The sequence below is a fragment of the Lutjanus erythropterus genome, chromosome 19 (assembly GCF_056507025.1).
Source record: "Lutjanus erythropterus isolate fLutEry1 chromosome 19, fLutEry1.hap2, whole genome shotgun sequence".
NCBI classification, from domain to species: Eukaryota; Metazoa; Chordata; class Actinopteri; order Lutjaniformes; family Lutjanidae; genus Lutjanus; species Lutjanus erythropterus.
The window spans coordinates 19,628,780-19,735,000 of NC_139335.1; the positions used below are offsets into that span (position 1 = coordinate 19,628,780).

At 39.2% G+C, this 106,221-nt stretch overlaps 7 protein-coding genes across 11 annotated transcripts in view; 2 read left to right on the forward strand and 5 right to left on the reverse strand.

Annotated features, from left to right (window-relative positions):
- The window catches only part of swsap1 (SWIM-type zinc finger 7 associated protein 1), a 2,316-nt gene extending 2,304 nt beyond the window's left edge, over positions 1–12 (forward strand). For all 3 annotated transcript variants that reach the window (XM_084743465.1, XM_084743466.1, XM_084743467.1), the window contains one exon: positions 1–12. This exon is cut by the window's left edge and continues 709 nt beyond it. The gene's annotated coding sequence lies outside the window, so the exon portion shown is untranslated.
- Positions 13–2,339: 2,327 nt separating this feature from the next.
- epor (erythropoietin receptor) lies at positions 2,340–7,769 on the reverse strand. 2 transcript variants are annotated; one of them, XM_084743464.1, is made up of 8 exons: positions 7,466–7,769; positions 7,116–7,251; positions 5,988–6,154; positions 5,091–5,242; positions 4,825–4,981; positions 4,566–4,653; positions 4,344–4,431; positions 2,340–3,764 (listed from the first exon to the last, which is right to left on the reverse strand). In XM_084743464.1, exons 1-8 carry the CDS (start codon positions 7,566–7,568, stop codon positions 3,027–3,029), a joined length of 1,629 nt encoding a protein of 542 aa, XP_084599590.1. In that variant the 5' UTR covers positions 7,569–7,769; the 3' UTR covers positions 2,340–3,026. The 2 variants fall into 2 exon arrangements, with proteins under 2 accessions (XP_084599590.1, XP_084599589.1); XM_084743463.1 differs by having other exon boundaries at positions 2,340–3,767; positions 7,466–7,767.
- Positions 7,770–12,656: 4,887 nt separating this feature from the next.
- On the reverse strand, positions 12,657–27,420 carry rab3db (RAB3D, member RAS oncogene family, b). Its single transcript, XM_084743481.1, has 5 exons — positions 27,103–27,420; positions 22,237–22,473; positions 15,493–15,611; positions 14,711–14,835; positions 12,657–14,566 (listed from the first exon to the last, which is right to left on the reverse strand). The coding sequence occupies exons 2-5, from the start codon at positions 22,471–22,473 to the stop codon at positions 14,379–14,381; spliced, it is 669 nt and encodes a 222-aa protein (XP_084599607.1). The 5' UTR covers positions 27,103–27,420; the 3' UTR covers positions 12,657–14,378.
- A 3,573-nt stretch (positions 27,421–30,993) lies between these two features.
- On the reverse strand, positions 30,994–33,855 carry tmem205 (transmembrane protein 205). 2 transcript variants are annotated; one of them, XM_084745140.1, is made up of 4 exons: positions 33,723–33,855; positions 32,275–32,383; positions 32,009–32,172; positions 30,994–31,894 (listed from the first exon to the last, which is right to left on the reverse strand). In XM_084745140.1, exons 2-4 carry the CDS (start codon positions 32,372–32,374, stop codon positions 31,592–31,594), a joined length of 567 nt encoding a protein of 188 aa, XP_084601266.1. In that variant the 5' UTR covers positions 32,375–32,383; positions 33,723–33,855; the 3' UTR covers positions 30,994–31,591. The 2 variants fall into 2 exon arrangements, with proteins under 2 accessions (XP_084601266.1, XP_084601267.1); XM_084745141.1 differs by lacking the exon at positions 33,723–33,855 and adding an exon at positions 33,439–33,593.
- Positions 33,856–37,449: 3,594 nt separating this feature from the next.
- Positions 37,450–40,782, forward strand: elof1 (elongation factor 1). Its single transcript, XM_084743720.1, has 4 exons — positions 37,450–37,597; positions 39,212–39,343; positions 39,421–39,491; positions 40,034–40,782. Exons 2-4 carry the CDS (start codon positions 39,228–39,230, stop codon positions 40,096–40,098), a joined length of 252 nt encoding a protein of 83 aa, XP_084599846.1. The 5' UTR covers positions 37,450–37,597; positions 39,212–39,227; the 3' UTR covers positions 40,099–40,782.
- On the reverse strand, positions 40,781–55,105 carry cnn1b (calponin 1, basic, smooth muscle, b). The gene is made up of 7 exons (XM_084743719.1): positions 54,826–55,105; positions 47,570–47,691; positions 47,372–47,438; positions 45,443–45,580; positions 44,909–45,025; positions 44,475–44,621; positions 40,781–43,812 (listed from the first exon to the last, which is right to left on the reverse strand). The coding sequence occupies exons 1-7, from the start codon at positions 54,883–54,885 to the stop codon at positions 43,570–43,572; spliced, it is 894 nt and encodes a 297-aa protein (XP_084599845.1). The 5' UTR covers positions 54,886–55,105; the 3' UTR covers positions 40,781–43,569.
- Positions 55,106–66,537: 11,432 nt separating this feature from the next.
- On the reverse strand, positions 66,538–87,142 carry tlcd4b (TLC domain containing 4b). The gene is made up of 7 exons (XM_084744880.1): positions 86,800–87,142; positions 82,533–82,685; positions 77,806–77,895; positions 71,486–71,544; positions 69,744–69,838; positions 69,549–69,622; positions 66,538–69,465 (listed from the first exon to the last, which is right to left on the reverse strand). The coding sequence occupies exons 2-7, from the start codon at positions 82,676–82,678 to the stop codon at positions 69,129–69,131; spliced, it is 801 nt and encodes a 266-aa protein (XP_084601006.1). The 5' UTR covers positions 82,679–82,685; positions 86,800–87,142; the 3' UTR covers positions 66,538–69,128.
- Between the last annotated feature and the right edge of the window lie 19,079 nt (positions 87,143–106,221).

Genomic DNA, 106,221 nt, shown 5'->3' on the forward strand with positions numbered 1-106,221 from the left:
GATTGAACAGATCCAATTTTCATCTGCAAATGTACGTTTTCAGCCATGTCACTCCATTTATTTTGCTAGAGATTTTCCAATACCATTTTTCCAACCCGATGCCAGTTCAGATATCTGGTGTATGTGACACTGCTGGGAAGTAGCAGGGTCCCATTTCAGGGCTGTTGAATTACTTGATACCATAGCAGTGCATAGACTCAAATATTTGCCAATACCCAATTCAGGATTTCAGGTTGTATCAGAGGCATTTTTGATATCTGATTTCCGATATTATGATACTGGTATCATAATAACTCCATATTAAACGGAGCAGTTCTTCCTCTGGTGTGATGTCATGTGATGAAATCTTTCACCAAACCTTGTTGCCTTATCACTAATAAAGTGAGATGGAATCCACTTTTCACCATTTCAAATATCAGTTAACAGACCACAGTGGTTGTGAATGTATATTTAATGAGTTGAAATTTTAAATGACATAAAGCTTTGTCAAACACATGAATAAAATCTTGCACAAAATTACACAGACATTGAGGAATGGGACTATAGAACAGTGGTGACCTACATTTTTGGCACAAGACCTCTTAAAACACGTCTATTTGGAATCCCCCCCCCCAAAAAAAAGAAAAAATAATTTTGTATAGCATATTATTCTGTCCTTTTTTCTTTGTCATTTCCTTAATCATCTTCCCCCAGTTTATCTTGCATCCCCTTGGGGGGGGGGTCCCGTCCCTCAGGCCGATTTACACCACTGGAACGATTAACATGTGTGAGACATTGGACTCAGGTGGCTGATATCACAGTTAAGGTATTTTACAAATCAGAAAAAACATAGAAAATACTTATTTTGAAAAATAAAGAATATCATTATCAATAAGAAAGACTGTTCTGACAATGGAATGAAATATCACTCTACTTCTAAGTAAACAACTAATTAAGTAGTATTAAAATATTCATTCTCAAGGAGAATTTCACCTGTGACGGATGTAAGACTCTCTGAAACTATAGTATGTTGCATGATAGGAGAAATAAGCCAAAATAATATGTGATCCACAAATGTGAAACAATGGGTCATTTTGGTCATCATCTGATAAATCATTGATTGCTTTTGTAAAAAACACAATTTGTAACAGGCAAAACCACATTTGGTTGCGGTTTTTGACCTTGAAACCTCTGTTTCCTGTTTGTGTCACACTGTGCTATAACTGTGTTTTCAAAAAGTCAACAATGTGTAGAAATATAGTTATATAGTTTTAGAGGAATTGAGTTCAGTCACAAGTTATTTTTTTCTAAGACACAAAAGCAAGCAAACTCACAATGAATTTAAAAATGAGGACATTTGTATAAGCCCTGCTCTTTAGGTGGCAGCAAAAACACAACTTACACATGACACGTTAGAGACTTATTAACAACTACAGTTACATGAGAATGAATACTGCCTTAAAACCTTCCTGCACAGCCTACAGTAGTAGAAATGTTTATGTTCTTGCGGGATTCTGCGTTTGGATCATGGCAACATCTTACTGATTTGACTGTCCTCTGAAACAATTGTGATAAAATAAAAAAAAGCATGGCAATATTATTTACAAATACAGTGAGTGGAAAATGACATGGACAGAATGGCTGTGGGGTTCAAGTGTGTGATTTAACTTTGCGTTATGTGCAGTTTAATCAGAAAAAAACATTATTTTCTACAAAAGCAGGGTACTGTACCCATCTTAATTATAATAAAGGAACGTGCCACACAGTGCAATATTAGTGAAATATTAAGGTAAACACAGGTGTTATCAATGATACTAACTGGTTCCTTTACATTCAGGTCAAACAGAGTCAGGGTGCTACTATTGTGCATGTTGGCTCACTGGAAAGGTTCTGCTACACTAAAAAGAACGGGACTGGTTATTGTCCCAAAAAAAGAAAGGCAACACCTGTGTTTAACCTACTCTTTCATATCAATATGGCTTCTGTGAAAAAGTTGTTATGAAAATGTGTTCAAACTTCCATGGTTCACCATCATCAGGTCTAAATTTTAATAATTCTTTGGTTTCTGACCAAGTGCCTGCAAAAATAAGGTGTTTTCCATTAGCCTCCACTGTACTTTGCATTGGGCGCTAATTAGCAAATGTTTGCAATGTAGCATGCTAACACTGTAAACTGTTATGGTAAAAACTGGGTGACAAACATTGGAAAACATACCTGCTGAACATGAGCATGTTATTAACGCCACTGTGAGCATGTTGGCATCCTGACATTATCATTTAGAAAAAAAGCACTGCTCTTCCTAACACCAGCTGATGTGGGGCATCCAAACTTGGTTTTCAGGCACTTCTATATATCAGAGCTTTGAGAAATATTTCCTAGTCACAAATTGCGACCTGTAAGTTGACCTGAACACTATTTACAAGCTAGAAGCTTGTAATTACAACTCTGATATGACATGAATGCAGCCTCACTGCTAGCAACATTTGTTGAGGGATAAAGTAATTGATAATTTGTCTTTTTGCGGGATTTGTTAACCATACAGAAAGTATAGAATATCACCAACCCTATCCTTTAAGACCCATCAGAGTAACAGGGAATGAGTACTGGCTTGTATTGAACCTACTCTGTATTTTAACCTCTCAGTCATTCTGTCATTCAAGCTTAAAAATAAGTACACTTAGCACAAATATGGATAAATCACCATAGAAACACTCTTGACTTTGAATTTTGGTGAATTATATAAAAAACCTGATCTGATTTTCAGGATAGGATACTTACAGATCAGCTGACCTTTGCATTGAATATCAGTATTTGTGTATATCACAGCTGCCATTTCTGTGTAATGGTATTGTCCGGTACAGATCAGGGATGACTTGTATAAAGTGGACTCTTCTTCCTGAGTCTTGTAGCTTACTTTGGTACCAGTCAGCTCTTGAATCATTGATACACCTTTCTTAACAGTTAAAGAGAGGCTATGTATCTTATACCCTTCACCGAGCCTCCTTCAAGGCTCAGTCCATATGCAGCCCCTCCAGCTTAGCTCCTTCTCATCCATCATCATGGACACGGTGCTGCCTCGACAGGAAGGGTCCTCTATGAGCCGGGATCTCGTTCTTGTATTCATTGGCGTAGATAACCACTTTTCCAATGTCGTCCACTCTGCTCATGGGGCTGTAATCCATAGAAACCCCAGAGTCTGCCACTGCCATGTAGGTGTACCCAGGGCCTTTGGGCATCCAGACGTTGTTTGGGTATTCAAAGCTAGACTGTGACGAAAGACGACCTGACCCTGAGCTCTGCTGCACGGATCCCAGATCAGAGTGAGATTCACATAGCACTGTCTTTCTGGAGGCAAAAAGCACCTCAAGGGGTAAGGCCTCCTCAAGAATATCATCCAAGTGTTTGTCCTCACTGTGGCTGTTGGTGTTGAGGGTGACGTAGGCGTCTTGAGACTCCAACAATGAGGACTGAGAGGAGGGAACAGGATTTTGTTGGAGCGCCCGTAAGCGGTTCATCAGCCAGTGGTCATGTGGTGTGGCTCTCCATCCCTCTGTCTGAGCTGAATCGGCCCTTTCCAAAGGCTCTCTCTCATCCAGCCTTTTCTTTACGTCTTTGTCCTCCTTTCTGCCAGTGGTCAAAGCTTTAGAGGCCTTGGGAGGCAGAGGTGGGGAAGGCAGTGAGGGGCAAAGGCTGAGTTCTGACAGGACTTCCAGAGGAGAAGGGCATTCTTCTGAGCTGAAGAAAGCTGGAGTCAACCACAAGCCTCCACTGGTATGCCCCAACCACTTCTGTGCAAAACACAACGAAAGATTATAAAAAACTTTGTCAAAATTTAGTCAAAATGTCTGTCTTTCACTTGGTTTTCTGAGAAGGTACTCTCCTGACTTTTCCTGCAATGCCATTGAGGTTGACATTTGTGGTATTCGTGGTGAAACGTCTCAAAAGCTATTGGCTAGATTGCCATGATAAGTACAGACATTCATGTTGCCCTAATGCCCATAATATACCCCCACATAGAAGTGTACAGACCGCTGTTGACACTCTGGACATATAGTGCTTCTGTTTATACTATCAGGAGTTAGCGGTCCACCCATGTCTTCTTTTAGCACAGTGGCCTTTGGACAAGTTGGAACAGTTGCAACAATTTGGAGGTACAAGGATGTCCACCAGGTCAATGGCTAATTCTTTAATTTATCACTAATTAACAAATGTTAGCATGGTAACACACTAAACTAAGAGTGTGAACTACATGATAAACATTATACCTGAACATGCAGATGTTAGCATTTTGCACAAAGCAGTCTTGTGACAAAGTACAGCCTCACAAAGCCAATAACAAGGCTGCACACTTGTCTTGTTCTTACCTGAAAGTCCCCGCCATAAACAGTAAAAAGGCCTTGAAACTTGCTGTCAGGAGTTGGAATAGTCGGCCAAATCTTCTTTACGAGAAACCTGTAAAGAGCACATGCGCATAAAATATCATTCTACATTTGTCTTTTTCTGATATTCCATCAGTACTGTAAGGTTTAACAGAAAAAATACTTTTTGTGCCCAGTATATGAGTAATGTGTTCCAGGTAGACTGACCTGCGGTGCGACAGGAACATGGTGAGAAACAGCCCAATGACGACAGCAGAAATGATAAGAGTCAAGGACACAATGAGCAAGTCGAGCTCTGAAGGAAGGACAAGATGATCAAAAAAACTGTCCCGATACGACCTGTGCAAATTGGATTTTTGGCATGTATTGCAAAAACTGTGGGACTACATATTCCCTTTGAAGGGATACCTTTGTTGCTAGCAGTCTGTGACACATCTTTGTACTGTGTATGTGAATGAAGACTCACCAGCAGGCAGTGTTTCCATGAACTCCGGCTCACTCCAGGCGCTCCAGTAGCCATTGTAGCTGATCCCATCAAGCTTTACACGGACTTGCACCTTGTACATTGTACCTGGCCGCAGGCCTCTCAGTATCAACTCTGAGCTGGCTCGTGCCTCCTCTACCTGCAAAACAGTCCTCAGTCAGTACAGGTTCGTTTGTGCACTACCAGTCGATAAAGGAGCTTTATTCAACCTCAAACGTATCAGTGAGGCCATCAAATAACCGCCATACCTCCCTCACGTAGCTGTCTGCCGTAGAGTAGCTGACCTCGTACATCATGCTGTCATCCATGTACTTGAGAGGGGGAGGCACCCAGCTGACATTCAGCTGGCCTTGTTGACCCGTGCTGCTCACTGTCACATTAGCCGGGGGGTCCAAAAGAACTGTAGGGCAGATAGACAGCAGGTAGCTTGTTAGGGAGGATGTTGAAAGAGTAAAGGAAAGATTATTCCTCACCAGAAGTCTGTCATACCCTGAAACACCACCTACAGAAATGTACGTACCCTGATGTCACATGCTTGTTTGGTACATGTGTATTTCAATTACAGCATTATTTAGACCTGCAATATCTAAGCTCTAAAAACAACACTGACGTATTATCACCTCCTAAGTTGAAATGATGAACTTGTCCGCAGACAGTTGCTGCATTACGCAACCAGCAGACACATAGTAACATTAACATTGATTTGAAGTTTTGTTCAGGTCCACAAGAAGAACTGAAAACCAATATAAACTCTCCTTTTAGCTCTGTTTTTGGTCTCCACCAACATTTAAGGAACTATTTTCTATCAGAACACAGTAGTTCCCACATGAGGCTGCTCAAAACGAGGTCTGTGGACTATCTTGAGTAATTGCATCATGGTTTCTGGAAAGAGACGCAGTTGTTGAGTTTTCTAAATGAATTTTTTGGTGCTTTGAGCACCACATGTCAAATGCCATCTAGTCTCATTATATTTAAGAGAAGGCTGAAATCTCTTGGTCTATTTCTTCATAAATCTGCAGCTCACCCCAAAACAATCTAAATAGCACTACAGACCAGAAGAAATATATATATATATTGGATTTTGGAGTATGATGTTTAGTGGAATGTGTGGAAGCAGCAGCACAGTTTTCAGTTAAATAACTTACAGACAAGCTCGACGAGAAGGCTGCGGTTGTGAATCGGTATTCCCTCTCGATGAACTTTAATGTCCATTTGGACAAACATCTGGGTTCGGTTTAGATGGCAGATGAACAGCCTCTTCCCGCCTGCTGCAGGGATCATTCTCAGTGGGCACCTGCTGCTGTTTTCATTTCTGCTCAAGACAGAGGAAGACACAAACACTGTGGGCTCAGAGACAATTCTGACATCATCTGAATGGCACTATTTGTCATGCATTTAGACTGATATATTGACCTTTTACTAAAGGAGCAGTATGTTACAATTCAGCTTCCAAAAATGAGTACTGCAGTCCAAATAGTGAGTTGGAGCCATAGACAGTATATTAAATAGGACAAAATCCTATTTAATATACATTCTAGGGTTGAAGCGAGTTGTTTCCCCTGCCCCATCCTCTCCAGATGACAAGACGTTCAGGACAAGCGCAACATTGTAATTTGAAAATAACAAGCGAGGACGAGTCTTCCACTGTAAGTTGATCAGCTGCTTATAACTGTCAATTGTATGTCAATGTGAAGTTAAGCCTGTTATCCTGAAACAAAAGCCCACTACTCTGAAAATACACACATTCAGTGACTGTCTGTCTCACTGCCAGACTCTATTAACTTATCGCTCAGTTTAACCGTTATAAACACCTACTTCTTCTAAAAGATTATTAATTATTACTTATTACTCATAAATAAACACTTGCTCATTTGGCAAATATTCATACTAACTAAAACAGTTATTCTGGCCCAGAATAGAAATTTCAAAGGACACTACGGCAGTAGCATTGTTGTCAGAGAAGCGAATATTTCAATTTAACATGTTTCCATAATCTCTGATGACATATCATGGTCATTTTATGATAAATTACAGTACATATATTACAGATTAGTCCTTTAAATAACAGATTCCTGAAACAGTCATTTAGTGCTTTTTCAACCACCCTGGTTTATGAGCGCTTTAATATGTTCATTTGTAGCCTACTGGTTCCAAAAAAGAAAAAAGAAAGACATTAGAAAAAATAATTTAGCATCCAATATGACCGTCATCGTACTGTACACTTGACACCACATGGTTTGTTGTTTTAAGGTGATAAAGTGAATGTGACTTACTGGTAGGTGTATGTGAAGGAGTACTGATCCACAGAGCCGGCCCTCTCCTCATCCTCCTCCCAGAAGCACGTGAAGTCTTTCCTGCCTTCAGCAAAGCACTTCGGGTTTTCTGGCTCCTCTTTTAGCATCATAGACACTGCGGAAGGGAAGTTAGGGGGGCAACACACAAATGTGAGAGCAACCAAAAACTTATTTGCTTGATATTACCGTCTTAGATATGAAATATAATATGAAATCCAACCACCTATGTATAACGTGGTGTATCCATCAAGTTATTTGAGGTTATTATTATTATATCTAAAGATTTCTACTTATTCCATTAAAAGGTTAAAAGGTAAATGTTATCCTACCTTTCTTTTCGAAATCTCGTGCGCCCTGGACAATGGAAGGTGTTCGCATGGCGCAGAGCATCATGTAAAGTGCCAGCAATCGGCCCAGATGATGGCATATCATCCTTTTTGTCCTCTCTGTGAACAGACAGGCTTTGACCTTCTGTTGTCCACCTGCATAACTAGAGAACAACCTGCCTCAAACGCGTCTGTTGCAGCTCTCTACGGGGGAGGCTTGTTTTGTTGTTTAGATACCATGGATAGCGCAACGCGGTTACGCGTCTGCTTGTGAGCGATAAGGTGTGCAGAGCTGAGCTGTTTACTTTCTCCCCAAAGTAAGTGAAGGAGAGGTGGAGCGAGATCGGTCTTACAAAACGCTCTAGTACATGGGCGGGAATTAAGCTCTCATTGATGTTTACGACTTGTTTATGCCGCCGTGATGAGACAGAAAGTGTGCCTTGCACATGTGCCGTGCGTAAAAGCGCACATGGATAGATAGATAGATAGATAGATAGATAGATAGATAGATAGATAGATAGACTGTATAGGGAAGGGGAGTAAGAGTAATTTTAGTATTTTTTTATGCTTGTGTCCATGGCTGACCCCCTCCAGTATGCGATCTGAGGAGGTGGAGCTGAGCTGCTGGCCCCCGGCCACTTTAATCCGTGCATGTGCCCGAGTAACGGAAACAGCAGCGTACTCACACACCTACAGAAGCAGAACTTAAACGGTTTCTTATCTATTGACTGCACTCACATGTTTTCTTCGTTCAGCCAGCATTATCAGAGCTGCAGACGCCCCTGTTTCTTCACTCACGATAAGTGGTCCAGAGGGGCGTAGCGGCCCATCCCCGTCAGTTTGAATGCAATTAAGCGCTTTTTTTACATCACATGAACGGGGCCTGGTCACAGTGAGGTGGATGCTGATGTAAAGAAAAGCGGGATTTCATTCACATGACGACACTCAGCTATATACGATAACACTTTTGAACATGCTTAATTAAATTCAGCTCCACATAAACCTGTTTAGTGACAATTAAAGGGACAGTTCACCCCAAAATCCAAAATACATTGTTTTCCCTCTTACCTGTAGTGCTATCCATATAGTTTTGGTGTGCCAAGTTTTGGAGATATCTGCCATAGAGATTAAACATTAAAAAACATGTTTTGTGCTTTCCCTAACATTTGTTGGAGACCTAATTTACCTGTGGGCCACAGGCTAAAGGAAATGACAGTTTGAGTTTATACAAAACTAGATTCAGTTAGTTGTATTCAAACTGAATAAGGTGCTGCAGTGATTAGCAAAGGGGTGTGTGGCAGTGTGGATAGTTAGGGAATGTTTATTTGTGCTTCGAACATTAACTGCTGTGAAACAATCAGAAAACAACGTTCTATTTCTGTGATTTCTTTCTCACTAGCAATGCTTCGCCCTCTCTCTCAAAGAAAGGGTGACAAACCAAACCAAACCAAAGGAAGCTTCTTGGTCTCACTATGCAGAAGAAACTGCAACCAGACTCAGGCGTATAAGCTGGGTACACAAAATAAACCAGGGGAGGATATCATTTGGAGAGAATCATCATTTGGTCAATGAACTCTGTCTGTACAGCACCCAGTTTCACATATCTTTACAGGTCTAGTTAGTCCAGCCAACGGTGAGACGTTACTATTAGTTGATGCTAGCAAAGAAACACAGCACATAAACCATCAAATTGGCAGGGATACCTTGTTTAACTATATATCTGTAAACATTGCAGTTACAACTGAAAATAACAGCTGAAATAAACATGTTGGTTAATTTTACATATATCTGCCAATATACTTGTCCAGGAGTAGATGCACTCTTCATTTTGCTCAGTGATACAATGGTGGATGTAATTCAGTAAAGAGAAAATCGCTGAAATGAGGGTGCTCACAACAAGATCTGTGGATTATCTTGATATCTGACCTCTGACATTACCGTTGAGTTTTCCAAATGTATTTTTTGGCATTTCGAGGATCCCAAGCTAGTGCCGTCTATTTCCATTGTATTCAAGAGAAGGCAGCCATCTCTGCAGCCAATATTTTCTTATTTTTGGCTGAACTGTTCCTTTTAAACTCCAGATAAGTTCAGTTGGCGAGTATTTAGAGGCCCTGACAGAGAAGGTAGCTGTGTCTTACTGACCACGGTGGCAGGAAGAGAAGGATGAGGAAATCTGTATTGTTGTGGAGAACAATGGCAGAGTGTGGTTTCTCTGGTTCTTCAGATAACACCTGAAAAAAGGGTTAGGGTTAGCTGGCCTGGCCTGATGCTTTGGGGTGAGAGGGTAGGATGTTATGGTCATAAATTACAGTTTAGATGCTGTTGTCACCACAAACACAACTCAGTGATGTTGTATCACTGGACACTTTGTGACTGATTTGTAAACTGAAGACATTAATTAGCAATTAAGCTCTCCCTTTTGTAATGAACATATTCTTTATTTTCATAAACACATTTCAACATTTATTCTTGTTTATAAGATGCATTTTTTCACAATGCTTCCATCCAACACATTCAGAGCCTAAAATAAAAGGTTCAAATGACCTGATCTTCCCTCTTTTAGAAAGTAGTCAGGAATGCAAGACATGAAAACAAATACATCATAAACATAAGAAAGAAAAGAGCTCAGACTAACAGCTCTGGATGCTACAGACTTATTTGTACAAAAGCGTCAGAGTCAATAGTTTTCCAATATGGCAGATATGGAACAAAGTGGTATTCAGCATTTAACATGTATTCAAGCAGCAGCCGCCATTGTAAGCTCCTTTAATGAGACGATCAGATATTATATGCCCTCTGATACCTCTGCATTCTTTTTAAATACAAACCCGCACAGTGCATTTTACACAAATGTTGTGATACAAATGTAGTGTTATGAGTCAGTAGTGTTGCACACAGCCTCCTCGAGTTAAACCCCTGCATAAAAGCTCAACATGGTGCAGATGAGATGATAATAGCTGCTATCTGATATCTGTAAAACTGTATCACCGTCCAGCAGGACACGCTGGCAGGACAGATAACTGACCCCAGTCTCTACAATCGCAGGGAGTGAGCTGACCACCAGATGTTTGACCCAACCACCGAGCTGAGCGGAGTGACGACGGACTTTTGCATGGCAATGTGAGGCGGCTATCATGGTGCAGAGGTTATGGTTGATGCCAACTGACAGTAGTCGGTAGTCAGCATGTGGACATGATGGTCATATGGCACTGTAAGTGATGATCAACAGAAAACAATAGCAGAAAAATGTCCCTCACTCTTAGAAATAAGGGTTCTTCCTAAATGGCTGAGGTTCTACCTAGAACCATTTGCTTCCGAAGAACCCTTTTTTTGTAGAAAGGGTTCGTCAAAGGTTCTTTGGAAAACTATGGGTTCCATTGAGAACCCTTGTTATCTAAACAAAGAAAGAAAAGAAAGAGTTCTTCAAAGATCCCTCAAGAACTCTTTTGTCAAGGGTTCTTGGTTGAACCTCCTGGGTGGCTTCTTGTTAACACCCTGGTGGAAAGATTCTGGATAGGGTCCTCTGTAGAACCTCTCATAGGGGGTTCTGGGTGAAACCTTTAACAGATGTTTCTAGGTAGCCTATAACCCTTCATGTGTTGGGTTCTAAGTAGAACTCCCTGAAAGGGTTTTAAGTGAAACCTAAAAAGAAGTTCTACCAGGAACCAAAGAGAGTTCTTCTTTGGGAACAAGCCAGAGAATGTTTTGTTTTGTTTTCAAGTCAGCACCTTTATTTCTAAAACTGTGTAGTATTTTTTTTTTTCCATTTCTGCAATTTCAGCTTCATCATTCGGACACTGTTCAACGGGGGGAAGATGACCGTTCAATACTGAAATGTCAAAAATGGCATAAAAGGAACAAAGAAGTTATTTAATGTACAGTTTAGCCGATGGCAAACATAAAATAATATCGAATGAAGATAAAACCTCATTTTATTCACTTCAATGACAAGATGAAATATTACAGTAATGGGATATAAAGTGACACAGGTTCTTCTAACTAATATTCTGCAGTGGCAACAGCACAGTTGAGGCCTGGACTTCTCCTTCTCAGAGATCAATATTTCCTTTCCCTTTCTGAGTATGCACACACACACACTGTGCTGCTCCATAAAACAGTCATTATGTCAGTAACAAAAAACATAATCAACAAAATATAACAAGATAATTCACCACTTTGTAAATACTCAGTTATTAAACATTGTAGATTTGCCATGCAAACTGTTCTGCCATGCTGCAGTTGGGGGAGCAGTGTATGTTTTGCATGTGTGTTTGTGTGTGTGTGTGTGTGTGTGACAGAAGGCGGGACAGAAAGGGTGGCACAAAAGGGTGAACGAGGACATGCCACGAGGCAGGTCATGTGACTAATACAAGTGTCAACAGTGTTAAACGACTTCCTCACTCGGGCACGCTTGCACTGTGAAGAAGCTCGACATTACCACAGCTGTCTCTGCATTAGTGCACAAGAAAAAGGCTTCATGAGCTTCCAAGATGCACTGAGGGATGCAGAGGGTAACACGAGACTGGTATTAAAGGGACAGTTTGGATTATTTAAAGTGGGGTCATCTGAGGTTCTTATACATAGTCAGTGTATTATCTATTATCTACAGTAGATGGCAGTTGGCAAGCCTCCAGTTTGGAGAAACAGCAGTAGTACTGGTGTAGGAAGCTAAACAATGTCCTTCTGTGGACAGGGTCATATTTTTACTGCTTTACCTTGCCAACAGACAGCTGTTTCTCATGGGAAATTAAAGATGCTATGTAAGCCATCTATCTCTCCAAACCAAGCAGACACAACAAACAGACAAAAAACAATAATTTTACCTTGCAGAACACAGGAGTTGCTGGTCTATCACTGCCTCATCTGCCATCTGACTTTGGTGAATCTGAGGCTACGCTTTAAAACCACAGAAATCACAAAATTAAACAAACAAACAAATCAATCAAAGCAGCAGACCAGCAACTCCTGTGTTCTTCGAGGTAAAATTTTTCCAATGGAGTTTGGTTAGTTTGGAGAAAGTCCTTTTCCCACTGGAAAAGGTTGTCTGACAGCAAGGTAAAGCAGTGATTAAGCAGTGGTAAAGTATTCTAAATATAGCATATACTTAAACTGATTCTATTTTTTTATGTGGATAAAATACATTGACTATAAATATGTACCTCATATAACCCTACTTCAAAAATCCAAACTAAAGTTCATTATGACAGCCTCTTAGTTTTCTTTGTCATCTTGATTAATGCTTTGACTGATTATTGATGGATGATGGTGAAAGGTAGACCTCAGAATCTTACTATAAAGAAATCATCAAGGGTGAATAAGACATTATCAGCACCTGATGACATTTTTAACCTCAGAAATAACAACATGAATACATGTCTTTATTATTCCAACTGAATTTCACTGTCCTTTACTGATATTTTTGTATTTAAAGAAATAAAGAGACAATGGAAATTCTGATTGTATTTAACATTTGATGGAATCTGATTGAAGATAAAGAAGTGTGACACCACTCTAACATCTGTACGGTAGATATGAAGCTTCTGCCAGCAGCTGGTTAGCTTGGTTTAGCATAAGGGGAAACACCTAGCCTAGTTTTGTCCAAAGGTAGCAAAATCCTAATGTTATATCGTGTTTGCTTATTCATACAAAAAAACAAAGTCGTTGTGCAAAGCTAAGCTAACTGCCTTCGAGCTATAGCTTCATATTTAGCAAACAGACAAGTGGTATCAATCTTCTGAGCTAACTCTGCACAAGAAAGCCAATAAATGGAATTCACAAAACTTGTAACTTTTTCTTTAAGCCTTGCAAAGCTCAGCATGCCTTTGCTTGTGACATACATAATAGTTCCTGCTAACTTAACTGCCATTAGTGGACAACCCAAGCAGTCTGGGATTGACAGGGAATATGGTACCAAGACATCCTGTTAGTCTTACTTGTTGCTAAGGCAGCTAACCCCTAACTTCTGTTAGCTCAGTTAGCGACACAGCTAATGCTAAGGTGGCTGACTCAGCCCTGGAGTGTCAGGAAACATGTCAATATGCAGAAGCAAATATCACTCTGATTTCCATTTCATTTCAACTTTGAGTAGGCTGTACAAACTGGACATATTCTCTCCTTCAGCCAACCATCACCATGAAACATCCTATTGGACAAAGACACTTTCTGAACTGTCCTTCTGTGACATTTTCCACTAGCTATCCAACAAAAAAACACTTTCTGAATACATATGAGGCAAGAAACAAACCCTAAATTCAATAGTTTAAATAGCTGCTCAGGAGTAACAATCAAATTGTATGTATGTTTCTTGGCAATAAGCTCAAAACATGTATTCTGCTTTTGCAATTCACTGTTTTCATTGTTGTAAACTGTGTTAAATTTAAAGTAGCGTGGCTATTTAGTAAAGTAAGGCAAACCTCAGCACATGTACAGTATAAATCTCAAATAAAACAATGAATGCCAAAAGTACAGCCAGATACTCTTTGGCATCACGAGCTTCTAGCTATCTGCATTTGGCTCAGAAAATGAAAGCCACTGAACAAATGTTTCAGATACAGTACAGTTAAAATGCTAATGGGGCACCAGCGGTCAAGGCGGTCGATGTGGTGGGTGGACAGAACACAGTGCAGGTTTTCACCACAGAGCTGATGGGTCGAGGCCACAGAGACAGCGTGGGCCACTTTAAGGGAAAAGACAGGAAGACGGGCCTGCAGGGGGGAGAGGTGGTCTGATAGAAGTGATGAAGATTATCTCAGCTAGCTGTCGTTTAGTTTGTGCTGCACTGCTGTGTGGACAAAGCGGGGCAATGCTGGAGTGAAGAGAGAGGCAGAGGCGCTGCACTTTCCACAGGTGAGGCACAGAGAAGGAGTTGGTATCTGTGTGTGTGTGTGTTGGGGGACTTTAGAAGGCAGAGGGTGGTTTAGCAAGCACAGCCCCCCTGGCTCTCTGAAGGCGAGTCTTTAAGGCCCTGGTTCCCATGGTTGGACATGAGGTTGATGTCTCCCTCCATGCTCTCATTCATCTTCTCACAGATGACGTCTACTAGACGCTCAAACACCTGCTTAACGTTGATGTTGTCCTTAGCACTGGCCTCAAAGAACTGGAAACCTGAGGGGGAATGAAACAAAATTTAATTTTATTTACTATATACACATAGATGTCTTACAAGCACGCATATAATATCTGTTTACAGTGGCAGAGAGGTCGAAGTTTTACAATAAGACAAAACTGTGTGAGTCAAAGTGTTTTTACCGAGCTCCTCTGCCAGTCGCTGACCGTCCTCTGTGGGTACGAGCCTGTCATCCTCCAGGTCACACTTGTTACCGACCAGGATCACTTGAGCATTGTCCCACGAGTATGTCTTGATCTGCGTCGCCCTGTAGGACAGACAACAGACAAGTTTCACAGTCTGTATGTTTAAAAGTAGTAAAAAATGAACCGTAAAGCAATGTAGAACTCAAAAAATCAAACAGAAACAGACAAGTCACCCCTCAGATCCTCAGGCTCAAGTCTTTTAGTGGTTCCAAAGTGCAGGACTAAAAACTTTTGGCAGCGTTTGGCATTTATGACACAAGCATCTAGAACAGTATGGCTGAGGATCTGACGGTAGCTGAAAGTGTCAAAATTTTTGAATACAAACTTAAAGCCTGTTTCTTCAGCCTGACTTTTGATTAAGAAAGGTTTACGGAAAATAACTCAATTTATTTTTATTTTACTCTATTGATTTTATTCAATTTTACTTTATTTTACTGAATATCATCTGTTATTTTGTTTTGATTTTATGCTTTTTAATCAGTTTTATTTCATTTCTTTCATTTATTATTATTTTTATCTATTTTATCTAGTTCTTAGTCTTGGTTTTATTTAACTCTAGTTTACTAATATTACTTTAAATCTATTTTATTGTATGTCACTGGCAAAAGTGCAAATTTTCTTCAACTCTTGAGATGTTTTTGAAATAATCTAGCAAAATGACAAATATTGTACTGGTGTTTGTATTAATTAACCAAACAGTTTAAAAATGTCCAACTCACCAGTCCTGAACTGCGTTGAAGGACTCCTGGTTGGTGATGTCATACATGAGCAGGAAGCCCATAGCTCCTCTGTAGTAGGCTGTGGTGATGGTGCGGTAGCGCTCTTGCCCTGCTGTATCCTGCAGCACGCACGCGCACACACAGAAAAACATATTTCTATACATACACTTTATATTTATCAATGTTCAAAACAAACAGAAAAGCCTCGGTCCCCCTGTGATGATCCAATACAAGATTTAAAACCACAAGGGGGCAACATTGTCTAAACTATGGCTGCTGCTGCAGTACTTACCTGTTTTAAGTCAGCTCTGAGTTACCACTGCAACAGTATTATGTAGAGTGGATCCATCATTTACCAGTTGAGTGAGTGGTCTACTCCAATCCCACTGTGTTATTTAAAATGTTTATACAATTGAACTGTCAAGGCTGAGATCAGTTTGGCCAAGTTTGCATTTGTTGTACCAGCTGGAGTGGCAGAAGTGAAACGTTTCAATTAAATTCAATACAGCTTTGTTAACCCCACTAGGAGCAATTTGTTTGAGCTTGTTATACACAACATATATATATATATATACACACACACACACACACACAAATATATATATATATATATTTATACATATATAAACAAATATTAACACTGGTGGAGTTTTCTCTCAAACTGACACTGATTGCCGTAACACTATTAAATCAAGTTTAAAGATGTTTTCAATTTAAATTCAAGGTAGGTTTAATTTATTGTGGGTAAAAAAAGAGAATAAAAGATAGTTCACCAGACCAACTGTGACCTTTACTGTCTGAATATGTAGTTTTCTCAGTTTTTCACATAGCATTTTTGTGAACTGCATTTTATTTAAATTATGCTTTTTTTTTTATTATGTTTTATGTTATATTATGCGCTGTCATGTGTTGTTGTTGATGCCTTTTTCTGCTCCCTGTGAATAACAAATGAAGCCCTGAAGGGCTACAAAGGTTTCATTCATTCGTTATGGATCCTGTGTATGGGCAAATAGAAGGCTAATGTAAGATTGTGCTCACCTTTGGCTTCATTACCACATCAAAATGCCACTCGCTCCGATCCACACAATAAACAAGAAGACAGCTTTTAGACGTGAGTTTGTGCCACAGTCATTTCTCATCAAACCAAGACAGCTGGCTTGTATCAATAACCAGCCAGCGAGAAGAAACACACAGATAACAGATATGTGAGCATCACAGGGTCGGCAGGCGACTGGCCATCGAGCGGAGTTGCCGCCCTGCCACAGTGAGTTTATCAGAAGCATCTTCTAATTAAATGGAGGCTGTGTGTGATGTCAGAGTCGACGGCTCAGAATAGTTTGGTGGATGCTCAAAGCAGAAAAATCAAACAGACTGAGTTGGTAGGAGAGATGAAACAGTATGTAAATTTCATATCACAGTTATAGTGATCAAAATGATCAATCATCATCATTATTGCAGTATTGTTAAAGTGTGCTGAAAACGGGGGTTTCTGCAGGTCCTTAAAAAGTCTAAAATCCAGTAATCCAATTTTTGGCCTTAAAGGAGCAATATGTAGCAACTGCAGGTGCAAAATCAGTACTGCAGTCCTGATAGTGAGGTGGAGCCACAGACTGTATATTAATATAAAATCTATGGTTGATGTGAGTTGTTTCCCCCGATTCCCTCCTCCCAAGAATTGATGAAGCTCAGGCAGGCTGCAGGAGCACTGCAGGAGTGCAGGACACACACAACATTGTAAACTGGTAATAAGCAACGTTGCTTGATCAGCTGTTCATAAATGTCAGGGGTTTTTTTTTTATCTCTGATGACACATCATGGTCATTTTGATTTATTACAGTAAATATATTGCAGTAAAATGTCTTAAATGAGATTTTGCCAGGTCTTAAAAATTAATTGAATTCTGTGGCTTACAGCACTTTTAAAAATTTGCAATAAATTCAGTCTGTTTTGAAGAAAATGTGTATTGATTATGCTGTAACAACAAAAAAACATGGATCTGCAAATGCAAACCGTGCTTCTATTTTAATTACAGTATGGATGTGAAACAGGTTCTAAATTGCATTCATAATAATCTTAAAAAGGTCTTAATAAGTCTTACATTTAAGTTGTTAAAACCTGTAGAAAGGCATCATGTCCTTTTTGATGTTTTCATTGGGACAAAACAAACCTATGTGCCATGCTTTACCTGCATGTGGGAGACTGTTGCTAACTTTGCTTGATGCTGGAAAGTTTTTACTGTGAGTTTCTCAAAGTGTGATAATCAAACACTGATTAAAATCTGAAACAGTGATACTAATCGTCTGGAATTTTATTGTGGTTTATCATGAAACCGATTATCGTTTCATCCCTATGTGCTAGAGCAACTCCCCTCCACTCTCAGTTACTTGGTAACCTGTCTGAGTCCCTCATTTGCATCGGGGGCCTGTGTGTGTGTGTGTGTGTGTGTGTGTGTGTGTGTTTCTGTGTTTGTCTGATGTTTTGAGGAGGAGGAGGAGGAGGTGGTGTGGGTTGTCCAGGTAACCTGAGGCCACTGAGGGTTATGAATGTTCCATTACAGGCAGGACTGCTCCGGGTGGTCTGCCAAATGATGCTTCTCACTTTACAAAGTGGGCAAGACAGAGGGCAGCCTGCCGCATAAATCCTTTTTTTAAATTCATTTATGGCAAAACAAAGGACAAAACAGTACAAGCACAAAAAAGCTGATCTGGCAGGATTAACCAGGATTGCCTCATTTGTAGTTAGCAAGATGAAATTTAAAGTTTATTGCTGCTACAACCATGATTGTTTGTTTTGTGTATAGAATATTTTTATATTTTTTTCCTTTTATTTATTTATTTTTTGACTACTTGGACAAGTGCTGAGTCACCACCTGACCCTTATAGCAGTTGACTGGCCCATTGTGGGCTCGATGCCTTAAAATAAACTGCTCTCAGACACTATAGGGGGCCACTTTATAAGGTATTGTAAGTCATTTGATTTGGTTGTGGATTAAATTAGGAGGAGGAATAGGCTGACCCAGCTTTCCATCCCCATGCCACCCATTCCAGAGAAAACCATCACAGCGCCCTGAATCGAGCTCTAGCCACCAGGGACAGGACGGAGGATGGCTCAACAGTGTTTGATTACCGTGTTTTGAAAAACTCATTCTGCAAAAGTAAGTAAATAACAATAATGGCCGATACATCGGTTGGACGATATATATCTGCGCAGTAGGGACCTGATATGGGTCGATCACAGATATATAATGTATTTATGTGTATGTTTTTCAATATGTACCCTTTTTTTTTTACAGAACATTATGCAGAAAGCAATGCTTGGGGTGATTTAGATTTTAAACAATGTGAAACATGGGAGACTCCTGGCAGGTGTAAATGCTGAGAAGCTTGGCATCTTGTTTTACAATCTGCCGATAACTGACTGACAGTGTCAACATCAAATATTCTTAAAACGTTTAATTTTATATTCTTTAATAAAGTAATTTGTTAAAAAAAAAGAGAGACTATGCAAAATCAGAACACAAACCACCTAGAAGAGATCTACTTCTAGTATATTGGCCACTGTATCCATAATTTTTTTCCCTCCACAATCAGAATTTGTCTTAGAAATCCCATATAGGTCAGGCTTGAAAAACAAATCAAAAAATACATAAATACATAAATCCTTCTATCAGAGACAGCAGAGAAACTATTGGTATATTGTTTTACTGTTTCCAATACCACAGACAGAGTCTGTTTTCTGTCACAGGTTATTTTTGTTTTTAGTAAAGTGTGAAATATTCCAGGTTCATCTTTATCTCATCCATGCAGGGATGAACAAATATTTGGCAGCGTAATGGGACTTCTAACCAAATAGACTGTCTCCAGGGTTACTATAATCAACTCCAGGCAGTAAACAAAAGCTGCTCTCTCATGTGTGTATGTATGATGATAGACAGGGAGGGGTTTAAATCGGGCCTCTGCATGATCTGACGTCACTGGGACCCTGATCTTTAAACATGCGTCAGCTGCGTTTCTATTAGCTGCCAACACAAAGCAGGGATATCACACAGGATATCATCCCCTGGGCTACCACACACACAAAACACATGTGTGGATGCGTCTATGCTCAGTGTGCAAAAGGTGTGTGTGTTTGTTCAAAGATCAGAAACATATTTCCATGACACAAAAAGGAGGGATGTAAACAATTTGTGGACACAGGTGAACATATCGTACATGACTGCTTTAGGTCTGCTTATTACAGTGCAAAGGCCATGTGGTGTGTTATCAGGCTAGTGTGTTTCCACGATGCACAAAGGGAGGCTACAGCAGCTGGCAGAGTGGGGTCATCAACAATGCTCTTTGTCTGAGGACCTTGTGAAATCTCATACAGATGGTGTTCGGTGGGAGAAAACATGAATTTAACGGGCAGGAAATTTCACAGAGTTGATTATTAACACCACGCGAGGGAGGACTCGTATTCAGACATGCCTGCTGGTCCCACACCCTGTAAATACACTGCTGCCCCAGTGCTGCAGTATATCTTCGTTATGTCCCCGTCAGATGCTGATAGGGAACTTCCTCTGCTTCCTGAGTTTAGGAAATACCAGGTCTCTTTGTCATTTAACAGCACCATCAGTTGTTACGTCAAGGCCAGACACACACAGCATGCCCACCTTCTCAAATCCCAACTAATCACACATTACAGACTCATTTTGGTTAATTCCTCCTCAGCTCTTAAAATATCACATACTACCAACCTTGCACGTCATTTCTTAGAGACACGTTTGGTCAGGTCAGTGAGTGTGTGTTTTGGTGTGGGCTACTCCACTGCTGATTCATCTTGGTCGCTGTTTGTGTATCATACAGTGGCTCACATATTGTTGGTTCAAATGAATCATCTGTTTGAACAGCCTTAACAACGTATATCAATAGGATTTGTAGTGTACTGGGAGGAGAAAAAATAAGGATACACTTTATGGTAAAATGAGTAATGAAGAATTACCAGGGTTAAATGAGTCATTTAAACTGTTGGGAGTTAATCCGGCTTTATCTCGCTGTGTTCATCTACGGTTCCCTCCTATTTCCAGTTCTTAGGCTACGCTAACCAACGGCTGGCTATAACTGGTACTGACCCCTCCCAAGTCCCGCCCCATTTTGCTCTGTGCACTATGAAGAGTCACTGCCAATGTTCTCCTTTCCAGTTTCCTGTCCGGGACTAATATTTATTGTGCAGTCATGAGAGTGGTACCAATCTTCTCATTTACTTCAACAAGAAAGTGAACAAGCAAATTTCCCAAAAAGTGTTAAAAATTTGTTAAAAGTGCATTCCAGCAATTTTGGTATTGTACATCTGTAAAGTGAGGTATTACAAAAGGACACTACACCAAATCAAACCAGCAGCGCCTGGGACATCCTGACTTTTTGTCAAAAAATCCTGCATTTCTCATAATTCATCTGAATCATGTTATTTGCAAAATACTTCTTAATGCCTTTAAATCTAACATCCTTAGTTTGTAAAAGGTTGTGAAAGTCTCAAAAGCCAAACTGACATAACCCTGACGATGAGCATTATTTTTCAAACTTCCAGGGCCACTGAAGACATTTAACACCTTATTTAACTCAAAATTATTAATAATAATAGTAATTAGCATTCACCTCACTTGTATAGATGCCTTGTAGGTTTTGGCTAAAGGAACTTTTACTTCACGCATTTTGATAGCGGCTGCTGCAGTCCCACACTGCGATCACAGGCAAGTCCCTTGATGAACGTCATAGCCTTGGTACATCTCACTGAAAAGCCAAAAACAAACTAGCTCGCAAATCTCTGAACACGTATACAATAAAACTCTGTGCGTGTTCTTGTGGGCAGCAACTGCTTCTTAACTGCTTCGGGTGTGAAAAGGCTGTTACTGTAACTGCTGCGCCACTTGCTGCAGCATCGCCCACAAAAACCACAAACCTATAAAAATGTGGCAGTGAGAAATTCTCAAAACTCATGGCGACGAGTGCTAAACACAAGTGAGAAAAAAGTAACAGACTCAGACAGAATCTCAGTAGAAGCTTAACAACAATTCAAACCGCAGCTTCAAAAATGCCTGAGTCAACACCTGAAAGTCTCAACCAGAAAGAAACATTACAGAGAGACCGAGAAAAACGACTCCAAATAAATGCTAATGTTGCTCTGTTTCAGATAGATGTGCAAGTATCATGTATGCTAATGTGTTCACCATACTATTGGGAACCGGAGCTTCCCATTTGGGCTCTGTGGCATCAAAAACATGAAAACTCCATCATGCCATTATGTAAACACCTAAGTACACTTAACAGATAAGGGTGGGGAGTAAGACTGTGTATGAAACCATGAGGAAGTCATGCTTCTTACACTTGCACAATTCACAAGCTACACTTGCACAAGGCAAAACCCACAATTCTAGACAAACCTGGTCTTTAAAATACTTCTGGTAAGGCTTTTATCACCAAGTTGCCTGAAACAGACTTCTAGGTGTCAAAAGCATTCCACGTGGGTCAACTTTCTTTGTTTTTCCTTGTTTACATTTAAAGTAGTAATGTCTGAGAGACTTTCCTTAACAACAACAAATGTAAATGCACATACAGATCGAGTGTAAAATAGATTGAAAGAGACAACGAGCTTCACTCTAAATAAGCATTATTAAGTGTGGTAGCCACAATGTGTTGTTTATGCTGTGTGTTTACCTCTTACTAATGGTAGCCAGTAAAAAATGTGTGGCATCTTTAATCCACTCACCCAGATCTGCAGCTTGATCCTTTTGTCGTTGCGGAAGACAGTCTTGACCTTAAAGTCGATGCCCACGGTGCTGACGAACGCAGAGGTAAAGGAGTCGTCGGCGTAGCGGAACAGGAAGGAGGTTTTTCCCACGCTGCTGTTGCCGATTATCAGCAACTTGAACATGTAGTCGAAATTCTGGTCGGCCGCATCCTTCTGGGACGGCTGCTGCTGAAGCCGTGAGTCATTTGACGCCATCTAAAGAGGATGGAGAAGGAGAAACTAATCTCAAAAATGAACCAGAAACGTTTTACCAAAGCACTTCACACCGCTTCCTAACTGGAAGTGGTGCAAACATAAACATCAGATCCAGGCAGCACTTCCTACCCCCTTTATGCACTCTCATCACATTGTTCCAGTTTTTCCCAGTGAAAATGTCCTAGCCCGTGCACTAGCGAACAGGCTGAACAACATGTTGCTTGGTTGAAAAACAATACACAACGGTTGTATTTTTGCAGTTGCTTCACTCCAAACCTGTTTTGATTTGTCAAAATTGATGCTGACATTCTTTACATTTCTGTTTCCCCTCAGTCAGGGGTCAAAATAGACTACTCAATGCTAATTAATTAGGTTGAGAACCAGCACATCTTATATGATCCGCAGCACCGACCTTACAGGTATTTCCTCAAAAAGACGAGGTCTGAAGGGAAATCGGGAAGCTGTTGGGAGTTACAAATAAGTAAACTGTCCCTCAGCTACTTAGAAACAAGGCTGACTTCAGGAAATTATATTAGTTATGAGTAAATAAAATTTATTCACACTCCACAGTCAGGGTAAACAGGCAAACTGTAAACATCGTAACAACAACTGCATGATGGGGGAACTCAAAGCTTCAGCCTACATGAACCACATCGGGCTTTGGTCGGCCTCGGACATGAAACACAGAACGCTCGGTCAGGTCCAGGTCGGGCTCGGTTACTACTCTCTCGAACTTGAGTCAGGCTCGGAAAGAAATATGTTGCTGGAATATTACAGAAGTTACAAAGTGTATTCATTATTGATCTACTAATAAATCAAAGCTTGGCCAGATGTTAGTGAGACCCATCTTTGATCAAAGTGACGTCATGACTCCATTAAAAGGTCTGTAAACAATATGAAGAACATAAGACTGAGACAAAGTTTATAACAGAGAACACTTATGCTTATAAATTATGGGAAGCTATGCCATCTGTCCCTCTGATTCATTCATCCATCGCAGTGTGGTCTCTCCTGAGGGCAGGTATGAGATTACCTGCCATTAAGCCTTTCAGCGTCGGCCACTCAAACAGTGGGCGGAGGGAGAGCAGCCGCACAGCTTTAGGTGTGAAAGGGAGAGCAGAGGGCTGTGGCCGTGTCGATCCCTCTGAACACACACATGCACACAGCTGATCAATCAGTGCAGCTAAGACCTGCCTCTGTCTACAGAGACTCGTCTCCGTGGAGACCGGACTAGGACTCAGCTGCCAGCAAGACCCATTAGTGGTCAAAGCAGTCAGCTCCCTCAGCTTTTAACTGGCCAGATGGAGGTCTCCAGAGCAGGATACAGATATCTATCACACTACCACCAAGGGCTATGGAAAAGAAAGAGGAGAGGAGAAGAAGCTCATTATTGAGAAATGAGAGGAGCCTGGCAAAGTCATTTACTGTGTGGACGAATCACGTCTACTCTCGCCATAATCACAGTGCCAGGGCGTTAGACGACATGTTCCTCACTTGTATGCTGATAGTTTGGTGTGTCTGTTAAAAAGCCTCTACAAGAACTGATGTTTCAGGAGTGCATAAGTAAGATAACACCACTAACTCTAAGCTTATTACTCATCAATTATTTAATATATGCTACAGGAAAATATTTTGCTGCTGTCAGATGAAAACATTGCAACTGAGACTTATTCACCATATTCACACAGTGGCCATTTTGCTCTGACATCAGACTCAGGGTAGGAAGCTTAAAGGTCTTGTCACACAAAGTCTTATAAATGTAGAGAATCTGATCAGTGAAATGTTAGCTGTTGTTTCAAAGTGGCTTTTTTGTTGCTGATCAACCAGGAAGTGGTGAAATGATAACTATTTGTCAGATCCCCTTCATATATACGACTTGCAACCTGGAACTCAGCAGTACAAGTTTCGAGCTTCCCACCCTGAGTATGATGTCAGAGCAAAATGGCCACCATGTAAATCTGTTTAGTTGAAAGCTGTGCAATGTCGAAACCTTTGAAATAAGACAGGTCTAGTCCACTGAAGAATTAAGTAGACTTTCTGCGCACACCAGCCTGTGCAATCTTGCGTGCTGGTGTTGGATGATGTTGTAATAGACACTGCTGTTTTACTGACAGTGAAATAACACACACAATACTCTTTCACAATTTGACTCAACTGCTAAGGCACAGGTACATGCCCTCTAAACACAATCCTTTCAAACCAAAACGTTTTTCTCGTGGTGTTACATAAAGGCCTGCGTTCAGATCATGAATCCCAAGTCTTTCTAATCTCTTGGAACATTGGCTGTGAAATCCCAAATCACATGATGCCCATGCTGTGTGTGTGCGAGGGTCACCAGGGGACATTTTTTGTGTACTTACAGATCACATAGCATGGATCCACCCACTCAGAAATGTATGCTGCTTTCTTACTTCAATTTTCCTATAAGCTCAGTTTAAGTCTGAGGTAAACCCAGTCACATGTCGTTCATGTTTACTGTGCAGCTCAGGATGTCTGCAGGCAAATAAGGAGACTCATACAGTCTTTGACAACACTTCTATATGGTATTTTGACCTTTTAATAAACATTAAAATATGTGCATGCGTGTTTTCTTGTCGCTGTGCAGTGTAGCTTAATTCTTTGGACAAGAGACACACAATAGCGATTCACAGATATAAATCTTTGATGTGAAAGCCTTCTCCATTTAAATGTTGAAAACAGCTGATGTTTGGGAGGATGCAGTCTATAGACACTGCAGTGCAACGCTGGACAACAAAAGCAGCACGGTCAGGTCCAACTAAGGATGTAATGATACCAAAAATTCAAGATAAAAAAGTCCACAATACGATATTTGTCAAAATATTACAGTTTCTACAAGCAACTTTCACACTGTGTTGATTTTAGAGGCCCTTGTGGACGAAAGTGGTATCGTTTCCACTGTCATGAGCACAAAATGTAATGTTTAAAACAAAATTATCTAAATAAAAAGCTCCTCCTCCTTTACTACTCGCAGTAACTCTGCCTGGGAAAATGAAAAACACAAGAAATACCTGATCTTCTGGGTGATGGTCTTGTAATCTGAGGCTGTTTCATAACCAATTAAAAATCCCTGAAATACCTTTAAAAACAAAGAAAAATTATGACTTGAAAAAAATTACCGGTATCAAAAAATAAATCTGTGTACATCATTTTTGTTTGTATAAAATTTTCTTTTCCTTTTAACTTCTGTGCTTTTGCTTTCCCCTCTAATTAATCACAAAATTATCAAAATCGTAATATGGTGAAGTGCAATATCCAAATCGCAGAACCAGAACCAAATCGCAATTTTTTGAAAAAGGAAAAAGTGTGAAAAAACAGCATTTTAATGGAGAACTGTAGTGCTGCAGAGATGTCATGTTCTCCAGATGAAAGAAAACATGTTTGATCAGTATGGACCCCAAAAAATGTCACATCATCACAATTTTTTAGCCAAAAAAGAAATTGTAATGCTAAAATAATAATTCCCACTAATCGTATCACCAGTCGCAATTGCAATTTCAGTCAAATAATCATAATATGCTTTTTTTTTTAAACATTGTGGAGCCCTAGCACCAATTATGAATGTTTGAATTATGTTTACACAAAAACAATGCCAGGGTGCAACAATAAGGCTATCCCACTTGCACGGGGCAAGTCAAATGTCATTTGGGGCTAGTAGATCTATCAACTCGCTTGCTTGAAAGGGAAAGTGGTAAAAAAGAAATAAACTATTAAACTATTCTGATAATCAAAATAAAGATAAAAATGAGACGTTTAAATACATGGGATTGGATTTTTCACTATGTTCTTTTATTTTTTAGATGTTGCAGCCCTAGATTTTTGCTTACCAATTTACCAATACTGGCCTGGTAGCGCTACATTTTACAAAACATAGTGTTAATTGTTTTTATTTGTATTTTATTTTTTACTTCTATAGACCTCATTTTATGTAGATTTCATATTTTTTCTTAAGTCGAGTTCAAGTTCTTTTTTTTGTTTTTAATGCAAAACCATAATATTGGATATATTGTTATGACACATGATAAGGTCCCACTGAGCTGCTGTGATAACTTTGCTGAGGGCCCCTACATCAGCACCTGCCATGATATGAGGACAATCATCTCTGAGAGGACAGACATCCTCCATGCAGTGAGGACAGTCATTTCCCGAGCCGCAGCAGGGATGGGAATGGGAGCTCCTTTATGGCACTCTGGTGTGGCATTATCTCCAGTAAAACAAATAAAGGCCATAACAGTGAATGGTGCAGCCAGGTCTCTCAGCTGGCACTGTTTGCTGAACCAGGAGTCAGCAGGCTGCTTGACCCGCAGGAAATGACCGGTATTGATTAGTTAGCAGCTGTCACATCAGTCCTTTCATTACGGGAAAGGACTGAATCACAAACATATTGGCGATAACGTCTTGGACATGTATTTTATTCCAAATATCCGCACTTTATGCAACAATAGTGCGACGAGCTGAAAAACACACCTAACGTGTGGTAAAACCCAAACACAGGTATCATTCCGCGGTAATTAACCTGTTGGCCTGAAAACAGAGGGAACATGTAACTTTACTCTGGCGAGTAGGAAGTGTGAGGCAGGAAAAACCCGCTGGAAACTTCAACAAACTTACCTTCTTGCGGAAGAAAGCAAACTCGGTTCCCTTTCTACTTTCTGTCTGTCTCCCGAGACGCCTCCGAAAGTAGAGCTAACACCTGAAATGTCCTTTCCTGCTCCAGCGGCAGCAGATGAACCTGCCCTCCTTCTTCCTCAACAGGCTAGTTTTCCTCTGCTGGGCAGCTCCCGGATCTCGGCTGCGTGTTTGTAGCTGGAGCTCCCTCTGTCACAGAGTGAATGCGGACACTGAAGCAGCCGCTGGAGCCTCTGAAGCTCTGCCAGACAGTCCATACACACACACACACACACACACACACAGCCCTCTGGAGGAGGAGAGGGCTGTCCACGCTGCGTGCGCACTACACTAACGCACACACCCTGAGAATATAGGACTGCAAGTGTGTGTCATTTAAGATCGTCATATTATGTTATTGTTAGACAGTCAGGTGTTATGGGTATTTTACTTTCTTATATATAGCTATATAACATTATACAGGGACTTGAGTTTGGAAAATCTCAATAGACCTTTCTGGTGGCAGCCATGTTGATACAGGTATTACCAATGATACAAATTAAAGTTACCACAAATAAGTTTCAGATTTAGTTCATTTTGGAGCCCCCTGTGGACAAAAGTGGTAGTGTTTCCACCATAATAACCACAAAATATAATGCCAAGAACAAAACTTTCTTATTCAAAATCTCCTCCTGTATTTTAACTGGCTGAGGAACTACTTGCTGTAACTTTGTCTGGGAAATCGTAAACTCGTAAATGCTCGTTTCATCTGATTTCAAGAATCTCACCCGAAGGCAGGCATAAATGTAGCAGCAATGTAATATAGCAGAGCCTTTCAAGTGAAGCAACATGTAATAGCAGCACCCTGACTCCATTTGACCTGAATGGTATTAACATTAAATATACAAGGAGTTTTTCACACGCCAGTTAGGAAGAAGCAGGAGGAGATCTTTACATTATTTTACATTACATTTTGTGATTATGGCAGAAGAGACACTGCCACTTTTGTCCAGAGGGGCCTCCAAAATCAATACAATGTGAAAGTTCCTTCTAGTTGCTAGAAAAACTAATGTGCTTACCCTTTTATTTCATGTCAAAATGGCTGCTGTGAAAAAGGTCTATTATATAAGTAATGATAACTAAGTACATCCAGTACAATTTTGAGATAGACCTGGCTTATAAGTACTTTACTTGAGAGTATATATACACTGAAATTGTCCATTCTGCATGAGTATATAACGTGCAACACTTACCGAAAAAACAATGCATAGACTATAATTGTAATCCCTTTTAATCATCATTTATGACGGACTAGAAGTGTGTGGTAGTGGCTGTATCTGCAGACTCCACCCTCTGCCCCCTTCCCTTTTTCCTCATGATTTTGCTGTACTTGGGATGCTTTACTAACAAAAAACATTGCTATTTGACATCATGGCACTGAGACTCAACAATCAACTATCCTTATGGTGTGTTCACAAATAACTCTTTTGTACTCTTTTTTTTAATGGATTTTGAATGCAGGTCTCTTACTTGTAAAACAGTATTTTTACACTGTGGTATTGCTTCTTTTATTTACTCAAGTAAAATATCTGAATACTTCCTCCACCATTGATGGTACTTCTTTGTTTTCTCTCCTATGGTATCATTAAAATTTTATGAAAAAGAGGGAAGATATCATGAGATAATGTAATAGTATCAGGAGAGAAGAAGTCCAGTCGGTGCATCCCTAGTGTAGTCTTTTCTTCTATAATAGTCGTACAAAAAGTTGGGACTTTAAACTTTGCAGTATGTGCTACTCAGCTGTGAGTTATGGTATTTCTCTTTGCCACGTCATGTTCAAACACAACCTCTGATGGAACTGTGGTGTGGAAATTTATGATGGACTTCAATGCTCCCCCTTGGAACCATTACGAGCTTCGAAAGTTTTGTTCCTTTTTTTGGTAAACACAGCAGAAGGGTTGATGATCACGAACTGTGAAGCACAGGTGTGTGTGTGTGTGTGCGCGCGCATGTGTTTCCATCAAACCGAGCAGCCTTTGATAAATTATACATTATATCTATTAGGATCTCAGTGTTTTTGCTGCAAAGGTGCATATCCATCACTGAGATCAGACAATTGCAAATTAGGTCTACATTTCTACATTAGGGATGATTGAATAAAACTGCTTGAGACTCCCAGACTCATAATTAATTTAACACAGCATATTACTGCAGGGCTGCTCTGCAGTATTACTGGAGCTCAAAATAATGGTCCCTGAAACAGCAGTGGTCTATGTTCAGAGTGTGTGATTGCTGCAGTGATAAACATTCGCAAATTCATTTCCTCGTGTGGGTCAGGAATGAGGGAGGATGGTGGAACTTGTCTGGTGCTGGTCCTCAACACTTCCTTTTGTTTCTCTACTTCCTCATGTTTTACTTTGCACACTAAGAACCAAGGAATTCTTACACTTCCTTCAAGTCTACACTTGGCTGATCATATTTATGTATACACTTGTTTCATAGTTTTTTTTTCTTAGATATTTCTCACCAACAGTTCCCTTCTTGAGCTGTGTAGAGGAAATTTCACTTGTAAATCTCTCTCCAGTCATGCCATGAAGAGATAAGTAGATAAACTTGTTCTTTGGTTTAACAGGGTTTATTTCCTGATGCCACTGCAAAAGCCAACTTGTCTGGACAGCTTAAGATCAAGTGTATTCTCTGAGCCTGGTTACAACAAAGATTCATTTTAAACCTGATTAAATCATTTTACTTTAAATTGCGTTGCACCAAACTTTTTTAACTATCTTAAGAAAGAATAAATTAAATCCTCTCTAGATTAAATTTAATTCTGTTGTTCTGCTGTTGTCTTCTTTCTTCCATTGGATGATTCGACCAGGAAGTTTTTCTCAAAGGACAAAAAATTCGAGCTTCTCTGCAGTCATCATAAGTAGCCCAGGCTAACTAAGCTAAATAACTTTAGCTAACTAGCAAATTATATTTATTCTTATGTTTGAGCTAGCTAGTGAACAGTATAACTTTTTGTTAACCTTTTAGCTAGCTAGCAAACAGTGTAATGTTTTGTCACAGTTTTGATAGAAAAACTATTTAACTTTGATTTAAATTCCTAAACTAACCTCCTAATTTTTTGTGTATTTTGCAACAGAGTTCTGCTTAATGTTATATCTGGATTTACTCATTTTAAACCTAGTTTAGCTAAACTCTAATTAATACTAATCTTAGATTAAATTAATCTTTGTTGGTGAGAGTTTCAGAATGTGTGGTTGGTCTGTCCTCTCAAGACACTTGGTCTAACTTCCTTGTACATTCTCCGAACTGATAACAAGGTAAGTGAACACAATGTCAGCAAGATAAAGCAAACTGTTCTCAGAGTTAATTCTGCCTCATTTATTCCTTGCTGTATTTTTATTAAGCAAGAATTTTTAAATAAATGACTTTAAGTGAGATTACTGATTACAGATGGAAAAAACATCCTAAAAAAGGTCAAAATAAATTGTATTTGGGAAAACTTCATCCTTTAACTTTCAGTTTCTGTTTTTTTTTATATTGAAACCGGCTCCATTATAATCCATTAGTGCTGATATTGTAGCTGGAACAAGGACAGTGCCTCTCTCATCCTGCAGCTGGCCAGCACAGCAGTGTTCTCTGCATTCAAGGCTGCTCCTCTCAAAACCTGATATGCGTCACTAGTAATTAAATTAAAACCTTCCTCTTCCAAATCCAGGCACTGTCTGTTGGGTCTGGATTCACTCATCAGTGTGAATCTCTTAAAGCACAGTTTCTTTCCAAAGCAATCCAATAAAACAGGTGTTTGATTTAGAGCTCAAAGACCATGAGAAGACATAACAAAAAGATGTGCAGTACAAAATTTAAAGAAACAATAGTGGGTGCACATGTAAAAAATATTAAGAGGCAGTTTAATCTCACAGTCACAGTAAAAATAGTGTTGACAAATTTAATATAAATCAGGGAACACAATCTTTTACAGATGAAGTGCATTATGCTTTGCTGGAGCTACAAACTTTCCCTGAATTCGCTTGTGTCTAAACATCGCCCCCTGCTGTGAATGTAAGTAACTTGCCCACACAGCACCTCATGGTTGGTGATAAAAAATTTTACTAACAGGCCTTTTAAAAGAACTTAACAGAAGGTATGATCAGGAGCTATATAATGAAACATTAAAAAGAAATATAAAAATGCAAAAATACATCCTATTTTGTGTGACAGCATTAATTAGATACTAATTGGACAGATGAAAAGTGCTTAATTGACTGATAAAAGCGAACAACAGTGGTGAGTTTTTTGGATGCTCAATGGCAACAAAGACATCCTGCCTCTTAAGGACATGTGGGACAGCTGCAGCTCCAGAAGTGAATACAAAAGTTAAAATTCTGTGTAATTACATTTACATGTCATTTGCACATTTATTTGTTCACATATTTGTTTATTCACAGCAACACTGAGATAGCTATTTTATGAACTGAAACCTGTTCTTCTAAATGGTCGATAAATTCAAAGCTGTGTAGATCAAATTAGTTGTAGTGCAGATGAACCCTAGCAGGTTGCAAAGGCTGGACAAGCCGTGGTAACGGCCAAACGTGCTCTTGTAGGCTCTGTACTTGGGGTCCTGCTCTTTGAGCTTAGCATAAGCTTCTTTCTGGCTCCCCAGGCCAATCTGGTTCCCCAGGCCATGCTCCTTCTCCACCTCCCTCATCTGGAGCATCACCTCAGTGACCGATGGGCCAAACCACTGGGCGTTCAGACCTGCCATGATCAGCGCCATGAAGTACAGACCCATCTAAAGACAAGAAAAGACGCCTTACTGGTAAACAGCATGGTGATTATTTAATTGGTGTTCATTTAATTATATAATATAAATGAACTGTATGTGTAGGTGTGATGTATGTTTGACCTGCACAGTTTCGTGCCAGTCCAGCAGCTCTCTGGGGTGGTACACAGCATAAACAGTCAGGCTGACAAAACTGCTACCCATCAGACAGTAGAAGTACACAGGGAAGAGTTTACTCTGTACCAGGCCAAAGGTGTGCAGAGGCACCTGCCACACCAATGCAAAACCTGCAGGCACAGACATCAAGATCGTGTCATAAATCTGAGTATCATGCTGAAACAAGAATGCATATTGTGTGGTGCAGCCGTAATTGTTTGTGCACCTCATACCTGCTATGAAGGAGACCCAGACCTGCATGCCCCAAGTGAAAGAGAGCACCAGGAGGTGTAGCACTTTGACCAAGTCTGTGGGCTCCCCCTCTGTTACCATGGCGTCACTCTGCAACACACATACATTATATATAAAGTTAGCCTACATTAACCTTTGTGTTTTGTTGACATTGGCTTTACAATGAAATGATCTCTTAAAGGTTTAGAATTCATTTAATATTTATTGTTAACAGTGGAATTACTATTAACTAAAGTTTAATTAACTATCAATTTACCATGTATTGATGATGGTTATTATAACATATTACTGAACTGTGAATTTTTTTTAAAATAATACTAATACCATAAAATAAATAAATACCGCAGATAAGGAAATGTGCATGGTATGATAACCGTCAACTGTCATATCATGGTACAGCATGAAACCCATATACAACTGCAAATCTAGACAATAGACTAAATTATTACCAATTAAGAGTATATTTTGTGTTTTACATGTTAATATGGGCATGAACAATATAAATTATTGAAGTTTGCCAAAAATTCATTCACAGATTAGGACATTCAAACTATGTGTTGGTTTAATTGTGTCTTCTCTTATGATACGGCTGTAACAACATTGTAATGCTTTCATTTGCTGAGGAATTTTAATATATAAAATGATGATGATGACATTATCCCACATAGTGATGTTACTTGTGTTTGTGGTCAGAGGTCTCTTATGAACAAAGTACTGTATATAAAACTCCAAAAAGAGCAATCCAAACAGGATAAAGATTAGGGAGGGTTCTGTAAAAAGTAATGTCACCACCAATAACAGATACAGAGCACAGGAAATTACATTATATTTAATCATAATTTACAACCTGGAGCTGTAAGACTTCAATCAGAGGAAATGTTACATTTTCTGACATATGTCATCAATTCAAAATCATGCTTATATGTCCAAAAGTCATTAAATATGAAGTGGACGTGTTAACAATGTCTGTTTGTGGGCTGTGAAAGATGGCACGCAGTCACCCCTAACAGACCAGTAGGATTAAAAACAGGTCCAGCTCAGAGATAGAGGTCCTGTGTATCTTTTCAGCCTGCTGCTCCACACATGCAGCAGACCTGATAAGTCCACAGAGAGAGATAACAGAGAAAATACATTTCAGAATTCACCTACAATTATAATCCATATAAGCTTTCCCTAAGGCAACAACGTATCAACAGGGGGTGATCAAATTAAATGCATGAGAGAGAAGCAGCGAGCCTGAACTCTGTCCACAGCAGGTACTTTCAACACTGTGCCCTGCTCAACTGACATGCTAACCAGCTTTAGCCTCTGAGCTAAGGGGGAGTTAGACAAGTTTTACGTCGGCAGCGTTAACCTGTTTGCTACACTTTGCATGCACGGTGGTACATTACACTATTACTCACTACACGTGGCACAGACCAGCACTTACCTTAATTTCGTCTTCCTGAGAATAATTAGGAATGTAAAATGCTTAACCTTACTAACGTTAGTTTGGTCCAGAGGTTCAGCAGAGCCACTTCCTCTGTCACAATATTATGTGAACAAGCCCCGCCCATTGAGGCAGGACGGACCAATGGTATTCGTCGAAAATTCATATACTATAATATTTCATATTTTTCATCCACCAATTGATTTCTAGTCCAGAGGTTCTCAATTTTTTCCCAGCAAAATTAAATATTCTTAAAATTGCAAGTGCAAACCCTTTCCAAATTGTAGAAGCTGTAATTTTTTGATACAGAAAAAGTGTGTGATAGAACAGCATTATATAATGAAGTGCTGTAGTACTGCAGCAGAGATGTACTGGCTGACAAACCATGTTTTCCAGATGCAAGAAAACATTTTTGCGTAGTACAGGCACCAACAAATTTTTATTCAGTGAAAGCAAAAATTGTGATGCATCATTCCCACTAACTGTGAATTAAAATAACCAGGGGTGGATCTAGAGGGGTGACACCCGAGTTTATACATATTTATGAAAAGTTGTGGCTGGATGAAAATTTACCAAGACTGAAACTCTAAAGTCTGAGTGCAAGTGAATGCAGCAGGAGATAATTTAATTACCTATTCTGGCCACGTTTTAGGCCAGGTGATGGACTTATGTTCAATGAAAAACAGACATATGTGGAGAAATCTGTCAAGATATGAAAATAAAACAATTTACTGATTTTTTTCGCCACCAGTTACTGTAACATACAATTTTTTTATATGATGAAAATTTAAATGGACCCTTTGGCAGAGTGTGAATAAAACTGTAATATTACCTGAGCTATATGTTTTTGCTATTGTTTTAATGTGAGAGAGAGCCTATTTGCAGAACTTGAGAAAATTTGTATTGTTGTGTTTTTGTTGTCTTAGACTGAGTCATTTATATCTACAGAGGGTTCAGGTCCTCTTTCATGGAGGCAGTAACCCAGAATGGACAAACCAAACACTGTTTTCATGAGTCTTGCAGCCATTACACTCTTGGAATAGGAGGGTGATCTGTAAGCTCATCAGTAGATGCTACTAAATCCTAAACATTGGTCCTTTGATAATTGACAGAGTTGTAAGTAATTTTTGTATTTTAAAGATTAGTTTTTGGGCTTTTTGCCTTTATTATGATAGGACAGCTGAAGATATGACAGGAAAGGGGATAGAGAGAGGGGATGACATGCAGCAACCGGCAGCCGCTGCAGAGGACTGACATCTTCAATACATGGTATGCACGCTCTACCAACTGAGCTATAGGGATGCTAAATTAAGAAAAACAACCATTGTGTATCAGAATTAGATGATGCAAAACATATAAAGTCATAAAATATTATTTACTGGCAAGTCCTGTATATAGATATGGGTATAAAACATTAAAATTGAATTTATATTATTCATAATTCTTTTGCTATTCACACATTTTATGAGTGTGTTTTGCATGTGCAAAGTAGCCAGTGACCACAGCTATCAGATAGATGTAGTAATAAAATTCCATTTATGACATACTATAAGAATATACTGTAATATAAGAGCATAACTGTATAAGAATAAGCAGAAATACTCAAGTACAGTGCCTTCAAATCTGTATTTATAAGTTATATAATGCTCATCACTTTATACACATTCACTTTATTTCCTGTCAGTATAATTTGTCATTTTATTGCTTGATTACCTTCCCCTCTGAAGGGAAAACTCAGCTTTCTTCATGTGGAGAGATGAAGGTAAATGTACTCATTTGAAGCAATAAATTCCTTTGTGCTGGCTGCTAAATTTAACAAGACAACTGTGTTTTCCTGCTCACAGAGCCATACAGCAGTGCTGACATGTACCGGGATGCTTTACAGGTGAACTTGTGACTCCCATATCCCATCTGAAATATCCTTTAGTTCGTCCTGAACATCAGTTACATCACTGTGACAACACTCGATGGAGGAAGAGTGTCAGATTTTGCAGTAGGAGAACTCAGCTTTTTCTGTTAATATATTGGCACTGAGGAATATGTTGTTTCCATTGACTACATTTACCATAAACATTGGCTGGACATGTGGTGAATTTTCCCTTTAAGTCAGTCAATTCAGAACACCACTTCCAGAGGTTCTTAAATGCAGCAGTCAGAACCTATTGCTTATTTATTCAAATGTTTGTTTTTCATTTCAGCTTTTATTACTCTAATAATATAGATTTTAATATCATGTTTTATTTGCTTTTATTTTGTTATACATGATTCAGGCCTTTAGTAGACAGAATGTCTCAGTTTATGGTCTTTACCTCAGAGCTCAGGAGTTATATCCTACATTAAGTCTTTGATAAAACCACCAGGTGGGACACTCCTCTTGCACCTCATCAGTTCTCAGCAGCAGTTTCTTTGACAGCCGCAGCAAGAAGATTTCTACTTGAGGAGGTTTCATTTCATTTGTTTCTGTGGCTCTGTGGCATAGCAGGAACCACACACACACACACACACACACACACACACACCAGTCTAACCATGAGACTTTTTTTTTTTTTTTTCATTTTTATTACAGCTGATGTTATAGCCAAATGAGATTTATTTTCATCTATTTAACTCTACTTTTCTGAGCCATGTGTTGGTTGGAAACTTGGAAACTGCAAATACAGAGCACCACAATAACATAATAAAAGTGGTAATTCGGAATAGTTGTTGTGATGGAAAATGCTCCATCCATCACCTTGCTGGAGTTAAGCCCACTTTGGTGAGGGTTGTGCTTTTTTTTTTTTTAGTGATGACAGATAAGTCAGAAGTCAGAAAATTAGCACACAGTGAAAGATTAGGCTTAGCTCCACAAAAAACCCACAACCCATGGAAGCACTTTAGACAAGGAAACTATTAATCACTAGACATGATATTCTCGTTCATCAGAGCCTGAAACCACAGTTCCACTCTCAGCAGCATCTCAAGCCATTCCCTGCAGATGACGATAAAGACTTGTGCTGTCACATTTCTTTTTTTAAAATATATTATTTTTTGGGCTTTTGCCTTTATTTGGATAGGATAGTGACAGCTGAAGATATGACAGGAAAAGGGGGAATGACATGCCCCAACAGCCCCAGCACATGGGGGTGAACACATATTTTCTCAACAATACACCTGCACCTAAAAAGAGCTGAAACCATTAGTCAATTAATCGATTAGGCTAGTTGATCGAATGAAAATTAAATGTCAATTGTTTTGGAAATTGATTAATCATCTCAATCATTTTTCAACTTCTTAATTATAAGAATTTGCTGCTTTTCTCTGTCAAATTCAGTTTACTGTCATGGAGGAGTAAGGAAACCTGAGAATATTAACATTTCAGAAGATGGAAACAGGGAATTTTTACTTTTTTCTTTTAAATATAAAAGAATAGTTGCTGATTAATTTAATAAACAATTACTAATTGATTAATCATTGCAGCTCGATTGTTTCTTTTAATAATTCATTACTAATTCTAGTTTTAGTCTTTTTACATTTCTTTCATCTTTTAGGAAGCTCAATGTATTGCTTTTTGCATTAAATGAGGTTTATCTATCTATCTATCTATCTATCTATCTATCTATCTATCTATCTATCTATCTATCTATCTATCTATCTATCTATCGGTTTAAAGGTTTTATGTTTGAGGGATGTCCTGTTTGCACCATCACTGGAGGAGGAGGGATTTAACTTAGAAGACGAGATTCGCTATTGGGTACACAGGCTGTCTGTCTCTGTTCTTGAGCCAATCACAACACGAACAAATTCCCAACCAACCACTCAGAAGCGACCCTCGAGAGATGTTGTATCCGGATCGAATTGAATAGACACAGCATCCTCCGCTATAGGACATCCCTGTGGTAAGAAGACAGACAACACTCACATCAAATGCCAAATGATGCAGTCCATAACAGACTAAACGTCGTACTCGGTTTTTGTCTTCACCTTCAAAGTCATTTGTTCAAAGCATTTTTTGTATCTCATACCATATTTACCCAGAGGCTAGCAGCAGTTAGCGGGTTAGCTTGCTAGCGCGTAGCGGTAGCCTTTTGGCGCTAAGTACAAGTGTTTTTCTCAGTTTCATCCTGACTGAAATTGTAGCTGCAGACTGGGAATGCGGCTGTATTAAAATATAATTTTCTATATAAATTAGAGAAAACGTTAATAATATCCGTGAAGAAAGTGTGCAGTGTACTCAAAGCAGCAGTCTTGTTTAAGTTTGTGTTGTTTCTGCATGTGAGTAGCGACTTCAAGAAAACCATTACTGATCATCAGTAACGTGTGAATTATTGTCACTTGGTTAACATAGGTGTGGTTTTAAGTAACTAAGTAGATTTACTCAAGTACTGGACTTAAGTAGCCCACAATTCAAGGGAAGTATTGTACTTTTTGCTCCGTTATGTTTGTTTTACTAACCCTCTATTTTATATATTGTCTCCTTTTTGTATAGAAATACTTACTTTCGTTTACATTTATGCTATTCTCTATCTTACCTAATATTTATAGTGCTTATTTACTTATTTATTGTTTATTATTGATGCCTCTTTTCTAGTTTGTTATCCACTTTGCTGCTGTAACACTACAAAACGCCCCGTTGTGGGACTAATACGTGATTATTTTATTTTATCTTAGTACTAGTTAATTTAATTATGAAGATTTAACACAATGGAAAATATAATAAGCTTTTAAAATGCTGACACAAAGACATTATTTAAGACTAAAATTGTGTTTTTCAACCTTTTCGGCTCCTGACATCATTCAAAAATCAGTGTGAAGTCAGAGTCACATTTCAGGTATCATTTCTTCCCTCTGAATTTTTATCATATGGTTTAATTTCAATAAATGTTCAAATGACCCAACATTTTCATCAAAAATCAAATATAGAAAAACCTAAAACAGATTTGTGTATCAGAAATGTATTTTTTCATCTTTCCTCTCTCATGAATCATCTCACAGCCCCTCAGATTTATGTGCTGATGCTGCATATTAAACTGTAAATAAAGTTGTTTGAATAAGCTCCATCTCCAGCAGTTAAAACTAACATGCTGCTGAAACATTGATGCTTCAGTATTAATGATCCTTGATGTCATATACATGTCAGTAAGAGGGGCCATACCACTACTTTAACTTTAATACTTTCACCACATTTTGCTGCTAATACATATGAACTTTTTTTTATGTGTAATTGATTATTTTTACATTGCTGTATTGGCTTCCATCATTGCTTAACTATGTAGGTTTTGGTCTAAAACAGTTTCTGTTGTTTAGGTAGGTGAAGTATGGAAACAAAGCAGTGAAAACAGTGACTGTTCCTGTTGTGGTTCAGCGAAATAGTCGTCAACAGAATTCACATAAATTCAACAACAAACACACAGGTATATACAGACTGGTACTTGGTGTCTGGTAATGTTCATAACTGATGGAAACTTTGTTATTCAGCTGTTTTTTTGTGTGTGTTGTTGTTTTTTCTGCAGATATACAGCATTAAAAATGGGGCGCAGAAAGTCAAAGAGAAAGCCACCCCCCAAGAAAAAAATGACTGGTAATCTGGACACCCAGTTCACTTGCCCATTTTGTAATCATGAGAAATCCTGTGATGTCAAAATGTAAGTAACTAAAAAGTTTTAGAAATGGAGAGCAATGCACTGTGAACAACATAACTAAAATACTACCTGTTTTCTAGGGAACGAACCCGCAACACAGGAATTATATCGTGTAGTGTTTGCTTGGAGGAGTTCCAGACTCCTATAACCTGTATCCTTTTACAACATCATGTGTGGTCAATATAATGACCTTTCCCTGCTAAGGAGGTTTGTTTTTGGGCTTGTTTGCTTGTATTTTATACTTGAAGAATATCTCAGTCTTGTAAAAATGAAATGATGTAAAAAGTCAGGTCAAGAGCCAAGGAACAAGTGATTCATTTTTGGTTTGAATATTGCCTTTAAGCATATGCTGAAAAAGAGAACTTTTCAACAAGCAAATGGGCTGCAGCCTGGAGTTGAACCGCTGACCACTGCAGAGGATTAACAGCCTTAGCACATGGAATTATAAAATGCTAAATATTGTATTTCTTGACCCTTAATTTGATAATTTTCTGACTTTTAATGCACTACTTCACTGACTCGAATGGAAGGCAAATAATGCATATTCATGCCATGATTGTTTATCACTGTGTGCACTGTAAGTCAGTTCTGGATTCACATGCAGATGAAAATTTGCTGAACACTTTCAGTTATTGTGTATGTGTATGTGTGTCTTGTCTGCATTTCGAATGCCCCTTAACCTTTTCGCATCAGATCTTTCCGAGCCAGTGGATGTTTACAGTGATTGGATCGATGCCTGTGAAGCAGCCAATCAATAGTCATGTTTTCCTGTGACTTACCTTCTCTCTAACCTCACTTACATTTCACCCCTCTGATTGGTCCACTGAATTAGGTCCTGTTCAGCTAGCACAATGTAGCAAAAGCGTTCACAAGCGTTCTGTTTTTACTGTAGGTTTGTTACATGTTTACTTTTGCTTCAGTGTGGCTCGCTGAGCATGACACGTTCCTCTGGCTGGGCTGGGGGGGTCACCATGTTATTTTGTTTGCATCACAGTTTTCAGTGTAAAAGTCTTCATATGTCAGAAATTGTTTTATAAGTGTTTGTGTATTTTTTAGATATTTTCCCCCCTTTTTGGACTGATTTGTAGTATAATTTTATTTTAAAATGCAATCTGTATTTTCATGAGTGTAAAACATTCCATGTCCTCCAGCTGTGCTACTTTTATGGATTTGTTTTTTTTTTTAAATTTCAACCGTGTCTCTAATGCACTGAAACATTTTGTTGGTTAACAAAATTTTTGAACTGCCAAATCTTTCAAAATCTTTTGTTTTTTGGGGGGGCAGTATATATTTGTACTGTTTAGATTTTATTGTTTCCCCTTTTTAAAATCACAGTCAATTACAATCACAATGTAATTTCTATTACACTACTTATGTGTATTTCACATCTATCGTGTATTTTTAGGTAATGACAGTAATGAGAAAATTAAATCTGAACCATATTTTTCAAGTGTTTTTTATTGCACAAATGTCATGTTTTAGTGAAAGGCATATAGGAAGAAAAATCAAGAGGTTTCGCAAAGATGTAAAGTTTGAACAATGCTGAAACAAAGCCAACACATTCAGGTGAAATGTTACTGCACATTTACTCAACATTGTTGCTATTCTGAATATCACAGGGAAGAAAAGATAATTAATGAATGCACTGTTAAAACTACACTCCCACATTTGAATTAAATTGATATTTAGACAGTTGAAATGTAAATGTAAGTGTGCTTCTCCACCACTAGATGGCACACTGCTACATGTTCTAAATCATGGCTGAGATACCTGTGCTACTAAATGACTACTGAACAGTTCAAGAGCTCAACTCTACTGGACTATTAAGCTTGTGAAACAAACATGAGTCTTATTCTGTAGCTACGTCTAACAGTCATTCAGAGCCAGTAAATGTGAATATTTTACAAGAAGGTTTTAATGTTTAACACCAGACCACAAGTGCCTGAACCTCCTCTGTTGAGAACTTTACAAATCTAACATTTCTTCCCTCTAATATGTTGAAAATACACCCTGTAACTGCTAGTGACACCTCTGACCTTGCAATAACATTACATTCAAGACATTCGGTGGGTTAACAGTATGACGTAGAAGTTTCAAAACAAGAGTCATCTCTATATTTAGCACGATTCACTTAGCAATTATCAGCTGGCGCCAGGATCTACTTTGATATTTCCATTTACAGACAGTGGTGGAGGAAGTACTCAGATACTTTACTTTAGTATAAGTAGCAATATCACAATGCAAAAATACTCCATTACAAGTAAAGTTCCTGCATTTGAAATGTTGATTAAGTTAAAGTACATAAACATTTTTAGCAATATATAAAAATAAGCCTATCCCTCTGTGAATGTTACACTATAATATTACTTATACTTAAAACATATTTTATAAACTCACTTGTTTTGTAGGTAAAATTTTATAAAGTTACTATAAGTAGTGGATTAAAAAGTACAATATTACCATCTGTTTTGCACTGCAGCATTAGTATAAGAAGCATTAAAGGGATAGTTCAGATTTTTTGAAACAAGGTTGTATGTGGTACTTTTTTATAGTCAGGGACAGGGTCAGCAGCAAAACTTACTTTAGCCCCCTAAACAAACAACAACACTATCAGTTAAAGTTTATGCTATTTTTAAAATATTTTTACTGCTTTACCTTGACGTCAGACAGCCTTTTCTGCTGGGAAACTGCTGCTCTTTAAGCTGAATATTGCTTTCTCCACACCAACAAGACTTTTACCTCACAGAACATGGGAGTTGCTAATCTACTGCTGCCTTGATTGGTTAATTACTTTGTGTTATTATGTGACTTTGGTGTTTTAAAGCATGCAATTCCTGCGTTCTGTGATTTAAAACTTTCTTATTTTGCCACTGTAGTCTGGCTGCTTTGAAGAGAGCAATAGTTGGCTTACATAGCAGCTTCAATTTCCCATCAGGACAGGCTGTCTGACAGCAAGATAAAGTAGTAAAATATTCTAAAGATAGAGTACACTTAAAATTATATTGATTTTTTAAAGGTGGCTAGGTGCTTTTCCTTTCCACAGCAGTACATTGCTTAGCTTCCTACAACAGTACTGCCTCCATGGGGATGTGCTGACCATAATCTACTGTGGGTAATATACTAACTTCGGATAAGTACCTCGCACAACCCCACTCAAAAAAACTATCCCTTCAAATTTAAAGTACCTCAAATTCGTACTGAAGTACTGTATCTGAGTAAATGTACTTAGTTACATTCCACCACTGTTTACTGCACACAAGGTAAAGCCAGGTAAAGTGCAAATGGGGCAACAGCACTAAAGCCAAAGTTCACTAAGGCATGAGGCAAAATGCTTCCAAAAGGATGGAAGAAAAAAAAAACTGCTAGTAACTAAGTTTACCCTAACTTCAAACTAGATATCACAACACCTACACTTGCTCTTGTCTGACAGACCCCTCTACTTTTTCTAAATACTTCCTCAAAAACCAAAGACTCGTGCGGCACACAAGCCATGTAAATTAGCCCCATAAAAAAAAATGGCGTGATGGGTAATTTTTCGGCAGGCTTGTGAACATGACCATTTGTCAGCGCGGGTGCTCACAAAACAAAGCGAAGTCCGCACAAAGCTACAAAGTCCTCCCGCATCGTCCGGACCCGGAACTACTTCTGCGTCATCCCAAGGAGTCAAATCCTAGAGCCTGTGGTCGGAGCTCCAATGTGGACGTGGACTGTTCCAACTGGGTCAGAGTTCAATAGCACCAACATGATCACCTGTTTCCTTTCAAGGAACTTTCAAATTCAGCTTTGTCAGTGTTCAAACTGGACTGGAAGGGTAGGTAGGTAGGGAGGTGAGGCGAGGGGTATAAACAGTTATAAATCTCTAATTACAATGCAAGTATAAAAAGCTGTAGAAAAAAAAATCTATAAATAGCAAAGGTCATTAAACCTGTATTGTGGGTATTTTTAGCGGTGATAAAATTCATACAGAAATTGGCCACTGCATGAGTACTTTGACGTAAGGTCAGTGTAAAAACTGTTTTTTCTTCTTTTACTCGTGGAAAGACAAACAAAAAATTCCTAAGAGTAAAAGTATGTTTAGAAAAAGCTGGGGAATGAAGATGACAATGATGTCAATCAGTGTTAAATAACAGTCTGGAAGGTTTGCTCATCACAAAGACGGTTGTGGTCGGTTGGTTGTCTGAAGTTAAGCAAAGAGGAGGGACGGGGGGGTGAGGCTGTCTGTGGTTTTCTTAGTCAGAGTACTGGTTGTAGCCATCAAACTCCTCACTGCCGTTGTTATAGTAGGCCTCGGTGGGGTTGGTGCAGTACTTGTTGTCATAGACCTGGCGGGGCAGGCCGTAGGTGGTCATGCCCTGCTGGGAGGCCACTTTGTTGGTGCCCATCTGCAGAGAGATGGTGGTGGTGTCACAGTTCTCCAGCTCCAGCTTCTTGTCAAAGATGTGCCTCCTGGTTCCTGGGGCTGTCATGCCAGCCTGGAGGACAGTGAGCAAGAGGAAGGGCTTTTGAAAAAAAACGTTCTAAAAGTAATTTTAAGGAGCAATATGTAGCAGTCGCACATGCAAAAATGAGTAGAGCTGTCCAAATAGTGAGTCGGAGCCATAGGCTGTATATTAAACAGGTTGAAATCCTATTTTATATACGATCTATGGTTGAAGTGAGTTGCTTCCTTCCACCCCCTCCTCCCCAGAAAGCTCTGCAGGCTGCAGGAACACTGCATGAGCACAAAACGTGTGCAACATTGCAAATTAAGAATAAATAGCAAAGGTGAGTCCTCCGCCGTAAGTTGATCAGGTGTTTATTGTCTGTCACTTTTAAGTTAAGCCCCTTATCCTGAAAACAAAAGCCCACTGCTCTGAAAATACACACTCTTATCTTTGGCCACATAACTCAGACTCCATTAACATATTGCTAAATTTAACTGTTACAAACGTCTATGCCTTCTACAAGATTTTGGAAGTAGAAATGTTTATTTTATTCTATTTATTCTATTACCATGTCTTCATTACTTATTTTAATTACTAGAATAACACCAGTCTTACCCTTTAAACTAACGCGTCTCTCTTTTAAATGCATAACATGTCTGAGATCTGGATCAAAATGTAAAATGGGTGAATAAAAGCATCATTTTCCTCACCTGGCTGGCTCCCTTGTTGGTGCCCATCTGTAGGCTGATAGTAGACTGGTCCAACGGGTTGTCCATTGCCATCTTGGAATCATACAGATGGCGTCGTGTGCCATAAGAGGTCATACCCTTTTGGCTGGCGAGCTTGTTGGTGCCCATCTAGAGACAGACACAGCAAAATGGAGCAATTTAAAACAAATTTAGGATCACATCTATGATTAATTCTGTTATTCTCTTCTACATCAATAATCCAAAAGCAGGGCTAGAGAGAGATAAGACTCAATAAAGATGTTTCTGAGAAGATTCATTCAGCATGACTCCAGCAGGGGGCACAATGACAACTCACTGAGAAGTGCCTTGGCCAGCAAAACATGTATCTGCAGTATCATATGCAAGCATGATCATAAAGTTGTAGATTACAGGTTTAACATTTCTGCTGCTCTGACCTGCAGGCCTATGATGTTACGTCCCTCCCTGAGCTTCTCTGGAGCGAAGCGGCGCTGTTGTTTCTCAGCATACTTCACTCCAATGTCGTACTTGGAGTGGAAACCTTTGGACTTGGCCTGAGAGAGAGAAGTGGCAAAGACAGAAAGGAAAATGGTGGTAATAGAGTGTATTTTTCATACCCATATTGTTTTTATTATGCTCCTGCTGTTGTCATATTGTAGTCCTAGTCCATGCAACACAAAGCATTCATATAGGTAGGCTGGTGGCTGCAACATGTATGTAATCACATCATATAATCCCAAAATATGAATGTACATCATCATCATCAGTGCTTAAAGTTGCCATCATTTGGTTGAATGAAATGACTAACAGCTACTTCAGTTTTTGTTGAGTGCACCTGATTCTCTAGTTCAGTACAATTCAGTGGTGAATAAAGCACAGACAGCCTTTCCTACAAGATCTGTGTGTGTGTGTGTGTGTGTGTGTGTGTGTGTGTGTGTGTGCGTGTGCGTGTGTGTGTGTGTCTCCCTCACCATTCCAGCCAGAGCGATGAGTGTGCTCTGGACCTGTGTGTGGTTGACATTCTCAAACAGATCGTTGGCCTCAAAGATGTCATGTGGCTTCAGGCCATAGTCTGTGATCGCACGGACAAAATTCCCAATGTTTTCCAGCTGAGGGAAAAAAAAAAACAAAAAGAAGGGAAAATGAGCATCTATTTCGCATCCAACATACAGCCTGAACAGCTGCCTCGTGTTTCATCTTGAATACAGCTTTTTCTATCTATTAAAGGAATTGTTTCACCTTGGGAGATGCAATGATTATCTGCTGCTTTGCAGAGAATTAGATGACAAGATTTATACCATTCTCATATCTGTATGATAAATAAGCTGAAAAAAATACTGGAAACAAGGCAAACAGCTAGCCTGAGTTATAATGTGTTAATTATAGTGATATGAAGCCCTTTTCCACTTATCCCACCAGTCATTATAATAAAAGTTATTCAAAATAATGACTCAGCATCTCAAAATACAGCGCTGTTTCCAAAAAAGTCATGATGCTGTGTAAAATGTAAATGAAAACAGAATGCAATGATTTGCACATCCTTTTTTGACCCAATTGACCCAATTGATTACAGTACTAAGACAAGATTTGTAATGTTCAAACAGAAACCTTCTTGTTTTTTGTAAATATACACTCATTCAAAGTTGGGACAGGGGAATGTTTACCACTGTGACACTCTGAACACGGAACTGAGGACATTTGTAGTTTTGAAAGTAAAATTCTTTCTCATTCTTGCTTGATATATGACTAGTAGCTGAACTCTTTAACTATGAAGCCATGCTGTTTTAACATGTGCAGAATGTGTCTTGGCTCTGTCTTTCTGAAATAAGCAGGGACGTCTCTGAAAAAGACGTGCATGGCAGCACATGTTGCTCCAAAACCTGGGCTTCACAGATGTGACACTTACCCATGATGCCATGGATACATACACCCCTATATCATCATAGATGCTGGCTTTTGAACTTTGTGCTGTTAACAATCTGGATCGTCCTATTCCTCTTTTGCCCAAATGACACAACATCCATGATTTTCAAAAACAATCTGAAATGTGAACTCGTCAGTGGGGACAGGGACAAACTGTGTTTAATGACAACAGTTTTCTGAAGTGTTCCCGACCCCATCCTTCAGGCACTCGTGTGGGTTTTTAATGCAGTGCCACCTCAGGGATCGAAGGTCATGGGCATTAAATCTTGGTTTTAAACCTCGCCCCTTATGTGCAGAGTTTTCTCCAGATTCTCTGAATAGTACAAGGTGAAATCCATAATTTATTTGCAGTTCTGTGGAGAGAAAACTAAGTGGTGAATCTCGCCCCATCCTTGCTTGTGACTTTAATTCCCAATTATGATACTGTCACCTGTTACCAAATAACCTGTTTACCTGTGAAATGTTCCAAACAGGTGTTTTTTGAGTAGTCCACAACTTTCACTTTTTTGTTGCCCCTGTCTCAACTGTTTAAGAATGTATTGCAGGCATCAAATTCAGAATGAGTGTATATTTACAAAAAACAATTAAGTCTTTGTACTGCATTAAACTGAATATAACATTTACAAATCATTGCATTCTGTTTTATTACACAGCGTCCTAACTTTTTTTTAAATCTGGGCTGTAGTATCTCACTATTTTGAGGTAAGAAGTCAATATTGCAAATGTTAATTTCACAGGGAGAATTTTTAGAAAGAGTTTCTATCGAGCCTTAAAGCTTTTACAGTCTTGTAAAAAGCTAAATAACAGCCATGCGGAGATGGGCTTCATTTGATATGGCAGCTACTTTATGGAATGTAAATAAGCTCTGTGTTGTCAATGCCAGTATGGGAACAAACCCAGTCCCACACGCTCTGGAAAATGACCCTAACTAGCAGACAAATAAGGCTTATTTTCTTTCCATACAGCTGGTGCATTACCTGGTGCCAGTTTTGACTGGAGTTGTTGATCTTTCTCACAGAACCTGGCTGGAGAACATTAATGAGTCTGCAAAGAAAGTGACACACATTCAAGAAATGTCAGTTTTAGGAGGGACTTTAGCAATGATACAGCAGAATTATGATTGAAGGGTTGACATTTATGTGTTGCAAGCATCCTCTCAGTGTCTAACCACTCACTCGCACAACAGGACTCCATCCTTCAGACTCTCCATGAAATTTTCCCCAATCCTTTTGCCTGTCACATCCTGAATCCACAGCCTCAGCTCCTCTTCCTTCTGGGGGTCATACTTCCCTGCAAGCTGAGGGTGGAAGTGTGAAACAAAGGTAAGAGGTCAAGTACAAGATTGATAAGATTTGACTTTTCTTTCAGGGTTTTTTTTTTATTTTTTTATTATTTTTAAACAACAGCTGATTTTAGCCCATCAAACTCTCCACGGCCAAGCCTATTCTCCAGTGGCAAGCCTTTAGTCATTCTAGTGAATTTCATTAGAAGCACAAAAAACAGAATCAAGATATGTGCAGTCAAGTGGAGTCCAGTATAATATACCCTGTAGTACTAAGAAATTGAAAGCAAAGAAGGGACGAGTAAAAAATTATGCACAATCTGGCCCTTGTAACTCTCGTGGAAGAACAAAATGTATTAATGTATGCACAAAACCGTGTCAAATATTGTCCACTGGAATATAAATTCCATTGCATATTAGGCTATTTAAATTTAGCATTAGCATTTTCAATATTCAACAGATAAATTTGCTCTTTCCTTTTACCAATATGTAATTTCTGCATAATTTCCAAAAGGTTCCCAGTAGAAACTGTGCAATTGGTGCTGATAATAGGGAAATATAGGACTTTCCTTGAAAGAAAATTATGCATTTCTTTGTAATTGTTTTTTATTATTTTATTCTTCATGTTTCTTTTTTTTCTCCCCGTGTTCAGCTGATTTGTAGTACACTGACAAAAGACTCTTCAGGTTACAGAAGCAGTTAAAGCTGGGACAGGCAGATATTTTTGGTGTCATTCTGATAAAGTAACCTTTAGGCATAATGTAATTAAAGTGGTCTGAGAGGAAACTAGACTTCTGGTCCTCCTCTTGGCTCGGTTGTCAGGCTCTGTCTAGTTGTTGACAAGAGACTTTGGCCAATCACAAGTCAGTAAGACAGTTGATTGAGCGTCATTCTAAAAACATCAGTATTTCATGTAAGTACAACATTTCACTCTGAAATGGAGTGTAGAACTATAAAGTACCATCAAATATGATACTCAAGTACAGTTGAAGTACCTCAAAATTTTACTTGCAGAGCAGTACTTGTGTGTTTGTGTAAGTAGTCTACTGCAAGATGGCACTGAATGTCTGATCAAATTCTTAATCTGGTTTACTCTTTCTTTAAATCAGTTTGACCAGGGAATGAGAATCTACTGCACTGCTGATGCTACTGGACCTTTAATTGTAATTAAATAATTTGAAGTATACCAATTTAAAATAGTTGTCTCTTGAACAAATTAGCGAATGTAATTATTTTCTAGAAAACTTTCTAGGAAACTATGCAACTATGCACTGCTTTTTGTGCAGGATAAGAAGGCAAAAAGACTGGGGTCAACTGGTTTATGATACACTACGCTACGCTACGCTATGCTACGATACGCTATGCTACGATACGATACGATACGATACGATACGATACATGTATTGGGTTGTTTACATATGAAATCTGTCAAATAGGTTAAATGTGAAAATAGTACAATATTTCACATTGAAATGGTGTTTAGACATATAAAATACCACCAAATGGAAATACTTGAGTAAAGTAGAAATACCTCAAAATTGCACTTTAGTAAAGTACTTGTGTCCCTAAAAAATTGTCAAATTCTACAGAGGTGTGGTATAACATCGGTAGAAAATACAGTAGACAATGTCATTTGAAATACAATAAATAATCACTTCAGTAATCCTTGATAGTACATGCACACACACAGATCTCTACTTCAGTTTAAAACAATGTTTCTTTCATGCCTGATATCAGGTTTACAGTAAGAGTAAAATAACTTGGTTCACTCATTATTTTCTCATAACTGTAGTGTCTTTGAAAGTCTTACTGTATCATAAAAAAATACTTTGAGATGAGGCATATAAAAAGAACAGGAAGAAAAATGAAAATGAAAAAGGCCTGTGGACATTCCTGCATGGAGAAACACAGTGGCCTCTCTCTCTTCTCTCCATGTATTTCCTTATTGGCACAAAGACGTTGCCCCTAATACTTTGAATTCTGGCATGGGGTTTAAGGCCAACCCCCCCCACCTCTGCACACACACACACACACACACACACACACACACACACACACACACACACACACACACACCCACCCTCATCCCCTTTTCCTGAATGTTCTGCAGATAAGTCTTCACAGTCTGGGATCAGCAGCCAACACAAACAAGTATTTCAAAGCAGCAGGGATAGCGTAGCTTCCAGTCCATCACACCAAACTTGGGAGAAACAGCTTTCCCAGACACTCCTGCCCCTCCCTCTGACTGTCCTGCTCGCCTTCTCCGATTGGCCGAGCTCATATTTCTCTCCTGCTCTCTTTCCCTCTCTCCCTCTGGGTTTTCCAGAATCTGCCCTTTTACAGAGAGCTGACTATTCAGGCAAACCACGTCTGATAAAGGCAGGCCAAGATCGACAGGTCCTGCTTCCAGTGGAGGTAGTTCAGCTTAGAGTTTGATTTAGCTGTGTCGTGCCTCTCATCGTAGAGCTCAGGAATGCTGTCAGAACTGGTTGTTTCCTGAGCGTTAAACTATATTTGATTTATAAATATAAAGCACTTAAAGACAAACAGCACAAAATAAATCAGAATAGCCATTGTATTACTTACAAACATCTTTTGTGATATTATTTTTATAATGATTCATAAACAATATAGCGTTGCTAAAGCTAAGCATCAAACAACAGTTGAAACAGAGAATCACTGTCAAATAACCAGTTATGGAGGAAGACCTTAGACCTTCTACTCAAAGTGAGACTACGTAACGTTGGCTAAAAAGTGGTCAGCAGCGATTACGTAAAAATGCTAAAAAGAGCCAAAAAAGGAGTCAGACAGATATAGACTCTATTGGTTGGCTGATATCGGTTTATTTTGGCATCAGCATGTATGGTGTCCGATATGTACCGATATGAAAACTTGTTTTTTTGTTTGTTTTTTAAAAATTATTTCTTGTTTTATTGGCAACATTTTATGTGTATTTGATTCTTTCTTTTAATTTGTATTTTTTATGTATAGTTATTTATAACTATTGCCTCCATTCCATATCTTGGTCATGAATGATGGTATGAAGTACCATCAAATGGAAATACTCAAGCAAAGTGGAAGTTTTATTTTTTAAAAATCATCTATATGTCTTTAAATGAAAAGAAATATATAAAAAAAAAGTATAAAAGTAAAAGTATTATATCCTGCCTTAAAGCAAGACTATGTAACTTTTGCTGAAATGTGGCCAGTACCAGAATAATGGTGAATGCTAAGACATAGTGTTAAGCCCCCTTTACACTGGACAAAAAATACACTAACAGCCACAAACATCTGGCTTTTGTCTTCAGTGAGAAAGGGTACAATCGGCATTCATTCCCGTGTCAAATGACTCTGCAGTAGTCATAGATATTTATTGGCTCCAGCTCTGATTGGAAGATATGGAAAGATGACACCTGGATGGACATGCTCATATCACAATGATGGCTTGTCTCCTCCATCGGTGAGACAAGCACCTGCCCGAAGACTGCATTTAACTGGTGAAAGTCTTGTCTCGAGTCGAGCAGATACAAAATAGTGGATTAACATTTTACCTCCTATAAAGTTTGTTATCTAAAAGCTTTTATTATGAAGCAACATAATCAGGAAATATGCAGTTTTCATCAGCAGCAACTTCACACAACTCCCATCGGCTGAAAGCGAACATGAAACACTAAAAATGAGGCCGAAACCTGAACCAACAAAGTGTGACGCAGGAGAGAAACACAACTTCAAACCACAGAGATTAAGTTAGAAGCTATAAAAGTACTGAGAACTGACACTTTAAAAAAAACGCTGTATCTCAGCACAGTCATGAGTTGAGTCTCAGCTTTCCGGCGCACATCAGAAAAAAAAACAAAACATAAAGGCAAACTTGTCTACTGGCAATAGGAAAAGGATCAATTACTACTATTTTTTACATGGGTTTTGCCGTTTTTTTTTTAAAACTGCGTACATGTGCTAATTTTGGTGTAAGAACTGTAAAACTGTAGTATAAGTAGGGAAAAGTCATAAAGTGACTCAGTAATATGTAATGTTAGTGGCACAGGTATATCTATAGGTCGCCAACATTAGCTAGTGTTAGCTACAATAAGCTACTAGTCATACCAGGCTGAAGCAGAAAAATCTCTGAGTTTACTGAAGCAAAATAAATTCAACTTTTCATTTGAAAGAGAAATAATGTGTTATGTATTCTTACACAGGCCAACTACAAGAATGTAGAATCTCACAGGCCATTTGCAATAGTGCGTGTTAGCATATGGGGTCCAACAACAGACAACAAATGAGGAGTGTAAATAAATTTAGCTGTGGGATCTGGTGGGAATCTGTCCACACACGTACAAAGAAATAGTTCAGCTGACATCTTGACATCATTTCTTTGCCAGGTGTCATCGTACAGTGTAACACTCGTGCGCTGTGTGAGCTCCTGGCATGGCTTTGTCTGCGCCACCTATCTCCTGTCCCCCTGTGTTCTGTCAGGACAGTGTTTTGTCATTCTTGACACCGATGTAAACTGTTTAGAGTAAGGACACTTTCTCAAGTTCCAAGTCAGAGCCTGGTCACTCCTTAAAAGGCCATCAGATTATGCTGATGTACCTGTCAGTCTTAGTGCTGCATCCCCGCTGCTCTCTGATGTCATGCTGCTGGAACTCACCATCCCTGCACGACCCGTGAAGCCCCGCAGCTCAAATAAACATTTTATTTCCCCAGCTAACATTGTTTCTACTCCACAAAAAAACAGACTTTACTCCTCTACTTGCCCTTGTGTATATAATCGACTTGGAAACGGTACGGAGATGGCAGCGAAATAACAGCCAGACTAGCGCCAACTATCTCAAAACCTTCAATTCTGACTAAGACCCTGCTGACTGCTGAATAACAGTAATGAAAGGAATGTGGGCTTCACAGAGTGCAGTGCACCTCTGTGTGAGATTAAAGCTCTGATGAGAGATGGCACTATTCAGGGAAGAGGCGACATCCCTCCAGGACAATGATGATGATGATGATATGGGAGCTGGAACAGTCACAGGCTGACCTTTCTCATCTGAAACAGACTGTCAGCAGCTCTGACTCATCCCACTGTACAGAGTCACTACTGTCATGATAGAGGCAGCAAACACATTAAAAAAAAAAAAAAGATTCTTTTTACAATCACTGTATTTCCTGTCAGGATGGTGACAGTTTAAACACTTGGAAATATGATGTGTGCTGGACACTAGAAATGCTCTGATACAAATTTTCCTGATACCTGAGTCGTGCATATCAGCTGACATCAAATACAGATCCAGTTGGTTAGAAAATACTTCAATATTATTATTTTTTAATAGTTATACTACTAACGCTGTATGGATGTGATTACTATAATTGTTGTACAGGACGCTGCAGGTAACTGGGTCCCATTTCGGGGCTAATAAATTGTTTGATTTCAGATTGGTCCATAGTACTTGCTACTTCACTATATTTTAGATGGAATCCACTACATTACTTTACCGACTAATAATTTACCTATAATCGTATCATGTTAAAGGGACAGTTCATGCAAAAATCAAGTCACTGGCCTGTGGTGCTATTTATCCATCTAGATCGTTTTGGTGTGAGTTTCAAAGTTTTAGAGATATCAGTTGTAGAGATATCTGCCTTCTCTCCAATACAATATAACTAAATGATGCTTGTGGTGCTCAAAGCACCAAAAAAAAAAAAAAAAAAAAAGCATTTGAAATCATGCCCCCGTTACTCAAGATAATCCACAGACTTGTTGTGAGCAGTTTCATGTTTACTGCAGAAAGGACATATTTCCTACATGAAACTGCTCACAACAAGTCAGTAGATTATCTTGAGTAACGGGGGCATGAATTTTCAAAAGAGACATTGCTGCTGAGTCTTTTAAATGTATATTTTTTTGGTGCTTTGAGCACCACAAGTGTCATCTAATTCCATTATATTCCAGAGAAGGCAGACATCTCTACAGCCGATATCGCCAAAACTCTGCAACTCACGCCAAAACTATCTACATGGATAACGAGCACTACAAGTAAGAGAAAATATATGTGTTGTTTTTTTATTTTGGGGTGAATTGCCCCTTTAAGTAACATTTGGAATACAGGCACTTTACTTGTAGTGGAGTATTTTTACATTGTGTTGTGATGACAGTTGGTGTTTCACAAAATATTAACACTATTAGAATAACAATAACCCTTTGATAAATAATCATTAGTAAAGCGGATATAATGAGTAAGTGTGTAAATAACAGAACAGCTAGAACAGTCTGGTAAGTTCAGAAAATGACATGACTTTACTGTATTTCAGCTGTTATAACCAGGAAAGGACAACAACTCACACGGTAACTCATTCTCATTCATTCAGATCAGGCTTTCATCATTACTTAAAATCAGAAATACCTTCATGTGCTTCATGACTTTCAGTACCAATAATCTCAGTATTCACAGACTTACAAATAATGTAACATTTTCTTCATGTTTCAACCAGTCTGGTTTCATACTGAACCAACACATAACAGAGTGCAGCAGGTACAAGTCAAACTCCTCTCTCCCACTAACTCCCTGTTGTGCTGAACTCTCCCAGACTAAACGCCCTGACCCTTCATAATCACACAAATAATTTGGCCACTGAGGCCTACTTTCACCTCCAAAACAAACACTTCTCTCGCTGTGTGATCTATTATTAAAAGGCAGGAGTGTGGTGTCACTAGAGCTGTTTCCCAAGCTTCGCAAACTGGAATCACACAGGAGTGAAACAGCCTCTTTAAAAAAAAAAAAAAAAAAAAAACTTAACAAGCAAATAAAATATCTGATCAGGTAAGAACTTCAAACACTATTTGTTAAGTTTCTGTATTCAGCCAAATAGCCAAGGTTTTATCCAGTAATATAACATACTTTCTCCATATAAGGACCTCAATATCAACAACCATGTGACCCCAACCTCCACTGTTTATGATTCTGTTTGAACTCCATCTTTGTGCTTATTAGTTATAATTTCAGGGGAGACAGAGCCACAGTTACTGTCAGTGTTTACAGTCTCATGCTTGGCATCCTTCAGTGACCCTTGACCTCAGTTTCTGCATCAACGCTGCAGCTAAGACGCGCCTATATTGTGTAAATAAACTGCACAACATCGTTAAAACCGTGAACCTACCTTACTCTTGACCTCGGCAGAGAGTCCGAAGGCTGGTCCGCTCCTGAAATGTGTTGTCATTCTGTTGTTTTGTCTATTTACAGTGGAGCTGATGAGGAGGGCTTTAAAAATGGAGAAGCAGGTTACAGCTCTCTGTCTGTCTGTTCGAGGCAGGCCAAACACGCGGAAAAGTCCCGAACTAATCCGTGGGTATCTTTATTTTATTATTTTTTTTAATTGTTATTATTCGTCGCAGTCGCGCTCGGACCTGCTCGGGAGGCTTTTGGACAACTTTCCGACACTTTTCTGAATCTTTTTTAAACTCTTCCCATGTGTGTGCGCTCTGATTGGCCGGCTCCCCCGTCCAATCCGGACGCAGCCTCCTCATCTGGGGGAGTGATGTCACCGCTCGGGTATTAGATGTAATCAGTGTCATTTTTTCCACCTTCGAGTCAAGTCGGAGATGCTTTTCACCAGTGTCGCACTTTGCTCAAGTTATGTCACTGTCATGTTCAGCTTCGGTTATCAGTCATCAGCCTTAAAATACGTTTCCTGATCAGTACCAGAACAGATCATTCCCGAACTCTCTTGATTTCATTACACATTATTCCGCGATGAATCAATAAATATTAAAGTAACACAGTCATACAGATGTAGGTGCTGAAAAAACATAAAGAAAAAAAGACGGTAAAAATATCAATGCTGATGTGATTTTGATAATAATAGCTAATATTGAATCTCTAACAACAACAACAACAACAACAACAACAACAACAACAACAATACTACTACTACTACTACTACTACTACTACTACTACTACTAATAATAATATACCTAATAATACACCTGATTGAAACAAAGAAAATTTAAGAAATTTAAACAAGACTAAGGGTTGCACCAACACAGATTAATTTAATGTAAGATTATTAAGAATTAAGAATTTAGCAAAGATAGGTTAAAGTTAGTTAATCTAGATTTCCACTGTTGCTGCATAACTTAAACTAATCTCAGTTTAGAAAATGATGTGAATCAAAACATGCTTGCTTACCCAAATTAGAATAATTAAATAATGACATCAATAAATAAATAATGCATTTGTGCGCTGACCTAGTAAGTAGCCAAGCCTATAAAATAAGGATGAAAGCTGCTAATTTATGGTTGCTCTTTATTCCTTAATTAAATGTTAGCCTGCATTGTTTGATAGCTAGCTAAATATTAATGTAGCAATTTGGCCAAATAATATGATATTTAAAAATGGATAACAGCACAGGAAGGGGAAAAAAGAGATAGTCAACAGGGATCTATTGGCAAAATATGTCAGAAGTATGTTTTCATTAGTGTGTAATATCCTGAAAATAAGAAACATCTTTTTGTCAACTTATAACGAGCCATTTCTGTCTACAGCAGGGTGCGGGTTCATGATGCACCACCATGTTTCTACAATAGTTCGAGATAATGCCTTTTAACGTTTCACACACCATAAGTTCTTCTGCACACTTGGAAGGGGAGAGTGAGGCGAGGTGTTTGGAATCTGCAAGCTCAATGCTAAATGCCTAACCTTTTTTGTGGTGATAGAAGTCAGGAGATCTGGAGCCCATGTTCCATGTCTGAATCATGCCGAATGAAATAAAACTTTGACGTGCTTGTGGTGCTGGAGGAAAACTAGAGGGGTCACAGCAGTCATTTAAACTGAGAGAAAATGAAAAAAAAAGCCTTTTTAGCCCATTTAGATCACATCCCCAGTCATATTGTGCATCTTTTTAAATATATGGCAAAAACAAAAAACAAAAAATCCATTGCTTTGTATTGTTAAATCAAAGATGGTGGAAAATTCCTGTAAAAGAAAATATGGAGCATGCTTACATAAGCTAGAACCAACCAGTTTCAACCAGTTATATCAAGGCACCCACCTGTCAATCAGTCTTCAGCTTTCAGCAGTGCAGAGTCTAAGATTCATTAGTTAGCTTGTAAGCAACGGTGTGGTACGTCAGTGTGTCTTTGGGTGTTCACCAACACAAACCTTGTTCTGTCTCCCTAAAATACTGTGGTTACAGGCCTGCTGGCTAGAAGTTATTCACTTTGGGGAAAGTGGAATCTGTGACAGAGGATTATGCACTCAGTATTTTACAGTGGACTGCTTCAAAAACTAACATTAGCTACATGGAGCATATGATGGGCTGGGGCCAGGCCTCAATCATTAATGTTAATGTACAAAAACACAACTTAATGACTGTATTCCCTGATTTGGGTGAATCTGGATCATATATAATGGAGAAAAACACTTTCTGGTTTTGCCTCTGATAACCAGCTGCTATTAGAAGGCCAATGAACCGGACTCAGCAGCCTCCCAGCGAACACAGCAGACCAGGACTGAATACAAATATCTGTACAAAATGGCGCTTCATCCAATAGTTGTTGAGATATTTCAGTCAGGAAAGTAGTGGACCAATATTGCCATCCATATAGATTTGCATCGGGTTGTTTTTGACATTTACTTGTCTGAAATGTACTGATGAAGCACTTTCACTGCAATCACAATGGCAGATTGGTTTTTACACGTCAGCTTCCACCACACCAGCATGTGGACACATTTTGTAAGGTAATAGTGGGCGGTTGTAGACTGTCTGATGGGCACAGGTGAAAAAATAAAAAGGGCACCCATATCCAGTGAGTCACCAATGTGGCCATAGTCATGAGGAATTTATGGTGAAGCAGTTCCAATCCCTGGTTTAGATTAAAATGGATTTTTATGTGACTTAAAGTATAAAAACTACTGCAAATTATGCAATAAAAACAACACAAGGGGAAATTATAAATATTTAACACCCATAAAGGCCAAATAAAAGGGCATCCAAGAGGCCACTTTTGCTGTGAAATTACATTATTAGATTGTTGACACAACAATCCCCCCAACAATGTCCATTTTGTAGCTATTGGGGAATTTGAGATTGCATCCCACAATCCTCCTCAGCAGGTGGAGTTGCCCATGTACATGCAAATCTCACTGAGGACTACAAGGGCTGGAAACAGCAGCAGCAGCAACAACAACAAAAGATCTGACCACCAGGTCCATTTAGAAGCTGTTCTGAAGCTTTGAGTCATCTAGTAAAATGATAATTTCAGTGAGGTAACCAAAAACAAACCCATTTGTATTTTCAGGTAATTATACACACACACACACACACCAAAAAAAATGTTCCATTTATGAAAAAAATTGCCAAAATATCCCAGGGAATCTTATACACTAGTCCTTTAATCTACATTTTTTTTTTTATCGTTCATCAGCTAAGGACTCCTGTACTCACAGGAAATGTAACTAGAATTTCCCATCAAAATTTACATTTACAGACAGGGACTGTTTGAATCATAAAATCTTGACAATCCATTGAAAATACTCTAACTTAAAAATGAGAGAAATATTCCATCGGGTCATCAGACTATTCTAACCCATTATCTACCGTGTGTATCGTATATACTCATACACTGCTGTGGGACTGATGCGGCATATTTGACATGTGTTCATGGAGGCTACTGTAGAGCGCCTGACGTCACTCTGAGAACAATGAGGTGGTTTTCCTGTTTTAATCCAGTGTGTTACTCCTCTTTCCCCCATAGGCAGGCGGATGACAAGGAAAGGAATGCAGCAGATTCAGGGGGTCTGTGGAGCGGAGAGTCGGAGGGGGACAGAGGAGGCGGCCCTTTGGACAGCATGATTCACCCTCTACTTTCTCTTTCTGTGTGTGTGTGTGTGTGTGTGTGTCACTAGCAGACACATGGCAGGCATGCTGATAGAGCCGGAGAGGAACATTCTGGAAAGGCCAGGGATGGATGAAAGAAAGACGGACACACAGAGCTGTTACAACATGGGATATGCAGACAATGAAAGAGTGCAAATGCAAGATTACTGGACATACATTGTTACCCAGCGACAAAGCAAAGGGCGTCAGCGGAGGATTTATACACACACAGCTGCAAATAATTACTGCAGAGCAGTGGTCTGCATGAGAGACTTTCACTGACCACAACATTACAGTTAAGTTCACAATATAGCAGACAGCAGCTGTGGTGTTCCACTGTACTCCTGGATTGAAAATGCCAGGTGGCTGAAGAATAAAAACAGCATCATGTGATATCACAAAAATACAGAGAAGTAGTTCAGCACCTGATTAATATTGATCATACAGCCTCAAATGCACAACAGAACATGAAGCATGATGGATAAATGTGATAAAGGGGGGCAGCGGGTCTAATAGCGAGATGTTTGAGGTTTTATCCACTAATAGATCTGAGGTATGATATCTTATCACTGTGTTTTACAGCAGGAGCCTGGGGGTGATTACTGAGAGTGGTAAAACTGAAAATAGTGTGATGAGTGCCAAGGTTATGTCCTCTGTAATGTTTCTGGGACTTTGGGGACTTTTATGGTCTGAGAGGGAGTTTATGTTCTGTAATTACGCATGGCGGGAGTGTGAAGAAGGCTTTGAAACTGAAGCACTTAAGTTTTTTTTTAAACAACGTTGAAGTGTGAACACTCGCGCTGAAAACTGCACATGCACACACTGCAAACTGATTAAAATGTCTTACAGTGCTAACATGAGATGTTGTGTGGGAATTTCAGTTGAAATTAAGGGATTCAAAGCAGTTAAAGTATGAAATACTGAGTACTGAAAGTAACTGAGCAGTTTATTAAAGAGTAAGACTGAATGGATTTTTTTATTTAAAAAATGTAACAACGAAGGGATTTTGTATGTCTCCACCATAATTATATACTGGCAGTATGGAGAAGACCTATTAAAAGATGATATCACTGATGTTGAAGTTTGTTCTTATGTTAATGCTCTTACACAGGTGGAATTTGTGCTCATGACCTCAGTATTTTACAAAATCCTGGCGATGGCCCTGATGAGCTCAGTGCACCAATAGCTGGCTAACAATTTCGTTAAAATACAATAAAAAAAAGAACACAGAAACATTTTAATAGACATCAGTAGCCCGTTAACCTTCCACCTCATCCTATTAAAATGTAGTGAGAGTTTTTATTTTTGTAATTTGTAATGTTTCTAAGATTGCAGTGTGTCATCAAAGCATATCAGATTACTATAAACAGTCTGTTAATGTAGACAATAGAGTTCTGCATACACAGGGACATGCTCATTTATGCACAGTCGTGCTTCCCTCTCTCACACACACACACACACACACCAAGCGAGGGTCTTTATAAACATTTCACAGAGAGAAGAAGAAGCACACACATGGAATTTGGACACTTTATTTGGGCATGATGGGAGAAGGGAAGGGCCTGAGCTGACTGGGAGAGGGATAGAGATGTAATGTCTTATGAGAGAGGAATCCCTCACACTAAAAATAACAGACTACAGCCAGATATTTACTGTGCGGTGGGCTTTACTGTTTACGCTGGCTCTAAGTTCATCTGACACATAGGGCTAACAGGCTACCTCTGGATGCATTTATTACAACATGTCATGTGGATGGTAGCTAAAGAGTGAAGAGGCCTCGTTTAAGGAAAAGACAATAAATGTGTCACAGTTTTATCAACCGGAGGGAGAAAGTCTGTAATAATGTGCTTTTTATTTACAATATTTTTTACTTTAAATAGCTGCTGGCATTTTATGAGAAGAGCTTAGTTCGGATGGCAAGATCATAAGCAGCCCAGCCATCCAAACAAAGGAGCAGTTAAACTGTTTGATGATTTACAATTTCTAATTTCTAAAGGGCTAAAAATACTGTACGCTCATGGCACATTCAGGGAAAGTTTTTCAGAGTGAAGAGATTTATCAGCAGACAGGCATCTTGGATGGCGGGAGAGCTCCGAGCCGAACGTAGAGATAAATGTTACACGAGGCTGAGGACAAATGATGAGTCAATGAAACTTTGATAAAATGCAGAGAGAGTTTCAAGGACTCAAACTGTTTAGGAAGAAAGATGCGAAAAACACAGAAAAGGGAGGGAGAGGAGGAGATGGAGAGGGAGATTAGTGCAGTTTCAGAAACTCAGAAGGGCATTTCTACAGTAAGCTGCTTCTCCCTCCACCCGCCGACCCCTCTCCTCACTCCACTCTGTCTGGCTATTTATGGTAGAAGTCCTCAAGATCCTACGCAGCTCAGAAGGAGTTCTGAAGGCTGAGTTCATGGCATCATAATTCCAACCTGTCGCTACAGGAGGACAGGAAGCTTCAAACAAACCTGGATTTGGTCAGTAAAATCACAAGCGTCAGCTCAGACCTCTTCAGTCACAAGTCAGTGTGCTTGCCTTCAGTGATGCTCGCTCATATCCTCATATTTATACCTTTTTTTAAATGAAGTTTAGGTTGCACTTTATTTTACAGTACACTAATAAGAAATAACAAGCTGTATTTTGAATTAAATTAGCCAAAGACTAGAAATAATATGTTCTTCATTAGACAATATTAGACTGTTTATTGGACTTAATTCACAGGTAATTAGCAAATCACACATCTGCTATGTCTAAACAGATGTCTACCTCTTTAATCAAATCACATTACAATAAGTCTAACTATAATTTTGGCCTTTACTTTATAGAGCTGGGTCATATTTTGTTTTTCTGTGGGGAAGCAGCAGATATGTGATTTCACTGTAGTGTACAGTAAAGGTCTGATGTGATTTGTCCCAAATTATCCTCTAAGAAAGTCTTCTTTCAGTGGCTACATGTTACGTGATATTTTTTTTTACTGCATTCATCGCTTACAGCTTTTAAAGTGCTTTCAACAGTTTCATGTCATCTGTTCCATCTCTTTCTCTTCAACTGACATTTCAACTCCTTTCAGTGTTGTTGAATGAAACCTTGAAAGAGTGCTGCGTTTATGCGTGGATTATTTCAAAAGTGCAGTCAGCTTCTATTGAATATATACTTTAAATGACATAATAAAATAATTTATTGCTGGGGACAACTACATGTTTTTTAGAAGTTGGGGTTGACATGGCGTCTCCATCCACTTAGGATGTGCGCCCGAGCTTCAGACGACACTTTAACTGACATCGTCTTTCACTTCATACGTCTGTACTGGCACAGATTTCTGTCAGGACTTCCAGTTCAATTTATCACCCAAACTTTCATTCACATTTCATCCCTTGTCAGCGCTTGAACTTCAAAAAAAACTCAGCACTTTCGCTTTGACTGATATTACCTTCACTTAATGATCACTCTTGAAACGACACTTCAACTAAAACTTCAACTTCTTTTAGCTGCTTTCTTCCCATATTTGTATTTCTGTCAACTTCAGCTATAAGTTCAGTTGTTTAGTTTTCCAACTATTTCAAATGTTTCAACTGGCCTATGAATTTTTCGTTACAAGGAACTGAACACTTTCTTCAAAAACTTCAGCCTGTTTCTATTTAGAACCACCCATAAATATGGTAAATCGCACTCATCCATCAACCTTGTGCCATGTGAGGCGTGGTAATGCAGCACGAAATGGGAACTGTCCCAGCCCTCGGTCATTTTCGCACGTCTTGATCTTGGCCCTTACTCACAGGCTGGGACAGGCTCACGACACGTCGGGCTGAGGTAGATGCTGATAGTTAGGTGCTGCTTGTTAACAATTTGGTGCAAAAGTAATTTCGATCAACTCTGGCCAAGAGTGTAAGTACCTTGTAAAATTGGCTCCGTTTATAGCCTCTCCAAAGTCTGGAATGTTGATTTTTTTTTTTTATGTGTTTTTGTTTCCCCAAGTCTGGGAGAGGTCGGCAGTATAAATTCCTCCTGAAATAGGAATATCCTTTTAATCTATTTATTTTTATACAACTATATTTTGCTCAATAGAGTGACTTGAAAGGAATAAACTCAAAACACAGATATCGGAGGGGAAAGAGGAGACTTGACATTTACAGACATGAATTCATTAAGTTTAAATGTCTTACAAACACAGCTGACAGAAAGTAAACACGGATGAGGTGCTGAGGCTCTCTTGCAGAATCAGCCGCACAATGAAAACGCTGAGGTATACCGCGCATTCCTCTTTGTGTTTGTAATGTGATAGTAATTGTGTTGAATCGGGCGACGACAGGCAGTGTGTTTTTAGAACATGCAGGTGTGTTTCTGTGTGTACAGGACATGCAGGTGATGATATTCATCCTGTGCATGAGTGAAGTGTAACAGCAGGGTCCACACTATGATTGTGTGCTGTAAGTAGCAAGAGGAAATTTTCATTGAGTCTCTGTTATGTGACCATGTTTGGTAAAGCTCCTCAGACACGGTCTCTGACCAAGCCCCTTGACCGATTGGTGCACACACACTCTCACACACAAACACACAGGAGATGGTTTCAATCACAGACCTGCTGTGGCTCCGACATCCCCCCCCCCCTTTCACTTTTCACGCTCCTTCGTATCTCTCTTTCATCCCCATTTCAGTCAATCCTCTTTTTTTTTCCCACTTTCATCTCATTTTGAAGGTCTCAGTCTGGACTTCACCTTTCCTTTTTTGTTCCCCATCATTTACACACAATTTAAACATGAAGCAATGTGCCAGATACCAGTAGCTGGTCTTGGCTTGCAGGGGTAAATCTGTCACACCAGCAGCCCAGAGCTGACGGATGACTGGACCGGTTCAGTACACTGCTGTCTGGATGCTTTACACTGAATCCAGCAGGTCATTCCCATGCTGACATCACTGTTCAGAAACCAAGGAAACTGATGAATTAGTGCAAGAGTAAAAAGGAAAATAAGGTTGCTGTATTAAGGTTAAACATTTAAAGAGACAGTTCACCCTGAAATCAAAAACATATGCTCTTCCTCTGGCCTGAAGTATTATTCATCCTCTTAAATAGTTTTGGTGTGAGTTGCCAAATTTGGGAGATATTGGCTGTAGAGATCTCTGACTCCCCTCTAATATAAAAGGACTAAATGGCACTCGACTTGTAGTCCTCAAAGAACACAATACAATCATGTCTCTTTCTAGAGATCATGACCAGGTTGTTCAAGATAATCCACAGACTTTAAACTCAAGTTCTAACTACTCACAGGACACACTCTTTAACTGTCTTTGGCATTTTCATATCAACGTTTCATTTAAGTTTTCAGGAATTATTTTCTTTCTACCTGAGTTCCACCTACTCCTGATATAGATGAGACAAAGCAGACATCTCTGCAGCTGATATCTCCAAAACTCTGTAGGCCAGAAGAAAAATATGTATATTTAAATTTAGGGTGAACTGTCCCTTTTACTGTGAAATGACAATAAAAGAGTCAAGCAACAAGTTTCTCTTGTCTTCAACTTTATTGAAGATCAACACTTTCAAGTAAGTCTCAGCTTTCAGCACTACAGTTACATGATCATTAGTAGTGGTCACTGTAGACGACAACAATCCGAGTCACAAGGTAATGCTCAGACAAGGACCCTAAGGCCTGTGTGTAGTGTAGGCTGCTTCACATTAAAATCTCAAGAAAACAGAAAGACAGATCATAACAAGAAATTGCATTGCATTAAAAGACAAAATAAAAATAGACAAGAGTGAAAGAACATAAGCCACACTGGCAAGTCATTCAAAAGAAAAAAAAAAACTGGCAAGTTTTTTGATTATCAGTTTGTCTGCATTTTTTCCAGTCTTTCTTAAACATGTTGTCATCCTTGCGACACTGAAATTCAATCCATTCTATTTCATTGTACACCTAGGATTTAACTTGAAATCAAGTATTTCAGAAGAACAAAAGTGGGACAGAATACTAGTTGCCTAAGTACCACGTGAAACTTTGAGAAGACCGTCAGAGTACAATGTTGAAGGACCAGATTCTGATGCAGTTTTGTTATAACGTACCTAAGATGACGTCCTGTCATCCAAATCAAACACAAAATATGACCAAAACAGGTTTAGTTAGTACAGTGTGCATCTGGTTTCAATACTTCATCACAGATATATACAGATCTGTATATACCTTAATGCTATATATTTAAATATATTCATTATATAATATAATGATTGTTGGCCTCCCCAAAGAAACAAAGGCAATGTGGTTGTTCTAACCTGATACAATACAGATCATGGCCTTACAATAGCAGCCTTATCAAGTTCATCAATCATTAATTCATTCTATCAATGTTCAAACAGCCCCAGGATGTGAGATACAGCACAAATAGTTCAGTTCTTGAAATATATTCTGTAGAAAACCCTGACAAATACAAAAAACTCCCAGTCTGTCCAGTCCTCAGACATCATACTGTAATTCTTATATATGTAGTTTTTCTTTGTGCACAAGATCTGCATCAGAGTTGAGGATGCTGCTACAACAAGTGCATCAGCATCACTGCTCAGCCAGTTTCAGGAAATCTCCCACACTGCAGTCTATTCATCATAGTGTCATGACTGAACCGAACTACAGTTTCACTCCACGACTATTCACAGCTTTGAGTTTTTAGGAGGCCGGAGAGCTGAGATGTCAGCCGTCCCATCAACTACCTGTATACCTTAGAGAGCTTACGTCGAAAAATATAATTTGATTCTCATCACCTTGGACACTGTGAGCTCATCTTAATGCCACTAAATAACCCATCACAACATTCATAGAGACATACCTCCTGTATTCAGGAGAGCACTAAAATCATCACAAAACAGGCTCCCCGAGAGGGATCAGCTTTGGATTATAATACTTGGCCGGATTAATCATTGTGCAGGCAGATTATAAAAATATATACAGAGTATACATATGGAATACAGAGGAGATAATCACTGGATATTACATTAGAAAGGTCATGCTCATCCAAATCTGGCTGCATCACATCCACCATTTGTGTAAAAGGCACAAGATACTGTAGCCCCTCCTCTGTGGTGACAGACAGAAATACAGGAGATCGCTGAGTTATTGCTCCACAGGGAGTGTGCTTTGTAGTTCCACAGTGAAAACACCACCAGACATTCCCAGACTATTATAACTACCTATCCCAACTATAGATACACAGACTCAAAGGGCAATTCCACCAATTTTACACATCAAAGTCTATTTATATAGACTATAGATATAGAGCACAACTCCAAATGTGTAGAAATCTTTTTGTTGCTCTGTAACAATGCGCTATGTAATAAATCCAAAAAAATGTTTTATTTTGTGTTAACACCCACATTATGTAATAAACAGCCTGCTTGCAATATGCAATATATTTCTCCACATTTTATAATAAATTATTACATACTGTGGTTGGTTTTAAGCAAAGGAATACAGCAAAACTTGACATAGTTTGACCAAAGAAAGATACTACTGATCTACTGAATTAACTGTATCTTTTAAAATGTATTTTGAGTTGGTATGATTCATGCTAGAATGCATTAAATAAAATTGTTAAAGTTTGTTGATTTTTATGAATGAAGTCATACATTTTGGTAGGTTATTACATAATACTGTATTATTACAGTTTCATCAAAAAAAAGAGCAAATTGTGAATTTAATAACCAACGTACCAATGTGGAGAAATTTATTACACATTTTGTTCAGGCTCTTTATTACAAGATGTGGCATTGTATTGTATGGCATGTGTATTACTTATTAACAATTTGGGCTGAAGACTACAAGTTTGACAATGAAAAAAGTGAAAGAAGTGAGCTTACCAGACCTTAGTGACTCAAAGTTACATTAGCCACCATTAGCTTAACATACCTGAATCTCCAACAGAATGTTCAGTAGTCGTTGGTTGCATTATGGGTAATGTAGGCATGTTCTGACAAGTAAAAAGAATGCATGGAATAAAAAAAAAAAGCAATAAGTGCATTTCCATCCACCCTTTTTAATACACAATTTCAATTTGACTGAAATTGCAAAAATAAACCTATTTATCTTGATGTACCGTCTCCTAATATTCACATAAAAGTAGTGGATAAAAATGTGCTTAATTCACATTCTTTTGCAGATTTTCTTCTTTAAAAACCTGGTTACACTTTGCCCTTTGCACATTTGGATGGGAACCTGGCTAAAATCTCTAAAGCTGCATCGATTTTGGAGGACTCCTTTATCCAAAAAAATGAAACTGGAGTAAATATGCAACCTTGTCCTCAGTAAATTTCTAGTTGTGTGACAAAAGCCAAATCTGAAACATCCTCTTGTATCTCTGTCTGCCATGATATCAGCTATGTAGTTAGTAGTGTCTGCTAACAGCAGACCGTACGAGAAGTATCAATGAATTTGTAAAACCAAGTAATGCCAACTGGCATACAGAAGATGTGGCAATGATTAGTGAGTTAGCCATACAGTGTGCAGAAGGTATCTGCATAGCTACTGTATGTGTATATACTGTACTATACAGACATGCAGGGAGAGGAGAAAGGACTCAAATATACATGCATTCAGTATCTGAGAGGCAAAAACATTTACTGTTTTGGAAGACAAACCCCTTTTAGATTAATGCAATCAATATTTAGATGTTACTCATCTATCTTGACTATTCACTAAGGCATCACAGAAATATGTCAATCTCACCATGCTCTACAGTGATGATATAGTTTACACAGAAAACAAAAAAAAAAACATGCAGATTGCCACATTGCTTTTGACAGTGACCACCTACTGTCACAGATTGGTAAATCCAAATCAATTAGGTATTAGAAACCTTTGAAAAATCTTATATTGCTAGCATTCATATCGCAGCAAAACATAGAGCACCATGTCAGTGTTTTTTGGAGGGCACCAAATACAGTGTTTGCATGGTTTGCATGACCTTGGTACCTTGGTGCTATCTAATGAACCAGCGCACTTCCACCAGTTTGGAGCAGAACCGCTGTAATCAAGGACGTCATCAACAGAGGACGTTGCACAATATTCAACAACCTGTAGAATATGACACGTCCACTTTAGTTCCCAAGGAAAACCTGCTATGTTTTGGTTCCACCTGGGAACCAACGTTTTGGCTCCTGAGCCAATTTGCTTTTGGTGGAAATCTCTCAGAACAGAACATGGCCGGTTCCATGTTGGAAGAAACGGCCTAAGTCAGGTTCTCAGAGCCACCAAGGACAAAAGGAGATAAATGAAAATATAAAAGCCTCCAGGGGTGTTTCTCTAGAAAGATACACTGACTGACTGACTGACTGGACACAGTTTGGTGTGAAAGGTGATTCCACTCTGTTTCACTGCATTGGCTGGGATAAGCTCTGAAGACAGTTAGAGAGAGACAGAGAGATGAAGAAGTTCCTCTGAATCAGTGATATCACAACTGATAATATTTTAAAGGCTAAAATCACTCTTTACAGTAGAAAGAAAACAAAAATGTTGATTATCTCATGACTAAGGGATTGACAAAGTCTTTTGTAAGGCAGGGGGAGAGGTAGAACAAAACCAAACTTCCAAGCTGGATGGTGAAGTATCCAGTGAGGCAGAGGGTTGCGATGGATGTAACTGTAACTGCTCATGACTTCAGGCTGTGAAAAATAAGAGAATAAAGAGGGCAAAGTAGAGCACAGCGATGCCAACACGGTGAATACTGAAAAGGCAAAATGGTCTTGTGAGAAGCTAGGGATGTTGGAGAGTGTCTTTCTCTTTCCTGCATGCATATTCCTTGTTGTTTATATATGTATGTATAACCCAAATTGTAAGGAGCTTGGAGGGGCATGGCTGGTGATATAGGCAGGCGCCACTTGTTACAAGGAGGCCACAGCAGGTGATACTGTAGAAGAGGCATTATGGTGTTTGTCTGTCTCTTTTAGTGAGGTCTGATGAGTTTAAGACAAGAGCCCTATAGATTTCTCAAACACTGTATGGGGTCTGATGTGAGAGTTTGTCACTCTGTGGGCCACGTCTCCTCTAGTGTGGACGGCGTATGAACGACAGAAGACTGTCATTCAGGAGCAATAGCTAGCGAGAGATGGTTGTCTTCTGAAGGGGCTAAGCTCTGTTAGACTTTGAGATCTTAGTCCTCCACAATTATTGCTTTCCTGTCTTTCGCAGGCACTTCAGAGGATTGGGCTTTGGCTGAAGTTGAGCAGAGGAGATTAGAGAGGAATAGTGGAGGCGACTGACAGACGGAGTTAGAAGTGTGCTTGTGAGCTCTACCTTGTCGTCTGCGGCCGAATGCTATCACCCAGCAGGATACTTATCTGTCAGCGAAAACACTGAGGCTGCAAAGGCTGGTGCTTGAGTGAGTCAAAGAGCAGTGTCCTTGTCCCATGCCGGGGTCAGAACCTGAGGACTCTTAGCCCGGTCCACTAGCCGACAAGGAGATCGAGGGCTGAGATTGGGGGGGATCGGAGGGTGTGGGTGGGAGGGATGCTGAGACTAACAGCCAAAGAGAGAGGCTGTGAGGTTCCTGGATGCCCAGCCTCCCTCCCTGCTCATGTCTGTGCCTAGACATCCTTTGCTCTACGTGTTTTTAGTCTGTGTGGTTGTTGACGTGCTTCTTGTCTGCCTCTGCTCCTTCTTTGACCTTTCGTCCCCCTCTCCCAGTCAGGACCTTGTAGCAGCCGCGGGTGATCTTGTACATCCAGACGGTGTTTAAGATGTCCAAGGCGATGCAGGAGGTGATCCAGGCGACCTGGGGACCCAAGCCCAGCCGCTCAAAGTCTGGAGTGCCAAAGGTGGCGAACACACTGGCCCAGTAAGATGGCATGACGGCAATGCGCACCAGGAAGAACACCACAGCCATGGCAACACCGTTTAACACCACCAGCCGATTTGAGCGGGGGTACTTTAATGCCTCGAAGAACCACCTGGAGTGAGTGGGTGAGGAAAACGATGTCAGAGGAAGATATAAAACAAAAAGAGTGATTATTCATGAGTAGAGCTGACTCACCTTTGATTCACAAATGGTGTGGACAACTCTGAAATGAGACGAAAGTTGGCAAAGTAGGGAAGCACGCCACGTGTCTGTAATGACCCAGCACACAGACAAGAAAAATGACACAAATACATTATGATACAGGAATACACTGTCCCCAATACCCATTCAAGTTTAAACACCCTGGGTCTTAAAGAGTGATAGACTCACCAGCACATATCCATATGCATACAGCGCCGCCAAGTGGTGACAGACAAAAAAGCTGTCCCCCATAGTGCTCCAGTTACATGCCAGCAGCACGAGGTCTACAAAGGACAGGGTGACAGGTCAGTCAGAAAGCTGGCAAACTGATACATGTGTTTGACTAGGGAGGATGGTTATGTACACAACTACCAAAGAGCAGCAACTGCACCAGTGGAGGAAATACAGAGAACAATGTGGAAGGCTGACATGAAATCTAAACTGTGGTCATAACCTTCAATTTCTGAAAACAGACTGAGTCAAGTATACTAAGGTAGACAAAATACTCCATGAACAGGGCTTTCTGACTTATGTTGTTCCCTTTAAACAACCTCAACCTGAAAATGACAAGCTAAAGTGCAGAGTGCTGAGCCTCTTTGGGCCAACAATTCATTAAGTGTAATATAACCAGCATTAGATTGGTGTTTGTAACTAAAATTAAGTTCCTTTAAATAACAGCAACTTCACCACTGGTGAATCCAAGAACAGAAAAGGTTAAAAATGTACAACCCCAATTCCCCAAAAAGTGGGACATTGTGTAATACTTAAATCAAAACAGAATAAAATGTTATGCAAATTACTTTCATTTGTATTCAACTGGATACAGCACAAAGACAAGATATTTAATATTCAAACTGATAAATGTTATTGTCTTTTGTAAATACAAACTCAATATGAATTTGATGCCTGCAACACATTTCAAAGAAGTTGGACCAGAGGCAACAAAAGACTTTGATAGTTGTGTAATGCTTGGATCATTCCACTGGTAAGCAGACTAAATTGGTAACAGGTGATCATGATTAAGAACTTGGAATTTAGGGATTTCAGCATCTACAATCCATAATATAATTTATAGGCAAGGCCAAAAAACAACACTGAATGCACATGACCTTTGACCCCTCAGGCGGCAATGAAAAAACCTCACATGACTGTATAAAGGATACTACACAGGTTCGGGAACACCTCGGAAAACTTGCAAATAAACATCTGTTGCTGCATCTACAAATACAATTTAAGACTCTACCAAGCAAAGTTAAAGCCATACATCAACAACATCCAGAAACACTGTCAAATTGGTGCATAATTAAGTGCCAAATACAACAACAGAAAACAAGTCTTATATCAAGCAAAAATAAGAACGAATTTCATGTTCAAAACTTCAACAATTAATGTTTTCAGCTCCCAAACACTTACTGAGTGTTGGTAAAAGAAAAGGTGATGTATCACAGTGATAAACTTGCTCCTGTCCCAACTTTTTTGAGGTGCAGGTATCAAATTTAGAATGAAAAGTTAATCAGTTTGACCATTAAATATCTTGTATTTAATTGAATATGGGTCAAAAAGGTTTTTATTTATGTTTATACAATGTCTCAACGTTTTTTTGGAATTGGGGTTGTAGAAAGCACAATAAAGAGGACATTTCACACTAAGAAGTGTCATCTAAACTTAACCTTTGGTTATAACCTTAAATTTGAGTCAAGTATGCAGGACAATGAACCTCTTATATTTACTTATCAAGGTGCAGATTGCCAGATGTATTTTATAGCCAACAGTGCGGTTAATGACAGGCCTGACGTCAGTGTTCCTAACTATAATCAAGCTGCTTCAGATTTAAGTTTTCCTTCCTGTGTTTACACTTTAACCGACTGCCCTCATAGACTTTGCGTGGGAATAAGAAATGATAAACAGAAATGAAAACAAAAGTAGCTCACCATAAAGGAGGTAACCACAGGTTATGGCTACATTTAGTTTGACGAGATTGGGGTCACCCCTGTGGAACAACAAAGAACACATTGTAAAGGTAATTACAAAGGTAATCAACACAGCTGTAACAGTACAACCCTCAAGATAAACACGCTGGGAGGATAAAAAAAAAATTAAAGCACTCACAGTATGCTCCTGTGATCAATAATCTACTCCTGTGAAGAGAACATGATGCATTTTTTGCAGGCTAATTGATGCAACTAACTCACTAACCATGAATCACCAAGTAAGGTCATTCAAAGTTGATTGTTTACTGACTGTCTGATGATGTTGATGAGCTTACAGTGGTACTCCTGTGCATAGTTAGGTGTTCATTAACAAGAACAGCATGTTGTTTGAACAACAAATTAGAACGTCTGTTACTTTTTTAGTCTCTAAATAAATGGTAATCAGCAGTTCAGGTCACAGACTCATGACGTGCTCTGGTGACCGTTAGGTGTCCTTGCAAATAACATCTGTTCAAAGTAACAATGAAGGTGTCTCTGCTTTAACAGACATCCGATCCTGGTATCAGCCACAAGTATCGTATAGCCAGTGACTGACTGAGCACTTGTGTAACAGAACCCCGCAGCACACATACTGTATAAACATACACACTCAAAAGCTTGATGCGCGCACACACACCTGCTGTACGATAGCTCACCTTACCCAACAGATGACCCTGAGCTTTTATCCTTTAACTTTTATTTTGCATATTGCATCTGAGGAGCACACCATCCACCCTGAGTCCATAAGAGTTATATGAAAATATCCTCACTCAGGGTTGCTACAGCTTGGCAAGTTAGTTTTAAGACTTTCTTTAAAGTGGCAGCCAGAATTGAATTTAAGTCCAATCGAAACTGAATTGTAAAAAAAAAACTATATTGATTACTTAGCATTAGGAGCAATTTTGCCCAAATGTAGTATTTGGGAAACGATAACAAAACAACATTAAAAATCAGAATCATCAATCAAAAGGCACAACTCTCTGAGAACTTTAATTCTGAATAGCTATTCTACAGCTCGCTATTCTTTCAAAGCTCAGTTAACATCCATGCTGCAAACAAAATCAGTATAGCTGGTTCTGCTATCCTGATCTGTGTGACATCAATGCAAAAGGCATCCAGTACATTATTTAAAGGAGAACTCTGTAATATATTTACTGTAACAAATCATAAAATAGCCCTGATACGTCATCAGCGATAAAGTTGAAATACTTCTCTGACAATGAGGCAACAGTCATGGTGTCGACATTTCTATTTCAGCCCATAACTTGTGTTATTGTTTACCTGTTTCACCTTCATTAGAGTTCAAATTATTACTGAATGTTCACTGCATGAGTAACTGTCTGTTTATAAGTCGTAAGAAATCATTAATATTCTTTTAGAAGGAGTAGATGTTTATAACGCTTCAATTAAACAATATATTATTGGTGTCTGGCAGGCTGTCACTGAACTCAAACTCCAGAGTGTGTTCAGAGATACTAGGCTTGAAATGATCATCCTTGGCTTGGTCACATTTTTAATGAAGCTTTCTTTCTCTCTCTCTGATTACATATCTAATCTAATGTCTGCTTCACAAGAGAGTGCTCCTTCTGTTAACTGATCAGTTGTATCACTTTACCGCTGCACTTAAGACAGAAATACAGCAAGCAAATATGAGCTTGGATAACACCCAACCTACCAGATAGTGTGATATTCAGAGAGTCTGCTGTCACAGAGTCCAAAGGCTTCCTGATAATCACATCAGTGTGATCCAGCATCAGTTAATTAAATGTACAGTAAAGCCACGCTCCTCCCTCAATGTATGGTTAACCGACTGGAATCTTGCCCAGAAAGAGATATGGAGCATTTTATTCACAAAGTGCTCCAATAGCCCTGACTCAATGGGCCTCATCTAAGAACCACTCGTGTGAACAAATCTGCTCTTAAGCGGCTATATTTGTGTTGTTCAAAGTCATAGTTATTTCTAATTATTGAAAATACCAGTGAAAGTACCCTGATATCATGTTGAACAACAACATTTCTTTCTTTTCTTTGTCGCAAGTATTAACCACTTTTGAGGGATCACTGCAAAAAATGTGTGTTTATATATTCTATATAAAGAATATCAGCCAATATTAAATATCTGATTTGATTTACTTCCCAGTGTCGGTCAGACCTTTGTCTGATTTTCTCTGCAGGGGGAAAATTAGATGACATATATCCTATAAAAATTATAATGCCTTCACATCTGAATTAATTGAAAGTTCGAATATTAAAATTGGCTAAAATTTAAATGAAAAATAGTTACATTTTAATCTATTGTTAGCTGTATCACTTCAGTGTGCATTATGGATAGCTAATTTTTCTTACATTTTTTAATCTTTATTTTACAGGCTTGAGTTTTTTTTAGCATTGCAACAGCAATTTAGTAGTTACTTAGTATACTGTGACCCTCACACAGTGCTTTCACACCTGAAGTCTGCACCAAGGTCTGTTGTTAAATAATATACATTTGATCAGGGTAGTTTTCGTCTCTCTTTGCAATTATGTGTGCAAAATAACCAAAATGTGTTGGAATATTTGTATGTTTTGGTCAACTGACTCTTTATAAAGAAAATAATGTCAACTTTTTCCTGGTGGTGGCCCAAAGTTCGAAACTGTAATTTTGGTTCAAATCAAATTGGAAAAAGCAAGGCAGGTGTGAAAACACCCTTAGTCATTATGCAGGCTGTTCAGGGTAAAATGACCTGTATTCTATTCTCTGATTTATCTCTGACTTTCACATTCCCTTGACTGTCCCTCATCCAAGTTGTGGACCGCTTTGCTTTAAGGCTGCTTTACACTGTGCGATTCTGGCCTGTCCTGAGATGAAAGCTAATGTGAGAGAAAGGTGATAAAATCCATGGACTGTCAGACGTGTCCACTGATGGCTGATGTGGAACTTTGGTGTCCAATGACAGCTGGCGGCAAAATTCTGACAGTGCCAGTAATTTAGGACCAAAAACTCACAGTGTGACTGCTGCTACGACCCAGACCTAAAAATAGAATATACATTAAATTCTCCAGAATACTCTGTCCGGTGCTACATTTTATGAGTGCCATTGCTGAATAAAGTTCAGAGAAAAACACACACGCACGCACACACACGCAAACCAAAATTAATGGAGGCAAAACAGAAAAGAATTTTTTGAAAAAGTGGGAAAACCTTGCCAAGCTGTGGAGAAGCAGACTGGTGGCTGTAGCTGTAGCGCTTCAATTCACCACACATTCATCACACAATGTGACATGCCTCATATTGACATTGTACAGTCACAAGCACAGAACGGCACCAGGATTTTATTAGACCCATCTTGCAGAGCATGACATGCAATAAACTTACACAACCACTGTTATAGCACAGCCTAAAGCCATCTTTAGAAAGACATTTTAGTCAATCAAATTTCATTTTTGTTTTATCTTTGCTTGTGTTCTGGTAGAGCTCTTGATGACATGTTGTTGACAACTAGTCATACTTTCTTTTTTTTTTCAGGTCCTTTTCTATGACTACTAAAACTGCAACAATTATTAGATATTCATCTGTTGTGAAATCTGTCTTTTAAACTTTTGGGTAACTTTTTTTTTAATTAAACAAATAGAGCAGAACATATAGAAATTTGCAGGCATCTGTTATTCAAATGATCATAAATCACAAGCCCATTATGGCATTTATCAAAACATTAAAACAAGTGGTTCAGTGAGCCGTTTTCACATCAACACACCCTCTCATACACACCAGACACTGAGCTGCTCTATTAACACATGTGGCTCACCTCGACTTTGGACTAGAGAGTTGGCAGGTTTAAATCCAGGTCAACAGACATTTGTCTTCACACATACAGTCCCTTTTGGGCATCTAAGTAATTGTTGCAGTACATGTGTGAAAGAGGTTTTGGAATACTCACAAGTCTTAAAGGAAATAGTAAAAAAAAAGTTTAGGATAAGAATACAAATAAGTTCTTTCATGGGGCCAAATATCTTCAGTGTCAACTTGGAAAGTAATAAAATGTGTCAGAAACCTTTAGGTTAAATGTCATATCAAAACCAGGTTGACTCTACAGCTCTACACCACACTGACATTTGGTCCCTCGTTCTCCTCAGTCGGTCCTGCACATGTAAGGTTCAAGTCCAGATAAGCCAATCAAAAGAACGCAGCAGAGGCGTGGTGGTCAGACACGGTGCTTGTTAACTGAATGGATTATTATAACGGCCTGGGCTGCACTGCCAGCTGGAGTGACACAGTGAAAGAGCCTGAGCAGCAGCTGAAAACAATGCAGGTTTCTAACAGCACGGCTCTGGCCACTCGAGTGCTGTTCAGAGCAGCAGGCAGAACAATGCTGCTGTGTGACAGGTCTTAATGATGCTGCAATACAATCAGATTGACTGGAGAAATTATACTTGCATCACTCCAGTGCTGCAACTAGATGAGCTTTAAGGCATTAGGATATCGGGGGGGGGGGGGGGTGTATAGGTGCTGGTGGGTCAAGAGGATAAGATGAGGAAATAAGCAGACATAACACACTGCAGGGCTCAAGTTAGAACGGCAATATTACGCAGACAAAGAAACTATTTTCACAAAGAAATCACCTTTTCCATGTGGGAGCTAGAGCTGCTGTAATCACCTGATTAATCGTCGATCGGAAGAAAATTAATTGCCAATTACTTTGATAACCGATTAATCGTTTCACTCATTTTTCAACAAAAAATTGATGTGAATGAATTCTTAAATGTGAGGATTTACTGCCTTTCTTTATCATTTATGATAATAGATGAAGAGTCTGGGTTTTGTTCTGTTGGTTGGACAAAAGAAGCAATTTGTTGCTTTTTCTATTGTACCACCCTCTGAATACAGTGGTTACTGGTTTGCAATGTTTTTTATGCATTTCACAGTTTATAACAATAACAATATTTTCTCTCTTTGAACTGCTTTTATACTTTTGCATATTATTTTATTTATGCTTACTATCTATTACACTATTTTGCACTTTTTACTGTGTTATACTTCTTTTACTTTAGTTTATACTCTTACATCACTATGCTAAGATGTAAGATGTAGCTGTATGATGTTAAGATGTACCCTATTAGTATTAGCATTAGCATCTGTCCCAAAAAAAAAAAACGGTTAAGACAAAGAAGCTTGGAGAGGAGGGCTGAAATACGAAGCACCTGAACACTCTGCAGATGAAGATTGGTAGGAGGAGGAGGGAGAAAGCCCCTTGCTTCAGTCCCTTCACTCCTCTCTCTTGACCCCCTACCCCCACTTTCTTTTTTCTCCCCTTTTTCGCTCCATCAGCGATGCTAGCCGGGGCCGACACAGACAATAAGAGAGAGGGAGGTGTGCTGCATTGATTCGACAGCCAGAGACGTGGGGTACAACAGACAGCTAGAGGCAGGAGGAGGTTCGTGGAGGGCTGCTGGTGTGTGGTGCAGGGGGGTAGGGGGTGGTGGGGGGGTGATGGGTCTACAAGAAGTGGGGGGGGTGCATAGAGGACTAGGCTGCTGTTGTTTATTATGAAAAGGAGCCTTGTTTGTGGGATTCTACTCTGTCTGCTGCTGGAGAGCCAGAGAGGAAGTGAAACAGAAGGAAAAGGAAAGAAGAGAAAGGAGAGAGACGGGGAGGAAGGATAGAGTATTATGAGAATATAAGAGAGAACTGAGAGACAGAAATGTTTTAAAAGACTGATTGAGATATTGGAAAAGAGAAAGAAATGGGGAGGGAAATTACCATTTCTCTTTTTCAAGATTCATTGATGCGAATAACACAGTCAGCAGTAGCAGAGAGTGAGTGGGAGACAGAGAGAAGACAGTAAAGACAATAATCAAAGGCTAAATCCACTGAATCTACAACTCTCTGGAGACTCCGCTGACACATTAGATCCGTCCTCTCCCCCCTTCCCTGTTTCATTCTGATGAAGGGAATGCCATCATCATCTCTCCAAAGGTATTAACTACCAACCCTGACGATCCTTCACTACCACCCACCTCCCATCTTCATCCCTTCATCTGTTTCCTCCCTTCCCTTGTGAGCTAGACATGGCTGCCGGTCTGAAAAGGCAGATGTGAGAAGACAGGTTCCTCCGAAAAGCGCCTAAAGCATTCACACTATTTTTTTTTTCTTTTTTCGCCTGCCGAAATGACAAACTGTAATGTGTCAGTATTTTGGCTTTTCCATCATCCTTACTTTTGTGTTTATGGGGTTTATAGGGACGTATTTATTTGCATGTCACACATTCTCCTGATTTATTTTGTCATATTAGAGTTCCTCTTACCAGACAGGGTTGGCGTTGACCGCATCATCAAACCACAGGATGTACAGACAGAACAACCCCACAATCAGGGCGTGCACAGTCGACACCAACCTGGGGATAAAAACAACACACACAAACACACATACACATTAGATGAAGTAGTAGAAAATATGATGACAGACTAGGGATTTGGTGTGGGTAGTATGGCCAAAAATAATATCATAATATTTCAAGGTTTTCTGCAATAATGATTTTCTTGATGATATGAAAAAATACTAAAAAATATTTTTGGTTTAAAGCTATAATAAAAGCGGTTGAGCTCTCTACACAGGATTTTTGGCTCTCCTTCTGCTAAGTTATTGCATTGGGTCCCTTTTGTTGTTACTGTCTTCTTGTGCTTCTCACATATTACTGTGGTTTATTGAACATCTGATCTTTTCTAACCAAATCACTTCCACATGACTGAAGTCACTCCATTTTTTTGAACCAATTCCTTCATCTTGGAGTTGGCAGCAATAATACTTTTGTTCTCAGCCATGCTTGTTGTTGCTGTGTGTAGCAACAAATCGGAATTTTGCTATTATCGTGATAGAAATTTGTTTTCATCGTGAAAAAAAATTTGAACGATATATTGTGACAGATACGATATGACACGTCAGATCCGCCTCCATTTGTCAAAAACAAAAACAGTTGTGCCAGAGTCATCTGTAGAAGTGCTTTGCATGCGAGTTTGAGTTCAAATTCGCCAAAACCAATATGCCAATGGTACCAACAAACTTTTTTCTGAGGAGAGAGTTATAGTTCAGGTTAATGTTACATTCACAACATATCCAAAGTGTTATCCTTGATCCATATCCTGAAAATACACAATATTTGCAAGCTATACACTACAGGCTACCATGTTTAGGTTAACGTAGAGTAACCATAGCTCACAGTGGTACGCTACCATCCTGACTCCTTACTGTTCAGTCTGTGTCATCCGTAATCAAATTATAACTTGAGCATTTCAAATTTATTATCAGACTAATGGTCTGTCACTGTGTTAGTAAATTTAAACTACTGCTACTCTTCTGAAAGTGATCTGATTTGAAGAGGTTTTATTTCTGGTGGCAAAGTAAAATAACAACCACTGATTTTTTTTTTTCCCTGTGGTATTGAATTGGGTATCGATAATCATGGTATTTCACTGGTATTATATTGATTATAAATTTTGTGACATCTCTGTGGCATTCCAATAGAAGTTTATATTCTGCAGCTGTAATGGAGAATTATTAAAATCTGGGGTGCTAATGTTTCTGCTGTCTTCTCATGCCTGCATACATTATGTAATTATATCTATGTTATCCCCTGTGTCCACGTGAGTGTAACTTCTGTTTTATCAGGCCTGATACAGCACACCCCTGACCTTTGGAGTGGTTATCTGGCCCAGTGAAGAGATGCTCCAGAGGTCCAGTGGCCCTTATCTCTCGCCTACCAGAATCACAGTTCCTCCTCTGTCACCACACAGTGTCTCGGGTACAGCAGTCCCTGTCCACAGGCCGCAGCTGCTGGCCTGAGCCCCAGCCAAGACTGGCTCTACAGATCAACTACTGTATGAGAGGATGAGTCCATTCTTACTGCTGAATCAGACTGTAGTGTCTAAAAAGGGAACAGCCATAGAGGAACTTGGCTAAAGGAAACTTGTAAAATAGACTGTCAACATTGCCATCTGTGTTACCAATCTCACAGCCACTCGCTGGCTCTCTGATTTTACTGAAAAGTTGTACTTGGTCTCCTTTACCAAAAAGATGCTTTATATGATGTTAAAATATGTGTGGTCATGTATAGTTGTTGATGTTCTTATGGCAATAAATGTCTCATTCATTCATGTATTAATTCAAGTTCATAATTATATTAAAAAAAAGAAAGAATGGACCATTTAAAAGAAGAGAAATGAAAATAGAGAAAATAAAAAAGGTGGACAGATGCATAAATCAACAATATTAACAACAGGCTTCTAGTTTATTCAGCTGTGTTCAACATGCAATCCTGCCGTTTCTTTGGAAATGCTTTCTCCCTGCTCTCCATGCACTTAAGTTGTGGTTACATAAACAACATACTGACACACTGAGAGCTGGCTGTTATGCAACAGTAGGCCACTCTGAAGTGAACCATCACCAGTGCCTGGCCTTTGACTTGTTTTGGACCATTCCTTGGTCAGTACACCCTGTACTTTCAAATATGCACAGAAAGACTGACGTGAATACTGTAGCTGTATGAACGAGGGATTATTGATGAATACTGACAGACACCAAAAAAGATGGACAAAAAGGAGGACTAAATAGCCAATAACTAGGAGTCAGTGAATGATGTTATGCAACTGCAAATGATTCCCCTCTGAACTTCACCCCTGAGGGTCCTGCTTGAAACTTAAAACCACTCTGTGCTCTACCAGCCATTCACATCACAGCTGTAGTTCTGTGGACTGATGAAGCACATCAAGGTCCATTTCATCAGAGGTGCATCACGAAAAATACATATGTTTGCTTAACAGAGGTCAGTTTTGTCAGGATGTCATAACTTTGCGTGTCAGAGAATACTATACTAGGGAGGTGTGTCTCAGTTGGTCTACAGGCCCATCTGCGATACAACATGAAAATCATAAATACTTTTTTGCAAGTGTATGTATCAAAGAAACAGCGAACACAAAACAGTTCAATAAAATACAAAATGCCGGGACGTATGTCAGTTTCAGCAAATTTTGCTTTCCAAATCCCATCCATTAACCAATAAGTAAGGTTTATTTTTAAGAAATAACACAAACATGATGTGAAATATACGAAGCACCTTTTGTCCCCATGTCTACATCACACTAGTTAGCTTCTGGGCAAGGTCATTAGAAAATTGCGTTGACCGAGAGGCTGAACTACTACGCGTCCATTTGAGAGTATGCTGAGGCCTTGAGACAGAGACTCTGAATGAGGAGCTCACTGGATTGCATCTCCAAGTCTGCAGCTGACAGGTAGCTTTCATTTCTGAGAACTGTGCAGCAGTCGGTGGTCAGAGTTTGAGTTTTAGCTCATCCTCAAAGTGTTTTTCAACGTGTTTAGTCACAGTAGCTGTCAATGGTATGATATACATCGGCTCTTTGAATCCCTCACTCTCTGCCACAGTAATTGGCAGCAAAACCATTTTTTTAAACGCAGGTGAGCCCACTAATAATAGGCAGTTGACCCTTTTCCTACAGCAAGTAGACCCATCTGCCTTTCTGCATCGCTGGAAAGCCGAAACTCAGCTCATGTCTGTGCAGGGGAGCAGAGAGAAAGAAGTCTTTAAGGGGGCTTTCACATCAGGGACACAGGGCCAGATCAGAGTACACTTGACCCCAAAGTCCAATTGTACAATCGTAGTCAGACACAGTGCAAATCAATAGTGCCTAATGTGAACAATCTAAAACTGTCTGTGTGTTCAGTTCTCTCTCTTCAGACTTTTGTAGCTTCTAAATGAAATCTCTGTGGTTTAAAGTTTACTTTCTCTCCTGTGTAGCTGTTTGTACTTTCAGGCATCTGCTGTATTTTGCTGTTTCATGTTCACTTTTTGCTGTATAGGAGTCGTGTAACATCACTGCTGATGAAAACACAACAATTCCTGATTTTGCCTCCTCACAAAAAAAGGTTATAGATAACAAAATCATTATCATGCAGCTTGAACTGTATGGCCTACACTGACTGTGTGTTACAGTGAGAAACAGACTGATAGATCTACTGTATATTTGCTCTTCTCCTCTCTCTCGTCTCCCTCTTCATCTCCCTGCAGTTCTCGAATTGTTACGAATTAATAACCATAGATATGAATAATCCTGGGACTTCAAATTAAACATGGATATCATGCACCACTATTTAAAATTAAATAAATTAAAAAACAAAAAAAGACAGAAGAAATCAACGCAGTTTAGTTCACGTTTAGGACTGTGAACTTCAAAATTCAAAACCATGAACATGAACAATCTGCATGAACTGAACTTTGAGCTAGATCTGTTTAAGTGTGAACTTGCACAACACTGTGCAAGCTAATCTATAGGCCGTCATGCATAACTGGTCAAAAAAAGTCGCGGTTAACTGATTATGGGTTAACCGTTGACATCCCTGCCAGTACTTTCCCGAACTTTCACTAAAGTTTGCCTCATCCTTGCAGTATTTCTGTGTACATTTTTAGCTATTGTAGGAAAAAAATGTGATAACATTTGGTTCACATTTTCGAAAGAAACAGCTAGCCTGGCTCTGTCTGTCTCTAAAACTCACTAATTAACATGTCGTTTTTTTAATCCGTACAAAAAGTGTAACATGCTAATTAGTGATCTTTAGAGGTGCTGGTAGGTGGATCTTGTAACCTCCAACCAGAGCCAGGTTAGCGGTTTCCAGTCTTCTTAAATACTCTCTTGGACAGAGAAAGAATATTTCCAAAATTCAAACTATTGCTTTGAACTTTCTGACTGATTTTTCTGGCTAGGTTGGTGGGCTAAGGTTCACTCGATAATGAGGGACCCTATCTTTACAGCAGTGCAACCAATCACAGACAAACATGATAACCTTTTGTAACTAGCTATGGTGAGAGATATGTGGACCTCTTATTATTAGGCCCTGAGCTCAGAAACTGCCACAGCATTTAACAATGAAAAAAAAGGTATTGTCAAAGCATTTACAGGTTTGATGATGCATATGACAAAAGGCCTGCCTACAGCAGGGGAGTTGTGGGTTTGTGTTACTCACCTGGAGTTCCACTCTGTGAGCTTGGTGTCAGGCAGCCGTCTATAACCTGCTGTGATGGCGGAGGAGAGCCGCGGGCTGGCCACAGAGAAGAGAAGCTGGAAACCCACGAAGCTGCCAGCTACCACGGTCAACTCTCTCGTCTCCATCACTCACCTACACACAACAGGGGAGGAGACAGGAGGGGTGGGGTGGGGGCAAGAGGATACAGAGAGAGTGATACACATGGACAGGTTCAATCGATGACTGTCTGTCAGTCATCCTGGGCAGTGCCAGAGGAGAAACTGAGGTGGTGGGGGTGGTGAGAGGGTGAAGCAGCACCCTGTGTGGTTCATCCAGTCCACAAAGAAAAGAAGAAAGGGAAGAGACAGAATAAGGGAAAAAAATATAAGCCCAAGACATGGGCTGTCTAATGCAAGTGACATGAGCGCTTTAGACAAGCAGGACAGTTTATAGAGGGGAGAAAAGAAGATGAAAGGTACAAGAGAGGCACTAGAGTTAAGGGCAACAGAGGGAAAAATACAGAGTGGCAAAAACAGAAAAAAGTTATTGGGTGTTATTGGTGAATACAATACAAAGCACAGTATTTAGATTTGGAATAAATGGTATGCATTATTATGCATATTTTGCAAGGGGATTACAGTGGGTTGTTTAGGACACACCAAAAAACCCTGAGAAGAAAACAAAGGCTGAGCGAGGAAAGAAAAGAGGATTGTCAAGATGAAGCAATGCGTTCAGCTCATGAGACAGAGGCTGTGGGAGACTGTGTAACAAGTTTCTAGGCTGTATTTACCTCAACAATGCTCTTCATTTTTTCCACATCTAGGTTCAAATCATGTGTATATTAGGTTTGGGTATTTTAGTTTCTTTCCTTATTGCTGTCATTCTAACTTATCTTACAGATTTAAGTGTTATCACTGTTGATTGTGTAATTGTGGTGGACCAATATAAAGTTAAATTGATAAGAAGTAACCCTGGATGTAGACGTGCAAACTAACAAACAAATGCACATACACAGTGTGCACACTAACTGAAGACATTTGTTTACCCTCTCTCAGGTCAACAAACTGGAAGCCTGTCTTTTCAGTCCGTGGAGCAGCAAAAATAGTTTGTTTGAATGGTCTTTTTCAGGCATGGTCAAATGAAAAATAGAGAAGGAAATTAATCTTTCAGTCCACAAAGTCCTTTTTCCATTTACTGTACATTGACCTCACAACTCAGAATGTAATCTTATTGGTTTTCTGAGCTGCTTGTGTTCAAGAGCAAAAAATTCTGTCTCAGGGTCAGGCTGGTGCATCAAGAACTCGCTGGCCTAACTCCCAAGCAAAGCTGTCAAATGTAGACTTTTTTTGATACCACATGTTTAAAATGCACAATATTTGTCAATATTAGTATCTAAAGTAACAAACAAGTGCCTGTTCAAGACTTTACTTCTGTTCAGTTGTTACTGTCCTGCTTGAAAGTTTTCCCTGCAGCAAAACCAGACCGTTACTTTTTGTGTACCAGCAGTGCAGGTTGTCAATTTAAGCAAATGACAAAATCCAATTCTGTGTGCCTGGGGCTTTTTTTCTTTTTGCTGTAGTAAGAAGAGGTATCCAATGCTGAGAAATACAGAATAATAATAAAATAATAGTATTATATTTTTTAATATTAGTATTATATCACAGGATTAAAAAGTTCATGATTTTGCCCAGTTGGGCAAGTGGGTGAGTAATTTACTTGCTCGCAGTAAATTTTTACTTGCACGTTTACAAATGGTCCTACTAAGTCCTTTTTAAATAACAAGGACGTAAACTGTAAACCATTATGTTTAACTGAGAGCTCAAACCTCTATAAAATGTCAGAAAATAGTGAAAATGTCCATGCACTTTCTTAAAGTCCAAGGTGATGTCTTTGAAAGTTTTGTTTTGTCAGTCTAAACCCAAAGATGTTTAGTTTAATAAGAAAATTTATAGAAAAAGCAGGAAATTTTAATATTTGAGATGCTGAAAACAGCATTTTCTACCATTACTTAAACAATTAACTGACTATATTGAAGTTTAATAGTTAAATTCTTTTTTTATCACTTGCACAGTAAGATAAGTGAGCTGGTAGATTTACTAGATTTACTAGCCTGACAAGGCATTTTTGTGGCATTATCCTTTTTATTTTGGTATTGTAACAACTCTATTCCCAAGAGCAACTACAGGGGTCCTAGCAATCCTTTGCCCTAAACTTGGACTGAGGACACAAATCCTGATATCACTAGCAGCTTGTAAGCATTCCTCATTTCCTCACAGTTATTTTGATGTGCACAAAAACCGTCATGTGGCTTTTTTCTTCAACCTTTCCACCTATTACAACTGCAATTACAGCAAAACTAAATGTGCCCATGTACCAGCAATAACCACTAAAATAAAAATAGAGACCGACAGAGGTCACAAAGTCCACAGGAAATACTTAAACTGCATCCTCATCATGACCTCTCATTTGTTCTTTAGTAATATCAGCTATTACAACATACTGCTGCCGGTTTGGACTCTGGCCTGACGAATGCACTGGAATTCTGATTAAACCACAGAAATTGTGCAAGCCATTTAAAACCACTTACTCCTGGGGAGCTCATGATTATGACTGTGCAAGGTTACGATTACTACTGATCATCAGACACAAAGGTAGAAACTTATCATGTAGCCATAGATTTTGTGAAGGCATTCTCTTTGCAAAGCGACCTAAAGTCACTCAGCCTCTGGGAAGCAGCACATGACACTTAAGGCATGTACTAGCCTACATTAAGTTCTATTTTTACTCAAAAATGTCTAATGTCATGCATGCATACTGTTCCGTAAAATACACAGAAACAAAGCACAAGAACAAGCTGCTGAAGAAAACAAAGCACCCCAAGACGAAGTGCCACAAGCGAAACCCATCAATTTAAATAGTGCTGTGAAGATTACAGCTATGCTCAGAGCAAATCCTCAGAGGCAATCTTCAGAACAATTTTCCACTTGAGCTCTAGAAACATCTACAGAATAAACTCCAAAATGGATCAAAATAGACAGGATGACAACTTTCAAATTTCCCACAAATCAAAGCAACAGTACTAAGTGGAACTCCCACTCCAATGTGCTTTCCAATGCCACATTCATTCACTCCAAACTGTCCAACGGGGAAGCTGAGGAGACGCACCACACTGAGAGACTCTTATTGTCCCCAGGAGCAGCTATGCACATTCCTGGGCCACGTTGATCATATGCAGCATGTGCCTGAATAATTCATCGGCATTCTTCACCTGACAGGCTGGTTCACACCGCCCCATGGGAAGGAGCAGCACACGCACACACACACACACACACACACACACACACACACACACACACACACACACACACACACACAACCTCCTCACTGCAGTTGACAGCCCGGACAGGAGAGGTGCTCAGCCGTCCACATTTGACCTTGTTCCGCTGGACTATCCTGCTGCTGTCAGCAAACCATGACCCCGTGACATATCGACCAAACATAAATAATAGCGGTTCAATTTCCCCCCCTGTTCCTTTGGAAATCCAAACCGGCCTCTGTCTACCGCATTGCTACACAAGACCAATGGGTTTGACTCGCTCTGTAGCTGCTCTCAAGCCTTGGCTAGCCTGATCACACCAATCTCTGCAGGCATGACATGAATATTGATAAATAGCTGGTAATTGCTGTGGTTTTCAGCTGACTGAGATGTTTGCTTCTGGCGCACAGAGTCATACAATAAGTGGACGCTCCCTTCTGTGATTTGGAGTATTGTGCACACCGCACAATAGCAACTGGCGTGGGCTGCCCAAAGTAAAAGATACATGTAAAAGAAATTGTCTGCCTCTCCTTGATTAAGTCCTTTATCATTTTGCTTTGCAGAGGGTGCATATGCATGGTAAAGCACTGCAGATTGGGACTGGCAAGCGACGTGTCAGCACCATAACTATGACATCGGTCACATTATCTCCAGGAAACGCAGTTTAACAATACAAACCAGACATGTGTTGAACGAGTTGTAACAAGCAGACGAGCCCAGCGGCCAATACGTGGTTTATCTGGAGCAAAGTTAAGTGAAAGGACCGCTGCTGGTGCTGCTACGTATGCTGTTGTTGCTGCTGCTGCTACCGACAAGGCAACAGAGCTGTTGCAGTCCCAAGATTTGTGCGGTCAAAAAAATACCTAGCTTATATTGCGTCCGATTAACACAGCCCGTGTTGGTCTGCGGTGTCTTTAATGTGGTGGAGGCAGTTAGGGAGAGCTCTGTTACCTGCTATCCGTCGCATAGGTCTGTGTAGGCGGATAAGCTCCGGTGTAGCCGCCGTCTTCTCCACTTTCTTACAACTTGACGTTAGCTAGCAAGTCGGCTAAACTGCTCCAGCTCGCTGTCTCCTCTCGCTGTCTGAGCGACCCGACCGAAGAAAGAACCAGACAAACAACAGCCTCCTCTGCTACCAGTCCCAACAACCATCACAGCTGGAAGAAAAACGTCTTTCCTCGCCGCTTTGTTTCTCCGCTGACATGTGTTTCGAGTTATGAATCCGAAAGAAAAGTTTTTTTACTCGTTTTATTTTGGCGTTGACAGTAGGAACCAACCGGTGACGTCGGAGCGTGCCCACCCCCTCGTGCTCACGCCCCCAGGCAGAGGCTACACCCACAAGGAACAAAGGCCACATCGAAATTATTATTATCAATATATTGACGATCAGGGTTGGGAGGGTAACTTTAAAAATGAATTGCAGTTACTGATTACGTGTTAAAAATGTAGGCACTAACCTGATCCAAGTATCACAATATGATGTAGCTTGATTACTTCCAGTTACTTTTAGATTACCTCAGTATAAAATAACGTGAAATTGTTTAGCCTAATATAATACTTTATGTTCGTTGTCAGGTTTATTAGTTGGTCTAGCTACTTTTGCTGTGCGCAATTTTTTGATTGATTGGTTTAAAAACAAAAATGGGCGAAATTTTCATCCAGTTAAAGTATTTCTTCACGAGGTCATGATAATGAATTGGCAACTGTATAAGGTCTCACATGAGAGTGGTGTTGAGACTTGTTAGCTGTTGTAATGTATATCGTTCTTTATTTTGCATTGTATTTTTGCAATGTAATCCTTTTAGCGGATAGCGGATACACCTGTCAGGTAAGCCCAGGTGCCCCGATTAATTCATAAATGAGTTTATGCCGAACATGCAATAAACCAATCAGAAAGTCGGCTCTCATCACCTTTAAGATTAGGTGCACCAGGAGCGCGAAGCGGTGGCAGCATGACCGCGGAGTTACCAGGAGGAAACAAAGAGAAAAGATTTTCAAGTGAGGAGACCGATGTCCTATTTCGAGAAGTTAAAGCGTGAGAGCGCGCAATAAAGGACGTTTCCAAAGCAGCTTCATATGTAAATAGTTTTTTTTCTCCCCATCAATGCCTGCAAAAAGTAATACAATAAATGAACCGTAAACCCATGTATATATGTAACTGGTTATGTTTTACACTGAAGCACCTTGAAATTATGTTGTATTTTATAGTTCATTATTATCATCATCACTGTTATGTAGCTCCGCTGGCTGAGGAGTGGGGGAGAGGAGTGAGGAGTGGGTGCGCAAAATTACGCACGGCTACATCTAACCAGCATCAGTCTCTGACAGAAGTACAAATACCTTTTCCTCCCCGGGCCGTGGCGGTCTTGTTCTTGACAGAACGTCTTGGCCTTTTTGTGTGTTATAGATCATAACTGTTTAATCTCTTTTTTTTCTCAATAAACACGTGGACACAAACTCTCCAGCTGTTTCAGCTGTCATACTGACTGATCTGTTAAAGACGATCCCGTCCCTCGTGCACAGTCTATTGAGATTTATTAGGCTTAATAATCATAATAATAATAATTCCTTTTTCTTTATTGGTGAGATTAACTTTAAAGACACACACACTCATGTGTGGTCTGTGCGCCCAAGGTCGCCCAGGGGCCAAGCAGACCAGGCACGAGTTCATTTGCTGTCTTGCAGACGTGGCAAAAATGGCAGCTTTGCGCCTGGTGTAAGATAAGAACCTGTGTCTTTACTATATGTAACTGCAGCGGAATACAGTCACCCTTTTTGTATCATGATGACCTATTCCCGTTACATGTAATGTAATGCTGTTGATGATATAATGCGACGGTTCCCTCCTCCAATTGGTGGTGATGAGACAACTCTGATGGGTCACAAGTTGGGCTGGACAAAATACTGATGGGGTACTATATCGATATCGTATTATGAGTCTTAGATTTTGTATATCATTATATCATGTTATGGCGTGTGTGTATCTTTTCCTAGTTTTAGACATGACAGTAAAGTGACGTAAGCTAATGTTCTGAACCTATGCATCAGTTTCCTTAAAAACAATGTATAGGCTCAAATAAATATAATATCTTTCTTTTCATCATTTATGACCCACTAAAAGTGTGAGGTGGTGGCTGTGTCTGCAGGGACCCTGCCCTCTGCATGTATTTCCTTATGTTTTTTGTCATTATTTTGCTGAACTTAGGACACCTGACCAACCCCAGATGTCGTCCTGGACGTCTTTCTAGTGCTTTTAACAAACAACTTAGACAAATCCTGCTGATTCTGCCATTAAGGATTCAATAACCTTTACTATCATTATACAACACAAGGTTGTACAATGAAATTAGTTATGTAGTTCCATCATAATACACACAGGATACAACATATATGAAGACAATTAAATTCAGAATAGAATAGGATAAAACAAAATAAGTATAGTCAGAGGAAATAATTCTTTAGTGCAATTTTTCTTTCTTTTCTTTTTTTTTTTTCAGTGCAGTTCTGTTCAGTTCTGTCTTTCTTCTATTATTTACCTTTATCCACTTAGTCATTATATCCACATGACTGATGATTATTTATCAAAAACTTAATTATGTTAAGATTATGTTGTGATATATATTGCTCAGTGCCAATACAACAAACTTATTTTTTCACCTCAGTAAAATCAGCAAATATACATTTTTCCTCTTACCTGCAGTTCTATTTATCTATCTAGACCAGACTTTCCCAAACTTTTTTTTTTTTTTCTGGGGACCCACTTTTTAAAAATGACAAAGTCTTAGAAATGTCTGCTTTCTCTTGAGTATAATTGGACTATGTGGCACTCAGCTTGTGGTGCTCAAAGCACCAAAAAATACATTTGAAAAACTCAACAGCAATGAGCAGTTTCATGCAGAAACTATTTGCTTTCTAGTAGAAAAAAGTAATTGATTCTTTTGATTCTACCACAGAAAGAAACTGCTTGTAACAAGGCCCGTGGATTATCTCGAATAACTGGATCATGATTTCTGGAGAGACATTGCTGTTGAGTTTGTGACTTTTTTTTTTTTTTTTTGGCACTTTGAGGACCACAAACCAAGTGCCATCTAGTCCCATTAAATATGAGAAAAAGCAGACATCTCTATGGCCGATATCTACAAAAACTTGGCAACTCAGTCCAAAACTATTTAGAAGAATAAATAGCACTACGGATAAGAGGAATTTAATGCAGGATGAACTGTCCCTTTAATGAACCCACCACTCGCTGCACTAGTGACAAAAACCCATATGTTCATCCCCTCTACAATAGATTGATATATATATATATATAGTCAGAAAGTGGCATTACTTCATTGTGTGACCTCTATATTTATGGCATTTATGCCTCTTTTGAACAGTTAGTTTTAAAAAAAATGTCATTCCTTGGACACACTTCAACAGATGTTTGTTTGTAGCTCTGAAGTTTTATGGCCTCTCATTCCAGCTGTTTCTCCTCCCGCCCTCCCCATCCCTCTTGGATTCTGTTCTTGAGTGTAACACAGATAAAAAAAAAAAACAGTCAATAAGTAATACCGACAAACCACTAAATGTCTATAGTCTTCCAGCTTTGGACTCTTAAAAACAGAAAATAAGTTATCAGAAAACAGATACCAGATGAAATGTTGTACAAAGTTATTCAAACTCTCAGACACATTATTGTTAAATTTAAAATTGTACTCCATCTCTACTTGTCCAAAGTCATGATGGCTGAATTTAACAGTGATCTTGACCCCACAGGTGATTGTTGTAAACAGTCCTTAGCCACTTTTGTACCATATGTTTTGGTCATTTCTGAAATTATTACATTTCTTGGCCTTAATATTTACATTTTTTTCAAAAAATTTTAGGCAGTTTGTTGCCCCATGTATATCCATGGCAAAATTTGGAGTAATTCCCCAGGATGTTAACCTAAACACAGCTCAGGCTGATCTTGCTCTCTTTTAACTTCTTGCTTATCTTACGTGAATGGAAAGGATCTTCACCTCTGACATATGGACACCGGATTAAAGACAAAGCTTTTTTGCCACTTGGCAGTCACCAGCAGAAACTCGGACAACTTCCTCCTTTCCTGTTTCCTGTAGTTAGATATTCTATGTGCAAGGTTCATCCACGTTGAAAGGAGAACCAAATTTTGAAGATGGTTACAAGATTTTGCTGTGGGACCTGTAAAAATGACATATATAGTCTTATCTTAAGTTAGATAATGTCTTACAAAAAACTAGCTAGCTAATCAACATCAATCATTAGCAAGCTAGTTACATGTTACTGCTAATATTAAACCCGAGATAACTAGATAGTTAATCTACGTCAATTGTTAGCTTGTTAGTTGTTGTTGTTGCTGCTTTTTAAACATTAGCTAACTTAAGAGGTAACTTTATGCACAATATGTAATAGGCCTCCAGAAGCATCTTATAATGTCTTCATAACTGTATTTTGTCTTCACCATAGATGAGCCTCGCACATAGCATATCTAAGCACAGGTAAGAGAAAAGAAACAAAGTTCCTGTGGGTACCGAGCTTCTTCAGCTGTCACTGGAGGACAGAGTGAAAAGGGGCAGGACTTAGGAAGGATCAATTGTGCTGCAGAACACTTTTTAAAATGTCCTTTTTGAGAAATGATTTTAAAAGAACAGATGAAATTCAATCTCCCAGATTACAACATACTGCACAGACAATGGAAAACACCTTCAGTCATTAATATTCTTTGGAATTTACTCTAAGAGGAAATGGCTTTACCACACTTTACGCCATCAGACCAGATTGTAAATGTTTGCCAGAGGAACTGAAAACCTGAGCTTGGCAGATTTATCCGGTCACCAGGGTAGGGCACACCTGGTCCTGGAGGAAAACAGGATTTTATGCGTAACCTTCACAAACAGTGAGGGCAAAGGCATCAACTGCAGATCCTTATATGCTGCATTGTCATAATATTGACAAAGTTGACCTGGGGGTCGGTACAGCCTGCTAATAAGTTGTCTTTATTCTGGAATGGTTTGTTCTTTGTCACGGCAGCTGTCTGACAGCTTCTGAGTCACTTTGCAGAGTGATCTGTTGAGTCAGGGTTGTCTGTCTGGTTCCACTACCCATACACACACAGGGGAATGTTTTTCTCACACTCACCTGTATATAAATCTCTACTTTTTCTTTTTCACATTCTCCTTGTTTGATGGGTAGCCTTGGGCTCACATTGTGCAGCACTAAGAGCCCAATAAGCCCTCTGAGGAACATTAGAATTGACACAATCACGAACATTTAGAAGATAGTTATAAAAATACTGGTTTTATTGAACTGCATTGAAAACTATGAGAGTGCACACGTTAGAGTGAAAATCTCTGCATGGCAACCAGTGACAACATTTTGATTAGTCACTGTAATTTAATTACTTTCAACTAATTACATGTTACTAGTTATTATCCAGCCCTGCTAGTATCCTATGAGACATTTGTGTGAAATTTTGTCATAATTATTGTATTAACTCTAGAGTTATGGTTTGTGAGGTCAGTGACCTTTGACTGCCAAAATCTAATCAGTACATCCTTGAGTCTAAGTGGATGTTTGTGCCAAATTTGAGGAAATATCCTCCAAGTGTTCCTGAGATATTACATTCACAAAAGTGGAATGGAAGGTCACAGTGACCTTTGATCTCAAAAATGACTTCATCCTATTTTAAATTTTCTCTTGGCAGGGCTTTTTCATGCCTTTAACCAACATGACAGCTGAAGTGAAGACAGGAAAGGGGGAGAGAGAGTTGGGGAATGGCATGCTGCAAAGGACTGTAGGCAGGAGTTGAACCCGCAGCTGCTGCTCACAGTGTCAGTGCATGAAGTGCACACTCCACCAACGACGAGCGACTCAGGTGCCCCTGTTCACTTCTTCCTTAAGTCCAAGTGGATATCTGTGCCAAGTTTGAAGAAATTCCCTCAAGGTGTTCCTGAGATACTGGGTTCACAAGAGTGGGTTGACCCAAAAACATAATACCTCTGGCCATGACTCTCACCACAGGTCCTTCAGCATGCAGTCATTTATGTGCTCAAAAATAATAATCGTTGGTCACGTGTGCACACAGACACACACACACAAGTAATCGTCTGATCTGTTCATCTGTTTCTAACAAAGACAGTAGGAGTGAGACCTGGATCGTACCCTCCATTAAAGTGAGTCAGAAACAAGAGAGGAGTGCACACTGACTGAGTGACTATTAGAGACGGATATATGACCCGAGCAATACAACCAGATGCAACCTCAGAAGTGAACATGTTGTAGGCATTATGGGTCAATTACAACCGGAAAGCACTATTAAAATTAAATTGTGATACTATCCAATATGAATTTAAAGGGAATTATTTTTATGTGAGGATTCTAATTTGTTTAATATTTCCTCTCCAGCCTCGCAGAGAGGAAATAAAACTGACTGACAGAGAATGTGAGTGTGTGTGAAAGCACACAGGGATGTGTAAATGATATTTGTGTCGATTGAAAGAGTGTTCCGAGACATGATGGATCAAATCCTTTCTGTAACAATGAAGAGCCAGGTTTACTAAACATCAGCTGCTAATTAGAGCAGATCAGAAGCCAATCATAGTGAAATAAAGGGGCGTGAGGGAAATCAGTCATTCCAATAATGTCAGATAATGACAGGAGCAAGCATGCAGGCAGGAGCTGATACACTATCACTTGGTTTTCCTGTTGCATTCGATTGTTAAGTATCTGGGATTTGTTCAGTTCTTAAATGGTAAAGTATGTCCTTTGTAATTTAGGTAAACTGAACCTTTAAAATGTGCGCTAAAGGGATATTTCAGCCTATCCCAGCTGACATTGGGCGAGAGGCAGGGCACACCCTGGACCATAGAGACAGACAACCACTCACTCTCACATTCACACCTACAGGCAATTTAGAGTCATCAATTAACCTGCATGTCTTTGGACTGTGGGAGGAAGCCAGAGTACCCGGAGAGAACCCATGCAGACACGAGGAGAACATGTAGACTCCACACAGAAAGGCCCTGCCCCCGCCACAAACTCCCCAGCGCCCCAGCCGGCTGGAGGAAATGAACTTAGGACCTTCTTGCTGTGAGGCAGCAGTGCTAACCACTGCACCACCGTGCCCAGTTCAATTTAAGTTTATTTTATTTGTACACCACCAAATCATATTAAAAAGTTATCTCAGGGCACTTTTTAAATTGAGTAGCACCAGACTGTACTCTTTATAAAGCCAAAACTACAATTTAAGTGGGACTGTATGGGGTACCTATCAATAGTCAGTGTATTATCTACATATGACAGCAGCTCTCTCCAAAGCAACCAGAATCCTTTGGAAAAATCAGTAAGTGTTACTTTTGTGTAGGTTCTGTGTTTTAAAGGACTAGTTCAGATTCACTGAAGTCAAACAATCAAACGAACAATCTAAACAATAAGGCAGCAGTAGACCAGCAAGTTTTTGACAGGGGAGTCTGGTGGCTTTGGGGAGAGCATTATTTGACTTATCTGATTGTGGTTGTTGGTTGGAAAAGGCTGCCTGATGGCAAGGTAAAGTTTTGAAAATATTCTAATTATAACGTACACTTAAACGGATGATGAGTTTTGTTTAGATGAGGCTATTTTTAGATGGCTAAAGTACATTTTGCTGCTGACTCTGTCCACAGCAGTGCATTGCTCAGCTTCCACACCAGTACTCCTGCTGCTTCTAAATAAGTGACTGATATATAATTATGTCTGAAATGCGATGACCTAAGAGGCCTCAGTGCCCTTCAGATTATAATGTGTTTTGTTTTCTCTTAGGAGTGCCAGACAGCCTGTCTGCACAGATATCTTAGGCCTTGGATAAAGTCTTAAGATCTTTTGTAACATTGACATTGTTGGTCATGTAACGTGGCGCCCTAATGTCAAGTCCTGGTAATACATGATTCTGCATGATGTGAGACCTGCTGTAAAATTGAGTGTTTCTGTTGTATCTTTAAGCTTCTGATATGATCTGTATCCATGTGTACATGCTGTGCCAAGATGATCTCTGTCAACGGATATGTTGACATTTATATGTGTATAATGTAATGTAACTTTATTACTTTCAGTTACTTTTGGATTACCTCAGTACCAAATATGGTGACATTTTTAACCAAGTATAATGTTTTATGTTCATTGAAGGGTTATGAGTTGTTCATCCAGATGTGTGAATGCATGCTTAGACTAATAGTTCTAATAATGCACATTTTAATGCACTTTACGTATACTATTCACGATACACACTTCACACTCAAACTTCAAGTAAATTGTCATAAACTTGTTTCCGGTGATTGGGATCTGTTTTCACCGACACGCCGTCCTGGTCACCACCATCACCACCTACAGTCCCAAATATTTGGTAGCAGCAGTAGTAAGCTAATAGTGTGGGTCATAGTAGCAGACATTAACAGGTTATGTAGCTAGTAGCTAATGCTAGCAGTTGGTCTGTGTATGAAACATTACCAGTTTGTGTGTGTAGCTAATGTCAGCAAATGGTCTTAAATTTAAATGCTTATTAAAATTAGCTGTTGAGTTCTTGAATGATGACTGTTTTCACAGCTGGAAGGCAGAAGAGTCCATGTTAATGACTTTTCATTAATACCAGAGAATACAAGAGTCCAGAGTTATTCCCCAAAACAAACCGAAGCTTCATCTCACATTATAAGTATACTCATCACACTGATATTGCAGAAACTGTACATATTTTCTGTATATGTGTTATATATATATGTAACTGTGTATCTTCCTTTTAAATATCATTTAGTTTTCCTTTTTATGTTTCCTTAGTGCTACTGTTATATGTGTTGTTCTATTTTATTGTCTATTTTACTGTTTTATTTTAATTTCAGTATTTGTTTATATATTTTCTGTCATTGTACAATCTCATATTGTGTAATGCCAATAAAGCTGAACCTTGAAAATGACTGTTAATGATCAGCAAACAAAGCTAGAGAGTCTCTCTGTTGAACTCTCTGAAGAGTTTTCGAAAAGGTTTTGTTATCCGATTGATTTAATTAATTTAGTCAGACTCACTAAGCAAATCCTTAATTTACATTTTCGAGCATGGAAATTTCATGTCCCTGATGACTTACTATAATTAACCTGTAATGATGATGATAATGAGGACAACAATGACACTGTTTATTATATTAGGAGAGTAATTTAATACAGCAGGCTACTTAATCTCACTGCGGGCCAGAGCGCCGTTCCCATCAAGGTGTGAGACAGAGCAGAGGGCAGGCCACAGCAGGGCAGTGTAGAAATCTGCAGGCCGGCTGAGTCTTTGGGTCGGTGCCATCGCTGTTGGTTCTGTTTAGACGAAGCATAAAGTCTGTGTGAAATGGGTTTTTTTAACCTTGAAGGCATTTGCTGGAAAGAGAAAGGTGGCTGGCTTGTAGCCCAGGACAAAGAGGTAATTGGTTTACAGTAGCCCTGCAGTGGACGTCCATATGCTGAGCGCAGAAGTACACTCTCATATATAAAAGGTAAAACAGCAGGAATCTGGAGCAGATCAGTTATGGTTTGATCTTTGAGCTCGGTGAGGTATGGTGGTAAAACACTTGTTTAAGCAGGAAGGGAAGAGTCAGTGAAGTAAACTAACACCCTGCAGAGTCCTGTGTATCCACATCACTACTGGAGGTACACAGGAGTGCTGTGGTTTTTGTTTTTGATAGCTGTAGTCATCCGGGTCAAAATTTCAGTCAAAAGAGAGTTTACCAGGCACAGGAGACCTGGAAGTCCTGAATTTTTCCACATATATGTGTTGCTCATGGAGCTATTGTACGGACACTTGTATATAAAATTCTTTCTGCACCAAAAATGCAAGAACAAAAATGTAAGGAATGGATTAAACAGCGTTTGCTCTAAACAGCAAATGTTAGTATGCTGGCTCACTAGCTCACTACGAACTGTAGCGACCTAAGCCAGTTTTAGCTCAGACATACTTCAATGGCCAGAGGTATTTTATACTTCATTAATTTCAGTTACAGTCAAGCACACTGGTTAGTCCTCATATGCCTTTATTCCTGTAACATTAGAAGTGAAACATATGAAATAATAAAACATAAATCTAACCTCTTGTTTGTCCAAATCTGTAAGCTAAGCAGCCAAACAATGTTATGTTAGAGTGAAATAGTGAAATAATCTGTTTTTACGTTTCCTTATCACACAATATAAGAACGATGCTGGTGCTTTATGTCTTCTACATGGATCTTCAGCTGATACAGAAGCTGAATTTGATGAATGTCAAACACCAAAGGACCTGAAAGACATTTTTTCTATTTAATTTTGAAAAGTTTAAAATGAATTATTAAACTATTTTGTTAATGTACATTTCATGAGAAGGTTTAGTTGTATGTCAAATTTTATTTGCCATCAGTAAATAAAAACTAGAAGAGTCCACTCAGTAGAGTGCAGCTCCCTGGGAGGCGACAGATGGTGAAGCACCTACTGCACTACAACTGCTAGACACAGCCAGTGGAGATTTCTAAAGCTGTGCCAACATTAACATGAACCCCACATACGTTGTCCCTAACTGAAACGGGATTTTAAATTAAAGCAGCTGTTGATCCTTTGCGCCCCCCTAGCGGCCGGTTAAGAAGAGTAAGACGTCAGCTGTCAATGGTTGTATAAAACAGAGCAGTCAGAATGTAGAAGTCCCGCCTCACAGTTGTATGTCTCTACCAACCAGTCAAGTTTACATCCATGTCTGTCCAGACTCATATCATGTGTGTCATGAAGACTTTGAATGATTTCAATATAGACCTTACCACTATATTGATTATATTATATAAATATTATGTATTATATTAAAAGATATGAAGTGTATTTTTCACAAAATGTAAGTGATAAAAATGCTGTTTTCACTTAGAGCTAATGTGCAGAAAGAAAAACAAAGAGCACCTAAATTAATAATGACATGAAAATCCAAATAATACTTTTATTTTTACAACACTGTCTTTATGGGGTTGGGAGTTGCACTGAGCGCTGAACTCATGACCTCAGACTTTCTAAAAGGTGCTGGAGTTTACACAAAACTAGTTTCTGTATAAAGATTGTTTCTGTAGGCCCTATATGACCCTTTAACCCACACTGTGAAACTCAAATAGAAAACTATTTGGGAATTCACATCATTTTGACTCTGTTTCTGCTGCACCAGGGTTAAATAATCAAAGTCTTTGCTTGTTTGTCCCAGTAGAAATATGGGCAAAAGCAGAGCAGCAGTTGAAGTCTTTTTTTTTTTTCCACTGCAATAGATGCAGTCATAAGACAAAGCTCCAGATGCACAGGAAATGTCAACGGCTCTGCCCCGAGGTCAGGGGCATTTGGAGCCTTGATTGGATCTTTTCTCAGATAACCTATAAAACACAATCAGGCACCGGGAGAAGGCCACAAAGGATAATGAAATTATCTGGATTGCACGCATAAAACACCAGTGAAAAAAAGGGAGGCGATGAAGTTTTACTGAGAACTACATTTGATATGGTGGAATATACTGAAAATACTGAACCATCTGTTCGAGAGTGATCAAAATGTTCAAGAAAAGGAAAAGTAAAATGCCCACAGCACAAACATAAATATTAAATTAGCTGTATTTGTGCAACACGCAAACCTACAAATAATATTTGTTTCATAGCATGACTATTTGTCAGGTGATTGCCCTCAGGGTATGTGATCGCACATTCAGAATATGCGGATGTTACGGGAAGAATACACACATGCAGAAGTACACGTTCAAGTGCAGAAACACATATGCATCTTCATCAGTGTGGGAGTTAAATGCAAATGGTATTCATGTATTGTGTTAACACATTAATGCTGTGATCTTCCTCAGCTCTCCACTTTATGAGGTGAGTTTAGAACGGCGCTTTTATTAAACAATAACATCAGTTGTAATCCCAAGAAAACACTCGGCAAAATAAATCATTATGCTGCTGCTGTCTTTAGTCAATTACAGTAATTATTAACCTCCCTTGGGCCCTGTGAGTAATGTTTGAACTTACCAAGGCACAAAATATTTAATTATCTCAGGAGGAGGCTAATTAGTACTTTATTGCAGGTAGTGAGTCCAAAACAGCTATTATTCAAACAAATAAACATGCAATTTAAATTTGTCTTAAGGTTCATCGTTGTGTTTCAGCAGTAGGAGAACTGTTGGTGCTTTATGGTGTTTTTCATCTCCATATGTATGATAATAAATTTAACATAGCATTTTCTGAATGAATAGTGCTAAGATATCTTTGTCAGGAGTCTGTTTTCTATAGAACATTTGGATGATTGCTGCCAACTACTGCCTTTCAGAGCGTATAATGTATTTGCACAAACAGACAAATGATTTGGCTTCCTTGATATACCCGTAGGTAAATTAGGTCACCGCATCACATTTTTTTTTTTTAGACTTTTGAGATTTAAATGTCAACTGCAGCACTCACCCTCCTAAAAGATGGAAGATGATGAAAAGAAAAGAAAACGTGTTGCTACAATATGGTGCATGAGTGATATAAAGTGCTTCATAATTGGCCAAATAGTGGTGCTATTGATATACCAGTTGAAACTGAGGAGCAGATGCCCTGTGGGGAACCTGTGTGCCAGCTATGATTATTTTTGCATGTACAGTATTTGAGATTCAGACACATTTATCACTTCTGTTACATAAAATGAGAAAAAAATACAATCTGTGCAGGCTACAGAGAATGTGCACACAGTTATTTTCTCATGAAGCTGGAGTTTAATATTTCAGCTTAAATCATGTGTAAAGAACACTGATAAAAAAATGTCTGAAAGAATAAGTGATTGTACAAAAAATACTGAGGTGTAAATAGGGCTCAACCTTATGTTTCAGTTTTGCAAGACCAACATCCACATTATTAATAAAAAATTAATAATTCCTTGGATGTTTCCCCTCACTCAGGAAAAACAACTCTCCAGCCAACATCTTAGAATAATATCATCAGCTATGGCAACTCCTTCAACCATAAATAACTCATAAAAAAGAAAAGCATCAGTGATTTAAGATGACTTAAATAGATCTAAATAGAACCATTCATGTCCAACATGCAAATTAGAAGTGAAACTAGCAATTATTCCAGGCTTTATGCTTAATTTAAAACAAGAGCTACTAACTACTACACGACTGGTAAACTGTTGTTTTATGCATAAGGGAATTTTATTTTATATGCAAAGTGATATACTGTATATAAACAAGTTGTCAAAGTATCATGGTTGCAGGTTGCAATCTCAGAGATTTTTGTTTAAATAAATGTCTGTTAAGTCACACACTGAACAAGGCAACAGTGAGCCTATGGCCCACTGATGAAATTATTGCAATGAATATAAATTTGCAGCTTTATGAGCTGGTTGTCTGTGGTGACATTCCAGGAAAAAAAAATGTTGTATTAACTTACTGCTAATCTAATTTCTATAAGCAGATATCTGCATATGAATACAGAATGCTAAATGGTCGTCGGACGGTGGGTTCCAAGATTGCTGCAGACGTTTACTGCTGCACCTTCACAAAAGTATTTAACTGTCAAAACACAAGATGACACTATGAAGCAGACAGAAGGAAATGCAATGTATTTGTCAGTGAGTTTAGCACGATGCGGTCATCAAAAATGCTTCTACAAAACAAGACAAAGGTTGCTCTCAGCATTTTGACAGTGGATCGGTTTGAAATGTTGCAGGGAGCAAGGGAACAAGAAGGAGCAGCCACAGTGAGCTGTTAATGATGAAGCTGCAGGCAACTTCTCAGCCAGTTAACCGGCTCCTCTCACTGGACCCTGCTCTTCTCAGATTCATACTGCGTGCAGCATTAAATCAGATCACTGTTATTCATGGAATAATGGAAAAAGGCCAATTATTGCCTGACTTCTTTATCGAAAACACAATAGTTTGTTTTGCTGCCCCCAGAATTTGGGGCCCTGTAGTATTAAACTTATTTCCAGATACCACCAATAACTACTAGTCAGCCAGAACTGAAATCGTCCAGATTGCCACTTTAACTGTAGAAGAATGGATGTCGAAGTTTGCCCATGCACTGGAAATATGCACACAGAACAGTCATAACATGGTACACAGGAACGCCATCTTTAAGATGTAACCGTTTTACTACTTTTTCTATACATTTCACAATAATTAAAATTTAAATATGGAAAAATAAAAAATCCACGCCCTACTCTTCTCTCTAAAATAACCAAAACTAAGCTCCCTTCAGCTAAAGTAAAAGTGAGGATTCACTTCTCTTTTTCTGACACCCCCCCCCCCCCACAATAATTTGTGTACAGTTACTAAGAACAACAGCGTGACTGTGCAGTAATCACACATGAAGACGTGATGAGAACACAGTGTGGTTATAGAGAATGACTGCAATCTTCCATCATCAGTTCATTTGAAGTTGCTGTCATTCTGATGATGAACACAAGATGGCATACTTGATACTGTCTTCCAGTGCTTCAGAGGGCCCAGTGAGGGGTAGCGTTCCTTTTCATTCACTGGCTGTTACATCAGTACAATACTCTAAACAACTAACGGCCTGCATTTATTAGAAAGTGGAGAGGAAAGTGTGAGCAAATAATATTAAAACTTCCAGATCCCACTGGACAGGACCCATCTCCTGCAAGGCTGAATTTTAACATGCAGCTTTATGCCACGTTACATAATCCTGGTGGTACTAATGTAAAGCAGTTAGACTCGAACGGGTAGCAGAGCGGCCTATGCCAGGTCCCAGTATGTGTGTGGGGGTGTGTGTGGAGGCGTCAGAAAGAGAGGGGGGGGGGGGGGAGAAGGGTGCCATAAGTTTGTGCGGTGCCATGCGCAATCTATTCCATTCTACACCCACACAACTAAACTAACTACTGTAACAACTAACAAAATGCAGAAGAAAAGCTACTCACGAGTAAACAAAACATGTGCAGATACACACACACACACACCAGTACACATACAGTCACGCTTTATTTTACAGCACACTAATAAGACATAACAAGCCTTACTTGTATCAAATGAGTCAAAACTAGATTAATATGTTCTTTATAAAATGGTATTAAACCCTTTATTAGACCCCTTTATTAGAATTTCTTAAAGGGTAATTTGGGACACATTACAACAGAACTGCACTGAAAACTGCAATAAAATTACATATCTGCTATTTTTCCATTTAAAAATAAAATGTGAACCAGATTTACCCAGTAAAGACTGAAAGATAATGGGATTTGTGTCCCAAATTACCCCCTAAGAAGGGTCTAACAGTGGGAAATGGTATACTTTACCGTACAGATTTGTTGTAATGTGTCCCTACTTACCCTCTAATAAAGTCTAAAAAGGATCTTATAAAGGGTCTAATATTGTCTAATAAAGAATATATTATTTCTAGTTTTTGTCTAATTTAAAAAAAAAGTATGGCTTGTTATATCTTAGTAGTGAACTGTAAAGTGAAGTGCATCCCAGACACACACAAATTCATATGCACCTGTCATTATTTACCCAGACTGGCAACTATTGTCAGTATGATTTGACCCCGGTTGTCCTCTGTGCTAGGAAGTTTGATGGGTGCCATGAGACAAGAAGAGCTAGTCCTCCTTTTTCTTGACATGTGAACAGCTGGGGTCTTCTGTGTTATGACTCCTGTTGCCACATCTGGTCTGTGTGTCTGCGTGCTTATGGGTGTGTGTTTGACGAATTCCGTCACATCTGGGAGGCAGTCCAGCTGTCCCGCTCCTCACACGTCTGGACAGCGTCCTGCAGACACTTAGCTGTCACTCCGGGTTACCTGGAGCCCACCTCACTGTTAAGAGGCGAGACACTGGCTACATGTGCATCCACACACTGCCACATCTGCCTCGTGTGTATGTGTGAGACTGCGTTTGCTTATCGGACCGTGTGTGCATATGTGTCTGCGTGCAAGTGAGGATCTGTGTGTGTTTGTACTTGTGTGTGTGTGACACTGGGTACATGTATGTCCTCAGGGCTGAGGCTCCAGTCTTCACACCTCTCAGTTAAAACACACCCAGAAAGACACACCAGACACTGTAGCCGGGGTATGTGGGTCAAAGCTGCAGAGGAAAGATTTTGAAGCTTACCTTTAAAACATGCAACCATAGATTGTACATTAAATAGGGATTCAACTTATTTAATTTGCCGTCTCATTTTTTTAACATTTTTGAAAGAAAAAAATGCATTTAAAACAAATGGGAAGATGTCATAAACTCAAATTATATCCTGCAATGACTTTCCAACACAGAAAGCTGGTGTTATCTATGAATCGGTTGAACCCACATGCTCCCAATATTCTCCTTGACTTTGACCTTAAGTAAATTTAGAGCTTTTTTTTCCCTCTCTCTCACAGATCATCACATCTCTTCTGGATCTCCTTGTTCCAATGCACCACTGGGTGAAATATTTAAAGTTTCAGACCCAAGCCATCACTGTTTTATGGCTGCACCGTAGCTTCAAACAGAAAACTGTAGACATCTTGCGCATCATTTTAGACACATTTCCATGGTATGAGGCAGATGCTTTGCTACAATTTAAAATACGAAATCTTCTTGTTTGAAAGAGGCATGCATTTATAAAGATGGCAACTGAAGAGGTTATTAATTTGGGGATGAGTTTTTCTCTCCGTGTTCAGCAAATAAAAAAAAAAAGACTGGACTACCTAAAAAGCAGGTACAGGAAAAATACAAATGCAATTATATATGTCTTTTTATTTATTTATTTAAAGCTACTATAAAGAGTTTTTAACTAGTTATGAAATTTTTAGTGATGCCTGTATATGACCTGCATAAGGAAACAAGACCATCAGAGAGAAGACTGGCTGTTTCTGTGTAGTTTTTCTAAACACATGCCTCTGAATCCACTTCTTTGTGAAATCAGATGAAACGAGCCTGTTAACATTTTTCCAGTCAGTTATAAGTTATAGTAAGTAGTATGTTAGGAAGTTAAAAGTTAAAAGTTTTATTCAGATAATCAAATTTTTGACATTATACTGTTTTTTTTATTTCATAGGAAGCACTACTACTTTTATCCACAGGGGTGTCCAAAATCAACAAAATATGAAAGTTCCTTTTAGTTTTAATATAGAGAATGAGTGAAAATGATTAGATGGAGAGGGGGATCAGAAAATGGGTGAGGTTTTGTATGTTTTTGTGTGTGTGTGTGTGTGTGTGCTGCAGAAATAAACATGTTTACAGCCAAAACAGTTTTGTTCTCTGTAAATATTTTCCTCATTCATAGTAACTGTACTGGGGGTGAATTTTTATCCAGATCATTTGAGATTATATCAAGGCTTAAATGTATTCAGAATTAAGGGCAGAGATGCTTTGAATGACAGGTGAGTACCATAACAGATGGTTAGCTGCCTCATCTCCAGCCACCACACACTGTGTTTCACAACTTATGAATATTATATTCAATTTCCGTGTTGCCATATCCTTCCAATAGATCTCTCTAAATCTTACACACTGAACCTTTAGCCTTTATTTGATCAACAAAACTTCAGTGAGGCTTCAATGTAAAAAGCACAAAAAAACACAAACAACTTGAGACAACTGAGACAAAATACACACCACAATATCTAAATCATAAAAATGCAAATGCAGGAGTCAATTTGCAAATAAAACTAATATAAAAGATCACACCTTGTATTGGTTTAAATGAGACACATATGGCGTATGAATTAGTAAAAAAAAAAAGCATGAGCTTGATTAATTAATTAGTCAACAGAAAATGAATTAGCTGTCATTTTTTAAGCAAAATGCCATAAATTCACTGGTTGGAGCTTTGCAAACGATATGGAAATACCTGTAATATTCAATATTCGCTGGTTTTCTTTGTCTCCAGTTATCTTAAACTGAGTATCTTTGTGTTTTGAACTCTTGGTTGTAGAAAAAAAAGTGATCTGAAGACATCCCATTTGGTCTTGAATAGAATAAAAGATTAATTTATAATCAAGGTTGCACTTTATTTTACAGTACAGTAACAAGATGTAAGAAACTGTATATCAAATTAGACAAAAACAAGAAATAATATGTTCTTTATTAGACAGTATTAGGCTCTCAAGGGTCTAACATATGCTTTAGAAAATGGTTAATACGCTTTAATAAAGGTCTAATAAAGGGTCTAAGGGTGAGTTTGCTTTCTGGATTTTTCCTGTACATTACAGCATCTTGTGACTGTGGTTTTCACAGGTACTTTATAAATAAGCTGGAAAGCATGCCCCTCACTAAGATGAAAAAGGGACACACACATGCACATTGCCTGTAAAGTTTGACGACGCAGGCTAATACAGGAAGTTTATTATATGCAGTGCTTTTTATTTTCAAAACCTGCCACTACCTCTCTCTTCAAGTTCTACTTCTGGGGGCAAGTTTTCATGGAGTGCACACATGAGAATGCAGCAGCTGTCAGTTACCCTGTTATGCTGAGTTGAGGGGTAAGGGAAGGGGGGGGGGGGCAGAAAGGATTTTTGCTAAGTCTGACTTTTGTTTAACATTTCTTCGTCCATAGTCATTTACACTGTGCACGGTAAGTGTAAGTAATGGTAAATTGTAAACACATGTTTTTAATGTTAGTTTGGGAGTGTCTCGGTGATTTCATTGTTGTGGGAGGAGACTGTGGGTAGAATGGCCAGGTGAGACATCAGCGTAGGGTGTGAGAACGAGGAGGGCAGATTGAGCATCTCCTCTGCTCTGCTGCTGCAATCTGCTGCACCTGTGTGACTCCTTTGTTATCCAGCGGTCTGCTCTTCATTCCTCCACCATGCCTTACACCTCCATCCTGCTCGGCTCATTCTGTTTGTAGAGGTTCACCACTGTCAACACCCTCCACTTACTAATACAGGGTCTAATATCGTCTAATAAAAAGCATATTATTTCTAGTTTTTGTCTAATTTGACAAGTGCATCTTGTTTTGTCTTGTTCGTGTACTGTAAAATTAAATGCAACCATAATTTAGAAATAATCCTTATTTGCAGCCATAATTGAGACATAAGGGAGCTTTGGGTATAAGTTGAAATGATTTCTATAATGACCAAACAAATTGTCAAACACAACAGTCCATTTTAGTGCAGTGGTGTAGACACCTAGCTCTCTCATCACCCTGTCCACTATTTCAAAAGCCAACACTTGTGTGTGTGTATGTGTGTGTGTGTGTACCTAGATGTGTTAAAGGGAGCCTTGGAGTGAGATAGTACTACTGTACTACACTATTCAGTGTGCCAGCGAGTACGTCTCTTTTTCTGTCTACGTGGAGTGTTGCCAGTTCTGTACCTCCAGATCAGTGCAACATGCATCTCTCCCTAAGCACTCCACCACTGAAGAATCTCCACTCTAATTAACTGAGATTACAGCAATTAGCAGA

What these genes read in the sequence shown, in the direction of transcription:
- epor (XM_084743463.1), bottom strand. Translation starts at nt 7,568, where the DNA reads ATGATATGCCATCATCTGGGCCGATTGCTGGCACTTTACATGATGCTC. An exon ending in TCCTTCACATACACCTACCA is followed by an intron (nt 6,155 to 7,115) that starts GTAAGTCACATT and finishes TGTCTTGAGCAG; the next exon opens with AAATGAAAACAGCAGCAGGT. An exon ending in CAGACAGCTACGTGAGGGAG is followed by an intron (nt 4,982 to 5,090) that starts GTATGGCGGTTA and finishes ACTGTTTTGCAG; the next exon opens with GTAGAGGAGGCACGAGCCAG.
- rab3db (XM_084743481.1), bottom strand. Translation starts at nt 22,473, where the DNA reads ATGGCGTCAAATGACTCACGGCTTCAGCAGCAGCCGTCCCAGAAGGAT. An exon ending in TTCAACGCAGTTCAGGACTG is followed by an intron (nt 14,836 to 15,492) that starts GTGAGTTGGACA and finishes TCTGTCCTACAG; the next exon opens with GGCGACGCAGATCAAGACAT. An exon ending in GCGACTGGCAGAGGAGCTCG is followed by an intron (nt 14,567 to 14,710) that starts GTAAAAACACTT and finishes ATTCCCCCTCAG; the next exon opens with GTTTCCAGTTCTTTGAGGCC.
- tmem205 (XM_084745140.1), bottom strand. Translation starts at nt 32,374, where the DNA reads ATGGTAACAGAGGGGGAGCCCACAGACTTGGTCAAAGTGCTACACCTC. An exon ending in CTGGGTCTCCTTCATAGCAG is followed by an intron (nt 32,173 to 32,274) that starts GTATGAGGTGCA and finishes CTGTGCCTGCAG; the next exon opens with GTTTTGCATTGGTGTGGCAG. An exon ending in ACTGGCACGAAACTGTGCAG is followed by an intron (nt 31,895 to 32,008) that starts GTCAAACATACA and finishes TCTTGTCTTTAG; the next exon opens with ATGGGTCTGTACTTCATGGC.
- elof1 (XM_084743720.1), top strand. Translation starts at nt 39,228, where the DNA reads ATGGGGCGCAGAAAGTCAAAGAGAAAGCCACCCCCCAAGAAAAAAATG. An exon ending in AAATCCTGTGATGTCAAAAT is followed by an intron (nt 39,344 to 39,420) that starts GTAAGTAACTAA and finishes CCTGTTTTCTAG; the next exon opens with GGAACGAACCCGCAACACAG. An exon ending in GTTCCAGACTCCTATAACCT is followed by an intron (nt 39,492 to 40,033) that starts GTATCCTTTTAC and finishes TTTTCGCATCAG; the next exon opens with ATCTTTCCGAGCCAGTGGAT.
- cnn1b (XM_084743719.1), bottom strand. Translation starts at nt 54,885, where the DNA reads ATGACAACACATTTCAGGAGCGGACCAGCCTTCGGACTCTCTGCCGAG. An exon ending in CTGCCGAGGTCAAGAGTAAG is followed by an intron (nt 47,692 to 54,825) that starts GTAGGTTCACGG and finishes TTCCACCCTCAG; the next exon opens with CTTGCAGGGAAGTATGACCC. An exon ending in GATGGAGTCCTGTTGTGCGA is followed by an intron (nt 47,439 to 47,569) that starts GTGAGTGGTTAG and finishes CTTTCTTTGCAG; the next exon opens with ACTCATTAATGTTCTCCAGC.
- tlcd4b (XM_084744880.1), bottom strand. Translation starts at nt 82,678, where the DNA reads ATGGAGACGAGAGAGTTGACCGTGGTAGCTGGCAGCTTCGTGGGTTTC. An exon ending in CTCACAGAGTGGAACTCCAG is followed by an intron (nt 77,896 to 82,532) that starts GTGAGTAACACA and finishes TTTTATCCCCAG; the next exon opens with GTTGGTGTCGACTGTGCACG. An exon ending in ATGCATATGGATATGTGCTG is followed by an intron (nt 69,623 to 69,743) that starts GTGAGTCTATCA and finishes GGGTCATTACAG; the next exon opens with ACACGTGGCGTGCTTCCCTA.